Source organism: Petromyzon marinus, chromosome 66 (genome assembly GCF_048934315.1).
Source record: "Petromyzon marinus isolate PM22_M1 ecotype Great Lakes invasive population chromosome 66, UKy_Petmar_22M1.pri1.0, whole genome shotgun sequence".
In the NCBI taxonomy this organism is placed as follows: domain Eukaryota; kingdom Metazoa; phylum Chordata; class Hyperoartia; order Petromyzontiformes; family Petromyzontidae; genus Petromyzon; species Petromyzon marinus.
The window spans coordinates 4,195,594-4,339,772 of record NC_133732.1 but is presented as its reverse complement, the minus strand read 5'-3'; the positions used below and the strand labels follow the sequence as shown (position 1 = coordinate 4,339,772).

General features: G+C 52.0%; 4 protein-coding genes across 7 annotated transcripts; 1 reads left to right on the top strand and 3 right to left on the bottom strand.

Annotated features, from left to right (window-relative positions):
• Positions 1 to 11,767: 11,767 nt before the first annotated feature.
• On the bottom strand, positions 11,768 to 37,810 carry LOC116957915 (uncharacterized). Its single transcript, XM_076054530.1, has 7 exons — positions 36,242 to 37,810; positions 28,500 to 28,595; positions 25,251 to 25,484; positions 22,130 to 22,152; positions 15,098 to 15,231; positions 11,969 to 12,441; positions 11,768 to 11,827 (listed from the first exon to the last, which is right to left on the bottom strand). The coding sequence occupies exons 1-7, from the start codon at positions 37,463 to 37,465 to the stop codon at positions 11,768 to 11,770; spliced, it is 2,244 nt and encodes a 747-aa protein (XP_075910645.1). The 5' UTR covers positions 37,466 to 37,810.
• An 8,489-nt stretch (positions 37,811 to 46,299) lies between these two features.
• Positions 46,300 to 55,788, top strand: TRDMT1 (tRNA aspartic acid methyltransferase 1). 2 transcript variants are annotated; one of them, XM_076054577.1, is made up of 3 exons: positions 46,300 to 46,542; positions 53,150 to 54,192; positions 54,463 to 55,788. In XM_076054577.1, the coding sequence occupies exons 2-3, from the start codon at positions 53,178 to 53,180 to the stop codon at positions 55,011 to 55,013; spliced, it is 1,566 nt and encodes a 521-aa protein (XP_075910692.1). In that variant the 5' UTR covers positions 46,300 to 46,542; positions 53,150 to 53,177; the 3' UTR covers positions 55,014 to 55,788. The 2 variants fall into 2 exon arrangements, with proteins under 2 accessions (XP_075910692.1, XP_032836257.2); XM_032980366.2 differs by having other exon boundaries at positions 46,301 to 46,546.
• Positions 55,789 to 61,694: 5,906 nt separating this feature from the next.
• LOC116957913 (uncharacterized) lies at positions 61,695 to 131,352 on the bottom strand. 3 transcript variants are annotated; one of them, XM_076054583.1, is made up of 4 exons: positions 130,955 to 131,352; positions 93,097 to 93,274; positions 89,363 to 89,617; positions 61,695 to 82,573 (listed from the first exon to the last, which is right to left on the bottom strand). In XM_076054583.1, the coding sequence occupies exons 2-4, from the start codon at positions 93,272 to 93,274 to the stop codon at positions 81,840 to 81,842; spliced, it is 1,167 nt and encodes a 388-aa protein (XP_075910698.1). In that variant the 5' UTR covers positions 130,955 to 131,352; the 3' UTR covers positions 61,695 to 81,839. The 3 variants fall into 3 exon arrangements, with proteins under 3 accessions (XP_075910698.1, XP_032836256.1, XP_075910697.1); XM_032980365.2 differs by lacking the exon at positions 130,955 to 131,352 and adding an exon at positions 100,726 to 101,469; XM_076054582.1 differs by lacking the exon at positions 130,955 to 131,352 and adding an exon at positions 100,756 to 101,469.
• LOC116957912 (uncharacterized) lies at positions 103,567 to 131,423 on the bottom strand. The gene is made up of 6 exons (XM_076054580.1): positions 131,347 to 131,423; positions 127,511 to 127,676; positions 122,926 to 123,021; positions 116,622 to 116,756; positions 111,673 to 111,807; positions 103,567 to 109,652 (listed from the first exon to the last, which is right to left on the bottom strand). Exons 2-6 carry the CDS (start codon positions 127,674 to 127,676, stop codon positions 108,865 to 108,867), a joined length of 1,320 nt encoding a protein of 439 aa, XP_075910695.1. The 5' UTR covers positions 131,347 to 131,423; the 3' UTR covers positions 103,567 to 108,864.
• Between the last annotated feature and the right edge of the window lie 12,756 nt (positions 131,424 to 144,179).

Here is a 144,179-nt window from a genome sequence, read left to right as displayed (position 1 = left end):
TCGTGATCTGATCCCATCCGTGAAGGATGTCATTCCTGACTTACAGTACCCCGGGGTTTACAAATTGAGCTGCACCCGCGGTGATTGCTACATCGGGGAGACAAAGCGACATGTCTCTGACCGAATTCGCGAGCACAAATCAGATTTGAAACACGGCAGAACGAATTCTCCTGCCGTAGCTGACCACTGTTACAACGCTGTGGGGGATCACGATATAATTTTCTCCGATACCAAGGTTCTTTGTAAACCCGCGGGTTTTCATCGGAGATTTCTCCACGAGGCAATTCAGATCTACAAACACGGACACAATTTCAACCCGAGAAGACGGTTTCAAATTAAGCAAACCATTGCAAAGATGTTCTAAATCAAACCAAACATTAAACGAATTTTCAATAGTTTTTATCCAAATTGTGACATACCAAACTTTCATTAAAGCTTATTTCACTTCACACCTACATTTGTAAACTCCCCCCCCCCCACCGTGCCGGTCCTCTTGTGCTTTTCGGTCATTGTTATGCTGATTCCTTTGTCAAAGCGTTTTGTTTCCTCCCACACAGCTTAAAAGGACGCGACCTGGGGGCTGGACTCTCTTCACTCCAACGCTGTCCTCGTGACAGTAGGGTCCCCTTCACCTGATGAAGGCCGCTTGTGTTGTGGCCGAAACGTCGTGATTTTTGTTGTTTTATTTTTTACCTACGTGACTTTACCGAATAGAACCACTCACTCACCCACTCACTCACTCACTCACCCACTCACTCACTCACCCACTCACACACTCACCCACTCACACACTCACTCACTCACTCACCCATTCACACACTCACCCACTCACCCACTCACACACTCACTCACTCACACACTTACTCACTCACACACACTCACTCACTCACACACTCACTCACTCACACACTCACTCACTCACACACTCACTCATCCACTCACTCACCCACTCACTCACACACTCACCCACCCACTCACTCACCAATTCACTCACCCACTAACTCACTAACCCACTCACTCACCCACTCACTCACCCACTAATTCACCCAATCACTCACCCACTCACTCACCCACTAAATCACTCACTCACCCACTCACACACTCACTCACTCACCCATTCACACACTCACCCACTCACCCACTCACACACTCACTCACACACACTCACTCACTCACACACACTCACTCACTCACCCACTCACACAATCACACACTCACCCACTCACACACTCACACACTCACTCACACACTCATTCACTCACACACTCACTCACTCACACACTCACTCACCCACTCACTCACACACTCACCCACCCACTCACTCGCTCACTCACCCACCCACTCACTCACTCACCCACCCACTCACTCACTCACCCACTCACTCACTCACCCATTCACTCACCCACTAACTCACTAACCCACTCACTCACCCACTCACTCACCCACTAATTCACCCAATCACTCACCCACTCACTCACCCACTAAATCACTCACTCACCCACTCACTCACCCACTGACCCACTAACCCACTCACTCACCCACTCACTCACCCACTGACCCACTAACCCACTCACCAACTAACTCACCCACTCACTCACCCACTAACTCACTCACTCACCCACTCACTCACCCATTGACCCACTAACCCACTCACTCGCTCACTCACCCACTGACTCACTCACCCACTCACCCATTGACCCACTAACCCACTCACTCACTCACCCACTCACTCACCCACTCATCCACCCACTGACACACCCGCCCACTCACTCACCTACTAACTCACTCACTCACCCGTCCACTCACTCAACTCATCCACTAACCCACCCACTCATTCACTCACCCACCCACATACCCGCCCACTCACTTACTCACCCACTAACTCATTCACTCACCCTACCACTCACTCACCCACCCACGCACTCACTCACCCACTCACTCACTCACCCACCCACCCACACACCCACCCACACACCCGCCCACCATGAAACTCAACTCGCGTCCGCCGCCCGACGCGGCTGGTGGCTGCGTCGAGGCGACGATCCGGGGGCCCCTCCACTCCCGAGCGTCCCGCGTGGTCACGCACACTCCCAGCGTCCATGGCCTGCGGGCAGACCCAACGCCATCAGAATCGCTCGCCCGCCTCGCCCAGCCACCCAGCCACTCAGCCACTCACTCACTCAGCCACTCACTCACTCAGCCACTCACTCATCCACTTACTCACTCACCCACTCAGCCACTCACTCAACCACCCATCCACTCACTCACTCAGCCACTCACTCACTCACTCAACCACCCATCCACTCACTCACTCAGCCACTCACTCACTCAGCCACTCACTCACTCAGCCACTCACTCATCCACTTACTCACTCACCCACTCAGCCACTCAGCCACTCACTCAACCACCCATCCACTCACTCACTCAGCCACTCACTCACTCAACCACTCAGCCACTCACTCACTCATCCACCCACCCAACCACTCAGCCACTCACTCACCCACTCACCCATTCACTCACCCACTCAGCCACTCACTCATCCACTCACTCACTCATCCACTCACTCATCCACTCACTCACTCATCCACTCACTCATTCACTCACTCATCCACTCACTCACTCATCCACTCACTCATCCACTCACTCACTCATCCACTCACTCATTCACTCACTCATCCACTCACTCACTCAGCCACTCACTCATCCACTTACTCACTCACCCACTCACTCATCCACTCACTCACTCATCCACTCACTCATCCACTCACTCACTCAGCCACTCACTCATCCACTTACTCACTCACCCACCCAGCCACTCACTCACCCACTCACTCATTCACTCACTCAATCAGCCACTCACTCACCTCACACTGTACATCCACCTCACACTGTACATTCACCTCACACTGTACATTCACCTCACACTGTACATTCACCTCACACTGTACATTCACCTCGCACTGTACATTCACCTCGCACTGTACATTCACCTCACACTGTCACCGTACATTCACCTCACACTGTACATTTACCTCACACTGTAAATTCACCTCACACTGTACATTCACCTCACCTCTGCGCTGTCATCAAATCTTGGCGCGAAAGGGAGCGAGCTAATCAAACTAGAACCGCGTCGTAATAATTGATCACGATCGATTTAAAGTTATCGTTTTAGTTTTTCATTTCGCGTGACAGCGAATCTCGTTGTGGTTATTTTTTTATTTTTTTTAAAGGAAAAACAATTAAGAGAGAGGCTGGGTGAGATGCGACGCTTTGGTCGATTTAAACGAATTAATTGTTGGGAGTTTTAATTTTTTTTTAAAAATAAAATATTAAAATTTCTGTGGAGCTGCTGTGATGCGCAGGGCCCTGCGCGTGAATGGCGACCTCTGACCCCGGCCACTCTGAGACAACGAGATGCAGACCAAGACGAAGACTCTGACACAGAGAGACACAGAGACAACGAGATGCAGACCAAGGCGAAGATTCTGACACAGAGACACAGAGACAACGAGATGCATACCAAGACGAAGACTCTCACACACACAGAGACGAGATGCATACCAAGACGAAGACTCTGACACAGAGAGACACAGAGACAACGAGATGCAGACCAAGACGAAGACTCTGACACAGAGACGACGAGATGCACACCAAGACGAAGACTCTGACACAGAGAGACACAGAGACAACGAGATGCAGACCAAGACGAAGACTCTCACACAGACACAACGAGATGCAGACCAAGACGAAGACTCTCTCACACTCACTCACTCATTAACCAACTCACCCACTCATTCACTAACTCACCCACCCACTCAATCACTAACTCACCCACCCACTCATTCACTAACTCACCCATCCACTCATTCACTAACTCACCCACCCACTCATTCGCTAACTCACCCACCCACTCATTCACTAACTCACCCACCCACTCAATCACTAACTCACCCACCCACTCATTTACTAACTCACCCATCCACTCATTCACTAACTCACCTACCCACTCATTCGCTAACTCACCCACCCAATCATTCACTAACTCACCCACTCATTCACTAACTCACCCACCCACTCAATCACTAACTCACCCACCCACTCATTCACTAACTCACCCATCCACTCATTCACTAACTCACCCACCCACTCATTCGCTAACTCACCCACCCACTCATTCACTAACTCACCCACCCACTCAATCACTAACTCACCCACCCACTCATTCACTAACTCACCCATCCAATCATTCGCTAACTCACCCATCCACTCATTCACTAACTCACCCACTCATTCACTAACTTACCCACTCATTCACTAACTCACCCCCACTCATTCACTAACTCATCCACCCACTCATTCACTAACTCACCCACTCAATCACTAACTCACCCACTCATTCACTAACTCACCCACCCACTCATTCACTAACTCACCCACCCACTCACTAACTCACCCACCCACTCATTCACTAACTCACCCACCCACTCATTCACTAACTCACCCACCCACTCATTCACTAACTCACCCACCCACTCATTCACTAACTCACCCACCCACTTATTCACGAACTCACCCACCCCCTCATTCACTAACTCACCCACTCACATTCACTAACTCACCTACTCATTCACTAACTCACCCACTCCCATTCACTAAATCACCCATTCATTCACTAACTCACCCACTCACATTCACTAAATTACCATTCCACTAATTCACCCATCGACTCACCCACCCACTCACATTCACTAAATCACCATTCCACTCATTCACTAACCCATCCACTCACCCATTCAATCACCCAGCCACTCATTCACTAACTTACCCACTCACTCACGTCCTCAACCACCCACTCACTTCCTCACCCACCCACCCATTCACTAACTTCCCCACCCACTCATTCACTAATTCACTCACCCACTCACCCATCCAGTCATGCATTCACCTCACCCATTCACTCATCCACTCACCCATTCACCCACCCACTCACTCACCGTCTCACCCATCCACTCGCCCACCCACTCATCCGCCCACTCACCCATTCACCCGCCCACTCACCCATTCACTCATCCACTCACCCATTGACCCACCCACTCACTCACCTTCTCACCCATTCACTCGCTCACCAAATTCACTCGCCCACCCACCGACCCACTCACCAATTCACTCGCCCACTCACCCATTCAATCATCAACTCACCCATTCACTCACCCACTCACCCATCCACTCCCCCACCCACTCATCCGCCCACCCACCCACTCACCAATTCACTCGCCCACCCACTCATCTGCCCACCCACCCACTCAATAATTCACTCATCAACTCACCCATTCACTAACTCACTCACCCACTCAGTTTAACACGTAGGCTTTCGCGACCAATATTATTCATAATAAAGGTGTTTTGGGTTAGATCGCGTTATTTATAAATGTGTCGTAACCCTCCACCACCCGACACGGCCAATCAGCAAAAAAAGTGTCACGTCGACAAAAGCCAAAATAATTCACTACTTTAGCCCACCGGTGTGTTGAAGAGTGAATCCACAACATTTACAGTTTGAGTAGTTCGACGTTTCGCTGGTAATTACATCCAGCACCATCGGGGAATTCGCCAGAATGGTAAAGCCCTCGCTTGCTCCCGGTCTTAAATAGAGCAGCAGGGTGACGTCATCACTTAACTCATATCAGGTGCAGTGATTAGAGGCGGAGGGGGGGTTATTGTAATTATATAATCGATTGGCAATCAGTCAATGGTTATGATTAGTAATGAGTTGTAGATTAGTAATTAGTTGTAATGGGTGTTAGTCACTAACACGCATTAACACACCCACTCATCTGCCCACCAACCAACTCACCCATTCACTCGCCCACTCACCCATTCACTTACCCACCCACCCACTCACCCATTCACTTACCCACCCACCCACTCACCCATTCACTTACCCATGCATTCACCCACTCACCCATTCACTCATCCGCCCACCCACTCACCAATTGACTCACTCACCCACCCATTCACTCGCCCACCAACCCACCCACTCACCAATTCACTCATCAACTCACCAATTCACTCGCCCACCCACCAATTCACTCGCCCACCCACCCATTCACTCGCACACCCACCAATTCACTCTCCCACCCACCAATTCACTCGCCCACCCATTCACTCGCACACCCACCAATTCACTCGCCCACCCACCCATTCACTCGCCCACCCACCAATTCACTCGCCCACCCACCCATTCACTCGCCCACCCACCCATTCACTCACACACCCACCAATTCACTCGCCCACCCACCCATTCACTCACCCACCCACCCATTCACTCGCCCACCCACCCATTCACTCGCCCACCCACCAATTCACTCGCCCACCCACCAATTCACTCGCCCACCCACCCACTGGATGACCACGGATGCGACCAGCAGTCGAACTCCTCTACCGGAGAGTTTTATTTCATTTTATAAAACGTTTCCATTTGTGCACCAGACCCGTCATTAATATTCATGAGCGGGTGACGTCACTCCACGTCGACCAGCCCCCCCTCATTAATATTCATGAGCGGGTGACGTCACTCCACGTCGACCAGCCCCCCCTCATTAATAATCATGAGCGGGTGACGTCACTCCACGTCGACCAGACCCCTCATTAATATTCATGAGCGGGTGACGTCACTCCACGTCGACCAGCCCCCCTCGTTAATAATCATGAGCGGGTGACGCCACTCCACGTCGACCAGCCCCCCTCATTAATAATCATGAGCCGGTGACGTCACTCCACGTCGACCAGCCCCCCTCATTAATATTCATGAGCGGGTGACGTCACTCCACGTCGACCAGCCCCCCTCATTAATAATCATGAGCGTGTGACGTCACTCCACGTCGACCAGCCCCCCTCATTAATAATCATGAGCGGGTGACGTCACTCCACGTCGACCAGCCCCCTCATTAATATTCATGAGCGGGTGACGTCACTCCACGTCGACCAGCCCCCCTCATTAATAATCATGAGCGGGTGACGTCACTCCACGTCGACCAGCCCCCCTCGTTAATATTCAGTGAGGTCACGTGATCGTGATTATTAACGAGGTGAGCTGTTCGATGTGGAAACGTCGTGAGAATTTTATTGTTTTATATTTTTATTGTTTTATAATAATTTTATTGTTTTATATTTTTATTATTTTATTGTTTTACAATAATTTTATTGTTTTATATTTTTATTGTTTTATTGTTTTACAATAATTTTATTTTTTATATTTTTATTATTTTACTGCTTTACAATAACTTTATTTTATATTTTTATTATTTTATTGTTTTACAATAATTTTATTGTTTTATATTTTTATTAATTTATTGTTTTACAATAATTTTATAGCTTTATATTTTTATTATTTTATTATTTTACAATAATTTTATTTTTTTATTACTTTAGAATAATTTTATCCTTAGTATTTTCGGTAAAGTCACATGCCAAATCGCTGCGCGTGACGCTAACGTTTTTATAAATAAATAAATGCGCCGTTTAAAAATTAATTTATGCAAACCAACACACCTGAAGATGACCGTTTGAGTTATGGTCGAAACGTCGTGAGAATTTTTTTATTGTTTTATATATATTTTATTATTTTGTTGTTTCTCTTCAACGTGACTTACCGAAAAAACTAAGAATATGAATTACTGCAGTCACGAAAGCTTTAAATCAAAATTTAATCGCCTCTACGGGGAGGGTTTTCACATAACTTTAAGATCCTTCAACAAACTCCGGGATAAGAAAGCTCAGCTGATCGAGTCTCTCACCTTCCTGAAGAGATGCCGCGACTCTGGGGTAATACCAATCGCATTTACACTGACCTCTGCTGCTGTAACTTCTTCTAATGCGAAACCAATTCTTTTCAAAACTAGCTTAGCTCTTATCTCAGAAAAAATCAGACTTATACGCACAGAACTAGATCAGTTAGACAAGACACTCTACAAATCACACTTATCATTGACGGCAATAATGTCCACATCGGATTGGGAACATGTAGACAATATGACTGCCTCTTCAGCTGCTACTATGTCGACCAAATGTAAGGAAAACCTGATTTCCAAATTTAAGCTCCTCTTCAACAAAAGACCGGACCCACACACCAAAAAGTTAGACGTTAATAAAGTCGTAATTAATCGCAGTAACAGTTCTATTTCCGATGGTCTGAAATCCGTTTTAGCTAAAGGTCTAAACTTTGCAGTCACACCTAAACATATACCAGTTAATGATATAATTGCCCAAGTAGACGTTGCTCTCAGGGGCCTGGGTCACATCGCTGCAGACGTAGCAAGATCTGAAATCGCTGCAACCCTCACAAACGCTAAGATGCCAGCTAGCAACCTCAGCAAAGATGAGCGTTTTGAATTATATAAATTAAAAAAGAGGAATGATATTGTAGTCCTCTCAGCTGACAAAGGCAATGCTACTGTCATCATGGATAAAATAGAATACAACAACAAAATTAAAGAATTACTCGACGATGGTAGTTATACAAAAATAAAAAGAGATCCCACCAACAGCCTCGTCACACAAACCAACAAAATAATTTCTGATTCAACCGCATTAATTGATCAATCTAAACAGTTTTCGTTGAAACCTTCTGCTGCCAGGCCACCAAGATTATACGGCTTACCAAAAATACATAAAGTAGATACACCTCTTCGTCCCATAGTCTCTACTATCAGCTCCCCCACCTACAAGCTAGCTCGTTTTTTGTCTGAAATCCTGCGTCCTTTCACTGGAAAGACCACCTCTGCGGTACAAAATTCTACTCACCTGGTATCGACAATCAAGGGTATTTCCCTGTCCCCAGACGACCTGCTTGTCAGTTTTGATGTAGTTTCCTTATTCACCAAGGTTCCTGTACCTGACACCATTGCAATCATTGAAGACTTGGTTCATCAAGGACTAAACACTGAGGTACCCCCCCTGGTGAAACACTGTTTAACCTATACATACTTCACTTGGAATGGAACTTTCTACAAACAAACTGAGGGCACCCCAATGGGCTCCCCCCTTTCTCCAGTTATAGCTAACATTTTCATGGAGAAATTTGAGACTGACGCCATCCAGATTGCCACTCTGCGCCCAACCTTATGGAAGAGGTACGGGGATGACACTTTTGTCATCTGGCCACATGGCCGGCCTGCTCTAGACCAATTCTTCGACCACATCAATTCCATACACCCAGCCATCAGATTTACCATGGAAGTCGAAATAGATGGCAAGATACCTTTTTTGGATGTCCTAATTAAAAAGAGACCTGATGGTTCAATGAGCCACTCTGTCTACAGGAAAGCTACCCATACGGATGCTTATCTGAAACCGGATTCCCACCACCATCCATCACAGAAGAATTCTCTCATCAAGACTCTGTATCATAGAGCCCAATGCATATCCGACCAGGAACACATAAGCAGTGAACTCAAGCACGTACACCAAGCTCTTAGGGCTAATGGTTACTCCGACTATACAATCCGCAAAGCTATCACTCAAACCATGAAGAAGAACCCTCTTGAGGAGCCTTTCAAAACCATCACTTTACCCTACATTGCTGGGATCACAAAAAAGATATCCAAAATCTTGAATAAACACAAGATCCAGGTCCGTTTCAACACATTACATAAAATCCGTGATCTGGTTCCGTCTGTAAAATATGTGATTCCGGACATACAATACCCTGGTGTCTACAAACTAAGTTGCCTCTGTGGTAGTAGTTACATTGGAGAAACCAAACGCCATGTCTCGGACCGCATTCGTGAACACAAAGCAGACCTTAAACACGGTAGGACCAACACCTCGGCCGTAGCAGATCATTGTTCTAATTCAGTAGGCTCACATGCCATTGACTTTTCCAAGACAGAGGTTCTTTGTAAGCCATCTGGCTTCCATGAGAGATTCGTTCATGAGGCTATCCACATATACAAGCACAGAGACAATTTCAACCGAGAAGATGGATTCTATCTTAGCAATCATTGGAAAGATTTGATAAACCATTTCAGTTCTTAATTGATTGTTCACGCTTACAGTGGCTTTCAGACAACATACATTATAAAAAATTTCGTCTCCCCCCTCCTCTTTTCAAAATTTAGATGGACTAGTCCTGGGCAAACTGCCAAATCGCTGCGCATGACGCCAACGTTTTTTTATAAATAAATAAATGCGCCGTTTAAAAATACATTTATGCAAACCAACACACCTGATGATGACCGTTTGAGTTATGGTCGAAACGTCGTGAGAATTTTTTATTGTTTTATATATATTTTGTTATTTTGTTGTTTCTCTTCAACGTGACTTTACCGAAAAAACTAAGAATATAATAATTTTATTGTTTTATATTTTTATTATTTTATTGTTTCCCTTCTACGTGGCGGTGACTTTAACCGAAAGAACCAAGAATGTGAATCCCTGCAGTCACGAAAGCTTTAAATCTAAATTTTGCCTTTGCGTTGTTTCTGGATATTCAATCTCCTGGCTCCGCCAATTGGGGTTTGGCCAGGAGACGTCATAGACGCCTGGCCCCCCGGGGCCTCCGGCACAAGCTTATTAGTTACAAGTTTAATTCGTGGTTTAGTGGTAATTTATTGAAGATGGAGGAGTTACCAGCCCCTCGCACCCGTCCAGAGCCCCCGTTTAGCCACTGTGGTGGTCACAGACGCCATGAGGGGAGGAGCCAATCGGAATTGGTCCTCCCCCCACAGCATTGTCCACGAAAAGAGTTGCCCGTCCGGCACACACTACACACAGACACTACACACAGACACACACACACTATACACACTATACACACACTATACACACACATACACACACTATACACACACTGCACTATATACACACTACACACACACAACACACACATACACACACGATACACACTATACACACACACACTATACACACACTACACACAGACACACACACACTATACACACTACACACACACATACACACACTACACACTATACACACACTGCACTATACACACACTGCACTATACACACACTGCACTATACACACACACTATACACACACATACACACACTACACACACATACACACACTATACACACTATACACACACACACACTACACACACATACACACTACACACACTATACACACTACACACACACTATTTACACACTACATACACACTACACACACTATACACACACACTACACACACACTCGCACACTATACACACACACTACACACACATACTACACACAAATACACACATGCACACACTATACACACACACTACACACACACTATACACACGCACACACTATACAGATACACTACACACACACTATACACACACTACACACACACACTATACACACACACGCACACACTATACACGCACACACTATACACACACACTACACACACTATACACTACACACACTATACACACTATACGCACACACTACACACACACACTATACACATACACACCACACACACACTACACACACACTACACACACACACTATACACACACTACACACACACACTATACACACACACTACACACACACTACACACACACTACACACACACTACACACACACTACACACACACTACACAAACTACACACACTACACACGCACCAGTACACGACACACTACAGACATACACTACACACACTACACACACTATACACACTACACTACACACACTACACACACACTACACACACTACACTACACACACCACACACACGCACGTCAGGGCAACTCGCACAGCGCCAGCGATCCAATCCAGAGTCCGATCGCGGGGTACAGCCGCTGCGTGAACGCACCGCCACCACCGGCACCGGCACCACCGCCACCACCACCACCACCGCCGGCACTACCGGCACCACCGCCACCACCACCACCGCCGGCACCACCACCACCGAACGAGTGCAGCAGCGTCATGGAGCCGACGCTGTAGAACGCCAGCAGGCCCCGCTCGTAGTCCAGGTAGACGCCGATCCTGGCCGAGCCGCCGCCGTCACCGCCGCCGTCACCGCCGTCGCCTCCGCCGGCGTCCCGCACGGCGACCTCCACGTCGCCGTGCCAGGCGGCGAGCGCCCCGGCCCAGCTCTCGAGGCACCACGAGTCCCCGCCCCGCCCGAGCCGCCCGTCGCCGCCGCCACCGCCGCCTCCGCCGCCCTTGCGCGCCAGCGAGCCGTAGGCGGCGCCGAGGCGCCAGCCGCGGGCGCCGCCGACGTCCGCCTCCCAGTAGTGGCGGCCCGACGAGAAGCCCCGGGCGGCGAGCGCCTGCGGGAGGACGTCGAAGCGGTCGCGGTGGGCCGGCCGGCGCGGGGGGTCGAGCGCCAGCGACGCCGAGCGGAGGTCGGCCGAGAGGAGGAGGCTGCGGTGGGCCGAGTTGGGGTTCAGGGTCGGGGAGCGGCCGTCTGGTGTGGTGGGGGGTGGGGGTAGAGACGAGGGGCCAGAGGACTTGGGTACGGTTGTCACCTCCACTCCACTCCTTTCACTCCTCTCACTCCGCTCACTCCTCTCACTCCACTCCCTCCACTCCTCTCACCCCACTCCTCTCACTCCTCTCACGCCACTCACTCCTCTCACCCCACTCACTCCTCTCACCCCACTCACTCCTCTCACCCCACTCACTCCTCTCACCCCACTCACTCCTCTCACTCCGCTCACCTCACTCACTCCTCTCATTCACTCACTCCTCTCACTCCTCTCACTCCACTCACTCCTCTCACTCCGCTCACTCTTCTCACTCCTCTCACTCTTCTCACTCCTCTCACTCCACTCACTCCTCTCAACCTCCCTTCTGCCCCTCCTTCCACTCACTCCTCTCTCAACCTCCTCTCTCAACCTCCTCTCTCAACCTCCTCTCTCAACCTCCTCTCTCAACCTCCTCTCTCAACCTCCTCTCTCAACCTCCTCTCTCAACCTCCTCTCTCAACCTCCTCTCTCAACCTCCTCTCTCAACCTCCTCTCTCAACCTCCTCTCTCAACCTCCTCTCTCAACCTCCTCTCTCAACCTCCTCTCTCAACCTCCTCTCTCAACCTCCTCTCTCAACCTCCTCTCTCAACCTCCTCTCTCAACCTCCTCTCTCAACCTCCTCTCTCAACCTCCTCTCTCAACCTCCTCTCTCAACCTCCTCTCTCAACCTCCTCTCTCAACCTCCTCTCTCAACCTCCTCTCTCAACCTCCTCTCTCAACCTCCTCTCTCAACCTCCTCTCTCAACCTCCTCTCTCAACCTCCTCTCTCAACCTCCTCTCTCAACCTCCTCTCTCAACCTCCTCTCTCAACCTCCTCTCTCAACCTCCTCTCTCAACCTCCTCTCTCAACCTCCTCTCTCAACCTCCTCTCTCAACCTCCTCTCTCAACCTCCTCTCTCAACCTCCTCTCTCAACCTCCTCTCTCAACCTCCTCTCTCAACCTCCTCTCTCAACCTCCTCTCTCAACCTCCTCTCTCAACCTCCTCTCTCAACCTCCTCTCTCAACCTCCTCTCTCAACCTCCTCTCTCAACCTCCTCTCTCAACCTCCTCTCTCAACCTCCTCTCTCAACCTCCTCTCTCAACCTCCTCTCTCAACCTCCTCTCTCAACCTCCTCTCTCAACCTCCTCTCTCAACCTCCTCTCTCAACCTCCTCTCTCAACCTCCTCTCTCAACCTCCTCTCTCAACCTCCTCTCTCAACCTCCTCTCTCAACCTCCTCTCTCAACCTCCTCTCTCAACCTCCTCTCTCAACCTCCTCTCTCAACCTCCTCTCTCAACCTCCTCTCTCAACCTCCTCTCTCAACCTCCTCTCTCAACCTCCTCTCTCAACCTCCTCTCTCAACCTCCTCTCTCAACCTCCTCTCTCAACCTCCTCTCTCAACCTCCTCTCTCAACCTCCTCTCTCAACCTCCTCTCTCAACCTCCTCTCTCAACCTCCTCTCTCAACCTCCTCTCTCAACCTCCTCTCTCAACCTCCTCTCTCAACCTCCTCTCTCAACCTCCTCTCTCAACCTCCTCTCTCAACCTCCTCTCTCAACCTCCTCTCTCAACCTCCTCTCTCAACCTCCTCTCTCAACCTCCTCTCTCAACCTCCTCTCTCAACCTCCTCTCTCAACCTCCTCTCTCAACCTCCTCTCTCAACCTCCTCTCTCAACCTCCTCTCTCAACCTCCTCTCTCAACCTCCTCTCTCAACCTCCTCTCTCAACCTCCTCTCTCAACCTCCTCTCTCAACCTCCTCTCTCAACCTCCTCTCTCAACCTCCTCTCTCAACCTCCTCTCTCAACCTCCTCTCTCAACCTCCTCTCTCAACCTCCTCTCTCAACCTCCTCTCTCAACCTCCTCTCTCAACCTCCTCTCTCAACCTCCTCTCTCAACCTCCTCTCTCAACCTCCTCTCTCAACCTCCTCTCTCAACCTCCTCTCTCAACCTCCTCTCTCAACCTCCTCTCTCAACCTCCTCTCTCAACCTCCTCTCTCAACCTCCTCTCTCAACCTCCTCTCTCAACCTCCTCTCTCAACCTCCTCTCTCAACCTCCTCTCTCAACCTCCTCTCTCAACCTCCTCTCTCAACCTCCTCTCTCAACCTCCTCTCTCAACCTCCTCTCTCAACCTCCTCTCTCAACCTCCTCTCTCAACCTCCTCTCTCAACCTCCTCTCTCAATCTCCTCTCTCAACCTCCTCTCTCAACCTCCTCTCTCAACCTCCTCTCTCAACCTCCTCTCTCAACCTCCCCTCTCCCTCCCCTCTTCTCCCTCCCCTCTTCTCCCTCCCCTCCCTCCAATCCCTCCACTCCCTCTCCTAAGCCCCGGTCTCTCTAGAATTCAATAGAGACTGGGTCTGCCCCCCACCCCCACTAACCCCCCACCCACTAATCACCCTCCCTCCCTCCTCACCGCCCCCACTAACCTCCCACTTACCCTCCCACTAACCCCCCCACTAACCCCACCCTCCCACTGTGAGTGAGAGAAGAGCCGGCGACCTCTACATGCAGACATGAGCTACCCGTCGGAGGCCGTTACGACCGCCTGCAGATGCAGCACTTGTCGTAGTTTTTTTTTCCTTTAAATAAAAGATGGAGTGAATGGCAACGTACAGGTGCTGACGAGGAGGGAGTGGAGATGCTCGAAGCCGATTCCTGCCGACGAGCAAATCGCCCCGGGGTCGAGGCGGCTCCACAGGAGCAGACGGGACGCGTCCAGAGACATCCACGGAGAGCACGTGGACTCCCTGGCCGGGCGGGCGGGCGGGGGTGTGACGAGGACTAAGACGACGACGCTTCACGATAACGATGATGACGCTGATGATTATTATGATCGTGACGATGCTAACGATGATGACGACGACGATGACGACGATTATGATGATGATGACGATGATTGTGATCATGATGACGATGATAACGATGATGATGACAATGATGATGACGATGACAATGATGATGACGATGACGACGATGATGACGATGACGACGATGACGATGACGATGACAATGATGATGACGATGACGACGATGACGACGATGATGACGATGACAATGATGATGACGATGACGACGATGACGATGATGATGACGATGACGACGATGACGACGATGATGACGATGATGATGACGATGATGACGATGATTATGATGATGATGACGATGATAACGATGATGACAATGATGATGACGATGAAGACGATGATGACGATGACGACGATGACGACGATGATGACGATGATGATGACGATGATGACGACGATTATGATGATGATGACGATGATGATGATGATGACGATGATAACGATGATGATGACGATGATGACGATGACGGCGATGATGACGACGACGATGACGACAATGACGATGATGACGATGATGATACTCGCGAGTCCTTGCGAGTACTCTCGAGTATTCACGAGGCCTCGTGAATACTCTCACACAGACACACACACAAGTCATGTTGTGTGTGTCTCTGTGTGTGTCTGTGTGTGTCTGTGTGTGTCTGTGTGTGTGTGTATGTGGGGAGCGGTAGTGTAGTGGTTAACGCGCTGTGCTATGAACCCGGCGACCCGGGTTCGATTCCCGCTCACGGCCAACATTGGTGACGATTATCTGAACCGGTCCTGGGCCTCCCCTAGGTCGACTCAGCCTCAATTCAGGAGGTCAGGTGGACCGGTTCTGGCTCCTGCCACCATGAGGGGTGGACAGTCCTCTACTCAGGGCAGCAGACTGCCAAACAACAGGGTGTGGCTCTTCTTTTGAACAAAAGAATGAAGGGGGCGTGGGAGCGTGGCGGTGAGGTGTGGGAAGCTGTAAGCCCCAGGCTACTTTGGGCTCGCCTTCCCATCAACCTGGAGGCGAGGAATGGTGGTCGTGGTTACTTATGCCCCCACCGAAGACGAACATCCGTGGAGGGATGCAGGCAGAGCCGATGAGTCAGATGCCTTCTATGACCTCCTATCACAGGTGCTGGCTAAAGTGGCCCCTCGGGATAGAGTCATCTTGTTGGGTAACTTCAATGCCCGAGTTGGTCATGATGCTGGCACCTGGTCTGGAGTGATTGGAGGGCATGGGCCAGATCAGCACAATAACAACGGTAGGAGGTTGCTAGATTTTTGTGCAGCCCATGGGCTTGTAATTACCAACACGCTGTTCCAGCATCAGCGCATCCACACAACATCATGGATGCATGTCGGGTCCAAGCAAGAACATCTGCTGGACTACATAGTGACGGACCAGCGGATGCGAGCCCATGTCCTGGACACAAGGACCTACCGTGGAGCTGATGTGCCCTCTGACCATCGACTTGTCATCTGTAAGATGCGCCTGCCATTCTTCCGCTCCGGTGGTGGGTGTACACCCAGGACCCCATTCCAACCTAAAGTGGCCTGGTCTCAGTTATCTGATGAAAGTTGCAAGCGAGAATTTCATCATCGCTTGTGGCTGGGGTTGGCATCTTCTCCCACTCCTCCTGATATCGAGTTTAAATGGGCGAAGTTTAGGACTGTCACTCATGCAGCTGCATTGGCTGCGTTGGGTACGCGGTCTAGACCTCCCCAGAGACCCTGGCTGACAGAGGAGGTGTTCAGGATAGTTGAGAAAAAGCGACAGGCCCACTGTCATCGGCTACAGAATCCCACATCAGAGAATGAGGCGGCTTACCGCAGCCTTCGCTCGGAGGTTCGGAGAGCCGTGAGGCACTGCAATGATGGGTGGTGGTCGCGGGTTGCTGAGGAGATGGAGTCTGCCTCAGTGGCCCGCAATCACAAATCTCTATTTAACTCAATCAAAATAGTAGCCTGCAGCACCACACCTATTACCATCATTAGGGGAAAAAAACGGTGATCCAATCTCCGACCCCCAGGAACAGGTTTGCACATTTGCTGAGCATTTCTGTGAGGTCCTGGGGGAGGAAAAATCCCTCAGCCGGGAAAACATCGTGGTACAAAGTGGGGATGGCCCTGCTGAGGCTGTGGTGCCTCAAATGTTGGAAGAAGTCACCCCCTCTGAGTGGCTGGCTGAGGTGCCATCTGTTGAGGAAGTACTGAAGGCAATCCGGAGTCTGAGACCAGGAAAGTCAGCGGGCAGAGATGATCTCCCAAGCTAAATGCTGAGGGAGCGTGGCGTTTGTGCAAAGACTGCCCTATATGACATCATAACAACAGTCTGGACCACTGGAAGGGTTCCACAGGATTGGAAGGATGCCCTAGTGGTCCCCCTCTTTAAGAAGGGCGACCGCACAGACTGTAACAACTACAGGGGCATCTCACTCATCAGTGTGCCGGGAAAGGTCCTGGCAAGGATTATTCAACATCGCCTTGCCAGGAACGCTGAGGAGAGGCTTGCGGAGCCCCAATGCGGTTTCAGGAAAGGGCGGTCCTGCACAGATGCCATATTTTCTGTCCGTCTGCTACAGCAGAGGTGTAGGGAATTCCAGCAAGACCTACATCTTTGCTTTATTGACCTGGTCAAGGCCTATGAAAACCATCAGTAGGCCTGGGCTCTGGGTAGTTCTTCGTGCTTTTGGTGTCCCTGACCCCCTGCTCACGATCATTAAGGACCTTCATGATGGTGAGCGGGCCCGGGTAAAACTACGTGGCCGGGAGTCAGAGCCATTCCCTGTACACCTTGGGGTGCGACAGGGATGTCCTCTGGCTCCCACATTATTTAACATCTATTTTGACCACGTAGTTCGTGAAGCCTTCAATAGCTGTACCGGGGGAATCTCCATTTGGTACAGATATAATGGGAGGCTGATCGATGCCCGGGTGCGGTCAAGGGATGGCTCCCTATTGCTCAACCACGTTATGTATGCTGTTCATTCAGAGGAGGAGTTGGAGACGCTGCTGCTGAGACTGGAGCGTGCCACTAAGAGGTGGGGCCTTACCATCAGCCCCACCAAAACTAAGCACCTGCCTGGGTATTTTGTACGATCGGACACTCCACCCCCACAACTCCCAATCGGTGATGGGGCAGTTGTGGAGAGAGTGGAGAGTTTCCCATACCTGGGCAGTGTGCTTATGACTGGCTCCAGTTTAACAGCAGAGGTCTCACTCCGAATCAGTCGAGCGGCCGGGGGCTCTCCGCGGGACTAGGTCTCGCGAGATACTATCATAGAGTCGATATATACTATTATAGAGTCGGTAGATACTATCATAGAGTCGATATATATTATTATAGAGTCGGTAGATACTATCATACAGTCGATATATACTATTATAGAGTCGGTAGATACTATCATAGAGTCGATATATACTATTATAGAGTCGGTAGATACTATCATACAGTCGATATATACGATTATAGAGTCGGTAGATACTATCATAGAGTCGTTATATACTACTATAGAGTTGGTAGATACTATCATAGATTCGATATATACTATTATAGAGTCGGTAGATACTATCATAGAGTCGATATATACTATTATAGAGTCGGTAGGTACTATCATAGAGTCGATATATACTATTATAGAGTCGACAGATACTATCATAGAGTCGATATATACTATTATAGAGTCGGTAGATACTATCATAGAGTCGATATATACTATTATAGAGTCGATAGATACTATCATAGAGTCGATATATACTATTATAGAGTCGGTAGATACTATCATAGAGTCGATATATACTATTATAGAGTCGATATATACTATCATAGAGTCGATATATACTATTATAGAGTCGGTAGATACTATCATAGAGTCGATATATACTACTATAGTGTCGGTATATACTATCATAGAGTCGATATATACTATTATAGAGTCGGTATATACTATCATAGAGTCGATATATACTATTATAGAGTCGGTAGATACTATCATAGAGACGATATATACTACTATAGAGTCGGTAGATACTATAATAGAGTCGATATATACTATTATAGAGTCGGCAGATACTATCATAGAGTCAGTAGATACTACTATACAGTCAGTTGATACTACTGTAGAGTCAGTAGATACTACTGTAGAGTCAGTAGATACTACTACAGAGTCAGTAGATACTATTATAGTGTCAGTAGATACTACTATACAGTCAGTTGATACTACTGTAGAGTCAGTAGATACTACTGTAGTGTCAGTAGATACTACTACAGAGTCAGTAGACACTACTGTAGAGTCAGTAGATACTACTACAGCGTCAGTAGATACTACTATAGTGTCAGTAGATACTACTATACAGTCAGTTGATACTACTGTAGAGTCAGTATATACTACTGTAGTGTCAGTAGATACTACTACAGAGTCAGTAGATAGTACTGTAGAGTCAGTAGATACTACTACAGAGTCAGTATATACTACGGTAGAGTCAGTAGATACTACTATAGAGTCAGTAGATACTACTGTAGAGTCAGTAGATACTACTATAGAGTCAGTAGATACTAATGTAGTGTCAGTAGATACTACTATATAGTCAGTAGATACTACCATAAAGTCAGTAGATACTAATGTACTGTCAGTAGATACTACTACAGAGTCAGTAGATACCACTGTAGAGTCAGTAGATACTACTACAGAGTCAGTAGATACTAGTGTAGTGTCAGTAGATACTACTGTAGAGTCAGTAGTTACTACTATAGTGTCAGTAGATCCTACTGTAGAGTCAGTAGATACCACTGTAGTGTCAGTAGATACTACTACAGAGTCAGTAGATACTACTGTAGAGTCAGTAGATACTACTGTAGTGTCAGAAGATACACTACTATAGAGTCAGTAGATACTGCTATAGAGTCAGTATATACTACGGTAGAGTCAGTAGATACTACTATAGAGTCAGTAGATACTACTATAGAGTCAGTAGATACTACTGTAGAGTCAGTATATACTACTGTAGAGTCAGTAGATACTACTATAGAGTCAGTAGATACTACTGTAGTGTCAGTAGATACTACTACAGAGTCAGTAGATACTACTATATAGTCAGTAGATACTACTGTAGAGTCAGTAGATACTACTACAGAGTCAGTAGATACTACTATAGAGTCAGTAGATACTACTGTAGTGTCAGTAGATACTACTATAGAGTCAGTAGATACTACTGTAGAGTCAGTAGATACTACTGTAGAGTCAGTAGATACTACTACAGAGTCAGTAGATACTACTATAGAGTCAGTAGATACTACTGTAGTGTCAGTAGATACTACTATAGAGTCAGTAGATACTACTGTAGAGTCAGTAGATACTACTGTAGAGTCAGTAGATACTACTATAGAGTCAGTAGATACTACTGTAGTGTCAGTAGATACTACTGTAGTGTCAGTAGATACTACTGTAGAGTCGGTAGATACTACTGTAGTGTCAGTAGATACTACTATAGAGTCAGTAGATACTACTAAAGAGTCAGTAGATACTACTGTAGAGTCAGTAGATACTACTATAGAGTCAGTAGATACTACTACAGAGTCAGTAGATACTACTATATAGTCAGTAGATACTACTGTAGAGTCAGTAGGTACTACTACAGAGTCAGTAGATACTACTATAGAGTCAGTAGATACTACTGTAGTGTCAGTAGATACTACTATAGAGTCAGTAGATACTACTGTAGAGTCAGTAGATACTACTATAGAGTCAGTAGATACTACTGTAGAGTCAGTAGATACTACTGTAGAGTCAGTAGATACTACTATAGAGTCAGTAGATACTACTGTAGTGTCAGTAGATACTACTGTAGAGTCAGTAGATACTCCTGTAGTGTCAGTAGATACTACTCTAGAGTCGGTAGATACTACTGTAGAGTCAGTAGATACTACTATAGAGTCAGTAGATACTACTATAGTGTCAGTAGATACTACTGTAGAGTCAGTAGATACTACTATAGAGTCAGTAGATACTACTGTAGTGTCAGTAGATACTACTGTTGTGTCAGTAGATACTACTGTAGAGTCGGTAGATACTACTATAGAGTCAGTAGATACTACTGTAGTGTCAGTGGATACTACTGTAGTGTCAGTAGATACTACTGTAGTGTCAGTAGATACTACTGTAGTGTCAGTAGATACTACTATAGAGTCAGTAGATACTACTATAGAGTCAGTAGATACTACTGTAGAGTCAGTAGATACTACTATAGAGTCAGTAGATACTACTGTAGTGTCAGTAGATACTGCTGTAGTGTCAGTAGATACTACTGTAGAGTCAGTAGATACTACTATAGAGTCAGTAGATACTACTATAGAGTCAGTAGATACTACTGTAGTGTCAGTAGATACTACAGAGTCAGTAGATACTACTGTAGAGTCAGTAGATACTACTGTAGAGTCAGTAGATACTGCTACAGAGTCAGTAGAGCGGGGGGGGGGAGACGAGTGGGCGGTCTGGAGATGTAAGGGGGGGAGGGAGATGAGAGGGAGATGAGCAGGAGAGAGACGAGGGGGGGAGATGAGAGGGAGATGAGTGGGAGGGAGACGAGGGGGGGGAGATGAGAGGGAGATGAGTGGGAGGGAGACAAGGGGGGGGAGATGAGAGGCAGATGAGTGGGAGGGAGGCTAGGGGGGGAGATGAGAGGGAGATGAGTGGGAGGGAGACGAGGGGGGGGGAGTGAGATGAGAGGGAGATGAGCGGGAGGGAGACGAGGGGGGAGGGAGATGAGAGGGAGATGAGTGGGAAGCGTCGTCCCGGTGTTGTGAACTCACCAGAGGGAGGCGTCCTCCAGATGCTGCGACAGAGGCAGAGAGAAGCGGACAGAGCAACCGGTCACTACTCCATTCACTTCACTTCACTGCACGGACGCGGTGGCGGTGGTGGTGGATCAGGTGGCGGTGGTGGTGGACGTGGTGGAGGTGGCAGAGGTGGTGGTGGTGGTTGTGGTGGAGAGGATACTTCACTTGATAACGGCTTGGGTGTTCTGTGCTGTCGGCACCACCGCTACCACCACCTCCACCACCTCCAACTACAACAACCGCCATTCGCCACTAAGTGGCGGTGACGTCACCACGACGCTTCTGCCAGGCTAAGTGCACCTTGAGACCACATGAAGTGTCGAATGCCCGCTGGCAGGAGGTCAAGGGGCAGACCCAGCAGGTTCCACGGGTCGACTGACTGAGATGACTGGCTGATGCACCACCTGTGCCCCCTACTGTGCCAACCTGCTGAGCTTTAGCCACCCGGTGCTCCGCTCGTTGTTGTGTGCATCGCTCCTCGCCCTCCATTGTTGTTAGAGGGCGATTGCCTCCAACTGCCCAGCAGCGTCCTTCACGAGCCTCCTCCACAGAGGCCGATCTTGACACCGCTGGTACCAGTCATCGGCAAGTCCACTCAGCTCCACGTCCTCCTGTACCACATCACTCCATCTCTTCTCTAGCCCGTGCCGCGCCCGCTTAGCCCCCTCAATCCGGCCGAACAAAAGCTGTTTCGGCATGCGGTGGCTGGGCATGCGGGCTACATGACCCAGCCATCGCAGCCTTCCCCGCCGGAGGAGCTCACCGATGGGACCTTGCCCAGATCTTTCAAGGATTTTTGAGCTCCTCACACAATCCAGTCTGGTTAAACCCAGGATGGATCGTAGGCAGGCCAGCCTAAATGTTTCTAACCGGCGAAGATGTTCCATTAGGGGGGGCCACGTTTCGCAAGCGTAGAGAAGGGAGGGAATGACCATGGCCGAGAAGAACTGAAGCTTAGTGGGGAGCGACAGACCACGTAGCTTCCACACAGCGTTACGCAACCGATGAAAAGATATTGCCGCTCGACTGATTTGGAGTGAGACCTCTGCTGTTAAACTGGAGCAAGTCATAAGCGCACTGCCCAGGTAAGGGAAACTCTCCACTCTCTCCACAACTGCCCCATCACCGATTGGGAGTTGTGGGGGTGGAGTGTCCGATGGTACAAAATACCCAGGCAGGTGCTTAGTTTTGGTGGGGCTGATGGTAAGGCCCCACCTCTTAGTGGCATGCTCCAGTCTCAGCAGCAGCGTCTCCAACTCCTCCTCCGAATGTGCAGCTATTACCAAATCATCAGCATACATAACGTGGTTGAGCAATAGGGAGCCATCCCTTCACCGCACCTGGGCGTCGATCAGCCTCCCATTATATCTGTACCATATGGAGATTCCCCCGGTACAGCTATTGAAGGCTTCACGAACTAAGTGGTCAAAACAGATGTTAAATAATGTGGGAGCCAGAGGACATCCCTGTCGCACCCCAAGTTTAACAGGGAATGGCTCTGACTCCCGGCCACGTAGTTTTACCCGGGCCTGCTCACCATCATGCAGGTCTTTAATGATCGTGAGCAGAGGGTCAGGTACTCCAAAAGCACGAAGAACAACCCAGAGCCCAGGCCTACTGATGTATCATAGGTCTTGCCCAGGTCAATAAAGCAGAGATGTAGGTCTTGTTGGAATTCCTTACACCTCTGCTGTAGCAGACAGACAGAAAATATGGCATCTGTGCAGGAGCGCCCTTTCCTGAAACCGCATTGGGGCTCCGCAAGCCTCTCCTCAGCGTGCCTGGCAAGGCGATGTTGAATAATCCTTGCCAGGACCTTTCCAGGCACACTGAGGAGTGAGATGCCTCTGTAGTTGTTACTGCCTGTGCGGTCCCTCTTCTTAAAAAGGGGGACCACCAGGGCATCCTTCCAATCCTGCGGAACCCGTCCAGTGGTCCAGACTGTTGTTATGATGTCATATAGGGCAGTCTGTGCACAAACGCCGCCCTCCCTCAGCATTTCGCTTGGGAGATCATCTCTGCCTGCTGCCTTTCCTGGTCTCAGACTCCGGATCGCCTTCAGTACTTCCTCAACAGATGGCACCTCAGCCAGCCACTCACAGCGGGTGACTTCTTCCAATATTTGAGGCACCGCAGCCTCAGCAGGGTCATCCTCACGTTGTGCCACGATGTTTTCCTGGCTGAGGGATTTTCCCTCCCCCAGGACCTCACAGAAATGCTCAGCAAATCTGCAAACCTGTTCCTGGGGTTCGGAGATTGGGTCACCGTTTTTTCCCCTAATGATGGTAATAGGTGTGGCGCTGCATAGAGATTTGTGATCATGGGCCACTGAGGCAGACTCCATCTCCTCAGCAACCCGCGACCACCACCCATCCTTGCAGCGCCTCACGGCTCTCCGAACCTCCGAGCGAAGGCTGCGGTAAGCCTCCTCATTCTCTGACGTGGGATTCTGTAGCCGATGACAGTGGGTCTGTCGCTTTTTCTCAACCATCCTGAACACCTCCTCTGTCAGCCAGGGTCTCCGGGGAGGCCTGGACCGGGTACCCAAAGCAGCCATTGCAGCTGCATGAGTCACAGTCCTAAACCTCGCCCATTTACCCTCGACATCAGGAGGAGTCTGGGACGATGCCAATCCCAGCCGCAAGCGATGATGAAATTCTCGCTTGCAACTTTCATCAGATAACTGAGACCAGGCCACTTTAGGTTGGAATGGGGTCCTGGGTGTACACCCACCACCGGAGTGGAAGAATGCAGGCGCATCTTACAGATCACTAGTCGATGGTCAGAGGGCAGATCAGCTCCACGGTAGGTCCTGGTGTCAAGGACATGGGCTCGCATTCGCTGGTCCGTCACTATGTAGTCCAGCAGATGTTCTTGCTTGGACCCGGCATGCATCCATGATGTTGTGTGGTTTATGTGAAGGCGAGCCCAAAGTAGCCTGGGACTTACAGCTGCCCACACCTCACCGCCACGCTCCCACGCCCCCTTCATTCTTTTGTTCAGAAGAAGAGCCACACCACCACCACCCCCACCACCACCACCACCCCCACCACCACCCCCACCACCACCACCATCACCACCACCACCACCTCACCCGCAGCAGTGACAGGGGTCCACGTGACCGCCGTGCGTGGTGTAGCCGGGCCAGGCGCCCCTCAAGGCGAGCGACGTGAAGCCGGCGGGCGGCGGCGGCGCCTCCCAGCGCCCTCGCGGCCCGGGCGGCCTCGGCCCGGGCCCGGGACGCCGCCCGCAGCTCCGCCGCCAGCAGCAGCTCACGGTGCAGAGCAAAGTTAGCAGCGATACGGAGCTGGGCAGCCTGCAGACACTGCTGTGGGGGGGGGAGGGGGGGGGTCCCTATGAGTCTCTATAGGGTCTCTATAGGGTCTCTATGAGTCTCTATGGGTCTCTATGAGTCTCTATAGGGTCTCTATGTGTCGCTATGAGTCTCTATAGGGTCTCTATGTGTCGCTATGAGTCTCTATAGGTTCTCTATAGGGTCTCTATGAGTCTCTATAGGGTCTCTATGTGTCTCTATGAGTCTCTATAGGGTCTCTATGAGTCTCTATTGGGTCTCTATAGGATATCTGTGTGTCTATATGAGTCTCTATGAGTCTCTATAGGGTGTATATGAGTCTCTATGGGTCTCTATGAGTCTCTATAGGGTCTCTATGTGTCGCTATGAGTCTCTATAGGGTCTCTATGAGTCTCTATAGGGTCTCTATAGGATATCTGTGTGTCTCTATGAGTCTCTATGAGTCTCTATAGGGTCTCTATGTGTCGCTATGAGTCTCTATAGGGTCTCTTTAGGGTCTCTATGAGTCTCTATAGTGTCTCTATGAGTCTCTATGAGTCTTTATAGGGTCTCTATGTGTCGCTATGAGTCTCTATAGGGTCTCTATAGGGTCTCTATGGGTCTCTATGAGTCTCTATAGGGTCTCTATGTGTCGCTATGAGTCTCTATAGGGTCTCTATGAGTCTCAATAGGGTCACTAAGTGTCTCTATGAGTCTCTATAGGGTCTCTATGAGTCTCTATAGGGTCTCTATAGGATATCTGTGTGTCTCTATGAGTCTCTATAGGGTCTCTACGTGTCGCTATGAGTCTCTATAGGGTCTCTATAGGGTCTCTATGGGTCTCTATGAGTCTCTATAGGGTCTCTATGTGTCGCTATGAGTCTCTATAGGGTCTCTATAGGGTCTCTATGAGTCTCTATAGGGTCTCTATGTGTCTCTATGAGTCTCTATAGGGTCTCTATGAGTCTCTATAGGGTCTCTATAGGATATCTGTGTGTCTCTATGAGTCTCTATAGGGTCTCTATGTGTCGCTATGAGTCTCTATAGGGTCTCTTTATGGTCTCTATGAGTCTCTATAGGGTCTCTATGAGTCTCTTTAGTGTCTCTATGAGTCTCTATGAGTCTTTATAGGGTATCTATGTGTCGCTATGAGTCTCTATAGGGTCCCTATAGGGTCTTTATGAGTCTCTATGAGTCTCTATAGGGTCTCTATGAGTCTCTATAGTGTCTCTATGAGTCTCTATGAGTATTTATAGGGTCTCTATGAGTCTCTATGAGTCTCTATAGGGTCTCTATAGGGTCTCTATGTATCTCTATGAGTCTCTATAGGGTCTCTATGAGTCTCTATAGGGTCTCTATGAGTCTCTATAGGGTCTCTATAGGGTCTCTATAGGGTCTCTCTGAGTCTCTATGAGTCTCTATAGGGTCACTGTGTCTCTGTGATGGTCACTCTGTAAACACGCACACGCTACACAGTACCTACTAGAGCGGGGTCATTCATAACCCTGATTGAGACCCCGCCCGAGGGGTGGAGGCTGTGAAGTGTGTGTGTGTGGGATCCCCTAGAACCCTGGTCCTAGACAGAAAGTGGGGTCGAACAAGCACAGATTGTTGGGCTCCCTGTGGCCAGCGCCTCTCCTGAGGGGAGATGGTATAAAAGGCGGGCTCCTGAGACCAGAGCGGGGAGTTGGTCTCAAGCCGAAGGCGTGGAGCCGCCTGAAGAGGAGATCCTGGTCCCCCAAGGCCCGACGTCCTTCTGAGGGCCGGGGCTCAGTGTGGTGCCAGTGATCAGCAGGCTAAGGACCCTGAGGTTCCCTCAGCCCGACGTCCTTCTCAGGGACGGGTGTGGACGAGCCAGTGGTCGAAGACCCACCGGTGCCAGCGGTGGGTCAGCCTCCCCTAGGTCCGGCTAGCCGGAGGGCTAGAGCAGTAGTCAGACCCAACGCTAGAGTAAGCTAGCATGGAGGCTGTACCTCCCTAGGTTGTAGGTAGAATGGGGCCGTTACCACCTTCGTGTTAAGGACCAAGGGAATCGTTGTTAAGGACATCAATGAAAGTGTTTAATTCGTGCCACGACTCCGTCTCCATCTACGACTACTACATCTCTATAAGGTCTCTATAGGATCTCTATTTGTCTCTATGAGTCTCTATAGGGTCACTGTGTAACTATGAGTCTCTATAGGGTCTCTATGAGTCTCTATAGGGTCACTATGTGTCTCTATAGGGTATCTATGTGTCTCTAAAGGGTCTCTATGGGTCTCTATAGGATCTATATGTGTCTCTATGAGTCTCTATAGGGTCACTATGTGTCTCTATAGGGTATCTATGTGTCTCTATTAGTCTCTATAGGGTCACTGTTTCTCTATAGGGTCTCTATGTGTCTCTATAGGGTCTCTATGGGTCTCTATGTGTCTCTACAGGGTCACTATGTGTTTCTATGAGTCTCTATGGGTCACTATGGGTCTCTTTGAGTCTCTATGGGTCTCTATGAGTCTCTATAGGGTCTCTATGTGTCTCTATGGGTCTCTATGAGTCTCTATGGGTCTCTATGTGTCTCTACAGGGTCACTGTGTTTCTATGAGTCTCTATAGGGTCTCTATAGGGTCTCTATAGGGTCTCTATGTGTCGCTATGAGTGTCTATGAGTCTCTATAGGTGTCTATGAGTCTCTATGGGTCTCTATGAGTCTCTATAGGTCTCTATGGGTCTCTATAGGGTCTCTATAGGGTCACTATGAGTCTCTATGAGTCTTTATAGGGTCTCTATGAGTCTCAATAGGGTCTCTATGGGTGTCTATGGGTGTCTATGAGTCTCTATGAGTCTCTATAGGGTCTCAATAGGCTCTCTATGAGTCTCTATGGGTCTCTATGTGTCTCTATGGGTCTCTATGTCTCTATAGGGTCTCTATGAGTCTCTATAGGTCTCTATGGGTCTCTATGTCTCTATAGGATCTCTATGAGTCTCTATGTGTCTCTATGGGTGTCTATGAGTCTCTATAGGGTCTCTATGAGTCTCTATAGGGTCTCTATGGGTGTCTATGAGTCTGCTGTACCTCCACGCTGTTGCCCAGCTGCACAATCTCAGCGATCTCGAGCTCCATCACAAACTTTTGGCTCTGCACTCTCAAAATCTCGGCCGCGACCGCCTCCTGGGGCATGAACAGAGACACAAACACGACGGCTGACATCCAGTCTGTAGTGTATAGTGTAGTGTAGTAGTGTAGTGTAGTGTGTAGTGTAGTGTGTAGTGTAGTGTATAGTGTAGTGTAGTGTGTAGTGTAGCGTGTAGTGTATAGTAGTGTAGTGTATAGTAGTGTAGTGTATAGTAGTGTAGTGTATAGTGTAGTGTATAGTGTAGTGTAGTGTGTAGTGTAGTGTATAGTGTAGTGTAGTAGTGTAGTGTGTATAGTGTGTAGTAGTGTGTGTGTATAGTGTAGTGTGTAGTGTAGTAGTTTAGTGTAGTCGTGTAGTGTAGTGTGTAGTGTAGTGTGTAGAATAGTAGTGTAGTGTGTAGTGTAGTGTAGTGTGTAGTGTAGTGTGTAGTGTAGTGTAGTAGTGTAGTGTGTATAGTGTAGTGTGTAGTGTATAGTGTGTAGTGTATTAGTGTAGTGTAGTAGTGTAGTGTATAGTGTAGTGTATAGTGTAGTGTATAGTGTAGTAGTGTAGTGTATAGTGTAGTGTGTAGTGTAGTGTGTAGTGTATAGTGTGTAGTAGTGTAGTGTGTAGTGTAGTGTATAGTGTAGTGTATAGTGTAGTGTAGTGTATAGTGTAGTGTGTAGTGTAGTGTATAGTAGTGTAGTGTAGTAGTGTAGTGTGTAGTGTAGTGTGTAGTGTAGTAGTGTAGTGTGTAGTAGTGTAGTGTATAGTGTAGTGTATAGTGTAGTGTATAGTGTAGTAGTGTAGTGTATAGTGTAGTGTGTAGTGTAGTGTATAGTGTAGTGTATAGTGTAGTGTAGTGTATAGTGTAGTGTGTAGTGTAGTGTGTAGTGTAGTGTATAGTAGTGTAGTGTAGTAGTGTAGTGTGTAGTGTAGTGTGTAGTGTAGTAGTGTAGTGTGTAGTAGTGTAGTGTGTAGTGTAGTGTGTAGTGTATAGTGTAGTGTGTAGTGTAGTGTATAGTGTAGTGTAGTAGTGTAGTGTGTATAGCGTAGTGTGTAGTGTAGTGTATAGCGTAGTGTGTAGTGTAGTGTGTAGTGTAGTGTATAGTGTAGTGTAGCATGGAGTGTATAGTGTAGTGTATAATGTAGTGTATAGTGTAGTGTATAGTGTAATGTAGTGTATAGTGTAGTGTATAGTGTAGTGTGTAGTGTAGTGTATAGTGTAGTGTATAGTGTAGTAGTGTAGTGTATAGTGTAGTGTGTAGTGTAGTGTATAGTGTAGTATATAGTGTAGTGTAGTGTATAGTGTAGTGTGTAGTGTATAGTGTAGTGTATAGTGTAGTGTGTAGTGTAGTGTGTAGTGTATATTGTAGTGTATAGTGTATAGTGTAGTGTGTAGTGTAGTGTATAGTGTAGTGGATAGTGTAGTGTGTAGTGTATAGTGTAGTGCATAGTGTAGTGTGTAGTGTAGTGTATAGTGTAGTGTGTAGTGTAGTGTATAGTGTAGTGTAAAGTGTAGTGTATAGTGTAATGTATAGTGTATAGTGTAGTGTAGTGTATAGTGTAGTGCATAGTGTAGTGTGTATAGTGTAGTGTATAGTGCAGTGTGTATAGTGTAGTGTGTATAGTGTAGTGTATAGTGTAGTGCATAGTGTAGGGTGTAGTGTAGTGTGTAGTGTAGTGTAATGTGTAGTGTAGTGTGTAGTGTTTACTGTAGAGTAGTAGTAGTGTATAGTGTAGTGTATAGTACAGTGTAGTGTGTGGCGTAGTGTAGGGTGTAGTGTATAGTGTAGCCTGTAGTGTGTAGTGTAGTGTGTAGTGTAGTGTGTAGAGTAGTCTGTAGTGTAGTGTAGTGTAAAGTGTAGTACAGTGTGCAGTGTATTGTGTCGTGTATAGTGTAGTGTGTAGTGTATAGTTTAGTGAGTAGTGTGTAGTGTAGTGTTTAATGTGTAGTAAAGTGTATAATGTAGCATGTAGTGTATATTGCAGTGTATAGTGTATTGTATAGTGTAGTGTATAATGTAGCATGTAGTTAGTAGTGTAGTGTAACATCTGAAAGCGCTGCGGGATTCGGTGACTGCCACTCACCCACCCATTCACCCACCCACTCACCCACCCACTCAGCCACCCACCCACTCACTCACCAACTCACCCACCACCCACTCACTCACCTGCTCACTCACCCAATCACCCACCCACTCACCCACCCACTAACCCACTCACTCACCCACTCACTCACTCACCCACTCACTCACTCACCCACCCACTCCCGAACTCACTCACCCACCCACCCACTCACTCACCCACTCACTCATTCACTCACCCATTTGCTCATCCACTCACCCACCCACTCACTCACTCCCCCACCCACTCACGCACTCACTTACTCACCCGCCTACCCACTCACTCACCCACTCACTCACCCACCCACAGACCCACGCACTCACCCACTCACTCACTCACTCCCTAACCCACTCACTAACCCACTCACAAACTCACTTACTCACTCACTCACCCACTCACTCACCCACTCAACCAACCACTCGCCCACTCACCCACCCACTCTCTCACTGACCCAGTCACTGACCCAGTCACTGACCCACTCACTGACCCACCCACCCACTCACTCATCCACTCACTCACTCACCCACTCACCCACTAACCCACTGAACCACTCACCCACTCGCTCACCCACTCCCTCAGTCACTGACCCACTCAACAACAACAACCGCCATTCGCCACTAAGTGGCGGTGATGTCACCACGACGCTTGTGCCAGGCCATGTGCACCACTCAACCAACCACTCGCCCACTCACCCACGCACTCCCCCACTCGCACACCCACTCACTCACCCACTCGCCCACTCAACCACTCACCCACTCCCTCACCCACTCCCTTACTCACTGACCCACTCACCCACTCAATCACACACCCACTCACCCACCCACTCACCCCCCCACCACTCACTCACCCACTCACCCACCCACTCACCCAACCACTCCTCCACTCATCCACCCACTCACTCACCCACTCACTCACCCTCTCAACCACTCACTCACACACACCCCCCCACTCACCCACCCACTCACTCACCTACTCACTCACCAACATACTCACTCACCCAATCACCCCCTCAACCACTTACTCACCCATTCACTCACCCACTCACTCTCCCACCCAACCACTCCCCCACTCATCCATTCACTCATCCACTCACTCACTCACTGACCCACTCACTGACCCACTCACTCACATACTCACCCACCCATACACCCACTCACCCGCCCACTCAAACACCCACTCACCCACTCACTCACTGACCCACTCACTGACCCACTAACTGACCCACTCACACACTCACCCACAACAACAACAACAACAACTGCCATTTGCCACTAAGTGGCAGGGACGTCACCACGACGCTTGTGCCAGGCTATGTGCACCTTGAGGCCACGTGAAGTGTCGAACGCCCGCTGGCAAGAGGTCACGGGGCAGACCCAGCAGGTACCACGGGTCGACTGACTGAGACGACTGGCTGATGCCCCCTACTCTGCCAACTTGCTGTACTTTAGCCACTCAGCGCTCCGCTCGTTGTTATGAGCGTCGCTCCTCCGCCCTCTGTTGTTGTTGGAGGGCGACTGCCTCCAACTGCCCAGTAGCGTCCTTCACGAGCCTCCTCCACAGAGGCCGATCTTGACACCGTTGGTACCAGCATTCGGCAAGTCCACTCAGTTCGACATCCTCCTGTACCAGGTCACTCCATCTCTTCTCTAGCCCGTGCCGCGCCCGTTTCGCCCCCTCAATCCGGCCGAACAAAAGCTGTTTCGGCATGCGGTGGCTGGGCATGCGGGCTACATGACCCAGCCAACGCAGCCTTGCCTGCCAGAGGAGCTCACCGATGGGTCTTTGTCCAGATCTTTCAAGGATTTGTGAGCTCCTCACACAATCCAGCCTGGTTAAACCCAGGATGGATCGTAGGCAGGCTAGCCTAAATGTTTCTAACCGGCAAAGATGTTCCATTAGGGGGGTGCACGTTTCGCAAGCGTAGAGAAGGGAGGGAATGACTGTGGCCGAGAAGACCTGAAGCTTAGTGCGGAGCGACAGACCAGGTAGCTTCCACACAGCGTTAAGCAACCGATGAAAAGACGCTCGACTGATTTGGAGTGAGACCTCTGCTGTTAAACTGGAGCCAGTTATAACCACACTGCCCAGGTATGGGAAACTCTCCGCTCTCTCCACAACTGCCCCATCACCGATTGGGAGTTGTGGGGGTGTAGTGTCCAATGGTACAAAATACCCAGGCAGGTGCTTAGTTTTGGTGGGGCTGATTGTAAGGCCCCACCTCTAAGTGGCAAGCTCCAGTCTCAGCAGCAGCGTCTCCAATTCCTCATCTGAGTGAGCAGCGGTTACCAGATCATCGGCATATATAACGTGGTTGAACAATAGGGAGCCATCCCTTGACCACACCCAGGCATCGATCAGCCTCCCATTATATCCGATACAGCCATCAAAGGCATCACGAACTACGTGGTCGAAAAATATGTAAAATAATGTGGGAGCCAGAGGACATCCCTGTCGCACCCCAAGGTGTACAGGGAATGGCTCTGACTCCCGGCCACGTAGTTTTACCCGGGCCCGCTCACCATCATGAAGGTCCTTAATGATCGTGAGCAGACGGTCAGGGACTCCAAAAGCATGAAGAACAACCCAAAGCCAGGCCTACTGATGGTATAATAGGCCTTGACCAGGTCAATAAAGCAGAGATGTAGGTCGTGTTGGAATTCCCTACACCTCTGCTGTAGCAGACGGACAGAAAATATGGCATCTGTGCAGGACCGCCCTTTCCTGAAATCGCATTGGGGCTCCGCAAGCCTCTCCTCAGCGTGCCTGGCAAGGTGATGTTGAATAATCCTTGCCAGGACCTTTCCCGGCACACTGAGGAGTGAGATGCCCCTGTAGTTGTTACAGTCTGTGCGGTCCCCCTTCTTAAAGAGGGGGACCACCAGGGCATCCTTGCAATCCTGCGGAACCCGTCCAGTAGTCCAGACTGTAGTTATGTCATGAAGGGCAGTCTGTGCACAAATGCCACCCTCTCTCAGCATTTCACTTGGAAGATCATCTCTGCCCGGTGCCTTTCCTGGTCTCAGGATCCGGATCGCCTTCAGTACTTCCTCAATAGTTGGCACCTCAGCCAGCAACTCACAGGGGGTGACTTCTTCTTCCAATATTTGAGGCACCGCAGCCTCAGCAGGGTCATCCCCGCTTTGTCCCACGATGTTTTCCAGGCTGAGGGATTTCCGCTCCTCCAGGACTTCACAGAAATGCTCAGCAAATCTGCAAACCTGTTCCTGGGGGTTGGAGATTGGATCACCGTTCTTTCCCCTAATTATGGTAATAGGTGTGGTGCTGCAAGTTACTTTTTTGATGGAGTTAAATAGAGATTTGTGATCGCGGGCCACTGAGGCAGACTCCATCTCCTCAGCAACCCGCGACCACCACCCATCCTTGCAGCACTTCACGGCTCTCTGAACCTGCGAGCCAGGCTGCGGTAAGCCTCCTCATTCTCTGACGTGGGATTCTGTAGCCGATGACAGTGGGCCTGTCGCTTTTTTTCAGCCAGCCTGAACACCTCCTCTGTCAGCCAGGGTCTCTGGGGAGGTGTGGACCGTGTACCCAAAGCAGCCATTGCAGCTGCATGAGTCACAGTCCTAAACCTCGCCCATTTCCCCTCGACATTTGGGGGAGTGCGGGACGATGCCAACCCCAGCCGCAAGCGATGATGAAATTCTCGCTTGAAATTCCGCTGTTCCGTCACTATGTATTCCAGCAGATGTTCTTGCTTGGACCCCGCATGCATCCATGATGTTGTGTGGATGAGCTGATGCCAGAACAGCGTGTTGGTAATTACAAGCCCATGGGCTGCACAAAAATCTAGCAGCCTCCTACCGTTGTTATTGAGCTGATCTGGCCCATGCTTTCCAATCACTCCAGACCAGGTGCCAGCATCATGACCAACTCAGGCATTGCAATCGGCCAACGGGATGACTCTATCCCGAGGGTCTACTTTAGCTAGCACCTGTGACAGAAGGTCATAGAAGCCATCCGACTCATCGGCCTTGCCTGCATCCCTCTACGGATGTTCATCTTCGACAGGGGCATAAGTAACCACGACCACCACTCCTCACCTCTGGTTGATGGGAAGGCGAGCCCAAAGTAGCCTGGGGCTTACAGCTTCCCACACCTCACCGCCACGCTCCCACATCCCCTTCATTCTTTTGTTCAGAAGAGCCACTCCCTGTTGTTTGGCAGTCTCCTGCCCCAAGTAGAGGACTATCCACCCCTCATGGTGTCAGGAGCCAGAACTGGTCCACCGGACCTCTTGAATACCGCAGAGATCCAGGCGCTACCGGTCCAGCTCCCGACAGAGGAGCGGCAGCCTCTCCTCCACAGTGAGCGTTCGAACATTCCACGTGGCCACACGAAGTGGCTCTTTGTTGTTTCTGGAGGAGCCCCGCGGGTAAGGATTCAGTCTCCTGGCTCCGCCTAATGGGGTTTGGCCAGGAGACGTCATAGACGCCTGTCCCCCCGGGGCCTCCGGCACAAGCTTATTAATTAGATATTTTAGACATGGTTTTGTGGCAATTGAAGGTGGAGGGGTTACCAGCCCCTCACACCTATCCAAAGCCCCCATTTGGCCCCTGTGGTGGCTACAAACGCCCTGAGGGAAATGGTCAATCCAAATTGGTCCTCCCCCCACGGCACTGCCCACCGCAGCGTTGCCGTCAGGCACCACGAGGAGGTAGAGGGTTGTTTTGCCGGACCACCCCATCCACCCACTCGCCCACCCACTCACCCACCCACTCACACACCCACCCACTCACACACCCACCCACTCACTCACCCACTCACTCACCCACTCACTCACCCACTCACCCACCTACTCACCCTCCCACCCACTCACACACCCACGCACCTACTCACACCCACCCACTCACACACCCACCCACCCACCCACTCGCCCACCCACTCACCCTCTCGCCCACCCACCCACTCACCCACCCACTCACCCACTCGCCCACCCACCCACTCACCCACTCGCCTACCCACCCTCTCGCCCACCCACCCACTCGCCCACTCGCCCACCCACTCACCCACACACCCACCCACTCACCCACCCACTCACCCACTCACCCACCCACTCACTCACCCACTCGCCCACCCACCCACCCCCTCACACACCCACTCGCCCACCCACCCACCCCTTCACACACTCACTCACCCACCCACTCACCCACCCACTCACCCACCCACTCACCCACTCACCCACCCACCCACCCACTCACCCACTCGCCCACCCACTCACCCTCTCGCCCACCCACCCACTCACCCACCCCCTCACCCACTCACTCACCCACCCACCCACTCACCCCCTCACCCCTTCACCCACTCACTCACCCACCCACTCACTCACCCCCTCACCCACTCACCCACTCACCCCCTCACCCACTCACCCCCTCACCCACTCACCCCCTCACCCACTCACTCACCCACCCCCTCACCCACTCACTCACCCACCCCCTCACCCACTCACTCACCCACCCCCTCACCCACTCACTCACCCACCCCCTCACCCATTCACTCACCCACCCACTCGCCCACCCACACACCCACTCACCCCCTCACCCACCCACCCACTCACCCTCCTGGCTGCGTGGCCTATTTGCGGCACGTTCACCTCGTGTCCGCGGTGTTCTCCCCTCCGCTTGCACTCCACGCACAGCAAGTCCCCGTCCACGAGGCACCGGAACACCACCGGCTTGCCGTGACGCCTGCAAAGGCTTCGGCAATCATCCTCCTCCTCGTCCTCAGCATCGTCATCCTCCTCATCATCATCATCATCCAACTCATCATCCACCTCATCGTCATCATCTTCATCCGGCCCCAGCCTTCCTCCTCCTGCTCCTCCGTTCCGTCGTCTTCCGAGCGGTGCCGAGCGCCCCTCGGTGTGGCCGGAGCGCCCCGCGGCGTGGCCGGCAGGCACCACGGTGTGGCCAGAGCAACCCGCAGTCCGGCCGTGCGCCTCCGCGTGGCGCGCGCAGAGGAAGCGCGCACACTCGAGGCACGCGGACACAGACACAGCGGACGCAGCGGACGAAGCAGCGACGTTGATGGCGCGGACGTCCCAGTGTGGTGGTGGTGGTGCCGTAGTGGTGGTGGTGGTGGATGAGGGTGGTGGTGGTGGTGCCGTAGTGGTGGTGGTGGATGATGATGGCGATGAGGGTGGTGGTGGTGCTACTGCTGCCGTCGTGGTGGTGGTGGTTGATGATGGTGGTGGTGGTGATGGTGGTGATGGTAATGATGGTGGTGATGGTAATGATGGTGGTGATGGCAATGATAGTGGCGGTGGTTCATCCGGACGCGCCCGGTTGGGTTTCAGTTGCTCCACCACCACCTCCTCCTCCTCCACCTCTTCCACCACCACCTCCACCATCTCCTCCACCTCCTCCACCTCCTCCACCTCGTCGTATGTCTCGATGCAGACGGAGCAGAAGAAGCTGTGGGCGCAGCGCGACTCAGCGGAGACAGCCACATCGCTCTCGTGCTGCCAGCTCATGGCCACCGTGGTGGTGGTGGTGATGGTGTTGGTGGTGGTGATGGTGGTGGTGATGGTGGTGGCGGTGGTGATGGTGGTGGTGATGGTGGTGGCGGTGGTGATGGTGGTGGTGATGGTGGTGCTGATGATGATGGTGATACTGATGATGGTGATACTGATGATGGTGATACTGATGATGGTGATACTGATGATGGTGATACTGATGATGGTGATACTGATGATGGTGATGATGGTGATACTGATGATGCGTAGAGGCAGGTGACAGAGGCAGACGAACTTTCTGCTGAACTCAACAGAAAGTCGGGGCATGAGACGAGAGCTGCTGGCTGGGCCAGCCGAAGGCGGTGACGCCTCGCCCCGCAATTACAGAACCAGCTACACTAGTCTAGCTGGGTCACAACACCACAACCACAATACCACAACCACAACCACCACAATCACACAGCTAGCTACACTCGTCTAGATGGGTCACAACACCACAACCACAACACCACAACCACCACAACAACAACCACAACCACCGCAACCACTACAACCACAACCACCACAACCACCACAACCACCACAATTACACAGCTAGCTACACTCATCTAGCTGGGTCACAACACCACAACCACCACAACACCACAACCACCGCAACCACCACAACACCACAACCACAACCACCACAACCACCACAACCACCACAACACCACAACCACAACCACCACAATTACACAGCTAGCTACACTCATCTAGCTGGGTTACAACACCACAACCACCACAACCACCACAACACCACAACACCACAACCACCACAACCACAACCACCACAACCACCACAACACCACAACCAACAAGAATTATACAGCTAGCTACACTCGTGTGGCTGGGTCACAACCACCACAACCACCACGACACCACAACACCACAACCACCACAACACCACAACCACCACAACAACCACCACAACCAACAAGAATTACACAGCTAGCTACACTCGTCTGTCTGGGTCACAACACCACAACCACAACCACCATAACCACCACCACTACCACCACAACTACCACCACCACTACCACCACAACCACACAGCTAGCTGCACTCGTCTGGCTGGGTCACAACACCACAACCACCACCACAACCACCACAGCCACCACCACAACCACCACAGCCACCACCACAACCACCACTACCACCACAATTACAGAGTTCGCTACACTCGTCTGTCTGGGTAACACCACAATTACCACCACTAGTTTTGGTGGGGGTGATGGTAAGGCCCCACCTCTTGGTGGTAAGCTCCAGGTTCAGCAGCAGCGCCTCCAACTCCTCCTCTGAATGAGCAGCAATTACCAGATCATCGGCATACATAACGTGGTTGACCAATAGGGAGCCATCCCTTGACGAGCACACGGGCATCGATCAGCCTCCCATTATATCCGGTACAGCTATTGAAGGCCTCACGAACTACGTGGTCAAAATAGATGTTAAATAATGTGGGAGCCAGAGGACATCCCTGTCGCACCCCAAGGTGTACAGGGAATGGCTCTGACTCCCGGCCACGTAGTTTTACCCGGGCCCGCTCACCATCATGAAGGTCCTTAATGTTCGTGAGCAGAGGGTCAGGGACACCAAAAGCACGAAGAACAACCCAGAGCCCAGGCCTACTGATGGTATCATAGGCCTTGACCAGGTCAATAAAGCAGAGATGTAGGTCTTTTTGGAATTCCATACACCTCTGCTGTAGCAGACGGACAGAAAATATGGCATCTGTGCAGGACCGCCCTTTCCTGAAATCGCATTGGGGCTCCACAAGCCTCTCCACATCGTGCCTAGAAAAGCAATGTTGAATAATCCTTGCCAGGACCTTTCCCGGTACACTGAGGAGTGAGATGCCCCTGTAGTTGTTACAGTCTGTCCGGGCCCCCTTCTTAAAGAGGGGGACCACCAGGGCATCCTTCCAATCCTGCGGAACCCATCCAGTGGTCCAGACTGTTGTTATGATGTCATATAGGGCAGTCTGTGCACAAACGCCACCCTCCCTCAGCATTTCGCTTGGGAGATCATCTCTGCCCGGTGCCTTTCCTGGTCTCAGACTCCGGATTGCCTGTAGTACTGCCTCAACAGATGGCACCTCAGCCAGCCACTCACACAGGGGGTGACTTCTTCCAATATTTGAGGCACTGCAGCCTCAGTAGGGTCATCCCCACTTTGTGCCACGATGTTTTCCTGGCTGAGGGATTTCCCCTCCCCCAGGACCTCAGAAATGCTCAGCAAATCTGCAAACCTGTTCCTGGGGGTCGGAGATTGGATCACCTTTCTTTTCTCTAATGATGGTAATAGGTGTGGCGCTGCAGGTTACCTTTTTTGATGGAATTAAAGGGCGATTTGTGATCGCGGGCCATGGAGGCAGACTCCATCTCCTCAGCAATCCGCGACCACCACCCATCCTTGCAGCGCCTCACAGCTCTCACAACCTCGGAGTGAAGGCTGCAGTAAGCCTCCTCATTATCTGACGTGGGATGCTGTAGCCCCTGAGAGTGGGCCTGTCGCTTTTTCTCAGCCAGTTTGAACACCTCCTCTGTCAGCCAGGGTCCCTGGGGAGGTCTGGACTGCGTACCCAAGGCAGCCATTGCAGTTACATGAGCCACAGTCCTAAACCTTGCCCATTTACCCTCGACATCAGGAGGAGTGGGGGACGATGTCAACCCCAGCCACAAGCGAAATTCTCGCTTGCAACTTTCAACAGCGAGCTGACACCAGGCCACTAAGGATTTGAATGAGGTCCTGGGTGGCCACCCACCACCGGAGTGGAAGAATGGCAGGCGCATCTTACAGATGGCAAGTCGATGGTCAGTGGGCAAATCAGCTCCACGGTAGGTCCTGGTGTCAAGGACATGAGCCCGTATCCGCTGTTCCATCACTATGTAGTCCAGAAGATGTTCTTGCTTGGACTCGGCATGCATCCATGATGTGGTGTGGATGCGCCGATGCCGGAACAGCGTTTTAGTAATTACAAGCCCATGGGCTGCAAAAAAATCCAGCAGTCTCCTGCCGTTGTTATTGAGCTGATCTGGCCCATGCATTCCAATTACTCCAGACCAGGTGCCAGCATCATGACCAACTCGGGCATTGAAGTCACCCAACAAGATGACTCTATCCCGAGGGGCCACTTTAGCCAGCACCTGTGACAGGAGGTCATAGAAGGCATCTGACTCGTCGGCCTTGCCTGCATCCCTTCACGGATATTCGACTTCAGTGGGGGCATAAGTAACCACGACCACCACTCCTAGCTTCTGGTTGATGGGAAGGCGAGCCCAAAGTAGCCTGGGGCTTACAGCTTCCCACACCTCACCGCCACGCTTCCACGCCCCCTTCATTATTTTGTTGAGAAGAAGACCCTGTTGTTTGGCCGTCTCCTGCCCCGAGTAGAGGACTGTCCACCTCTCATGGTGGCAGGAGCCAGAACCGGTCCACCGGACCTCCTGAATGCCACAGAGATCCAGGCGGTACCGATCCAGCTTTCGACAGAGGAGAGGCAGCCTCTCTTCCGCAGTGAGCATTCGAACATTCCATGTAGCCACACGAAGTGGTTTTTTGTTGTTTCTGGAGGATCCCCGAGAGTAAAGATTCAGTCTCCTGGCTCCGCCAAATGGGGTTTGGCCAGGAGACGTCATAGACGCCAGTCCCCCCGGGGCCTCCGGCACAAGCTTATTTATTAAAATTATGGTTTTCCCCTTTTTTCTGGCAACAAAACAGGTGTTAAGTTGTTAAAACACCAAACTGAAACCTTTTTACAAGGAATGATGCACACAATACTTGTGGTCAAAATACAAACACAAAACATACTCTGATAATATCTGTGGCATTGTCCTTCAAACTGATTGGTCCACACCAGAGACGGCTTTCTTCTTGAGCCTCGTCTCAGGCGCTTAGATTTTGGTGGCAAGCTCCAGGTTCAGCAGCAGCGCCTCCGACTCCTCCTCTGAGCGAGCAGCAATTACCAGATCATCGATGTTACATAACACGGTTGACCAAGAGGAAAGCCGTCCCTTGCCATTATCAAAATATAAGAAGAGGTTTGACCCTTTCTGGCCATAATAAAACAGTTGTTGTGTTCAGATGTTAACACACCAAACTGAAATCTTCTGCAAGGAATCGTGTCGCTGCATTAACCAGACACGGTACTTGTGTAGTGTCGTACTCACACGGACACTCTTAACGTTTCACCTATTACCTTGCATCAAATGTGGACGCTCCTTGCTTTACACTCAACACACACACACACTCAGCCTGGTTCTGAACTCCCCGACTCCGCGTGCCCCATGTAACTCCGCGTGCCCCATGTAACCACTCTGTCTCCCCCCGCTATGCTCTGCCATCCCCTCTCACTGTCCTAACCTCCCCTCGCCTGTCCCGCTTCCCTCACGCCCTCGTTCCTGCTCCAGCAGGGGATCAGCCAACACTGCTGGGGAGGACGAGGTGAGGAGGGCCGAGGTCCCGGGCGTCTTCTCACCGACTCTTCTCTCCTTCATCCCTCGATCACCAAACCCGGCGCTGCTCCGCACACTCCCCTCATATATTCCTCCTCATTTGGAGCCCTCACTTATTAACCCCCCCTCCACCCCCCCATCAGCTACCGCCTCCACAGCGCCTCCGGCACGCGCTACAACCCCAATTATCCCTACATCTCCCGCCTCGCCGGCGCCTAACCCCGTTCCCCAACGCTCGCACCTGCTCGCCCCCTAATGCACCCGCTCAGTCGACGCTTCTCCCCCTAATTGTCACCGCCTCGCCGGCGCCTAACCCCGTTCCCCAACGCTCGCACCTGCTCGCCCCCTAATGCACCCGCTCAGTCGACGCTTCTCCCCCTAATTGTCACCGCCTCGCCGGCGCCTAACCCCGTTCCCCAACGCTCACACCTGCTCGCCCCCTAATGCACCCGCTCAGTCGATGCTTCTCCCCCTAATTGTCACCGCCTCACCGGCGCCTAACCCCGTTCCCCAACGCTCACACCTGTTCGCCCCCTAATGCACCCGCTCAGTCGACGCTTCTCCCCCTAATTGTCACCGCCTCGCCGGCGACAACCCCATGTCCCGCACGCTCGCACCTGCGCGGCCTCAGTTGCACTCCCTCCGTCCACGCTTCGCCCCCTGAATTGCTGCCGCCCGTGCCACCCCAGTGTCACCTCGCATCACCCTTTGCTAACCCCGCGGGTTACACCGCTACACTTGTAATGAACAGGCAAACACAAACGATGCTCTGGTTAGTAGATGATGTGATGATGATGCGTTGTCTTTGAAACTGATCGGCCCACACCAGAGGCAGCGTTCTTCAGAGCCCAGTCTCAAACGCAGCGTTAGACCGGAGGAGGACCACAAAAAGCGAACAGCACCAGGGCAATGCCAATGTGAGGACACTGAGAACTCGGGGTGATCAGCTACATCACGGGACCTGCCTTGCAAATGTAAAAATATAAGAAGAGGTGCGTTACTCTTTCTGGCCATGAGATGTTAAAACATTAAAATAAATTGATGTAAAAACATCTTAAACAACACCAACTGGTTTCATGGTTGACCAATAGGGATTCGTCCCTCGACAGCACCCAGGCATAGATCAGCCTCCCGTGGTGGCTGTAGCAGATGAGGATCCCTCCGGTACAGCCATCGTGGTCGTTACTGCCTCGCCACTCCCCTCGTCACTGCCTCACCTCGTCACTCACCACGCCACTCACCACGCCACTCACCACGTCACTCACATCGTCACTCACCACGTCACTCACCTCGTTACTCACCTCATCACTCACCACGTCACTCACCACGTCACTCACCATGTCACCACGTCACTCACGACGTCACTGACTCACCTCGTCACTGCCTCACCACGTCACTCATCACGTCACTCACTCACTTCGTCACTGCCTCACCTCGTCACTCACCACGTCACTGCTTCACCACGTCACTCACTCACCTTGTCACTGTCTCACCACGTCACTCACCACGTCACTCACCACGTCACTCATCTCGTCACTCACCTCATCACTCACCACGTCACTCACCTTGTCACTCATCACGCCACTCACCACGTCACTCACGAGGTCACTCACTCACCTCGTCACTGCCTCACCACTTCACTCTCCAAGTCACTCACTCACTTCGTCACTGCTTCACCTCGTCACTCACCACGTCACTGTCTCACCACGTCACTCACTCACCTCGTCACTGCCTCACTTCGTCACTCACCACGTCACTGCCTCACCACGTCACTCAGCTCGTCACTGCCTCACCACGTCACTCACCACGTCACTCACCACGTTACTCACCACGTTACTGCTTCACCACGTTACTCAGTTCGTCACTGACCTCGTCACTGCCTCACCTCGTCACTCACCACGTCACTCACCTCGTCACTGATTCACCACGTCACTCACCACGTCACTCACGACGTCACTCAGCTCGTCACTGCCTCACCACGTCACTCACCACGTCACTCAGCTCGTCACTGCCTCACCACATCACTCACCACGTCACTCACCTCGTCACTCTAAGTATCTCTATGGGTCTCTGTGTATCTCTATGGGTCTCTGTGTGTATCTCTGTGTGTATCTGTGTATCTCTGTGTGTCTCTGTGTATCTCTGTGAGTCTCTTTGTATCTCTATGGGTCTCTGTGTATCTCTATGGGTCTCTGTGTATCTCTGTGTGTCTCTATGTATCTCTGTGTATCTCTATGGGTTTCTATGTATCTCTATGGGTCTCTGTGTATCTCTATGGGTCTCTGTGTATCTCTATGGGTCTCTGTGTATCTCTATGGGTCTCTGTATCTCTATGGGTCTCTGTGTATCTCTATGGGTCTCTGTGTATCTCTATGGGTCTCTCTGTATCTCTATGGATCTCTGTGTATGTCTATGGGTCTCTGTGTATGTCTATGGGTCTTTGTGTATCTCTATGGGTCTCTATGTATCTCTATGGGTCTCTGTATATCTCTATGGGTCTGTGTGTGTCTATGTGTCTCTGTGTATCTCTATGGGTCTCTGTGTATTTCTATGGGTCTCTGTGTATCTCTATGGGTCTCTGTGTGTGTCTATGGATCTCTGTGTATCTCTATGTGTCTCTGTGTATAGCTACGGGTCTCTGTGTATCTCTATGTGTCTATGTGTGTGTCTATGGGTCTATGTGTATCTCTATGGGTCTCTGTGTGTGTCTATGTGTCTCTATGTATCTCTGTGGGTCTCTGTGTATCTCTATGGGTCTCTATGTATCTCTATGGGTCTCTGTGTATCTCTGTGTATCTCTAAGGGTCTCTATGTATCTCTATTGGTCTCTATGTATCTCTATGGGTCTCTGTGTATCTCTATGGGTCTCTGTGTATCTCTATGGGTCTCTGTGTATCTCTATGGGTCTCTGTGTATCTCTATGGGTCTCTGTATATCGCTATGGGTCTCTGTATCTCTATGGGTCTCTGTGTATCTCTATGGGTCTGTGTGTGTCTATGTGTCTCTTTGTATCTCTATGGGTCTCTGTGTATCTCTATGTGTCTCTTTGTGTGCCTATGTATCTATGTGTATCTCTATGGGTATATGTGTATCTCTATGGGTCTCTGTGTGTGTCTATGTGTCTCTATGTATTTCTGTGGGTCTCTGTGTATCTCTATGTATCTCTATGGGTCTCTGTGTGTCTCTATGGGTCTCTGTATATCTCTATGGGTCTCTGTGTATCTCTTTGGGTCTCTGTGTATCTCTATGGGTCTCTGTGTATATCTGTGTGTCTCTGTGTATCTCTATGGGTCTCTATGTATCTCTATGGGTCTCTGTGTATCTCTATGGGTCTCTGTGTGTCTCTATGGGTCTCTGTGTGTGTCTATGGATCTCTGTGTATCTCTATGGGTCTCTGTGTATCTCTATGGGTCTCTGAGTATCTCTATGGGTCTCTGTGTATCTCTATGGGTCTCTGTGTGTGTCTATGGATCTCTGTGTATCTCTATGGGTCACTGTGTATCTCTATGGATCTCTGTGTATCTCTATGGGTCTTTGTGTATCGCTATGGGTCTCTGTTTATCTCTATGTGTCTCTGTGTATCTATGGGTCTCTGTGTATCTCTATGGTCTCTATGTGTCTCTATGGGTCTCTGTGTATCTCTATGGGTCTCTGTGTATCTCTATGGGTCTCTGTGTATCTCTATGGGTCTCTGTGTATCTCTATGGGTCTGTGCATCTCTATGGATCTCTATCTCTATGGATCTCTGTATATCTCTATGGGTCTCTGTGTATCTATATGGGTCTCTATGTATCTCTATGGGTCTCTGTAAATCTCTATGGGTCTCTGTGTAACTCTATGGGTCTCTGTGTATCTCTATGAGTCTCTATGTATCTCTATGGATCTCTATGTATCTCTATGGATCTTGTGTATCTCTATGGGTCTCCGTGTATCTCTATGGGTCTCTATGTATCTCTATGGGTCTCTATGTATCTATATGGGTCTATGTATCTCTATGGGTCTCTGTGTATCTCTGTGTCTCTGTGTATCTCTGTGGGTCTCTGTATCTATATGGATCTATGTATATCTGTGGGTCTCTGTATATCTCTATGGGTCTCTGTGTATCTCTATATATTTCTGTGGGTCTCTGTATATCTCTATGGGTCTCTATGTATCTCTATGGGTCTCTGTGTATCTCTGTGGGTCTCTATGTATCTCCGTGGGTCTCTATGTATATCTGTGTATCTCTATGGGTCTCTATGTATCTCTATGGATCTATGTGTATCTCTATGGATCTCTGTGTATCTCTATGGGTCTCTATGTATCTCTATGGGTCTCTATGTATCTCTATGTGTCTCTATGTATCTCTATGGATCTCTGTGTATCTCTATGGGTCTCTGTGTATCTCTATGGGTCTCTGTGTATCTCTATGGGTCTCTGTGTATCTCTATGGGTCTCTATGTATCTCTATGGGTATCTATGTATCTATATGGGTCTATGTATCTCTATGGGTCTCTGTGTATCTCTACGGGTCTCTATGTATCTCTATGGGTCTCCGTGTGTCTCTGTATATCTCTGTGTGTCTCCGCGTGTCTATGTGTCTCTGTGTATCTCTATGGGTCTCTGTGTATCTCTGTGTCTCCGTGTGTCTCTTAGAGATACAGTGACACGGAGAGACTCCCACTTGCAAGCCGGGTAGAGTTCAACAGTGAGCACACTTGGCACGCATGTTGCCGCTATTCACGTTCCAGGGCACCCCATCAAAGGGAGTCCGTTAATCACGTTCCAGCCCCCCCCATCACCACGTTTCCTATTCACGTTCCAGGGCCCCCGTCCACGTGGTTCGCTATTCACGTTCCGGCTTCACCCTCGCCTCCCTCTCCACTCGAGGCCGCCTGAGTTCGCGTCCCACACCGAGCGGAGGCAGCAGAGGCAGGTAACTCGCTACACACAGACAAAGCTCCCCCAGGTAGCCTCCAGCAGGCTGTAGGGGCAAGTGCTGTGAGTAGCAGCGGCAGGTAACTCGCTACACACGGACAAAGCTCCCCCAGGTAGCCTCCAGCAGGCTGTAGGGGCAAGTGCTGTGAGTAGCGAGTAGCAGTGTCTATGAAGGAGACGCAGTGGTATCTAGAGTGTCTAGTGGTATCTAGAGTGTCTAGTGGTATCTAGAGTGTCTAGTGGTATCTAAAGTGTCTAGTGGTATCTAGAGTGTCTAGTGGTGTCTATATTGTCTAGTGGTATCTAGAGTGTCTAGTGGTATCTAGAGAGTGTCTAGTGGTATCTTGAGTGTCTAGTGGTATCTAGAGTGTCTAGTGGTATCTAGAGTGTGTCTAGTGGTATCTAGAGAGTGTCTAGTGGTATCTAGAGTGCCTAGTGGTATCTAGAGTGTCTAGTGGTATCTAGAGAGTGTCTAGTGGTATCTAGAGTGTCAAGTGGTGTCTAGAGTGTCTAGTGGTGTCTAGAGTGTCTAGTGGTGTCTAGAGTGTCTAGTGGTATCTAGAGTGTCTAGTGGTATCTAGAGAGTGTCTAGTGGTATCTAGAGTGTCTAGTGGTATCTAGAGAGTGTCTAGTGGTATCTAGAGAGTGTCTAGTGGTATCTAGAGTGTCTAGTGGTATCTAGAGTGTCTAGTGGTATCTAGAGTGTCTAGTGGTATTTAGAGTGTCTAGTGGTATCTAGAGAGTGTCTAGTGGTATCTAGAGTGTCTAGTGGTGTCTAGAGTGTCTAGTGGTGTCTAGAGTGTCTAGTGGTGTCTAGAGTGTCTAGTGGTATCTAGAGAGTGTCTAGTGGTATCTAGAGTGTCTAGTGGTATCTAGAGTGTCTAGTGGTATCTAGAGTGTGTCTAGTGGTATCTAGAGTGTCTAGTGGTATCTAGAGTGTCTAGTGGTATCTAGTGTGTCTATTGGTATCTAGAGAGTGTCTAGTGGTATCTTGAGTGTCTAGTGGTATCTAGAGTGTCTAGTGGTATCTAGAGTGTCTCGTGGTATCTAGAGTGTCTAGTGGTATCTAGAGTGTCTAGTGGTATCTAGAGAGTGTCTAGTGGTATCTAGAGTGTCTAGTGGCATCTAGAGTGTCTAGTGGTATCTAGAGAGTGTCTAGTGGTATCTAGAGTGTCTAATGGTATCTAGAGTGTCTAGTGGTATCTAGAGTGTCTAGTGGTATCTAGAGTGTCTAGTGGTATCTAGAGTGTCTAGTGGTATCTAGAGAGTCTCTAGTGGTATCTAGAGTGTCTAGTGGTATCTAGAGAGTGTCTAGTGGTATCTAGAGAGTGTCTAGTGGTATCTAGAGTGTCTAGTGGTATCTAGAGAGTGTCTAGTGGTATCTAGAGTGTCTAGTGGTATCTAGAGTGTCTAGTGGTATCTAGAGAGTGTCTAGTGGTATCTAGAGAGTGTCTAGTGGTATCTAGAGAGTGTCTAGTGGTATCTAGAGTGTCTAGTGGTATCTAGAGTGTCTAGTGGTATCTAGAGTGTCTAGTGGTATCTAGAGTGTCTAGTGGTATCTAGAGTGTCTAGTGGTATCTAGAGTGTCTAGTGGTATCTAGAGAGTGTCTAGTGGTATCTAGAGTGTCTAGTGGTATCTAGAGTGTCTAGTGGTATCTAGAGTGTCTAGTGGTATCTAGAGTGTCTAGTGGTATCTAGAGAGTGTCTAGTGGTATCTAGAGAGTGTCTAGTGGTATCTAGAGTGTCTAGTGGTATCTAGAGTGTCTAGTGGTATCTAGAGTGTCTAGTGGTATCTAGAGAGTGTCTAGTGGTATCTAGAGTGTCTAGTGGTATCTAGTGTGTCTAGTGGTATCTAGAGTGTCTAGTGGTATCTAGAGTGTATAGTGGTATCTAGAGTGTGTATAGTGGTATCTAGAGTGTCTAGATACCACTGCAGTGGACTCAACTGAGTCGCAGACGGAGAATGTGGAGGCAACGCATTCATTCAGCACCCAACACACACGGGGTGACTTTCCCCTTAACAGAATAACAACCCGTGATGGTGACCACCAGGCTTAGCGAGACTAGTAACAACGTTACTCGCTGCTACGGACCGGACCACAGCTGGGGGTCCAGGTTCGCGTGTCGGAGACTCGGCAGGACGTAGAGGACGCAGACGAAGACTTCTTCAGGACGAGCAGCAATGCCGGTCCCTCTGGGGTAACCTGGCTTCAGTCGCCTGCGTATCTATCAAATCAAGACTATCTACCGACTGGCAGGTCGTATCTACCAACTCTGTAACAGCATCTATATCGACTCCAGAGTTCTCGCTGCTCACGTCACCGAGTGCCGTGGTGAGGCCTAGTCCCGTGGAGAGCCATCGGCCTCGCCTAGATTGCCCAGCCGGCCGAGGTGGTCCCTTTGCAGGCTGGGGCTGGGCTACTACACCCCCCCCCCCACCACCACCACCACCATCCCCCAGCCCGCTCTACAGTAATAGTATCTAAGGACTATAGTAGTAGTTTCGATTTAAAGCTTTCGTGACTGCAATGATTCATCTTCTTTGGTTCTTTCGGTAAAGTCACGTAGAATGAGAATAAAATAATAAATTGATAAAATAAAATAACACAATAATAGAGAGTGTCTATTTTATCAATTTATTATTTTATTCTCATTCTACGTGACTTTACCGAAAGAACCAAAGAAGATATAGTAGTAGTATTTACCGACCCTATAGTAATAAGTGCACACATTGGGGTGGGTGGAGGGGGGGAACATCGATCGCGTGTGCATCGCTAGGGGCAACAACGGATCAGCGTTTGCTGCGCACGCGCAGATGCGTGCTTTGGCGACGCCCTCTGCGTATAAAAGTAATCCATTCATAATAAAGGAATCCATGGTTAATTTAACGACTTTAAACTTCTTCTTTGGTTCTTTCGGTAAAGTCACGTAGAATGAGAATAAAATAATAAAATAAAATAAGACGATAAAATTCTCACGGCGTTTCGGCCACAACACAAGTGCCCTTCTTCAGGTGAAAGGAACAAAACTGTCGGGACGACAGAGCTACAATGAACGCCGCTAAGATTCGCAGCGTCTTTTAAGCTGGTTGAGAGAAGTGAGGCACCTTGACAAAGGGGTTTACATATCAAACAGGAGAATTTAGCATTGAAATAGCTGAGGGATTAGCTTGTGACTGGTCACAGAAATGGCTATGTTAAAGTCAAAGCCTACACATCCACAGAGGCACCTAGTACATATCAAACAGGAGAATTTAGCATTGAAAGAGCTGAGGCATTAGCTGGTGACTGGTCACAGAAATAGCTGTGTTAAAGTCAAAGCCTACACATCCACAGAGGCACCTAGTTCATATCAAACAGGATAATTTTGCATTGAAATAACTGAGGGATTAGCTTGTGACTTGTCACAGAAATAGCTATGTTAAAGTCAAAGCCTACACATCCACAGAGGCACCTAGTACATGGACGCAAAAGGGGGCTGTAACAACTCAACTATCATACAGTAAACCAATGTGAGAAAAAACCTAAGTCTGAATTACATCAATATAATAAATGTACTCAATATATTCTTCAATAAGCTGAGCTATTAACAGCAACTGGGTATACACTACACTATATAATGAATACCATATAGTAAACCAATAAAAAAACTAAATATAAACTACCTCAATGTTATCAATAAACTCTATATATTCTCCAATCAGCTGAGCTACCAACAATAAGTCGTTATATATCACAATGCTATATGGTGAAAAAATGGGTGGATTCTTACCCTCAACGTCAGCACCACGGACAGCTACGAGCCCCGTTCAGACGGACGAGTCCATCCGTGGTCGGAACGGAGGAGGGGGTAGATAAACAGCTGTGAGGCGCTGTTCTACTACATGTTATAAACCATACCATTAACCGTGGTGTGAGAGGTATTAAGAGTCAATGCCAGCAAAAGAGTTGCGGTCTGAAGGTCACCGTAAAATACAATTAATTAAGAACGGAAATGGTTTAAAACATCTTTCCAATGGTTACTAAGCCAGAATCCATCTTCTCGGTTGAAATTGTCTCTGTGCTTGTATATGTGGATGGCCTCATGAACGAATCTCTCATGGTAGCCGGTTGACTTGCAAAGAACCTCCGTCTTGGAGAAGTCAACATAGCTATTTCTGTGACCAGTCACAAGCTAATCCCTCAGCTATGTCAATGCTAAATTTTTCCTGTTTGAAATGTACTAGATGCCTCTGTGGATGTGTAGGCTTTGACTTTAACACAGCTATTTCTGTCACCAGTCACAAGATAATCCCTCAGCTATTTCAATGCTAAATTATCCTATTCTTAGCTCTTTCGGTAAAGTCACGTTGAAGGGAAACAATAATATAATAAAATATATATAAAACAATAAAAATTCTCACGACGTTTCGACCATAACACAAACGGTCGTCATCAGGTGTGTCGGTTTGCATTTTTTGTAAACAGTGTATTTATTTATTTATAAAAAAAACGTCAGTGCCACGCGCAGCGATTTGGCACTTTATTTAGAAGGACTAGTCCATCTATGTTCTGAAAAGAGGAGGGGGGAGACGAAAAATTAATGTATGCTGTCTGAAAGCCACTGTAAGCGTGAACAATCAATTAAGACCTGAAATGGTTAATCAAATCTTTCCAATGATTGCTAAGCCAGAATCCGGTAAGAACTCTCTCATCAAGACTCTGTATCATAGAGCCCAATGCATATCCGACCAGGAACACATAGGCAGTGAACTCAAGCACGTACACCAAGCTCTTAAGGCTAATGGTTACTCCGACTATACAATCCGCAAAGCTATCACTCAAACCATGAAGAAGGACCTTCTTGAGGAGCCTTTCAAAACCATCACTTTACCCTACATTGCGGGGATCACAAAAAAGATCTCCAAAATCTTGAATAAACACAAGATCCAGGTCCGTTTCAACACATTACATAAAATCCGTGATCTGGTTCCGTCTGTAAAAGATGTGATTCCGGACATACTGTACCCTGGTGTCTACAAACTAAGTTGCCTCTGTGGTAGTAGTTACATTGGAGAAACCAAACGCCATGTCTCGGACCGCATTCGTGAACACAAAGCAGACCTTAAACACGGTAGGACCAACACCTCGGCCATGGCAGATCATTGTTATAATTCAGTAGGCTCACATGACTTTGACTTTTCCAAGACAGAGGTTCTTTGTAAGCCATCTGGCTACCATGAAAGATTCGTTCATGAGGCTATCCACATATACAAGCACAGAGACAATTTCAACCGAGAAGATGGATTCTGGCTTAGCAATCATTGGAAAGATTTGATAAACCATTTCAGGTCTTAATTGATTGTTCACGCTTACAGTGGCTTTCAGACAGCATACATTAATTTTTCGTCTCCCCCTCCTCTTTTCAGAACATAGATGGACTAGTCCTAAATAAACTGCCAAATCGCTGCGCGTGGCGCAGACGTTTTTTATAAATAAGTAAATACACCGTTAAAAAATAAATAAATTTATGCAAACCGACACACCTGATGACGACCGTTTGTGTTATGGTCGAAACGTCGTGAGAATTTTTATTTTATATATTTTATTATTTTATTGTTTCCCTTCAACGTGACTTTACTGAAAGAGCTAAGAATATGAATTACTGCAGTCATGAAAGCTTAAATAAAAACTAAATTCTCCTGTTTGATATGTACTGATTGCCTCTGTGGATGTGTAGGCTTTGATTTTAACATAGCTATTTCTATGACCAGTCACAAGCTAATCCCTCAGCTATTTCAATGCTAAATTCTCCTGTTTGATTTGTACTAGGTGCCTCTGTGGATATGTAAGCTTTGACTTTAACATAGCTATTTCTGTGACCAGTCACAAGCTAATCCCTCAGCTATTTCAATGCTAAATTATCCTGTTTGATATGTAAACCCCTTTGTCAAGGTGCCTTCTCTCAACCAGCTTAAAGGACGCTGCGAATCTTAGCGGCGTTCATTGGAGCTCTGTCGTCCCGACAGTTTTGTTACTTCACCTAAAGAGGGCTACTTGTGTTGTGGCCAAAACGTCGTGAGAATTTTATTGTCTTATTTTATTTTATTATTTTGTTCTCATTCTACGTGACTTTACCGAAAGAGCCAAAGAAGAAGTTTAAAGTCGTTAAATTAACCATGGATTCCTTTATTATGAATGGATTCCTTTTATACGCAGAGGGTGATGGTGGTGGTGGTGGAACCCACGACCTCCTGTACACCAGGCGAGGTATTCAACATCTCCTAGCCACCGTGATGATGATGGTGGTGGAACCCACGACCTCCTGCACACCAGGCGAGGTAGTCAACATCTCTTAGCCACCATGATGATGATGATGGTGGAACCCACGACCTCCTGCACCCCAGGCGAGGTAGTCAACATCTCCTAGCCACCGTGATGATGGTAGTGGTGGTGGTGGAACCCACGACCTCCTGTATACCAGGCGAGGTAGTCAACATCTAGCCACCGTGGTGATGATGGAACCCACGACCTCCTGCACACCAGGCGAGGTAGTCAACATTTCCCGGCCACCGTGGCACCACCAGTAAAGTGGCTGCGCTGTCTCTCCGCCCCGGGTGCAGAGTGACGGCAGCTCGGCACGGCGGAGCCATGCGCAACGGTGACGACGGCGAAGGGGGCGGCGGTGGTGACGGTGGTAGTTCCGGTAGCGCCGTGAGTGACCGTGAGAGTGGTGGTGGTGTGAGCGGTGGTGGTAGTGGCGGTGGTAGTGGTGGTGGTAGTGACGGTAGTAGCGGTGGTGGTGGTAGCGGTGTGAGTGGTGGTGGTGGTAGTGTCGGTAGCGCCGTGAGTGACCGTGAGAGTGGTGGTGGTGTGAGTGGTGGTGGTAGTGACGGTGTGAGTGGTGGTGGTAGTGACGGTAGTATTGGTAGTGTGAGTGGTGGCGGCAATGACGGTAGCAGCGGTGGTAGCGACGGCGACTCCGCGGGCCCCCGCCCGCTGCGCGTCATGGAGCTGTTCAGCGGCGTGGGCGGCCTCCACTACGCCGTGCGCCTGAGCGGCGCCCCGGCCGCCGTGGTCGCCGCCCTCGACGTGAGCGACGTGGCCAACGCCGTGTACCGCCGCAACTTCCCGCGGACGACGCTCCTCGCGCGCTCCCTCGAGTCGCTCCCCGACGCCGCCCTCGCGGCCCTGAGGCCGGACGCCCTCGTCGCTGGACCCCCGTGCCAGCCGTTCGCCCGGCGCGGCCGCCGCCTCGGCCTGGACGACCGCCGCTGCGCGGGCCTCGCCCGCCTCGTGGCGCTGCTGCGCCGCCTGGGGCCGCGCTACCTCCTGCTGGAGAACGTCGCGGGGTTCGAGGGCTCCGGGGCCCGGCGGGCGCTCCACGAGGCGCTGGACGCCCGCGGCGGCTACGCCGAGCGGCAGGAGTTCCTGCTGGGGCCCGCCGCGGTCGGGGTGCCCAACTCGAGGCTGCGCTACTTCCTCGTCGCCCGGCGGGGCGGGGGGCCCGGGTTCCAGTTCCGCGCCGCCGGCGGCGTCATGAACCGGCTGCCGGCCGACGCGGAGGGGGGGGGGGCGCCGTCGCCGCTGGCGCTGCTGCCGGCGGGGTTTGGGGCGGAGCCGTGGCAGGGAGGCGGCAAGGAGGCCCGGACGGCAGCGGATTGGGGTAACGCCGCAGCCTCCTCCTCCCTCTCCTTCCTCTCCCCTCCTCTCCCCTCCTCCTCGCCCCTCCTCCCCCCTCCTCCTCCTCCCTCCTCCTCCCCCCTCCTCCTCCCCCCTTCCCCACTCCTCCTCCCTCTCCTACCTCTCCTCTTCTTCCTCCCTCCTCCCTCCTCCATCCCCCCTCCCTCCTCCCCCCTCCTCCTCCCTCCTCCTCCCTCCCCCCCCCACCTCCAACATCGTCACAGCCTCCCCTCCCCCCCCCCCCCCCCCCCAGCGCCACCACCGCCGCCGTGCAGCTACAAGAGCGACGCTCCGGCCGAGGCCGCCCGCAAGATGGCGCAGGACCGCGACGCCAACGTGAGGAGCCTCCGCGAGTTCCTCGACCCCGACGACGACGACGATGAGGCGGCCCCCCGGCGCTACGCCCGCGACTCGCTGCTGGTGCCGCCGCGGGTGCTGCGCCGTTACGGCCGCCTGCTGGACATCGTGACGCCCGACAGCCGCCGCTCCAACTGCTTCACGGGCGCCTACGGCCGCTACGTGGAGGGCTCCGGCTCGGTGCTCCTCGCCGACGCCGGCGCCAACGTCGCCGCCGCGTTCCGGGAGGACGAGGAGGAGGAGGGGGAGGAGGGGGAGGAGCGGACGAGGAGACTCGCGGCGCTGGGGCTGCGCTACTTCAGCCCCGGCGAGGTCGCCCGCATCCACGGCTTCCCCGACGGGTTCTCGTTCCCCGAGGGGCTGTCGCTGCGCAAGCGCTGGCAGCTGCTGGGGAACAGCGTCAACGTCCGCCTCGTCGCAGAGCTGCTGCGCCTCACGCTGCGCTGAGCGGCGGCGCTGGGGGAACGGCCGCCCCCGTCTCGCCGAACGGCGTCTCGGGCGGCAATGGCGATGGCGGCGACGGTGATGACGGCGATCGTGGCGATGGCGACGATGGCGACAGTGATGACGGCGATCGTGGCGATGGCGACGATGGCGACGGTGATGACGGCGATCGTGGCGATGGCGACGATGGCAATCGTGGCGATGGCGACGGTGATGACGGCGATCGTGGCGAGGGCGACGATGGCGATCGTGGCGATGGCGACAGTGATGATGGCGATCGTGGCGATGGAGGTCAAAAATCGCGTGACGTCATTTCTGGACGGCCCCTTTCGAGCGCTTCGCTGGCTTTGAGTTTCCCGCGGGGAGACGAGCCGCGTTTGCCACGACGCCCAGGCCGCTTCGCGAAAGGGCGAGGCCGGTGCCTCGGTGGGACTCGCCTGGCAGGGACCGAGGAAGTTTGGTTTTGTTTGGTGTATCTTGATTTGAAGCTTTCGTGACTGCAGGAATCCATTACTCTTTGTTTCTTTCGGCGAAGTCACGCGGTCATAAATAAAATAAAATGGAACGAATCACGACGTTCCAATTGCAAGCACAGGCGGGAAGAACCACGGCAAGAAAAACATTGTGTACTTTTTAAAAAAATTTAGCGGCCGATTTTGCTCGCCCCCTTCCTGCCCGTGTCGTTGTCGCCGCCTGCGTCGTTACGATCCCGATCCCGATCCCGTGGCCTCCCCGACGGACATCCTTCCTCCTCCAGTAATAAATATTCTGATTCCGAGTCTTGCGTCGAACCAGGACCCCCGTGATTCGCAGAGAGGGAGGGGGGGGGCGGGGGGGGGGGCTTGCCAAAGAACTTCTGGAAGCCTCGCCGCCTTCGACTGGTGCGAAAGGCAAGGCCCGACTGCTTCGAAGCGACACTCACACAGTTGACACTGACCCAGTCTGACTTGGCGTTGAACTAACAACGGTTTAGAGCAACTCCCGACTGCATTGAAGAGACACTTACACAGTTGACGCTGACCCAGTCTGACTTGGTGTTGAACTAACAACGGTTTAGAGCAACTCCCGACTGCGTTGAAGCGACACTCACACAGTTGACGCTGATCCAGTCTGACTTGGTGTTGAACTAACAACGGTTTAGAGCAACTCCCGACTGCGTTAAAGCGACACTTACACAGTTGACTCTGGTTCAGTCTGACTTTGTGTTGAACTAACAATGGTTTAGAGCAACTCCCGACTGCGTTGAAGCGACACTCACACAGTTGACGCTGACCCAGTCTGACTTGGTGTTGAACTAACAACGGTTTAGAGCAACTCCCGACTGCGTTGAAGCGACACTCACGCAGTTGACACTGGCCCAGTCTGACTTGGTGTTGAACTAACAACGGTTTAGAGAAGTCGGACATGGTGTCAACCAACTGTGTTGAACTAAAGTAACCATTTCCACTAAGAAGTTTGTGAACCCCAATGACATTTCTGGAAATTCCATAGTATTACCACCATGAGAGCCTTCTTAAATCAAAAACGGTCTTTTATTAACTATCCAATAGGGTTTAGATATTCACCAATTCCACGTCTTCTTGAAACAAAATGATGGGTGAATTAAACAATGAGTAATATAGGGTTTTAAGGTTATTTGGAAAAAAGTAAGTGAAACCCCCTGGTTTCATTGGCTACAGTATGGGAAGTCGGAATCGGTAATTAAGTAGATCTTGATGGGTTGAGTTTGGGAGGCCCCGCCCTAGCTAAAGATTAGAAACTCTGTGAGTAGAGGCCGACCGAAATTCGGTTTTGGCGCCGAAAGTTGGCAGATAGCCTCTTTCGGCATCATTTCGGTTTCGGCCGAAAGTAAATTTTTAACTTTCATTTTCAGCCGAAAGTCAATTTTAAACTTTAGTTTTCAGCCGAAAGTATTTTTTTTTACTTTCGGTCTGGTTTCGTTTTTGGCCCAAACCAGAAATTCAGTTTCGGTCGGCCTCTAAACTACACGCGCGCGTGCGCAGGCAGTGGTTGATGGCAGACGCTCCTCACTCTCTCCGGCGATCGCAAGCAGCGCACACATGCACACTCAAGCAAGGATGGGGGTGAGAGGGGTGTGGTGGTGGTGGGGAGGGGGAATAAGACAGACGAAACCAGAAATTCAGTTTCGGTCGGCCTCTATTTGTGAGTTTGGTCTTCGCCGTACAAGGGGCGTGGAAACAAGCTGAGACCGCGATCAAAATAAATCTCTTGAGGACCTCAGAGACAGAGCTGTTGGTGCTCATCAGTCCAGGAAAGGGGCTACACAACTCATCTCTTAAGGATTTGGGGCTCCACAAATCCACTGTCAATACAGAGAAGTCTACGAATGGAGAAAGTTCCGCCGCTGGTTGATGCCGCGTCCACCGCCGCTTCGGCCGCCTTTCGCGTTCCCGGAGGCGGCGCTGCCGTCCCATCCGCTGGGGCGGCGCCCGCGGCGTCTGCCGCTGACGGCCGCCGGCGGTGGTCCATCTCGACAGAAACCATCGCCGCCTCGTTGACTCCCGCCACGCACACGTGCCGCTGCTCTCTCTCCTCCATCGCCATTCTGCTTGGCGTCTCTTCAGCTTTCGATGCTAGCGAGCATCCCCGATCCCCTGTTCAACCATTCCTATTGTCGGCGTCTCTGGGGGGTTCCCGTCCTACCTTGTCCTCACGCGCCACCGCTGTTTTATTTAACTCTGCTACATCTCCCCCAGCCCCGCCGCCCACCTCGCAGTCGCGGTTTCTTCAGCGCTCTCCCCTTGGGGCACCCGTAACTTTTTAATTCCCTACTCGTTACCTCTTCGCCGGAATCCATTATTTCGTCATTTGGTCTCCCCTCGTCATTCCTTTGCCGATGACCCCCCTCCGCCCCTTTCCCTCGGTCGCCGCAGGTATCGCGGTTCCGCATCATCCTCTTTGCCTAGTCGCAGTTCATTCCTGAACGACCCAGCATCCTCTCGTCACTTTCCGATCTCCTCCTCCATGTCCCCCCCACCACGCATCTCCTTACCTCCCCTTACCCCTTACCGCCGTACCATCTGCACGCATTTTTGCTCTTTTGCACCTTTCGCAACAGCAAACTCCATAATAGAGGGGTTTTTTTTGGGATAGATCGCGTAAATATATAAAAGTGTCGTTAAGAGCCCGCCACCACCCAACACAGCCAACTAGTAAGGGTTGTCACGTAAACAGAACGTGGCCAATTCGTCACTAGTACAGCACTGGTGTGTAGTGTAGTGTATAGTGTAGTGTCCCCAGACGACCTGCTTGTCAGTTTTGATGTGGTTTCCTTATTCACCAAAGTTCCTGTACCTGACACCATCGCAATCATTGAAGACTTGGTTCATCAAGGACTACATACTGATGTACCCCCCCTGGTGAGACACTGCTTAACCAACACATACTTCACCTGGAATGGAACTTTCTACAAACAAACTGAGGGCACCCCAATGGGCTCCCCCCTATCTCCGGTTGTAGCCAACGTGTTCATGGAAAATTTTGAAACTGACGCCATCCAGACTGCCACTCTACGCCCGACCTTATGGAAGAGGTACGTGGATGACACTTTTGTCATCTGGCCACATGGCCGGCCTGCTCTAGACCAATTCCTCGACCACATGAATTCCATACACCCAGCCATCAGATTTACCATGGAAGTCGAAAAAGATGGCAAGCTACCCTTTTTGGATGTCCTAATTAAAAGGAGACCTGATGGTTCAATGAGCCACTCTGTCTACAGGAAAGCTACCCATACGGATGCTTACTTAAAACCGGATTCCCACAACCATCCATCCCAGAAGAACTCCCTCATCAAGAGTCTATACCATAGAGCCCAATGCATTTCCGACCAGGAACACATTGCCAGTGAACTCAAGCACGTACACCAAGCTCTCAAGGCTAATGGTTACTCCGACTACACAATCCGCAAAGCCATCACTCCAGTCATGAAGAAGGATCCTCTTGAGGAGCCATTCAAAACCATCACCTTACCCTACATTGCGGGGTCTCAAAAAATATCTCCAAAATCCTGAATAAACACAAGATCCAGGTACGATTCAACACAGTACATAAAATCCGTGATCTGGTTCTGTCTGTAAAAGATGTGGTTCCAGACATACAGTACTCGGGCGTTTACAAACTAAGTTGCCTCTGTGGTAGCAACTACATTGGAGAAACCAAACGACATATCTCGGACCGCATCCGTGAACATAAAGCAGACTTGAAACACGGTAGAACGAACTCCTCAGCCGTGGCAGATCACTGTTATAATTCAGTGGGTTCACATGACATTGACTTCTCCAAGACGGAGGTTCTTTGCAAGCCAACCGGCTACCATGAGAGATTCGTTCATGAGGCCATCCACATATACAAACACAGAGACAATTTCAACCCGAGAAGATGGATTCTGGCTTAGTAACCATTGGAAAGATGTTATAAACCATTTAGCTTCTTAATTGATTGTATTTTACAGTGACCTTCAGACCACAGTCCATTCGCTGGCGCTGCCTCTTAATACCTTTCACACGACGGTCAATGGTATGGTTTATAGCATGTTGTACAATAATAAATAGTATAACATTGTAATGTTTAACATAATTCATAAGGCAACATACAGTATCGTAATTGTATAGTGAATATAGAGCAGTGTGGTATACAGTAGGGTTGATAGAATAATACATAGTGTAATGTTACAAGTCTAATATTTTGTAGTCTAAAGTATAGGGTAGTGTATAGTAGCGCATTGTATAATTCAAAGGTGGAACTTGTCTATGGATATGATATTATACCTTGTAGTTTATATTGGAAGGTATAATATTGTATAGTAGTCCAGTTTATAGCATAGTCATAACGCAACACAGGACAGAGCAGCGCACCGTGGCTGTTTTCTTCTTTTTTATACCCAGCCCCCCTCCTCCGTTCCGAAGCTTTTCCCTCATATCAACATGCTAATTCATGTTAATTCTTCCCACACAGCTTAAAAGACGCTGTCCATGCTTGGCAGTGTTCACTCAAGCGCTGTCTTCTCGACAGTCCTGTTTCTTCACCTGAAGAAGGCTACTTGTGTTGTGGCCGAAACGTCGTGAGAATTTTATTTTATTATGTTTTATTATTTTATTTCCCTTCTACGCGACTTTACCGAAAGAGCCAAGAAGATGAATCCCTGCAGTTACGAAAGCTTTAAATCGAATTTTAGTGTATAGTAGTGTAGTATACTAGTACAGCACTAGTGTGTAGTGTATAGTGTAGTATACTAGTACAGCACTAGTGTGTAGTGTATAGTGTAGTGTATAGTGTAGTGTACTAGTACAGCACTAGTGTATAGTGTAGTGTGTAGTGTAGTATACTAGTACAGCACTAGTGTGTAGTGTATAGTGTAGTGTATAGTGTAGTATACTAGTACAGCACTAGTGTATAGTGTAGTGCATAGTGTAGTATACTAGTACAGCACTAGTGTATAGTGTAGTGTATAGTGTAGTATACTAGTATAGCACTAGTGTCTAGTGTAGTGTATAGTGTAGTATACTAATATAGCACTAGTGTCTAGTGTAGTGTATAGTGTTGTATACTAATACAGCACTAGTGTCTAGTGTAGTGTATAGTGTAGTATACTAGTACAGCACTAGTGTATAGTGTAGTGCATAGTGTAGTATACTAGTACAGCACTAGTGTGTAGTGTATAGTGTAGTATACTAGTATAGCACTAGTGTGAAGTGTAGTGAATAGTGTAGTATACTAGTAAAGCACTAGTGTGTAGTGTATAGTGTAGTATACTAGTACAGCACTAGTGTGTAGTGTATAGTTTAGTGTATAGTGTAGTATACTAGTACAGCACTAGTGTATAGTGTAGTGCATAGTGTAGTATACTAGTACAGCACTAGTGTATAGTGTAGTATACTAGTGCAGCACTAGTGTGTAGTGTATAGTGTAGTATACTAGTATAGCACTAGTGTGAAGTGTAGTGTATAGTGTAGTATACTAGTACAGCACGAGTATATAGTGTAGTGTATAGTGTAGTGTACTAGTACAGCACTAGTGTATAGTGTAGTGTATAGTGTAGTATACTAGTACAGCACTAGTATATAGTGTAGTGTATAGTGTAGTATACTAGTACAGCACTAGTATATAGTGTAGTGTATAGTGAAGTATACTAGTACAGCACTAGTGTGTAGTATAGTGTAGTGTATAGTGTAGCATATAGTGTAGTATATAGTGTAGTGTATAGTGTAGGATACTAGTGTAAGGACAGTACGGGGCGATGTAGGGACAGTACGGCTCCCCGTGGCCATGGTTACTAATTAACGTAACCGCAACAGACAGGGTCACGTCAGGGTTATGTGGGACCCAAGTGGTCGCTAATAATGATTGATGCGGCAAGCTTTGACAGGGTCGCGTGAATGGGTAATAAGGGCAGGGACGGACAGGGCCAGGCGCGGTAGGAGAGGGTTCACGGATAGGGGCGTGGCCCGGGTCGTGAGGGGGATAAGAGCCGGCACGAACCGGGGCTCTGGGCTGCTGTTGTTGTGGTGGCACACTGCCGTCGTCGCCGCCGCCGCCGCCGCCGCCTCGCAGCGGGCCGTCTTCACCGTCCTGCATTGGGCACCTTGCGGTCTTGGGAAGGCTGTTGTCTCAGAATGGAGCTCTCAAGTCACCCAAGTGTATATAGTCACCGGCGGTCACTCGTTTAGTTATCGGCGAGTCGGCGGACTTTATTCACAATAAATCTACACGAAGCTGAACAAGACGGTGTCTCTGAGAGCTGCATTGCGCGAGCACAGCACCACACCGGCGTGTGTGTGTTGGACAGCCAAGCCACAACATTCACAATCTGAACACCGTGACGTTTCGCCAGCAATTACAACCAGCTTCATCAGGCAGCAGCTCACGTTTGTGGAGAAGCCCCTCCTGTTTCGTTCCTTATACAGGGGCGTAGATGCGGTGACCACGCTTCTGCGCTCCTCCATCATGGATACTGGTTTGCGAAAGCCCTGCTACGCGGCGTTAAAACATCCGCAAAAATCCGTCCCCTTATATCAATTGCTGCCGCGAAGCTCCTGAACCGCTCTCTCTCACCCTCCCTGTCTCTCCCTCGTTCTCACCTTCACTCGAATCGACTTTTGCAATTACCTTCTCCTCGGTCTCCCCCTCTCATGGCGTTCGCTGCCCTGCGGCAAATCCAAAATGCCTGCGCCCGGATCGTCTTCCGTCTCCCTTTGAACTCCCCACACGTCACCGTCCCTCATTCAACTCTTCGTCGGATCCCCCCGTATATTACCACCGCCGCCATTTTCAAATTTCTCACCCTTGGTCTATAAATCTCTTCACCGGCTCGCTCCCTTCCCACCATGCTTCTGTCATCTCACTTCACGTTCCTTCTCGCTCTCTGCGTTCACAATTCCAGATGTCTCTCTCTGTTCCCCTCCCACCTCCCCCCCCCCCCCCCCCGTGCTCAATCACGGTTCCGTTTCTTCTTGCTCTTTGCCTCCTCTACACCGGAATGGACTCCCTCTACACATCAAACGGGCGGCCACTCTCACCATCTTCTGCTCCTCCTTAGAGACCCATCCATTCTCACCCCGCCTACCCTTCGTCTACCCCTCCCCGTCACCGGATTCGTCCTCATTGACCTTGTCACCTTCACCTCCGTTTCCTCTCGCGCATCATCATCATCCTCATATCTTTAACCATTTACATCATTAGACCTCCTTTGCCAGTACCAAAATTTAATAATAGGGTTTTTCCCCTTTTTTCTGGCAACAAAACTGAAACCTTTTTACAAGGATTCATGTTACTGCATTAACCACAATACCTGCAGTCAAAATGCAAATATGCATATATGCATATATTATCATAGTATGTTTTTTGTTTGCATTTTGACTGCAGGTATTGTGGTCAATGCAGACATGAATCCTTGTAAAAAGGTTTCAGTTTTGTTGCCAGAAAAAAGGGGAAAACCCCTATTATTACATTTTGGTACTGGCAAAGGAGGTCTAATGATGTAGATGCTCACCCCGAGCCCTCATTACTTTGATAGTGCATTGTCTTTGAGCTGTGTGACGCCATTTAGCGTCATCTGGTCGAGCACCAATTGGGTCGAGGCTCAAAAGAAAGCCGTCCCTTGGTGTGGACCAATCAGTTTCAAGGACAATGCATCACATATTATCAGTGTGTTTTTTTTTGCATTTTGACTGCGGGTATTGTGGTTAATGCAGCGACATGAATCCTTTGTTAAAAAGGTTTCAGTTTTGTTGCCAGAAGGGGAAAAACCCCTATTATTATCTTTAACCATTGGCAAGGTCCGGATCTAAACCCCATCGAGATGTTGTGGCAGCGCCTGAAGCGAGCCGTCCAAGCAAGGCAACCCTCCAATGTCACCGAGCTGAAGGAGTTCTGTGAGGAGGAATGGGCCAAAATCCCCCAAATCCGACGTGAGAGCGACTGACCAACGGTTACAGGAAACGCTCCGTTACAGCCGCTGCTGATCAACGGACTGTCAGCGGTTGCTGAATATAAACGTTCACACGCTGTTTCAGGCGTGGTTATTGCATGTATAAGATCGAATGAATGTTTAAAATAGTATCACGTGTTTCGCGTCATTTGTTTAACCGGGTCGCCTTTGTTATTAGGACTTAGATTAAGATCTAATAACACTCTAGGTTTGAAAAATGCAAAATACGTGAAAATCCGAAGGGATTCAACAAACTTTTTCTCAGCACTGTGAGTCGTAGGATGGATGACAACAGGAATGGCGTTAGAAAGTTGTGCTGTTGTACGGAAACATTTTAAGGTGCCGGAAAGAGAGGAAAACCTCTAACGGAGATCATGGCTTGACATCATCATCATCATAAAGATATCGGCGCCATAAAGAAGTGGTCACTGCTTGGGCAGATTGGCACTACTACTACAACTACTACAATAATAATAATGCAAATGTATAACTGCGGCATTCCATCCCAGGATCCCGATGTGCGATGCACGAAAAGCAGTGAAACACAGAACCAGGGGCTACCGACCGAGCTGGAGAGGGATGCCGCTTTAAAGAGATGGAGGGGGGGGGGGGACTTGAATCTACCTGTTTAGCACGTAAGACTTTCGCAACGGGTATTATTCACAATAAAGGTGTTTTGAGTTAGATCGCGTTCTTTATAAATGTGTCGCGACCCTCCACCACCCGACATGGCCAATCAGCAAAGAATGTGTCACGTTAACAAAACGCCAATTGGTTACTGCTTCAGCCCACCGGTGTGTTTGAAGAGTGAATCCGCAACGTTAAGAACTTGAGTACGACGTTTTGATAGAAATCAACGGGTAAAGGCGCAGCCCTGCAACAGCCACGTTCACTCCACTGCTGCCGGAAGCGTCCGATTAGCACGGCTGGTGCAAAAAGAAGTTCAACGTACGTACAAACATACAGTGAGGGAAACAAGTATTTGATCCCCTGTTGATTTTGTACGTTTGCCCACTGACAAAGAAATGATCAGTCTATAATTTTAATGGTAGGTTTATTTGAACAGTGAGAGAGAATAACAAAAAAATCCAGAAAAACGCATGTCAAAAATGTTATAAATTGATTTGCATTTTAATGAGGGAAATAAGTATTGACCCCCTCTCAAGCAGAAAGATTTCTGGCTCCCAGGTGTCTTTTATACAGGTGTAGTGGAGTAGAAAATACACATGGGTAAATTGGCCATATACAGTACATACAGTGGGGGTCATGTAAGGTCGGGCAGGTGATGAAGTCACGGGTGGCGTAAACAAGTCAAAGTAATTAAGGGAGTCAAGGGCCAAGGACTGTGATTGGTCGAGAGGCTGTTAGCATTAAGTGGTGGCGTCACGGAGTCTGGGCCGTTGGACAGGTGCGGAGCTGGCGGGAAAATGCCAGCGAGGCACGTGGCAATTAATTAAGGCTGATTGGAAAGGGGATAAAAACGCTAGGTGATTTGGACGGCGGAAGAGATAGACAGAGTCACTGTGTGTGAAGAGATAGACAGGTCACTGTGTGTGAAGAGATAGACAGAGTCACTGTGTGTGAAGAGATAAACAGTCACTGTGTGAAGAGATAGACAAGTCACTGTGTGTGAAGAGATAGACAAGTCACTGTGTGTGAAGAGATAGACAGAGTCACTGTGTGTGAGGAGATAGACAGGTCACTGTGTGTGAAGAGATAGACAAGTCACTGTGTGTGAAGAGATAGACAGAGTCACTGTGTGAAGAGATAGACGAGTCACTGTGTGGAAGGAGATAGATATAGGATCACTATGTGTGCAGTGAGACAAGAAGAGATTGTGTGTGGAGACAAGGGGTATGAGCGGACGGTGCTGAGGGGACTTCGAGTGTTCGAGTTGGCGGAGCGCGGAGAGGAGAAATGATAGTGTGCGGAACAATGGAAATAAAAGTGACGGTGAAAGAAGGAATTGCCTTGGGATGAGCTGCAGGAGGGAGTGCTGTTAACACCCTCAAATGCTGTATCGAGAATGCCCACCGTGGTAGGGGCTTTGACCATAATACCAACATATTGCGATCCTTTCATTCAAATTGTAAACGCGGGGCATGAAGAGGTTGTTATTCAAGGGGGCACTACGTTGGCGCATGCGACGGGTGCGCCGGGTCCAGAAACGGAAACATGTTTTGCCACGGGACAGAATGAAATGTTGTCAAGGGAGGAAGACGATCCGGAATGGTTAAGGGATCTTTACAAACAAAACCCAGAGCTATTGCCTGTGCAACGGTCGAGTTTGCATGCGTTGCTAGTGGAATTTAAGGATGTGTTCGGATCAGGGAAATACGACGTGGGTCGAACGACGTTGTTGCGGCATCGTATTGACACAGGAAGCGTACCCCCGATCAGGTTAAATTCGCATCGTGTAAGTCCGCTTGAGAAAGAATGTATTCGGCGATCTGTTGATGAAATGCTAGAGCAGGATATTATCGCCCCATCGTCCAGCCCGTGGGGAGACCCTATTGTCCTCGTTAAAAAACGTGATGGAACCATGCGATTTTGTGTTGACTATCGGAAATTGAATAAAGTTTCGGTGGCGGAAGCGTACCCGCTTCCACGAATTGATGATTCACTGGACGCCCTGTCCGGCGCCAGAATCTTTTCGACCCTCGATCTCTTGTCGGGCTTTTGGCAATTGCCCCTGGATGAGGAGTCAAGACCTAAAACGGCATTTCGGACACCACAATGATTGTATCAATTTAACGTGCTCCCGATGGGACTCCACTCCGCGCCGGCGACCTTCCAGCGATTAATGGAACTCGTGTTGTCGGGCCTGCAGTGGGAGTCATGCTTGATATATCTAGATGATGTGATTGTTTTCAGTAGGAACTTCGATGAACATTTGCAACAACTGCGCGCCGTTTTTGGCAGAGTGCAGCGCGCCAGATTGAAATTTAAACCACAGAAGTGCCAATTGTTAAGAACATCGGTGAAGTATTTGGGGCACGTTGTTAGCGCGTCAGGAGTGGCCACTGATCCGGAAAAGACGAGTTGTGTGCGAACATGGCCAGTGCCGAGAACAGCAGGGGAAGTGCGTAGCTTTGTGGGCTTTGCGTCGTATTATCGGCGGTTCGTTAAGGATTTTGCCACGATTGCACGACCATTGCATACGCTGACCGGGAAAGGTGTGAAGTTTCAATGGGGGATTGCTGAACAAAAATCGTTCGAAGCGTTGCGGGCCGCACTGGCGGACGCACCGCCGTTGGGATACCCGGATTTTACGAAGCTATTTATACTTGACACGGATGCCAGTGATACGGGCATAGGCGCGGTTTTGTCACAGATGGTTGAGGGCATCGAGAGAGTGGTGGCATATGGCAGCCGGGTGTTATTGCCGGCGGAGCAAAAATACTGTGTGACGCGTAGAGAATTGGCGATTGTCCATTTTGTTCGGCAGTACCGACCGTATCTGTACGGCAGGGAATTTTTGATCCGCACTGATCACGCGGCACTACAGTACTCGCTGCGCGTGGATCAGCCATCGGGGCAGATGGCTCGCTGGCTTGAGACCCTCCAGGAGTACTCTTTCACGTTCCAACATAGGAAAGGAATGCGCCATGTAAACGCGGATGCTTTGTCGAGGTTGCCGCGACCGGCTGAGACGTGTCAGTGCACAGAGGGCTTGCTGCGTTGCGGCCCGCCGCTGCAGGAGGTTCCGCAAACGGTCGCTGCAGCGGGTTCGGGAGTGCCAGGGATAATCCCTGGAGCAGAAATTGGATTGTTGGGATTGTCATTGAAACAGTTGAAGCAACTGCAGGTAGAGGATTCCTCGCTGACCAGGATGAGGCTGCGTGCCTCTCGTTCAAGGGGATCGGAGGATCGCCCATTTTTGATGTTGACGGAGGGGTTGCTTGTTCGCTGGGATGTGGAAGCACAAAAATGTTGTATTGTTGTCCCGAGGGTGTTGCGGGGGAAACTCATTAACGAGATACATGAGAAATGTATGCATTTGAGGGAGAAGAAGACCGCGTTGATAGTGGGGAATGAATTTTACTGGCCGGGAATGTTTAACGATGTTAAACAGCATGTAAAAGCGTGCCAGGAATGTGTGCGGAGGAAAGCGCCGGGCACGGCCATATCGTGTCCCATTGCAATCGATTCAAGTTTCGAGAGTGAACGAAATTGTAGCACTAGATATTTTGGGTCCGTTCCCCGTCACCCCCCGAGGGCACAAATATTTGCTCGTCGAGGTGGAATACTTAACTCGTTGGCCGATGGCATGGCCGCTAGTAGACCAGTCAGCGACATCAATCGCTGAGGCTTTCTTAAAAGGGTACGTCTTAGATAAGGGGGCCCCGGAACAATTGCTTACTGACCAAGGCAGAAATTTTTCATCGAAATTGATTAAAGACGTGTGTGACTCGCTGGGGACCAAAAAGATCCGGACGTCCCCGTACCACCCGCAGACTGACGGGATGGTCGAGCGGCTGCATAGGACGCTGATGTGCATGCTTTGTCACCAAGTAAACACCGCTCAAGATGATTGGGACCTGCATGTTGCAGCGACGCTGGCCGCGTATAGATTGGCCCCGCATGCCTCAACGGGGTACTCGCCATTTTTTCGTATGGACGGGAACCAGAAGCGCCGGCTATTGTTAAATTGGGAATTCGGAAGCGAGAGAAATCTACGACGGTGCCTGCTCCAATGCAGGTGGCTTTAGACCGTCTGAGGGAAGCCCGGGAGGCTGCATTGAAAAATACGGCACGACGACAAGCCGCTAATGTGGCAGCGGCCACGACAGCCGTGGAGTGTTGGAGATAAAGCCTGGTTGCACTGCCCCATGGTGCCGGTGGGAACGTCCCCAAAGTTTCACTGCCCCTGGCAGGGGCCCGTTGATATTGTGGAGGTTTTACGGGATCAGAGTGTGCGAATAAAATTCGGTCGTCGGACATGGTTTGTTCACCCGTCGCGCCTGAAGAAATTTGTGTTACCATACAACGCGTCATCCCCCATCCGAGAGCGGCCTGTATTGGATGTGTCCGAGGAACCTGTGGGGAGGTCACAAGTGTGCGTGTCCCAGAGATCTGCCCCCCGTGTGCCTGCAGGATCGCCCCTTTTGGGCAGAGTTGCTGACCAGACGCCGACTGAACGGCCACAGATCCGGACCAATGTCCGTCCCGACTGGGAACGACGGACAGTCCCGCCAGCAGAGTGTCGCTGGGACAGGGGTGGGCACAGGGTGGAGCCCAGGAGCGCCCCTCGTTGGCGAGACGAGCGAGGCCCTCCCTTACCGCAGGGTGTCCCGTGCAGGGGAGAGGGGAGATGGGCCGGCAGCGGGAAGCCGTTCCAGCAGAAGTACACTACGTTGACTTTGGGGGGTTTGGGGATTCTGTATAAAGGTGTTGTGTGAGTGTCGTTGTGTGGTGCGTGTCGGGTGGTTGTACAAAATGGTTATGTGTTGCGAGTGCGTTCTGTATATATGTTATCATCGTTCCGTCCGCTTCACTCCACTACTCCAATTCGAGTATAGCGTAGCCGGGGATGGCTAGGTTCTTTCATCACGGGGGGGGGGGGGGGGGGGTGATGTAGTGGAGTAGAAAATACACATGGGTAAATTGGCCATATACAGTACATACAGTGTGGGTCATGTAAGGTCGGGCAGGTGATGAAGTCATGGGTGGCGTAAACAAGCCAAAGTAATTAAGGGAGTCAAGGGACGAGGGCAGTGATTGGTCGAGAGACTGTTAGCGTTAAGTGGCGGCGTCACGGAGTCTGAGCCGTTGGACAGGTGCGGAGCTGGCGGGAAAATGCCAGCGAGGCACGTGGCAATTAATTAAGGCTGATTGGAAAGGGGATAAAAACACTAGGTGATTTGGACGGCGGAAGAGATAGACAGAGTCACTGTGTGTGAAGAGATAGACAAGTCACTGTATGTGAAGAGATAGACAGAGTCACTGTGTGAAGAGATAGACAAGTCACTGTGTGAGGAGATAGACGAGTCACTGTGTGGAAGGAGATAGATATAGGATCACTATGTGTGCGGTGAGAAAAGAAGAGACTGTGTGGAGACAAGGGGTATGAGCGGACGGTGCTGAGGGTATTCGAGTGTTCGAGTTGGCGGAGCGCGGAGAGGAGAAATTAGTGTGCGGAACGATGGAAATAAAAGTGACGGTGAAAGAAACGCAATTGTCGTCCGAGTGAAATCCAAGGCACTACACAGGTAACGAGCTGAGATTAGGAGCACACTCTTAAAGGGAGTGCTCCTAATCACAGCTTGTTACCTGTATATAAGACACCTGTCCACAGAAGCATTCAATCAATCAGATTCCAAACTCTCCAACATGGCCAAGACCAAAGAGCTCTCCAAGGATGTCAGGGACAAGATCGTAGATCTACACAAGGCTGGAATGGGCTACAAGACCATTGCCAAGCAGCTTGGTGAGAAGGTGACAACAGTTGGTGCGATTATTCGCAAATGGAAGAAACACAAAAGAACTGTCAATCTCCCTCGGCCTGGGGCTCCATGCAAGATCTCACCTCGTGGAGTTGCAATGATCATGAGAACGGTGAGGAATCAGCCCAGAACTACACGGGAAGATCTTGTCAATGATCTCAAGGCAGCTGGGACCATAGTCACCAAGAAAACAATTGGTTACACATTACGCCGTGAAGGACTGAAATCCTGCAGCGCCCGCAAGGTCCCCCTGCTCAAGAAAGCACATAAACATGCCCGTCTGAAGTTTGCCAATGAACATCTGAATGATTCAGAGGACAACTGGGTGAAAGTGTTGTGGTCAGATGAGACTAAAATGGAGCTCTTTGGCATCAACTCAACTCGCCGTGTTTGGAGGAGGAATGCTGCCTCTGACCCCAAGAACACCATCCCCACCGTCAAACATGGAGGAGGAAACATTATGCTTTGGGGGTGTGTTTCTGCTAAGGGGACAGGACAACTTCACTGCATCAAAGGGCCGATGGACGGGGCCATGTACCGTCAAATCTTGAGTGAGAACCTCCTTCCCTCAGCCAGGGCATTGAAAATGGGTCGTGGATGGGTATTCCAGCATGACAATTGTGGCACATTAGGAAGGGACCACTCTTTTAATTATATCCTTGTGCAGCAAGGGAGTAAAAGTGTGGTTCTATGAACGTCCTGATGTGCTGTGCGGTGCATTAGTGCGTGTGTGTACAGCAGCATGTGATGACTGAGTTGGGCCTGTAGGTGGCTGGCAGGGTTAATGATTAACCGCGCTTGTAAACCCGCCACATGGTTAATGGCGACTCGGAAGAAATGCTGTGTGTGACACACGTGTTGGTGCATTTTACAGAGTGACGGTGCTGTTCTTCACAAGATTACAGATTAACCACAATAAATGTGCTTGCCCTCGATTTGGAGCACTTGCCCATGTCCTTCATTTCGAGTGTGCAACATATTTTGGCGAGCCTGGCAGGAGAGTTTCCCAGAGTTCACTGACGGGGATCAACTCTTCCAAAGAGACGGACCAAGCATACATAAAGACAGTCGTGCAAGGATCTGAACGGTCTTCACATCATGGCACTGGAACAGCTGCAGGACAAGGCCAGTACTGCTTTGGATCAGCTGCAGAAAGCCCAGCTCATGGAAATATGCAGATATTTGAAGTGTTTCCATGATGATGAGACTGGTGAAGATAAAAGCAGACGGGCTTTGATTCGTATGGCAGAAAGAGTACTTGATAAAGTTGAAGACCAAGAAGAAGATGATGAGGCCTGTGCATATGTTCAAAACCTGCTGTCTTTCATTGAAACAATACAGCAGAAAGACAAAGACAGCAAGGTAACAAGTCAAACACTGCCACCATCAAAACTTTCTGAAGATATGGATGGTGAAATACGAGTCACAAGAAGAATCCAGAAAAACCCTTGAGGAAAATAAAACCTCAAGTGAAGGTGGAACAAAAACCACAGCAGCATTGAATCCCATACGAATGGCCAGACTAGGAAATGTGCCGGAAGTCACAATACGGAGAGAATTCAGGATCTGCGGGCAGATTGGTGAAAGAGGGCAGAAAGACAAGTTATCTTACACCAATCTGATGCACCAGATCGACATAGGAACCCGTAAGGGACATGCTGAATCTGACATAATTGAGGCAGTAGTCAGAGCAATCAGTCCTGGTCTAAATTTGAGGGACATGCTAGAAATAAAAACTGATTTGACTATTTACAAGTTAAAAACCATTTTGAAGGGACACTATAGAGAAGAAAGCACATCTGATCTCTATCAGAAGTTGATGAACATCTCTCAGGAGCCAAGAGAAACTGCACAAAACTTTCTGTTCCGAGCTATCGAATTAAAGGACAGACTATTATTTGCATCTAAAGAAAAAGGAGCTGATGACCAGTACAATCCAGATATGGTACGCAGGAAGTTCCTGAGATCGATTGGCACAGGATTGCTCAGTGACTCTATGAAATTCCAAATAAAGCCCCATCTGGATGACATCACTGTCACTGATGAGATGCCGATTGAAAAAGTCAATGAAGCAGCCAGCTTGGAACTTGAGAGACAAAACAAGCTCAAACGGAATGTGGCTCCTAAAATAACTCGGATGAATGAACTGCAAGCTGAGTTGAAAGGGAGTAGCGAAGGCTGTCAGCAGGACTCACATGGACCATTTAAAGTGGTTACATCACCAAAACCACCATCCAACAACGGAAATGCCAGGACCAAAACAGAGAAGGGCAACAAAACATCAGCAAGTGAGAGGCCATCTCGAGATGGGATTGGAAAAGATGGTAAGCGAGTTAAGGGCTGAAGTTGCAGAGATCAGGAAGAGGTGGCTGGATGATGTCACCCCAGACACCAAGCGAGGACACTGGAAACAACCTGCCCAAGACAGAGCAATACGACAAAGAGGCTGTAGGATGTGTCAAGAGGCTGGAGCAGGGGGTACATGTAACCATTGTTTCAAATGTGGCCAGCCGGGACACCTGGCCCATGGATGTCGAGCCTCTCGACAGCAGCAGGGAAACTGGCGAGCGTTGCTGCAGGGGGACCAGCAGTAACCTACAAGCCAGGGTCCCGAGGGTGTCATTACTGTTTATGTGAAGAGAATGATGTTGTAAGACTTCAGAAGTGACAGGGTTGTCACGCAGTACAGTACTGCGCGAATACCTGCCAAAAAACAACACTGGCAAGAGCACAAGGTCCTCTGCAGAGCAATCAACACATTACAGAAGAAAACAGAATGTCAAAAGACACCAGAGTGGAGGAACCCAAATATGGACAAGGTTAGCTTTCTCAGGCCTAAATGCAACAACAGACTGTTAAAGTTAATTGGGAAAAGATGCATGGTGAAGTGTTCACTGGACCACGTATCAACCTCTGCCCTCTGGGACACAGGAGCTCAAGTCAGTGTTATAAATGAAGCATGGCGAAATAAGCATCTACCTAAGTCAATAGTGAGACCAGTTCAAGAGCTCTTGGGGACTGGTACAATTACTGGAATGGCAGTTAACCAAACAGAAATACCATTCACAGGCTGGATAGAGGTGGCATTCAGATTGAACAGTAATATGGGGGCCAGTCAGTGCTTTCTCATTCCAATGCTGGTATCCAGTGACCCCAGAGTTGCGGAAGATCCCATTATTGATTTTAATGTCATCGAGGTCATCAATGGGCTGGCAGAAGGGGGAGAGACAATTGTGGACCCCATTAAAGTGGGGGTTGTGGGCGAGGCTTTCTCCATCACTCCAGGAGACACAAACGTCCTCATCCACCTGTTGTCTTCTGGCAACCGGGACAGTGATGGTGGGGCAGTCAAGACAGGCAAACAGAGAGTGGTGCTACCACCAGGTCAAGCCACAATGGTTCGAAGTCGTGTTCATTTGGGACAGCTGGGGGAAGATGAAGTGATGCTGTTTGTCCCTGAAGAGAGGCCCCAATAGCCAGAGGGTTTACACATCAACGAGGTCCTGGTGACACTGAGTAGAGGCAACTCATCCTGCATACCAATCTCAGTGATCAACACAACCAAACATAGAATCACACTTGATCAGCGGGTAACCCTAGGACAATTACAGCCGGTGAAATCTGTGTATCCAGCAGCAGTAAGACCTGTGGCGTATCACCAATGCACCCCTAGTCAGGATCAGACATGCCAACAAACACAGGATGACCACACAACTGGTGGAGCAAAAGCTAAGGGACTGCAGCTGAGGCCAAATATTAAAGAGCAAGGCGAAAAATGGGATCCACTGGTAAACCTGGAACACCTAACAAAGGAGCAGCAAATTGCCGCCAAGATGATGCTCAGAGAGGAATGCCATTATTTTTCAAGGGATGACAATGATGTTGGGAGCATACCTTCATTGAAAATGCATATCACCCTCAAGGATAGGACTCCAGTGCAAAAGACGTACATTGCAGTCCCAAAACCATTGCATAATTAAGTTAAGCAGTATCTGCAAGATTTGATCAATCGAGGCTGGGTGACAAAATCGAGATCATCATATTCTTCACCCATTGTCTGCGTAAGGAAGAAAGATGGAAACCTGAGACTATGTTGTGATTACCGAGAGCTGAACCGGAAGTCGGTTCCTGACAGGCATCCCATCCCAAGGATCCAAGACATGCTTAACAGTTTGAGTGGGAGTTCTTGGTTTTCGGTGTTAGACCAAGCGAAAGCCTACCATCAAGGCTTCCTCAATGAAGAAAGTCGCCCCCTCACAGCTGTTATCACACCATGGGGATTATATGAGTGGGTGCGTATTCCCTTTGGTTTGAGTTCAGCACCAGCAGAATTCCAGAGGAGCATGGAGGAGTGCCTGTCTGGCCTTCGGGATGAAATCTGTCAGCCTTACCTGGATGACAACCTTGTTCATAGCAAGTCCTTTGAAGATCATGTGCAGCATGTACAAATGGTATTGCGTCGGTATCAACAACACGGTGTCAAACTGACAGCAAAGAAATGTGAGTTGTTCCAGAGCAAGGTGCGATGCTTAGGCAAAATCGTATCGAAAGATGGCTATACTATGGACCCAGCAGAGATTTCCCCAGTTCAAGCACTGAAAGCAAGGAATCCTGCAACAGTGGGAGAGCTCAGAAAGATGCTGGGATTAATCTCTTACTACAGGTCGTATATACAGAACTTTTCAAGTATTGCCAGGCCACTGTATGACTTGCTTTTAACAACACCTAGGCAATTTCAAAAGAACAAAACAGTACAGGGAACAAAATCAGGCCAACTGCTTAGCAGAACACCAATAACATGGACAGATTGCCACCAAAGAGTTTTGATTCAGTTGGTTGATCACCTATCCAGTCCACCAATATTGGCATACCCAAACTTTAATCAACCATTCGTCTTACATTGCGATGCCTCACAAGAAGGCCTAGGAGCTATCCTTTACCAGAGGCAAGATGGAAGAATGAGAGTCATAGCCTATGGGTCCAGAACTCTCACTCCACCAGACAAAAATTACCACCTTCACTCAGGCAAGCTGGAATTTCTGGCACTGAAATGGGCAGTCTGTGAACGTTTCCGGGATTATCTGTATCATGCCCCTTCGTTTGTGGTATACACAGACAATAATCCCCTCACCTATGTCCTCACCACTGCCAAACTCAATGTAACTGGACAAAGATAGGTTGCCGAATTGGCCGACTTTGATTTCACAATCAAGTACCGCCCGGGTAGAACCAATGCAGATGCTGATGGACTGTCAAGGATGCCCCTGGACACTGATGGATTCATAGCTCAGTGCACTGAAAAAGTCAGCCCAGAGGTGATTAGTGCAACAATGCAGGGAGTCACCGTTCAGCATGAGGAATCAACAGCCTGGTCCAGATTGATACCACTCCATGCCATTGAAATACAGGATTGTGACTCACTAGCTTGCTCGATGCAACCGATCCCAAGGGGTGAACTCAGCCAAGCCCAGCAAAGAAACCCAGTCATTGGCAAAGTATTGGAATACAAAGGCAAAAATCTAAGGCCCTCGGTAAAAGCCAGCCATACAGAAAACCGTGATGTGAGGGCATTATTAAGAGAATGGGCAAAGCTTCACATCAGTAAGGAGGGAATTCTGTACCGGAAAACCAATACCAGGTCCCAGCTGGTATTGCCTAAACTGTATCACCCATTGGTCTATGAAGAAATGCATCAGCAAATGGGCCATCTTGGCGTGGAAAGGACATTGAACTTGATCAGAGATCGATTTTATTGGCCAAGGATGCAGACCGACGTCGAGCATTTTGTCACAAAGGTATGTGACTGCCTAAAGAAAAGAAAGCCAAACATACCAACACGGGAACCTTTGGCTAACATCAAAACCACATACCCTTTTGAGATGGTTTCCATTGATTTCCTGCACCTTGAAACATGTAAGCAGGGATATGAATATATCCTGGTTGTAATGTATCATTTTACACGGTTTGCTCAAGCCTATGCTACAACCAACAAAACAGCAAAAACAGTGGCTGACAAGCTGTTCAATGACTATGCCCTTAAATTTGGTTTCCCAACAAAAATACACCATGATCAGGGAAGAGAATTTGAGAATCAGCTGATGGCCCAATTAAAGAAAAATTGTGGAATAAGAGGCTCCCACACTACCCCATACCACCCACAGGGGAACGGACAGGTAGAGCGATTCAACAGGACCCTGCTGTCAATGTTAAGGACTCTGACTGAAGAGCAGAAGACGGATTGGAAGAGCTCCCTGGCCAAGGTAGTGCATGCCTATAACTGTACTCGTAGTGAAGCCACAGGATTCTCACCTTTTTATCTCCTGTTTGGGAGGTCTCCAAAACTACCAGTGGATCTTATTTTTGGTTTTGAACACCAGGGAGAACAAGGATCCTATAAGCAATATGTGGAGAAGTGGAGACAGCGGATGGTGGAAGCCTACAGAATAGCATCCGACTGCGCAACAAAAGAAGCCACTAAAGGCAAGGACCAGTATGACAAGAAAATTCATGGGGCAGAGCTACAACAAGGCAATCGTGTCCTGGTGAGAAATATAAGTGAGAAAGGAGGACCAGGCAAAATTCGCTCCTACTGGGAGGACAAGGTGTATGTTGTCATCGGAAGAAAAAGTAATGACAGCCCGGTTTATGAGGTGAAACCTGAGAGCGGTGAAGGGCGAACCAAAGTGATTCATCGGAATTTGCTGCTACCTTGTGACTTCCTCCCAATTGAGCAGCCATCACAAAAGCAACGGAGTAGGAAAGCAACAAAGAAAACTCACCAAACAAGGACGAGAGGCCCATGGAAGGACATGATGGAACCAACAGTGAGTGGGAAGCAGAGGAAGAATTTGACAGAGGTGACTTCAGTTGGTCCAAAAGTGTTCAGCAAGCTACAGTAAAACACGGAGTCACCATTGAACCCAGACGCTGAAGAATTCCACCCCCACAACACAGAAGGTGAACAACAGTTATCGGCAGCAGCCGAGGAACATTTATCACCAACTGGTACAGAGAGCAGGGAGACAGATTCAGAGAGTGAATATCAGTTAACTGAAGCAACTGAGGGACGGTTTTTTGCCGAAGGGATCAGAATATAGTGAGACCGATTTGACTATGAATAATGAAGAAGAGCAGCTGGGTCCAGCAGGCGAATCTGGAAGGGACCTGGAACAGAGTGATGAAGAGGATGAGAGTAGTCATCACGACAGGAGACTCCACCCTCAAAGAGCGAGGAGACAGCCAAAAACACTCACCTATGACAAGTTAGGTGAACCTACCATCGTGAGAAGGAGCCCGAGAGCACAAGAGATAACTGTTGAGTGCTACTGGAGACCGTGGTGAAACAAGGAACTTTTGACTACAACGTGCGTGATCAAGACAAGATATAAGCTGTGGTCGTATAGTTGTTAGTTGTTTAAGATGTTTTTGTTTGTTAGTGTTGTGTTTAATATGTTAAGAAGGGATCATTGTTTAAGATGGAAAAAAATGGTGAGGAGGTTTCAAGTATGTTGGTAGGCCGATAGGTAAGTACCTAAGAGGTAAATTCCACATGGCATTGACAAGCTGTAAAGGATTTTATCTTGACAGGTACTGGGAAAAGAATCCTAACCATTTCTGGTCAGTAAAATGTGAGGCATGGTTTAATAATACCGGATTGTCTGGTAAATTCCAAAAGCATAATACAATGCTTGGGCTCCTATCTCTTCGTGCACAAAGAGTTGGAGCTCACCCCAAAATAGAGAGCTTCTGGAGTGGCGCTATCTTGGAAGGGATATGATCCCTAGAAAAATTGTGTTCACGATTTCATAAACTCCTTTCATGACCAGTTTAAGGAAAAAGACTGCAAAATGTTTGCAAGGGAAAACATGGCGTGTCGAGATGACACTCATTCTGTGGGGGAGAGTGTGGCACATTAGGAAGGGACCACTCTTTTAATTATATCCTTGTGCAGCAAGGGAGTAAAAGTGTGGTTCTATGAACGTCCTGATGTGCTGTGCGGTGCGTTAGTGCGTGTGTGTACATCAGCATGTGATGACTGAGTTGGGCCTGTAGGTGGCTGGCAGGGTTAATGATTAACCGCGCTTGCAAACCCGCCACATGGTTAATGGCGACTCGGAAGAAATGCTGTGTGTGACACACGTGTTGGTGCATTTTACAGAGTGACGGTGCTGTTCTTCACAAGATTACAGATTAACCACAATAAATGTGCTTGCCCTCGATTTGGAGCACTTGCCCATGTCCTTCATTTCGAGTGTGCAACACAATGACTCAAAACACACGGCCAAGGCAACAAAGGAGTGGCTCAAGAAGAAGCACATTAAGGTCCTGGAGTGGCCTAGCCAGTCTCCAGACCTTAATCCCATAGAAAATCTGTGGAGGGAGCTGAAGGTTCGAGTTGCCAAACGTCAGCCTCGAAACCTTAATGACTTGGAGAAGATCTGCAAAGAGGAGTGGGACAAAATCCCTGCTGAGATGTGTGCAAACCTGGTGGCCAACTGCAAGAAACGTCTGACCTCTGTGATTGCCAACAAGGGTTTTGCTACCAAGTACTAAGTCATGTTTTGCAGAGGGGATCAAATACTTATTTCCTTCATTAAAATGCAAATCAATTTATAACATTTTTGACATGCGTTTTTCTGGATTTTGTTGTTATTCTGTCTCTCACTGTTCAAATAAACCTACCATTAAAATTATAGACTGATCATTTCTTCGTCAGTGGGCAAACGTACAAAATCAGCAGAGGATCAAATACTTTTTTTCCCTCAGTGTACACAGAGCCCTCTCCGCGAGAGGCTACTTGGCCTACTCTTCCAAGCTGGGCCAATGGTTACTGGAGGTCCGGTTAAATAACGTGAAAGAAGCTTGTGTCGCCCGCGTAAGTCTTACACACGCGTGTGTGTGTCTCACACACGCGTGTGTAAGACGTCTTACACACGCATGTCTTACACACGCGTGTGAGTCTTACACGCACGAGTCTTACACACGCGCAACACACACACGCGAGTCTCACACACGTGTGAGTCTTACACGCATGAGTCTCACACATGTGAGTCTCACTCACGCGAGTCTCACACACACGCGAGTTTCACACACGCGCGATTCTCACACACACGCGAGTCTCGCTCACGCGCGAGTCTCACACACGCGCGAGTCTCACACACGCGAGTCTCACACACACGCGAGTCTCACACACGCGCGAGTCTCACACACGCGAGTCTCACACACGCGAGTCTCACACACACGCGAGTCTCACACACGCGCGAGTCTCACACACGCGAGTCTCACACGCGCGAGTTTCACACGCGCTAGTCTCACTCACGCTAATCTCACACGCGCTAGTCTCACACACGCGAGTCTCACACACGCGCTAGCCTCACACGCGCGAGTCTCACGCGCGCGAGTTTCACACGCGCTAGTCTCACTCACGCTAGTCTCACACGCGCTAGTCTCACACGCGCGAGTCTCACACACGCGCTAGCCTCACACGCGCGAGTCTCACACACGCGCTAGTCTCACACGCGCGAGTCTCACACACACGCGAGTCTCACACACGCGAGTCTCACACACGCTAGCCACACACACGCGAGTCTCACACACGCTAGTCTCACACACGCGAGTCTCACACACGCGAGTCTCACACACGCGAGTCTCACACACGCGCGAGTCTCACACACACGCGAGTCTCACACACGCGCGAGTCTCACACACGCGCGATACTCACAGACGCACAACTCACACACGCGAGTCTCACACACGCGCTAGTCTCACACACACGCGAGCCTCACACACACGCGAGTCTCACACACGCGAGTCCCACACACGCGAGCCTCACACACGCACAACTCACACACGCGCGAGTCTCACACACGCGAGTCTCACACACACGTGAGTCTCACTCACACGAGTCTCACACACGCGAGTCTCACACACGCGCAACTCACACACGTGAGTCTCACACACGCGAGTCTCACACACACGTGAGTCTCACACACGCACAACTCACACACGCACAACTCACACACGCACAACTCACACACACGAGTCTCACACACGCGTGAGTCTCACACACACGCGAGTCTTGCTCACGCGAGTCTTGCTCACGCGAGTCTCACACACGCGCTAGTCTCACACACGCGCTAGTCTCACTCACGCGAGTCTCACACACGCGAGTCTCACACACGCGAGTCTCACTCACGCGAGTCTCACACACGCGCTAGTCTCACACACGCGCTAGTCTCACTCACGCGAGTCTCACACACGCGAGTCTCACACACACGCGAGTCTCACACACACGTGAGTCTCACACACGCACAACTCACACACGCACAACTCACACACGCACAACTCACACACACGAGTCTCACACACGCGTGAGTCTCACACACACGCGAGTCTTGCTCACGCGAGTCTCACACACGCGAGTCTCACACACGCGCTAGTCTCACACACGCGCTAGTCTCACTCACGCGAGTCTCACACACGCGAGTCTCACACACGCGAGTCTCACTCACGCGAGTCTCACACACGCGCTAGTCTCACACACGCGCTAGTCTCACTCACGCGAGTCTCACACACGCGAGTCTCACACACACGCGAGTCTCACACACGCACAACTCACACACGCACAACTCACACACGCACAACTCACACACGCGCGAGTCTCACACACGCGCTAGTCTCACTCACGCGAGTCTCACACACGCGAGTCTCACACACACGCGAGTCTCACACACACGTGAGTCTCACACACGCACAACTCACACACGCACAACTCACACACGCACAACTCACACACACGAGTCTCACACACGCGTGAGTCTCACACACACGCGAGTCTTGCTCACGCGAGTCTCACACACGCGAGTCTCACACACGCGCTAGTCTCACACACGCGCTAGTCTCACTCACGCGAGTCTCACACACGCGAGTCTCACACACGCGAGTCTCACACACGCGAGTCTCACACACGCGCTAGTCTCACACACGCGCTAGTCTCACTCACGCGAGTCTCACACACGCGAGTCTCACACACACGCGAGTCTCACACACGCACAACTCACACACGCACAACTCACACACGCACAACTCACACACGCGCGAGTCTCACACACGCGCTAGTCTCACTCACGCGAGTCTCACACACGCGAGTCTCACACACACGCGAGTCTCACACACGCACAACTCACACACGCACAACTCACACACGCACAACTCACACACGCGCGAGTCTCACACACGCGCTAGTCTCACTCACGCGAGTCTCACACACGCGAGTCTCACACACACGCGAGTCTCACACACACGTGAGTCTCACACACGCACAACTCACACACGCACAACTCACACACGCACAACTCACACACACGAGTCTCACACACGCGTGAGTCTCACACACACGCGAGTCTTGCTCACGCGAGTCTCACACACGCGAGTCTCACACACGCGCTAGTCTCACACACGCGCTAGTCTCACTCACGCGAGTCTCACACACGCGAGTCTCACACACGCGAGTCTCACTCACGCGAGTCTCACACACGCGCTAGTCTCACACACGCGCTAGTCTCACTCACGCGAGTCTCACACACGCGAGTCTCACACACACGCGAGTCTCACACACGCACAACTCACACACGCACAACTCACACACGCACAACTCACACACGCGCGAGTCTCACACACGCGCTAGTCTCACTCACGCGAGTCTCACACACGCGAGTCTCACACACACGCGAGTCTCACACACGCACAACTCACACACGCACAACTCACACACGCACAACTCACACACGCGCGAGTCTCACACACGCGCTAGTCTCACTCACGCGAGTCTCACACACGCGAGTCTCACACACACGCGAGTCTCACACACGCACAACTCACACACGCACAACTCACACACGCGCGAGTCTCACACACGGGCGCGCGCACGGCGCCTCACTCCGGCGGCTTCCCGCCGCCGGCGTGCGTCCTGGCGTGCCGGCCGAGGTCGGAGCGCTGGGCGAAGCCCTTCCCGCAGTCGGCGCACGCGAACGGCTTCCGGAGGGCGTGCGTCGCCGCGTGGATCCTCAGGTTGGGCCGCTGCCTGAAGCGGCGGCCGCAGTCGGCGCACGCGAACGGCCGCTCGCCCGTGTGCACGCGGGCGTGCGTCTGCAGGTGGTAGCGCTGCGCGAAGCGCCGGCCGCACTCGGCGCAGGCGTGCGGCCGCTCGCCCGTGTGCGTCAGCGCGTGCTTCGCCAGGTTGCAGCGCTGCGAGAAGCGCCGGCCGCACTCGGCGCAGGCGTGCGGCCCCTCGCCCGTGTGGGCGCTGGCGTGCATGGCCAGGTTGCGGCGCTGCGCGAACGAGCGCCCGCACACGGCGCAGGCGTGCGGCCGCTCGCCGCCGTGCGTCAGCGAGTGGCGCCTCAGGAGGCACCGGTACGCGAAGGCCTTGCCGCACTCGGGGCAGGCGTGGCCTCGCCCGCCGGCGGCCGGAGCGTCGCCCGGCTCGGCGGGCGTCGCCGACGCCGCCCGCCCTCGGCGACGGGGCGAGGGGCCGGGGCCTCCGGGGGTCGGGCCGCCGCACCGGGCGCAGCCTCCCGCGACGCCCTTCGCCCGGGGACGTCGTCGGCCGGAGGTCTTCCCGCACTCCACGCACGGCGATTCCCCTTCCGCCGCTGCGGCCGCCGCCGCTGTCGCCGGACGGAGACACAAACGCGAGCGGCGGTCAGGCCGGCGGACGCCTCGCGGGGTGACGGGGGCGGCCTCCGTCGTTCGCCGCGGTGGCTCGGGGAGATGGCGACTGCCTAGCCCGGTGCGCAGGAGGTCGTGGGTTCCACCACCATCATCACCATCATCACCACGGTGGCTAGATGTTGACTACCTCGCCTGGTGTACAGGAGGTCGTGGGTTCCACCACCACCATCACCACGGTGGCTAGGAGATGTTGACTACCTCGCCAGGTGTACAGGAGGTCGTGGGTTCCACCACCACCATCATCATCACGGTGGCTAGGAGATGTTGACTACCTCGCCTGGTGTACAGGAGGTCGTGGGTTCCACCACCACCATCATCATCACGGTGGCTAGGAGATGTTGACTACCTCGCCAGGTGTACAGGAGGTCGTGGGTTCCACCACCACCATCATCATCACGGTGGCTAGGAGATGTTGACTACCTCGCCTGGTGTACAGGAGGTCGTGGGTTCCACCACCACCATCATCATCACGGTGGCTAGGAGATGTTGACTACCTCGCCTGGTGTACAGGAGGTCGTGGGTTCCACCACCACCATCACCACGGTGGCTAGGAGATGTTGACTACTTCGCCAGGTGTACAGGAGGTCGTGGGTTCCACCACCACCATCATCATCACGGTGGCTAGGAGATGTTGACTACCTCGCCTGGTGTACAGGAGGTCGTGGGTTCCACCACCACCATCATCATCACGGTGGCTAGGAGATGTTGACTACCTCGCCTGGTGTACAGGAGGTCGTGGGTTCCACCACCACCACCATGATCACCACGGTGGCTAGGAGATGTTGACTACCTCACCTGGTCTACAGGCGAGGAGGTCGCTTCTGACTAAGAGCTATGTCAGCTCAGTGGGGCCTCAGCTTGCGACAACGAAGAGAGTCTACAGTTCTAGTTTCATACCGATTTATGTGCGGTGGGTGGGTGGCACGTGCAACCGAAATGTCGGACGTTGGCACGTGGTGGACCGAAACGTCGGACGTCGACTATTTTTCGTGTTTTGTTGTTGTCGGGCTGAAGGCCACCCGCTGATTTGCTGTTCCGCAGCTCTCGTCGTCAGAAACGGCTCGGACAAGTGGCTGATATCACCATCGCCAACATCATCATCAACATCATCACCATCATCACCATCAACACCATCATCACCATCACCACCATCATCATCATCATCAACACCATCATCACTATCAACACCATCATCATCACTATCATCATCACCATCATCACCATCAACACCATCAACACCGTCATCATCAACACCATCACCATCGTCATCATCATCAACATCAACATCATCACTATCATCATCACCATCATCATCACCATCATCATCACCATCAACACCATCAACACCATCACCATCATCATCACCATCATCACCAGCATCTTCACCATCATCATCACCATCATCACCATCAACATCATCACCATCAACACCATCACCACCATCACTGTCATCATCATCACCACCACCATCATCAACATCATCACTGTCATCATCATCACCACCATCATCATCACCACCATCATCACCACCACCACCATCACCACCACCATCATCACTGTTCAAGTAAACATATCATTAAAATTATAGACGGATCATTTCTTTGACAGTGGGCAAACGTACAAAAATCAGCAGGAGATCAAATACTTTTTCCCTCACTGTACTTCTGCTGCTAGCTACTACTGCTAGCTACTACTGCTGCTAGCTACTGCTGCTAGCTACTACTGCTAGCTACTACTGCTGCTAGCTACTGCTGCTAGCTACTGCTGCTAGCTACTGCTGCTACTAGCTACTGCTGCTAGCTACTGCTGCTGCTAGCTACTGCTGCTAGCTACTGCTGCTGCTAGCTACTGCTGCTAGCTACTGCTGCTGCTAGCTACTACTGCTAGCTACTGCTGCTAGCTACTACTGCTGCTAGCTACTACTGCTAGCTACTGCTGCTGCTAGCTACTGCTGCTAGCTACTACTGCTGCTAGTTACTGCTGCTAGCTACGACTGCTGCTAGCTACTGCTGCTAGCTACTACTGCTGCTAGCTACTACTGCTGCTAGCTACTGCTGCTAGCTACTACTGCTGCTAGCTACTACTGCTACCTACTGCTGCTGCTAGCTACTTCTGCTGCTAGCGACTACTACTGCTAGCTACTGCTGCTAGCGACTACTACTGCTAGCTACTGCTGCTGGCTACTACTGCTAGCTACTGCTGCTGCTAGCTACTGCTGCTAGCTACTGCTGCTAGCTACTACTGCTAGCTACTGCTGCTAGCTACTGCTGCTAGCTACTACTGCTGCTAGCTACTGCTGCTAGCTACGACTGCTGCTAGCGACTGCTGATAGCTACTGCTGCTAGCTACTGCTGCTAGCTACTACTGTTAGCTACTGCTGCTAGCTATTGCTGCTAGCTACTACTGCTAGCTACTGCTGCTGCTAGCTACTGCTGCTGCTAACTACTGCTGCTAGCCACTACTCCTGCTAGCTACTGCTGCTAGCTACTGCTGCTGCTAACTACTACTGCTAGCTACTACTGCTGCTAGCTACTACTGCTGCTAGCTACTGCTGCTAGCTACTATTGCTGCTAGCTACTGCTGCTAGCTACTACTGCTGCTAGCTACTGCTGCTAGCTACTGCTGCTGCTAGCTACTACTGCTAGCTACTACTGCTGCTAGCTACTACTGCTGCTAGCTACTATTGCTGCTAGCTACTGCTGCTAGCTACTGCTGCTAGCTACTATTGCTGCTAGCTACTGCTGCTAGCTACTGCTGCTAGCTACTGCTGCTAGCTACAACTGCTAGCTACTACTGCTGGTAGCTACTACTGCTAGCTACTACTGCTGCTAGCTACCACTGCTAGCTACTACTACTGCTAGCTACTACTGCTAGCCACTGCTGCTAGCTACTGCTGCTAGACACTACTGCTAGCTACTACTGCTAGCTACTACAGCTGCTAGCTACTACTGCTAGCTACTGCTGCTAGCTACTGCTGCTGCTAGCTACTGCTGCTAGCTATGACTGCTGCTGCTAGCTACTGCTGCTAGCTACTACTACTGATAGCTACTGATGCTAGCTACTATTACTGCTAGCTACTGCTGCTGCTAGCTACTGCTGCTAGCTACTACTACTGTTAACTACTGCTGCAAGCTACTACTGCTGCTAGCTACTGCTGCTGCTAGCTACTGCTGCTAGCTACTGCTGCTAGCTACTATTGCTGCTAGCTACTGCTGCTAGCTACTGCTGCTAGCTACTACTGCTGCTAGCTACTACTGCTAGCTACTACTGCTGGTAGCTACTACTGCTAGCTACTACTGCTGCTAGCTACTACTGCTAGCTACTACTACTGCTAGCTACTGCTGCTAGCCACTGCTGCTAGCTACTGCTGCTAGATACTACTGCTAGCTACTACTGCTGCTAGCAACTACTGCTAGCTACTGCTGCTAGCTACTGCTGCTGCTAGCTACTGCTGCTAGCTACTGATGCTGCTAGCTACTGCTGCTAGGTACTGATGCTGCTAGCTACTGCTGCTAGCTACTACTACTGATAGCTACTGATGCTAGCTACTACTACTGCTAGCTACTACTAATGCCAGCTACTGCTGCTAGCTACTGCTGCTAGCTACTACTGCTGCCAGCTACTACTGTTAGCTACTGCTGCTGCTAGCTACTGCTGCTAGCTACTGCTGCTAGCGACTACTGCTGCCAGCTACTACTGTTAGCTACTGCTGCTGCTAGCTACTGCTGCTAGCTACTGCTGCTGCTAGCTACTGCTGCTAGCTACTGCTGCTGCTAGCTACTGCTGCTAGCTACTGCTGCTGCTAGCTACTACTGCTAGCTACTGCTGCTAGCTACTACTGCTGCTAGCTACTACTGCTAGCTACTGCTGCTGCTAGCTACTGCTGCTAGCTACTACTGCTGCTAGTTACTGCTGCTAGCTATGACTGCTGCTAGCTACTGCTGCTAGCTACTACTGCTGCTAGCTACTGCTGCTAGCTACTACTGCTGCTAGCTACTGCTGCTAGCTACTACTGCTGCTAGCTACTACTGCTACCTACTGCTGCTGCTAGCTACTACTGCTGCTAGTGACTACTACTGCTAGCTACTGCTGCTAGCGACTACTAGTGCTAGCTACTGCTGCTGGCTACTACTGCTAGCTACTGCTGCTGCTAGCTACTGCTGCTAGCTACTACTGCTGCTAGCTACTGCTAGCTACTGCTGCTGCTAGCAACTTCTACTGCTAGCTACTGCTGCTAGCTACTACTGCTAGCTACTACTGCTGCTAGCTACTACTGCTAGCTACTACTGCTAGCTACTACTGCTGCTAGCTACTACTGCTAGCTACTACTGCTGCTAGCTACTACTGTTAGCTACTACTGCTAGCTACTACTGCTGCTAGCTACTACTGCTAGCTACTACTGCTGCTAGCTACTACTGTTAGCTACTACTGCTAGCTACTGCTGCTGCTAGCTACTGCTGCTGTTAGCTCCTACTGCTGCTAGCTACTGCTGCTAGCTACTACTGCTAGCTACTGCTGCTACTAGCTACTGCTGCTGCTAGCTACTACTGCTAGCTACTACTGCCGCTAGCAACTACTGCTGCTAGCTACTGCTGCTGCTAGCTACTGCTGCTAGCTACTACTGCTAGCTACTACTACTGTTAGCTACTGCTGCAAGCTACTGCTGCTGCTAGCTACTGCTGCTAGCTACTACTGCTAGCTACTGCTGCTAGCTACTACTACTACTGTTAGCTACTGCTGCAAGCTACTACTGCTGCTAGCTACTGCTGCTGCTAGCTACTGCTGCTAGCTACTGATGCTAGCTACTGCTGCTGCTAGCTACTGCTAGCTACTGCTGCTAGCTACTGATGCTAGCTACTACTGTTAGCTACTGCTGCTAGCTACTACTGCTAGCTACTACTACTGCTAGCTACTACTGCTGCTAGCTACTGCTGCTAGCTACGACTGCTGCTAGCTACTACTGCTGCTAGCTACTACTACTGCTAGCTACTGCTGCTGCTAGCTACTACTGCTAGCTACTGCTGCTGCTAGCTACTGCTGCTGCTAATTACTGCTGCTGCTAGCTACTGCTGCTAGCTACTGCTGCTGCTAGCTACTACTGCTAGCTACTACTGCTAGCTACTGCTGCTACTAGCTACTGCTGCTAGCTACTACTGCTGCTAGCTACTGCTGCTAGCTACTACTGCTGCTAGCTACTACTGCTACCTACTGCTGCTGCTAGCTACTACTGCTGCTAGTGACTACTACTGCTAGCTACTGCTGCTAGCGACTACTAGTGCTAGCTACTGCTGCTGGCTACTACTGCTAGCTACTGCTGCTGCTAGCTACTGCTGCTAGCTACTACTGCTGCTAGCTACTGCTAGCTACTGCTGCTGCTAGCAACTTCTACTGCTAGCTACTGCTGCTAGCTACTACTGCTAGCTACTACTGCTGCTAGCTACTACTGCTAGCTACTACTGCTAGCTACTACTGCTGCTAGCTACTACTGCTAGCTACTACTGCTGCTAGCTACTACTGTTAGCTACTACTGCTAGCTACTACTGCTGCTAGCTACTACTGCTAGCTACTACTGCTGCTAGCTACTACTGTTAGCTACTACTGCTAGCTACTGCTGCTGCTAGCTACTGCTGCTGTTAGCTCCTACTGCTGCTAGCTACTGCTGCTAGCTACTACTGCTAGCTACTGCTGCTACTAGCTACTGCTGCTGCTAGCTACTACTGCTAGCTACTACTGCCGCTAGCAACTACTGCTGCTAGCTACTGCTGCTGCTAGCTACTGCTGCTAGCTACTACTGCTAGCTACTACTACTGTTAGCTACTGCTGCAAGCTACTGCTGCTGCTAGCTACTGCTGCTAGCTACTACTGCTAGCTACTGCTGCTAGCTACTACTACTACTGTTAGCTACTGCTGCAAGCTACTACTGCTGCTAGCTACTGCTGCTGCTAGCTACTGCTGCTAGCTACTGATGCTAGCTACTGCTGCTGCTAGCTACTGCTAGCTACTGCTGCTAGCTACTGATGCTAGCTACTACTGTTAGCTACTGCTGCTAGCTACTACTGCTAGCTACTACTACTGCTAGCTACTACTGCTGCTAGCTACTGCTGCTAGCTACGACTGCTGCTAGCTACTACTGCTGCTAGCTACTACTACTGCTAGCTACTGCTGCTGCTAGCTACTACTGCTAGCTACTGCTGCTGCTAGCTACTGCTGCTGCTAATTACTGCTGCTGCTAGCTACTGCTGCTAGCTACTGCTGCTGCTAGCTACTACTGCTAGCTACTACTGCTAGCTACTGCTGCTACTAGCTACTGCTGCTAGCTACTGCTGCTGCTAGCTACTGCTGCTACTGCTGCTAGCTACTACTGCTAGCTACTACTGCTGCTAGCTACTGCTGCTGCAAGCTACTGCTGCTAGCTACTACTACTGTTAGCTACTACTGCTAGCTACTACTGCTAGCTACTACTGCTGCTAGCTACTACTGCTAGCTACTACTGCTAGCTGCTACTACTGTTAGCTACTGCTGCTAGCTACTGCTGCTAGCTACTACTGCTGCTAGCTACTACTGCTGCTAGTTACTACTGCTGCTGCTACTGCTGCTAGCTACTGCTGCTAGCTACTACTGCTAGCTACTACTCCTGCTAGCTACTAATGCTGCTAGCTACTACTGCTGCTAGCTACTGTTAGCTACTGCTGCTAGCTACTGCGTTCTGTTAGGGGTCGTCTCACCTCGGCCAGCGTCTCCCTCCCCCTCCTCCTCCAGGAGCTCCACCTCCACGAACTTTCTGACCTCCTCCGCCCACACCTCCACCACCTTGCACCCAGGCCTCCTCCTCTGCCGCGTGCCGGAGTCGCGGAATCCCGGGACGTGCCCCGCCAACTCCTCCTGCTGCTCCTCCTGCTGCTCCTCCTGCTGCAGCTCCTCCTCCTGCTGCTCCTCCTGCTGCTCCTCCTGCTGCTGCTGCACGTCGGGGCTTCCTTCAGCTGCGGCATCACAAAAGGGCAACGCTGCAAGGGGCTTCCCACCGTTGGCTAAGGGGAGATGTTGACTACCTCGCCTGGTGTACAGGAGGTCGTGGGTTCCACCATCACCACCATCATCACGGTGGCTAGGAGATGTTGACTACCTCGCCTGGTGTACAGGAGGTCGTGGGTTCCACCACCATCATCATCATCATCAACACGGTGGCTAGGAGATGTTGACTACCTCGCCTGGTGTACAGGAGGTCGTGGGTTCCACCATCATCATCATCATCACGGTGGCTAGGAGATGTTGACTACCTCGCCTGGTGTGCAGGAGGTCTTGGCTTCCACCACCATCATCATCACGGTGGCTAGGAGATGTTAACTACCTTGCCTGGTATACAGGAGGTCGTGGGTTCCACCACCACCATCACCATCATCATCACGGTGGCTAGGAGATGTTGACTACCTCGCCTGGTACGCAGGAGGTCGTGGGTTCCGCCACCACCATCATCATCACGGTGGCTAGGAGATGTTGACTACCTCGCCTGGTGTACAGGAGGTCGTGGGTTCCACCACCACCATCATCATCTCGGTGGCTAGGAGATGTTAACTACCTCGCCTGGTATACAGGAGGTCGTGGGTTCCACCATCATCATCATCACGGTGGCTAGGAGATGTTAACTACCTCGCCTGGTGTACAGGAGGTCGTGGGTTCCACCACCACCATCATCATCACGGTGGCTAGGAGATGTTGACTACCTCGCCTGGTGTACAGGAGGTCGTGGGTTCCATCATCATCATCATCACGGTGGCTAGGAGATGTTGACTACCTCGCCTGGTGTACAAGAGGTCGTGGGTTCCACCACCATCATCATCACGGTGGCTAGGAGATGTTGACTACCTCACCTGGTGTACAGGAGGTCGTGGGTTCCACCACCACCACCATCATCACGGTGGCTAGAAGGTTCATAATGACCGTGTCAGACACTGCACTAGAGACACTGAGAACCTGGGTTCGATCCCTGGGTCTGGGTGTCTCTCTCTCAGGGGGGTTCATAATGACCGTGTCAGAGACACTGCACTAGAGACACTGAGAGCCTGGGTTCGATCCCTGGGTCTGGGTGTCTCTCTCTCAGGGGGGTTCATAATGACCGTGTCAGACACTGCGCTAGAGACACTGAGAGCCTGGGTTCGATCCCTGGGTCTGGGTGTCTCTCTCTCAGGGGGGTTCATAATGACCGTGTCAGAGACACTGCACTAGAGACACTGAGAGCCTGGGTTCGATCCCTGGGTCTGGGTGTCTCTCTCTCAGGGGGGTTCATATTGACCGTGTCAGACACTGCACTAGGGACACTGAGAACCTGGGTTCGATCCCTGGGTCTGGGTGTCTCTCTCTCAGGGGGGTTCATAATGACCGTGTCAGAGACACTGCACTAGGGACACTGAGAGCCTGGGTTCGATCCCTGGGTCTGGGTGTCTCTCTCTCAGGGGGGTTCATAATAACTGTGTCAGACACTGCACTAGGGACACTGAGAACCTAGGTTCGATCCCTGGGTCTGGGTGTCTCTCTCTCAGGGGGGTTCATAATGACCGTGTCAGAGACACTGCACTAGAGACACTGAGAGCCTGGGTTCGATCCCTGGGTCTGGGTGTCTCTCTCTCAGGGGGGTTCATATTGACCGTGTCAGACACTGCACTAGGGACACTGAGAACCTGGGTTCGATCCCTGGGTCTGGGTGTCTCTCTCTCAGGGGGGTTCATAATGACCGTGTCAGAGACACTGCACTAGGGACACTGAGAGCCTGGGTTCGATCCCTGGGTCTGGGTGTCTCTCTCTCAGGGGGGTTCATAATAACTGTGTCAGACACTGCACTAGGGACACTGAGAGCCTGGGTTCGATCCCTGGGTCTGGGTGTCTCTCTCTCAGGGGGTTCATAATGACCGTGTCAGAGACACTGCACTACGGAGACTGATAACCTGGGTTCGATCCCTGGGTCTGGGTGTCTCTCTCTCAGGGGGGTTCATAATGACCGTGTCAGAGACACTGAGCTAGGGACACTGAGAGCCTGGGTTCGATCCCTGGGTCTGGGTGTCTCTCTCAGGGGGGTTCATAATGACCGTGTCAGAGACACTGCACTAGGGACACTGAGAGCCTGGGTCCGATCCCTGGGTCTGGGTGTCTCCCTCTCAGGGGGGTTCATAATGACCGTGTCAGAGACACTGCACTAGGGACACTGAGAACCTGGGTTCGATCCCTGGGTCTGGGTGTCTCTCTCTCAGGGGGTTCACAATGACCGTGTCAGAGACACTGCACTAGGGACACTGATAACCTGGGTTCGATCCCTGGGTCTGGGTGTCTCTCTCTCAGGGGGGTTCATAATGACCGTGTCAGAGACACTGCGCTAGGGACACTGAGAACCTGGGTTCGATCGCTGGGTCTGGGTGTCTCTCTCTCAGGGGGGTTCATAATGACCGTGTCAGAGACACTGCACTCGAGACACTGAGAGCCTGGGTTCGATCCCTGGGTCTGGGTGTCTCTCTCTCAGGGGGGTTCATAATAACCGTGTCAGACACTGCACTAGGGACACTGAGAACCTGGGTTCGATCCCTGGGTCTGGGTGTCTCTCTCTCAGGGGGTTCATAATGACCGTGTCAGAGACACTGCACTAGGGACACTGATAACCTGGGTTCGATCCCTGGGTCTGGGTGTCTCTCTCTCAGGGGGTTCATAATGACCGTGTCAGAGACACTGCACTAGGGACACTGAGAACCTGGGTTCGATCCCTGGGTCTGGGTGTCTCTCTCTCAGGGGGGTTCATAATGACCGTGTCAGAGACACTGCACTAGAGACACTGAGAGCCTGGGTTCGATCCCTGGGTCTGGGTGTCTCTTTCTCAGGGGGGTTCATAATGACCGTGTCAGACACTGCACTAGGGACACTGAGAGCCTGGGTTCGATCCCTGGGTCTGGGTGTCTCTCTCTCAGGGGGGTTCATAATGACCGTGTCAGAGACACTGTGCTAGGGACACTGAGAACCTGGGTTCGATCCCTGGGTCTGGGTGTCTCTCTCTCAGGGGGGTTCATAATGACCGTGTCAGACACTGCACTAGGGACACTGAGAGCCTGGGTTCGATCTCTGGGTCTGGGTGTCTCTCTCTCAGGGGGGTTCATAATGACCGTGTCAGAGACACTGCACTAGGGACACTGAGAGCCTGGGTTCAATCCCTGGGTCTGGGTGTCTCTCTCTCAGGGGGTTCATAATGACCGTGTCAGACACTGCACTAGGAACACTGAGAGCCTGGGTTCGATCCCTGGGTCTGGGTGTCTCTCTCTCAGGGGGGTTCATAATGACCGTGTCAGAGACACTGCACTAGGGACACTGAGAACCTGGGTTCGATCCCTGGGTCTGGGCGTCTCTCTCAGGAGGCCCACGGATGCACCGCCCCTGGTCCAAATCAGCTGACGATGACGGCAGGAGACAAGCCGAGAGGTCTCACCGACTGCTGCCGCTGCTTCGTCATCGTCGGCATCGTCAGCGGCGGCGTCTTCACGCTTCACCGCCAGGTGAGCGCTCATCCCAGGCTCTAGGCTCTCCTCCTCATCATCATCAGCAGCAGCAGCCTCTTGTTTGATGAGCGGAGGAGGAGGTGGAGGAGACTTGACGAGTGAAGCCATCTGAGAGGCAGGGACATGGAATCTCAGGCGACTATTTAGACAGCGTACACACAGACACACACTAACACACAGTAATACACACTAACACACACACTAACACACACAAACACACTAAAACACACACTAACACACACACTAACACACACTAACACACACTCTAACACACTAACGCACACACACTAACACACACACACTAACATACACACACACTAACACACACTAACACACTAACACAGACTAACACACAGTAACACACACACTAACACACACTAACACACACACACACTAACAAACAAAGATCCCCCATATAGCCTTAACAGACTGTAGGGGCAAGTGCTGTTAGCGAGCACCTATGAAGGCCGGAACGGTACACGAGGGGGTGGGTGGCCAGCACCACGCCCGACCGCCTTTGTCTCCCTAGTGGCAATGTTTACACACCGCACCAGGTACTCATTTGAGGCTGAGTCGACCTAGGGGAGGCCTGGGACCGGTTCAGATAATCGTCACTGGTGTTGGCCGTGAGCGGGAAACGAACCCGGGTCGCCAGGTTCATAGCGCAGCACGCTAACCGCTACACTATCGCTCCCCACACTAACACACACACTAACACACTAACACACCACACTAACACACACAGACACACAACAACCGCCATTCGCCACTAGATGGCGGTGACATCACCACGACGCTTGTTCCAGGCCATGTGCACCTTCAGGCCACTGAAGTGTCGAAAGCCCGCTGGCAGGTCACGGGGCAGACCCAGGTGCCACGGGTCGACTGACTGAGATGCCTGAGATAACTGGCTGATGCACCACCTGTGGCACCCCTACTGTGCCAACCTGCTGTGCTTTAGCCACCCGGCGCTCCGCTCGTTGTTGTGAGCGTCGCTCCTCCGCCGTCCGTTGTTGTTGGAGGGCGACTGCCTCCAACTGCCCAGAAGCATCCTTAACGAGCCTCCTCCACAGAGACCGATCTTGACACCGCTGGTACCAGTCATCAGCAAGTCCACTCAGCTCCACGTCCTCCTGTACCACATCACTCCATCTCTTCTCTAGCCCGTGTCGCGCCCGCCCAGCCCCCTCGATCCGGCCGAACAAAAGCTGTTTCGAAATGCGGTGGCTGGGCATGCGGGCTACATGACCCAGCCAACGCAGCCTTGTCCGCCGGAGCTCACCGATGGGACCTTGCCCAGATCTTTCAAGGATTTGTGAGCTCCTCACACAATCTAGTCTGGTTAAACCCAGGATGGATCGTAGGCAGGCCAGCCTAAATGTTTCTAACCGGCGAAGATGTTCCATTAGGGGGGTCCATTTCGCAAGCGTAGAGAAGGGAGGGAATGACCGTGGCCGAGAAGACCTGAAGCTTAGTGCAGAGCGACAGACCAGGTAGCTTCCACACAGCGTTACGCAACCGATGAAAAGACATTGCCGCTCGACTGATTCGGAGTGAGACCTCTGCTGTTAAACTGGAGCCAGTCATAAGCACACTGCCCAGGTATGGGAAACTCTCCACTCTCTCCACAACTGCCCCATCACCGTTTGGGAGTTGTGGGGGTGGAGTGTCCGAGTGAGATGCAGGTGCTTAGTTTTGGTGGGGCTGATGGTAAGGCCCCATCTCTTAGTGGCACACTCCAGTCTCAGCAGCAGCGTCTCCAACTCCTCCTCTGAATGAGCAGCTATTACCAAATCATCGGCATACATAACGTGGTTGAGCAATTGGGAGCCATCCCTTGACTGCACCCGGGCATCGATCAGCCTCCCATTATATCTGTACCAAATGGAGATTCCCCCGGTACAGCTATTAAAGCCTTCACGAACTACGTGGTCAAAATAGATGTTAAATAATGTGGGAGCCAGAGGACATCCCTGTCGCACCCCAAGGTGTACAGGGAATGGCTCTGACTCCCAGCCACGTAGTTTTACCCGGACCCGCTCACCATCATGAAGGTCCTTAATGTTCGTGAGCAGAGGGTCAGGTACTCCATAAGCACGAAGAACAACCCAGAGCCCAGGCCTACTGATGGTATCATAGGCCTTGACCAGGTCAATAAAGCAAAGATGGGGGACCACCAGGGCATCCTTCCAATCCTGCAGAACCCGTCCAGTGGTCCAGACTGTTGTTATGATTTCATATAGGGCAGTCTGTGTACAAACGCCACCCTCCCTCAGTATTTCGCTTGGGAGATCATCTCTGCCCGCTGCCTTTCCTGGTCTCAAGACTCCGGATCGCCTTCAGTACTTCCTCAACAGATGGCACTTCAGCCAGCCACTTACAGGGGGTGACTTCTTCCAATATTTGAGGCACCGCAGCCTCAGCAGGGTAATCCTCACTTTCTGCCACGATGTTTTCCTGGCTGAGGGATTTTCCCTCCTCCAGGACCTCACAGAAATGCTCAGCAAATCTGCAAACCTGTTCCTGGGGGTCGGAGATTGGATCACCGTTTTTTCCCCTAATGATGGTAATAGGTGTGGCGCTGCAGATTAATTTTTTGATGGAGTTAAATAGAGATTTGTGATCGCGGGCCACTGAGGCAGACTCCATCTCCTCAGCAACCCGCGACCACCACCCATCCTTGCAGCGCCTCACGGCTCTCCGAACCTCCGAGCGAAGGCTGCGGTAAGCCTCCTCATTCTCTGACGTGGGATTCTGTAGCCGATGACAGTGGACTTGTCGCTTTTTCTCAAACATCCTGAACACCTCCTCTGTCAGCCAGATTCTCTGGGGAGGTCTGGACCACGTACCCAAAGCAGCCATCGCAGCTGCATGAGTCACAGTCCTAAACCTCGCCCATTTACCCTCGACATCAGGAGGAGTGGGGGACGATGGCAACCCCAGCCGCAAGTGATGATGAAATTCTCGCTTGCAACAGACACACACACACAGTAACACACACACTAACACAATAACAACCGCAATTCGCCACTAACTGGCGGTGATGTCACCACGACGCTTGTGCCAGGCCATGTGCACCTTGAGGCCACGTGAAGTGTCGAACACCCGCTGCCAAGAGGTCACGGGGCAGACCCAGGTGCCACGGGTCGACTGACTGAGATTACTGGCTGATGCACCACCTGTGCCCCCTAATGTGCCAAACTGCTGTGCTTTAGCCACCCGGCGCTCCGCTCGTTGTTGTGAGCGTTGCTCCTCCGCCCTCCGTTGTTGTTGGAGGGCGACTGCCTCCAACTGCGTCCTTCACGAGCCTCCTCCACAGAGGCCGATCTTGACACCACTGGTACCAGTCATCGGCAAGTCCACTCAGCTCCACGTCCTCCTGTACCACATCACTCCAACTCTTCTCTAGCCCGTGCCGTGCCCGTTCAGCCCCCTCGATCCGGCCGAACAAAAGCTGTTTCGGCATGCGGTGGCTGGGCATGCGGGCTCCATGACCCAGCCAACGCAGCCTTGCCTGCCGGAGGAGCTCACCGATGGGACCCTCCCCAGATCTTTCAACGATTTGTGAGCTCCTCACACAATCCAGCCTGGTTAAACCCTGGATGTATCGTAGGCAGGCTGGCCTAAATGTTTCTAACCGGCGAAGATGTTCCATTAAGGGGGTCCACGTTTCGCAAGCGCAGAGAAGAGAGGGAATGACCGTGGCCGAGAAGACCTGAAGCTTAGTACGGAGCGACAGACCAGGTAGCTTCCACACAGCGTTACGCAACCGATGAAAAGACATTGCCGCTCAACTGATTCGGAGTGAGACCTCTGCTGCTAAACTGGAGCGAGTCATAAGCACACTGCCCAGGTATGGGAAACTCTCCACTCTCTCCACAACTGCCCCATCACACTAACAAAATCAAAACAAAGATCCCCCGTGTAGCCTTTACAGACTGTAGGGGCAAGTGCTGTTAGTGAGCAGCACCTATGAAGGCACACGAGGGGGTGGGTTGCCACCACCACGCTCGACCGCCTTTGTCTCCCCAGTGGCGATGTTTACACACCCCACCAGGTACTCATTTGAGGCTGAGTCGACCTAGGGGAGGCCCAGGACCGGTTCAGAGAATCGTCACCGGTGTTGGCCGTGAGCGGGAATCGAACCCGGGTCGCCAGGTTCATAGCGCAGCGTGCTAACCGCTACACCCACCGCTCCTCACACACACACATAGTGCGCTAACCACTACACCACCACTCCCCATACACACACAGTGCGCTAACCACTGCACCACCACTCCCCACACACACAGTGCGCTAACCACTGCACCACCACTCCCCACACTCACACAGTGCGCTAACCACTGCACCACCACTCCCCACTCCCCACTCATACACAGTGCGCTAACCACTGCACCACCACTCGCTACTCATACACACAGTGCGCTAACCACTGCACCACCACTCCCCACACACACACAGTGCGCTAACCACTGCACCACCACTCCCCACTCACTCACACAGTGCGCTAACCACTGCACCACCACTCCCCACACACACGGTGCGCTAACCACTGTACCACCACTCCCCACACTCACACACAGTGCGCTAACCACTACACCCACCGCTCCCCACATACACAGTGCGCTAACCACTGCACCACCACTCCCCACTCACTCACACAGTGCGCTAACCACTGCACCACCACTCCCCACACACACGGTGCGCTAACCACTGTACCACCACTCCCCACACTCACACACAGTGCGCTAACCACTACACCCACCGCTCCCCACATACACAGTGCGCTAACCATTGCACCACCACTCCCCACACACACACAGTGCGCTAGCCACTGCACCACCACTCCCCACACACACACAGTGCGCTAACCACTACACCACCACTCCCCACACACACACACAGTGCACAAACCACTACACCCACCGCTCCCCCCCCACACACACACAGTGCGCTAACCACTACACCCACCGCTCCCCCCACACACACACAGTGCGCTAACCACTACACCCACCGCTCCCTACACACACAGTGCGCTAACCACTGCACCACCACTCCCCACACGCACACAGTGCGCTAACCACTGTACCACCACTCCCCACACACTCACACACAGTGCGCTAACCACTACACCCACCGCTCCCCACATACACAGAGCGCTAACCACTGCACCACCACTCCCCACACACAGTGCGCTAACCACTGCACCACCACTCCCCACACTCACACAGTGCGCTAACCACTGCACCACCACTCCCCACTCACACACACAGTGCGCTAACCACTGCACCACCACTCCCTACTCACACACACAGTGCGCTAACCACTGCACCACCACTCCCCACATACACAGTGCGCTAACCACTGCACCACCACTCCCCACTCACTCACACAGTGCGCTAACCACTGCACCACCACTCCCCACACACACGGTGCGCTAACCACTGTACCACCACTCCCCACACTCACACACAGTGCGCTAACCACTACACCCACCGCTCCCCACATACACAGTGCGCTAACCATTGCACCACCACTCCCCACACACACACAGTGCGCTAGCCACTGCACCACCACTCCCCACACACACACAGTGCGCTAACCACTACACCACCACTCCCCACACACACACACAGTGCACAAACCACTACACCCACCGCTCCCCCCCCACACACACACAGTGCGCTAACCACTACACCCACCGCTCCCCCCACACACACACAGTGCGCTAACCACTACACCCACCGCTCCCTACACACACAGTGCGCTAACCACTGCACCACCACTCCCCACACGCACACAGTGCGCTAACCACTGTACCACCACTCCCCACACACTCACACACAGTGCGCTAACCACTACACCCACCGCTCCCCACATACACAGAGCGCTAACCACTGCACCACCACTCCCCACACACAGTGCGCTAACCACTGCACCACCACTCCCCACACTCACACAGTGCGCTAACCACTGCACCACCACTCCCCACTCACACACACAGTGCGCTAACCACTGCACCACCACTCCCTACTCACACACACAGTGCGCTAACCACTGCACCACCACTCCCCACACACACGGTGCGCTAACCACTGTACCACCACTCCCCACACTCACACACAGTGCGCTAACCACTACACCCACCGCTCCCCACATACACAGTGCGCTAACCACTGCACCACCACTCCCCACTCACTCACACAGTGCGCTAACCACTGCACCACCACTCCCCACACACACGGTGCGCTAACCACTGTACCACCACTCCCCACACTCACACACAGTGCGCTAACCACTACACCCACCGCTCCCCACATACACAGTGCGCTAACCATTGCACCACCACTCCCCACACACACACAGTGCGCTAGCCACTGCACCACCACTCCCCACACACACACAGTGCGCTAACCACTACACCACCACTCCCCACACACACACACACAGTGCACAAACCACTACACCCACCGCTCCCCCCCCACACACACACAGTGCGCTAACCACTACACCCACCGCTCCCCCCACACACACACAGTGCGCTAACCACTACACCCACCGCTCCCTACACACACAGTGCGCTAACCACTGCACCACCACTCCCCACACGCACACAGTGCGCTAACCACTGTACCACCACTCCCCACACACTCACACACAGTGCGCTAACCACTACACCCACCGCTCCCCACATACACAGAGCGCTAACCACTGCACCACCACTCCCCACACACAGTGCGCTAACCACTGCACCACCACTCCCCACACTCACACAGTGCGCTAACCACTGCACCACCACTCCCCACTCACACACACAGTGCGCTAACCACTGCACCACCACTCCCTACTCACACACACAGTGCGCTAACCACTGCACCACCACTCCCCACACACACAGTGCGATAACCACTGCACCACCACTCCCCACTCACTCACACAGTGCGCTAACCACTGCACCACCACTCCCCACACGCACACAGTGCGCTAACCACTGTACCACCACTCCCCACACACTCACACACAGTGCGCTAACCACTACACTCACCGCTCCCCACATACACAGTGCGCTAACCACTGCACCACCACTCCCCACACACACACACAGTGCGCTAACCACTGCACCACCACTCCCCACACACACACACAGTGCGCTAACCACTACACCACCACTCCCCACACACACACACAGTGCACTAACCACTACACCCACCGCTCCCCCCCCACACACACACAGTGCGCTAACCACTACACCCACCGCTCCCCACATACACAGTGCGCTAACCACTGCACCACCACTCTCCACACACAGTGCGCTAACCACTGCACCACCACTCTCTACCTGTGTCTCTGTGTCTCTCTACCTGTGTCTGTCTCTCTACCTGTCTCTGTCTCTCTACCTGCGTCTCTATACCTGTGTCTCTCTGTCTCTCTACCTGTCTCTGTGTCTCTACCTGTCTCTCTACCTGTCTCTGTCTCTCTACCTGTGTCTCTATCTGTCTCTCTGTCTATGTCTCTCTGTCTCTCTACCTGTGTCTCTTTGTCTCTCTGTGTATCTTTACCTGTCTGTGTCTCTCTACCTGTCTCTCTACCTGTGTCTCTGCGTCTCTCCCCGCGTCTCTTCGTCTCCAGCTCCGTTACGCCAACCCAGCGAGCGACAAGCTACAGCGCGAGACACAGCGACCCAGCGAGCGACAAGATGCAGCGACGAGACGCAGCGACCCAGCGAGCGACAAGCTGCAGACCCGACAAGATACAGGCCAAGACGCGGCACCCGCAAAGCGGACGGACAGGAAACCGTCAGGGGGTGCGGCCGAGTGCAGGAGAGAGAGGCTGCCAATTGCCCGTCGGGAGCGAGAGCGGTGCCGTCTGGACCCCTGCAGTTGACAGGAGGTCCGCTGGGGGGCTGATTTTGATGGCTCCGTTCGAGTTGAATGGGGGCCATACTCTTTGGGTTTTTTTTCAGTAAAGTCACGTAGGTAAAATAAAATAAAACTAAATTAAATCACGACGTTTCGGAGGCAACACAAGCTTCCGTCTTCAGGTGGAACAGACAGCAGAATATCTGTGTCTGCTAGAACGTGTCTATATTTATTGCAGTGTGTATTTAATGTGGCGCTGCACTCTGATGTTGTAGGAGTAAACATTTATTACAAAGTCTATCTAATTAACTAGAACGTGTCGTCTGTATTTATTGTAGTGCGTATTCAACGTGGCGCTGTACTCTGATGGTGTAGGAGTAAACATTTATTACAAAGTCTATCTAATTAACTAGAACGTGTCGTCTATATTTATTGAAAGTTGCGCATTTTGATGTGACGTCACATTTCTCAAACACCCCCCCCCCCACCTCGTCACAAATGTCTGACACCGCCCCCCCCCAGGTGCGTGACGTCATTTATGGACGGCCCCCCCAAGGATTTGTCCACACACACCGCTGCTGCTGCTGCTGCCAGACCACCACCGGGACACCCACCCCAAGCGAAGGGAGTGAGATGGAACAGATGGAGATTAGTCCTCACGCGTGTCCCGCTCCTCGCGAGGCGTGCGACTTGACAACTTTGTCAGTGTGCGGCGTTGGCGCGGGGGCTGAAGGTCGATCGGATTTCCCCAGCGTATCCGTGAAGGGGTTCTCGTTCCAAAGGCAGCATCCCGAATGTGTGGATACAGACGAAGGTCCACCCGGTGTAGCCTTGGCAGGGAGGTCAGCACCCCCAGTAACGATGTTCACTACTCACCACGGCACCAGGTAACTCATTTGAGGCCGGGTCGAGCTAGGGGAGGCCCCAGGTACCGGTTCAGATCGTCACCGGTGTTGGCCGAGAGCGGGAATCGAACCCTTCACCCACTCAGTCATCCATTCACCCATTTACCCACTCGCTCACCCATTCACCAACTCATCCATTCACCAACTCGTCCATTCACCCACTCACCCACACATTTACTCACCCATTCAACAACTCATCCATTCACCCACTCACCCACACACCCACTCGCTCACCCATTCACCCACTCACCCACACACCCACTCGCTCACCCATTCACCAACTCGCCCACTCACCCACACACCCACTCGCTCACCCATTAACCAACTCACCCATTCACCCACTCACCCACACACCAACTCACTCACCCATTAACCAACTCACCCATTCACCCACTCACCCACACACCAACTCACTCACACATTCTTGAACAGCCACGACGGGGATTACACTTCCAACGACAGCCCCGAGCTCCTGCTCAGGGCCCCCTTTTATACTCCCAGCGCGGCCTTGCTCCGCCCCGGCCACGCCCCCTTTCTGGAACCTCCTGGCAGGTTCCTGGGGCTCCCCGATTGGCCCCTTCTATGAACTTTCCCCGAGATGTCCCCCCCTCGTATATACTGTGGCCTGCTGGTGTGAGTACTTCCGTTCACCGCAGTTACCCCTTTTCCGGCAGCAGCCAGCGCTATGCCACTACACGTGTGTGTGCGTGTGTCCGTGTGTGCATGTGTCCGTGTGTGCATGTCCGTGTGTGCCCATGTCCGTGTGTGTGTCCCCGTGTGTGCGTGTGTCCCCGTGTGTGCGTGTGTCCGTGTGCGTGTGTCCGTGTGTGCCCATGTCCGTGTGTGCGTGTGTCCGTGTGTGCGTGTGTCCATGTGTCCGTGTGTGTGCCTTCATAGGTGCTCGCTAACAGCACTTGCCCCTACAGTCTGTTAAAGCTATACGGGGGATCTTTGTCTTTGTGTGTGCGTGTGTGCCCGTGTCCCCGTGTGCGTGTGTGCCTGTGTGTCCGTGTGTGCGTGCCTGCATCTACGTGGTGTGGATGCGTAGCGTGGTGAACCCGGCGGCCTCAGTTCGATTCCCGCTCACGGCCACCAACACCAACAGCGATATATCTGAGCCTCCCCTAGGTCGACTCAGCCTCAAATGAGTACCTGGTGCGGTGTGTAAACATCATCACTGGGGAGACAAAGGCGGCCAGGCGTGGAGCTGGCCACCCACCCCCTCGTGTGTCGTGGCGGTCTTCAAAGGTGCTCGCTAACAGCACTTGCCCCTACAGTCTGTTAAAAGGCTACACGCGGGGTCTTCGTGCTACTACGAGACAGGCCTGTATATTTGGAGTCTGCGTGTCTCTCTCGCATCATCACCACGCTGGCCAGGAGATGTTAACTCCCTCGCCTGGTATACAGGAGGCCGTGGGTTCGATCCCCACCCTGACGATGCCCGCTGCAACGCAGCGCGACTCCGACGCGACACGAATGCAACGCGAACGCAATGCGTACGCTGTGCTGCAACCGATGTGGACGTCGTTCGTTATTCACGTCGTGCGGAGGAGGGAAACCGGAGCGCGTGAAGCAGAAGACCCACGCCTTGCGCGCGAGGGGGGGAGGGGGGGAGGAGGGAGCCAGAGAAAATAAGTAAATAATGAATGTCACTTTATTCGCAATTCCACGGTCGACGATTGCAAACGCAGACGCTTGAAGCGCCGCCCGCTGGCCTCCGCCCGAACGCCGCCCGCGAGTCGTCGGCGGCGTCGTCGGTGGCGCACCTCCCCGCCGTACGTTCGAAAGGCAGAAAGTGCGCAGCCCCCGCTCGCTCCGCTCGGCTCGCGTTCACGTTTCACCGACGACGGCACGCAGCGCACGCAGCTCCCCCGCACCGGCCCCGTGCAGCCTCGAGCAGACCATTGGGGGCCAAGTGCTGCTTGCGAGCTGTCCCGTCGCGGGCGCGCGGCGGGACAGCTCCGCTGCCCGTCGGCCCCGGCGGCGGCTCCGCCCCCGGCGGCGGTGCCGCCCCCGACGGCGGCGCCGCCCCCCGCTTTGTCGGTGTGCGGCGTTGGCGCGGGGGCCGAAGGTCGATCGGCTCAATGGGATTTCCCCAGAGTATCCGTGAAGGGGTTCTCGTTCCGAAGGCAGCGTCCCGAATGTGTGGATACAGACGAAGGTCCACCCCGTGTAGCCTTGAGGCTGGGAGGTCAGCACCCCCAGTAACGATGTTCACTACTCACCACGGCACCAGGTAACTCATTTGAGGCCGAGTCGACTCAGGCGAGGCCCCAGGTACCGGTTGAGGTAATCGTCACCGGTGGCGGTGGCCGTGAGCGGGAATCGAACTCGGGTCGCCGGCGCTTGCGTCAGGCCGGGGTGAAGCGTGGAACGCTCTCGCTGGTGGCGGGTGACAGGACGGAACCGGGTGCTACGGGTTCACCGGTGCGCCAGGCTACGTCCACTTTGGGGCATTCGCGCGAAGTGGCAAAGGCTCTCGCTGCTGGCAGGAGTTTACAGACTTTCCGCGATGACTGGCAGATGCGAATAAACATACAAGGCGAACACATTACACAAACGCGCATATAAATACACCTGGACACATTCCTCAATAACAATACCACGTGTGTCTGTTCGTGCGGCCTTAAAAGGAAACGTATAATTGGCGACGTTTTGGGCAATGGCCCTTCTTCATTGCCAATAGATGAGCATCACGAATATAATTTGTCTGCCCCTGTTGAGGACGGTTCACGGCACCGGTTGCCGAACCAATACATTTATGAGGTCGCACTCATTTACACACAGAGTGCTTGCCACAAATGAACCACAACACCCCGCCGATCTCGTCAAGGGCCATAAGCCATCACGCGAACTTCGGTCATTCTCGCAGCAGCGTGTTTCGGCTAACCATCGAACACAATCACCCCATCGCGCGGCGCTTTCAGATGCACTTCTGCACCCGTTTGGAATGCTCTTCCTTCCGATATTAGGAATCCACTGTAGCTATGCACTTCTAAATGATCCAGATTAAAAACTCATTTCTTTAGAACTGATTTTTGTGTTTAGTTTGTTGTCCTTCCCCCGCACCTCCGATGAGCACGGTTGGAGATGTACGGTGCGAAAGAAGTTCAGCATACATTACACTTTATTTTGGTGCAATCGTGAACAATAACCATATCAAAGACATTAGTACATCTAATCGGCGTAACAAATCGGTTCACTGCAGCTCAAAGACTCAGTCCCACGAGGCCTAGTCTTTGAGCTGTCCATGTACTCGGGCATTTGAAGGCCTGAAGACCAGAATCGGTGATTTTGGCGACAATTTGTTCAGGGAGGCAGTTCCATATCCGGACAACAGAGGGCGCTTCTGCCCAGGGAGCACGTTCTGGCAACTGGTGGAGGGGAGGGGCAAGGGAGGGGCAAGGGCGTGGCTTGGCAGGGTTGTGTCTGCTTGGCCTGCAGGTCTTCATAGCAGTGGTTGGAGCGCGTTGTGTACAGCGGGCTGTGACGGCGGCAACTCGTCGACGGTGATGCAGGCTGCGGGTGGCGAGTCGCGCGCTGGCGGTGGCTTCATCGACGCCAATTAAGTTCACCACCTGCTCCTGGATGCTGTCTAGACGCTTCGAGTTGAGTCGGCGGAGCGTCCACGCAGCACAAAGAGGCACACTCCATGACACTGCGGACTGGAGCTTTGTAGTCTGTGGCTCGGCCCTCTGTGTCAAGTCTGTTGGCCACCTTTCTCAGTGCACGCAGTTTCTGTCCTGCTCTGATGGAGATGTTGGTGACGTGTTTTTTGACCCATGTCGGCTTGCTGTCAACGGTAACACCGAGGATGGATCTCCGAGCTCGGTCGGTTGATGCTACCTGTCAGTCATCAAAATGCAGATCCAGATTGGATGGAATTATTTTCCAAGACAGTGCCATGGTCTGGCACTTTGATGGCTCAAAGGTGATCTTCCATTTTTTTGCCCAGGTGTTCATTTGACGAAGATCTCCGTTCAGGCTAGCTGCCAATGCATTGCTTTCAGCAGGTGATCTTATTCGAGCGCGGAGGGTTGAGTCGTCAGCGAAGAGGTACAGCTGGTTCTCGCAGACATCGACCAGGTCGTCAACGAAGGTGGGGAAGTGGAGTGGACCGAAAATTGATCCTTGTGGTAAAGAGGCATGGATGGGAGAAAGTTCTGAGGCCTGGCCAGACACTACAACTCTGATGGATCTGTTGGAGAGGTGGCTCTGCAGCCATGTCAGAAGCTGTCCAGATACCTCCTCGGAGCAGAGTTTGGCAGATAGGCCGTTGTGCCACACTTTGTCAAAGGCTCCTTTGGTGTCCAGAGCTATGACACAGCCTTCTTCCCCCTTGTCCAGCGAGGTGTTCCACCTCCGAGAGAGGATTGTTCAGAAGATCCGCTGTGATGTGACCTGGTCTGAATCCAAACTTCCTGCAGGAGATCAGGTTGTCATTGAGCATGTACCTTTTAAATTGTTTGTTCATGGCTGTCTCCATAATCTTGCTAATGATACCGAGCAGGGATATGGGGGATGATACTTTGATGGGTCGGCTTTGGAGTCCTTTTGCATTTGGGGTTACTGAGGCCAGCTTCCATTGGTTTGGGAATACTCCACTCGAGAAGCAGCAGTGGAAGAGGTGACACAGAGGGCTTGGAAGTTCAGCACTGCATTGCTTGAAAACTCTGGTGGGGATTAGATCTGGGCCGGTGGCTTTGTCGGGCTTGAGTTGCTTTAGGAGCCTGTTGATGTCTTTGGGCTTGAAGGTGATCTTCTCATTTGAGCAGGTGGTGCTTGGTTCAATGTATGGGGCCGGTTCTTTTGCACCTTTGCAAAAGTCTCACAGAACATTTCCGCTTTATCCCGTGCCGTGATATGGGCAACATCATTGTGCACAATGATATGGATGTCAGAGGTTGCAGCTCTTCCAGAGAGGGAGTTGACGAGTCTCCAGCATTTCTCACTGGTCAAGGTTTCAGCAATAAGATCCTTCTTGAGTTTGATGTTGTAGTTCCATCTGGCCTTCTTCTCAGCCTGGCTGTAGGAGTGTCTTGCATGGGAACATTTCAGCTTGTTGACGGCAACGTTTTTCTTGAGCTGGTGGAAGAGGCGTCTCTTCTTCCTCGTGGCTCTCCCACACTTCTCGTCACACCATGCCTCATCTCCAGGCTTTTTGGTGACATTTTTGCCGGGGATGTATAGCAGCTCCATAGCATCGCTGATGATGTATAGTGACCTGGCCACACGTCTTCTTAGAGTCACTCTCCGAGAAGACTCTTGACCAGTCTGTAGATGCGCTGAAGCCTCTCGTTCCCCAGTAATTGGCTTTGTTGTATTGCCACACTCTCCTATTGTAGGGCTTGTCTGTGTACGCAGGGGCATAAAGCTTTACAAGGACCGTGTTATGGTCTGAGGTACCAAGGTTGGCAAGCGTTGTCGATATGGCAGGAAGGTCAGTCATATGGCATGGTCCAGGATTTACTCACCTCTTGTTGGAAATTCAACAATCTGCTGGAGGCCAAAGGAACTTGCAAGCTATTCTGCTACCTTTCCAGTCTTCATGATGGACATTGAAGTCTCCCACCAGGATGATGGAACGTCCATCGAACTGTCATTTTGACAGCGTTTCAGTGTCCAAGTGGTCAAAAATGTGATTGTTAAGCATTTGGTGGTCTGTACACAGCTCGCATGAGTAGCTTCCGGGAACGTAAGGTGACTGTGAGCCACTTAAGTTCTATGTCTGGTGGATCTCTTTGGGAGTCATGACGGATGGCAATTCCCTTTAGGCAGTACACTGCAATGCCCCCTCCAGATGAGGCAGGTCTATCTCTTCGGCTGCACGTGGTGTAACCGGGTATCACAATGCAGTCCCCTCCGTCTTGAACAGTTGGATCCAGGAACGTTTCCACCACGATGACAATTATAGGTTCTCATTTTCATTGCACAAGTTGGCGAGTTCTCCGATATTGGATCTCAGGCCACGGATGTTGATCTCAATGATTCGCAGTTCCTTGTCCCGTGGTTGGTGGGCAGGCGCATGTCGTTTCCGTTTTGGTCCATCCTTTGAGGCTTGGCTTTGTTTCTTGTAGTAATTGACAGTCAGGTTCAAGGGTTGCTGGCCCTTGACCCCAGGCACACTTGAGCAGTGTGGTGAAGGTAAACTCTATACACTACATGATCCCAAAGCATCCGAAGCATCCATAACAGATTGTTCTTGGGCATGAGCCCCCTCCGTCAAGGGTGGGGTGACCAGCGTTTTTGTTATACCCCCAAAGTGGATCGTGCCAAAAAACCCAGGGCGGCTACGATGTTTTCAGATTTTTTTCTCATTAGTCTGAAAATCATAAATGCATTCCGCTGGGTGTCATTCAAAAGCGAGTTTCCACACTTGCAGACCGTTGCTGTGTTGTACACCGTGTGTGCTGCCACTGGGGGTGCACTGGGAATGTTTGAGTCTGAGGTGCGATGCGAGGTGCTTTGAATATTAAGCCATGTTGTGTAAGTGCAAAGATTCGATTTTTTTTTAATTCCCGGAGCTGCGATTCGGCCAAAGTCAGCGCAGAACGAAATTGAATCCGCTCAGGGATTTGTTTTTTCTGGAGTCATCGGTGACCGGGCTCAGATGATCGACTCGCTGCACGTTTGACACTCGGTTTAACCACAGCTCAGTCTGTTTCGGCCAATAGGTCTCTGGTGCGTCTCTGTGTGAGGTTTATGGACCTGTGGGGGAGTCTATTTGTCTGTGCAAGTCACTGGTGACCGAGATGAGACCATTAGCTCACCACACTCGAGAACTCGGTTTACTCAACAAGCAACTGAGACCTGGATTCGGACCCAGGATCCGGGCCGTCTGGCCTCCGACTCACGATGCCTCCCCGCCGTATCAGTGCTCATCCGATCGGCAAATCCCTCCCCACTTTCTGACCAAGCGCAAATTCCTTCGACCTCAAGGCTTCTGCTCGCCGGCGTGCGTCCTCGCGTGCCTCTTGAGGGTGTCGATCTGCGAGAACCCCTTGCCGCACCGCGTGCAGACGTGCGGCCTCTCCCCCGTGTGGATCCGCGCGTGCCTCTCCAGGTTGTAGCGCTGCGAGAAGGCCTTGCCGCACTCGGCGCAGACGTGCGGCCTCTCACCCGTGTGCGTAGCCGCGTGGATCCTGAGGTTTGAGCGCTGAGAGAAGGCCTTGCCGCAGACGCCGCAGGCGTGCGGCCGCTCGCCCGTGTGCGTCACCAGGTGGATCTTTAGGTCCGAGCGCTGCCTGAAGCCCTTGCCACACTCGGCGCAGGCGTGCGGCCTTTCGCCCGTGTGGATGCGCGCGTGCGTCTCCAGGTGGGAGCGCTGCGGGAAGCCCTTGCCGCACTCGCCGCACGCGTACGGCCACTCGCCCGTGTGGATCCCCGAGTGCGTCCTCAGCAGGCAGCGGTACGGGAAGCCCTTGCCGCACTCGCCGCACACGTGCCGCCTCTGCCGTTCGCCGCGCACCACCGGCCTGCGCGCGGGCCTGGAAGCCTTCGCCGTTTCCGATCGAACGACGCACGGCTCCTTCGGTGCCAATGTCCTCATCCGTGGAACGTCGTTGTCGTTGTTGTTGCGTGACGTTACGCCTGTAAGCGTCTTCCCGCACCGCAGGCAGCATCGTGGGGACCGTCCCGTGGGTTTTGCTTGACCCGACACGGACCACCTGCCAAGGTCCCTCCGGCACGCCTCGCACAACGGCTCCATCTCCCTACCCTCGTCTGCCGCACGCACGCACACACACGCGTATGTGTATTCAAGATGGAATGCATAACTGTGCTGCAGCGTCCGCCCGCACTGCGTCCTGCAGGTGTCTTTCCGTGAATGTGAGTGCATAGGGTGGCAGATGGTTGCCTTCTCGTGGCCCACCTCTCGCGTGTTTACATTCTATCTTAAACACAGACTAACACCACCATCCGCGGTGTGGCTAAGTAGCGTTTGATCGTGGACCTGATGGGTCAGTTCGTGTACGGGTGACTCCTGGACGGCCTATTGGGCCTCAAACGCCTCCGCTCCAAAGCCAAACCTCGAGTGGCCTCACCGAAGGTGACCGATGGATCTCTCGTGTCAGATTCTCGGGAGTGCTGGGGCTGTGTGGGCCAGGTACTCTGAGCAGCCCCTCGCTGCCCCTCGCTGCCTCCTCTCTGGCTGTGAAGCTGGATGGGCAGGGCTGCCGATCCCCCCCCCCCCCCATATCCGATGCCCCTCCATCGCTGGACCAAGTCCAGAGACAGTGGTAGGAAAGCTGAAGGGGGGGGGGGAAAGGCGGCTGGGGTTTGCGGCATCACGGCTGAACTTCTGAAGGCCAGCGGGGAGAATTTGCTTAGAGGTCTCCACCGCACGGTGATTGATGCAGTTTGGAGATTGGGCTCTGCCCCACCCCCCCCCCCCCCGCCCCGATTGGAGACGGGGGACCGATTGTCCCAATCTGAAAGGGGCGGACTGAGCTGACCGCACCAAAATACCGCGGTGCCTGCCAAGGTACTCGCCCACAATCTCCTGGCAAGAGTCCGCAGCCGCCTTCCAATAAGCACCAGAGACCAAAAGAGGTTGGATTCATACCAAAGAGGACTGGATCCTGGCTCTTTGGGTTTTTGGTGGCGCGTGGCAGGGAGTGCAGGCAGGTGCTCCTTGTGGTCTTCATTGACCTAAAGAATGCCTTTCTCGACTGTGGGTCGTCCTGCGGCTATACCAGACGGCATTTTCGGTCCCATCTCCGCCCTCTACTCAAGAGTCGCAGGGTGCTGTAAAATGAGGTTGGGGCACCTTTGACATCTTCTCTGTGAATGCCGCGGTGCAGCAGGGATATGCTTTGGCCCATAACAACAGCCGCCATTCTCCACTAAGTGGTGGTGACATCGCCACGTCGCTTGTGCCAGGCACTGAGACAGACGCCGCGTGAAGTGTCGAAGGCTCGTCAAAAGGTCACGGGATAGACCCAGGTGCCATGGGTTGACTGAGAAGACTGGCAGATGCACCACCTGTGCCTCCACTGTGCCAACTTGTCGCATGTTATCTACCTGGCACTCCGCTCATTGTTGTGAGCGTTGCTCATCCGCCCTCCATTGTTGGAGGGCGACTGCCTCCAACTGCCCAGTAGCATCTTTCACGAGCCTCCTCCTCAGAGGCCAATCTTAACACCGCTGGTACCAGTCTTCGGAAAGTCCACTCGGCTCCACATCCTCCTGTACCGCATCAGTCCATCTCTTCTCCAGCTTGTGCCGTGCCCGTTTAGCCCCCTCTATCCGGTCAAATGGAAGATGCTTGGACTTGCGGTGGCTGGGCATGAGGGCTACATGACCCAGCCAATGCAACCTTGCCAGGCCAGCCTGAAAGTTTTAAACCGGTGCAGATTTTCCATGAGAGGGGTCCACGTTTTGCAAGCAAAGAGAAGGGAGGGCATGACTATGGCTGAGAAGACCCAGAGTGTCGTGTGGAGTGCCATCCTCCACTTCAGGGAGCTCTAGACTGGTATTGAGGTCTAATCCACCACGCCGAGCCAGTACATCTCGGAAGCTGTGGGTAACTCCCATTTATTATCCTGTCCCATCATTTCACAACTGCTGTGCTGGGAAATGGAGTCGAATCGACAAAATCTGGATCACTGGTCTAGTGAGCTATAGCTGACCATCAGCACACCACTGCAGCAGCTTCCCGCCTGACTAGGACGTGACCGGCGACGAGACAAGAAGATGATGTTGCGTTCTCCCTGTGCGACGCGATCAGAGGTGGAACTCTCACCTTCACCAACGTCCTCCCCTGACAACGCCACCTCGATGAAGTTCTGGTCTGGAGTACCCAGACACCCATGGGAATCCCCCATCTCCTCTGGCCTCTCACTGGCTCCTTCCACTTTAACGATCTTCAGATCTGGAACTGAATCAAATCAAATAACTGAGCACCTTTGGTATTACAGCCGCTCGTATAGCGCAAGGCTATCGTGAAGGAAGTTGCTGTTGTGTTTCACGGAGGATTATAATCTACAATAGTCTCACAGCAGGGGACAATTCTGCTATGTTGCTTTAGCCAAAGCCAACATTGGGTTGCCATTTATCATAGTCTGTGAAATGGGATAGTGGCGCTGGTACACAATGGCCTACTCTTTTTAAAAATAACGTCTCTAAGAATTCACTCTGAATTAAGTATCTGGGTTTCTATAGGTCTGGATGAGTCTACGAGTCTCTGCGTTTATCTATAGCATTGTGGTTCATGCAAACTGCATGTGGGTGTTATATTGGGAGCGGTCGTGCAGTGGTTGGCGCACTGCGCTACGTACGGAGCCAACCATGCTAATCGGAGCCCAGTTGACCTAGGTTTGATTTTCTGGCCAACGGCCAACATCTGTGACGATTGATGTCTGAACAGGTCCTGGTTATCCCCACCCTCTTCACCCCCCCCCCCTTTCAACAACCCAGCCGACGGGTGTGAAGCATGGTCAAACTACCCCTATGACACCACGGCCTGCCGCCTTTGTTCCCCGGTGCTGATGTGTAATACACACTGCACCAGGTAATCATTTAAGGGCGAGCCGACCTGGGGGAGGGCCCAGGACCGGTTCAGATATTCACCGATGTCGCTGGCTGCCGCGAGCGACAATTTAACTGGGCTCTCCGCCGGGTTACCGATGCAACGGCCGCGCCACCACTCCCCACTCACAACACACACACACACAGGTAGTAGGCCCAGCCGCCTTGGTTAACGCTGCGGTTAAAACGAATGCAAACGAATACCAAGTGCCGTCTGCTTCACAGTGGACCTTAAAGAGCCTCCGTGAGGTCAACCGAGAGCGAGTATTCCCGCTCGCAGGCCATTGCTGTGTTGTACACCTTGTGCCGCCTAGGGGTAGCTCCCACTGGGGGTGCCCTGGGAATGTTGGAGATTGAGGTGCGATGGTGGGGGGGTGTGCTTTGAGTTGCTGAGGAACTTAAGCGACACCGTATAAGTGCAAATATATAAAATATTTATTCTCGGAGCTGCGATTCGGCCAAATTCAATGCAAAATCAAACTTAATGCGATCACGATTTATACTGTCAACTGGTGGCCGAGCCGAGACCAATAAATATCTCAGCACACGCGAGAACTCGGTTGACACGCAAAGTGGCCTAGACCTGGATTCAAATCCAGGATCTCGGCCGTCACATCTCCAAGTCACCGGGCCACCCTTCCCCCATCCATATCAATGCTCGTCCGATCGGCAAATCCCTTCGACCTCAAGGCTTCTGCTCGCCGGCGTGCGTCCTCGCGTGCCTCTTGAGGGTGTCGCTCTGAGAGAACCCCTTGCCGCACCGCGTGCAGACGTGCGGCTTCTCGCCCGTGTGGATCCTCGCGTGCCTCTTGAGGGTGTCGCTCTGAGAGAACCCCTTGCCGCACTGCGTGCAGACGTGCGGCCTCTCGCCCGTGTGGATCCGCGCGTGCCTCTCCAGGTTGTAGCGAAGCGAGAAGGCCTTGCCGCAGACGCCGCAGGCGTGCGGCCGCTCGCCCGTGTGCGTCACCAGGTGAATATTCAGGTCCGAGCGCTGCCTGAAGCCCTTGCCGCATTCGGCGCAGGCGTGCGGCCTTTCGCCGGTGTGGATGCGCGCGTGCGTCTCCAGGTGGGAGCGCTGCGGGAAGCCCTTGCCGCACTCGCCGCACGCGTACGGCCACTCGCCCGTGTGGATCCCCGAGTGCGTCCTCAGCAGGCAGCGGTACGGGAAGCCCTTGCCGCACTCGCCGCACACGTGCCGCCTCTGCCGTTCGCCGCGCACCACCGGCCTGCGCGCGGGCCTGGAAGCCTTCGCCGTTTCCGATCGAACGACGCACGGCTCCTTCGGTGCCAATGTCCTCATCCGCGGAACGTCGTTGTTGTTGTTGCGTGACGTTACGCCTGTAAGCGTCTTCCCGCACCGCAGGCAGCATCGTGGGGACCGTCCCGTGGGTTTTGCTTGACCCGACACGAACCACCTGCCAAGGTCCCTCCGGCACGCCTCGCACAACGGCTCCATCTCCCTACCCTCGTCTGCCGCACGCACGCACACACACGCGTATGTGTATTCAAGATGGAATGCATAACTGTGCTGCAGCGTCCGCCCGCACTGCGTCCTGCAGGTGTTTTTCCGTGAATGTGAGTGCTTAGGGTGGCAGATGGTCACCTTCTCGAGGCCCACCTCTCGCGTGTTTACATTCTATCTTAAACACAGACTAACACCACCATCCGCGGTACGGCTTGCGGCTGAGCCATGTGAAAGGACCCACCACTGATGCGCCGATGAAGACCTGTCGGACCAGTGGCCAGGGGTTTGGTGGGTTCTTGCCGTTATCCTGGTCCGGCCGTTCAAAGGTGCGACAGGGCACCAGTGGAGGGCAGCTGAGCGGTCGTTCCCCCGAAGGCTCCAGCCCGTGTGTGAACCTTTAGCGACTCGTATGGTTCGGCTCCGGCAAATGTCTCAACTCGGGTAGATGATGATAATTTACCCCTGATATTCGGGGTCAAAGGTCAAAGCGGTCGCCCCGGGGACGGCGAGGTTAGTCGTGGCGGTTACATCCACTGCTGGTCCAGCTGCCCTCACGGTGAACACCACCAGGGGGCGCCCACTGCGGGTCGAGCGTGCACAAACTCCCTTGGTGGTGGGGGCCACCGCGGTTCGTGAGACGTACGGTGACGATGAGGTTGGGGCGGTCTCTCGGGTGCCCCTTCCTTGTCGCTGTCCAAGCCCCCACCGAGGCGCGTGATCTTGAGGACATGGACGAAGGTGGTGTCACGGAGGGACCCCGGCAGGCGGAACGTGCAAAACCCACGGGACGGTCCCTGGACATGTGTCCTACCTCGAGATGCCCCGGGCTGTCCTCGGAGACTTCAATGCGGTGATGGGTATCAGTCCACACGGAACAGGGACCAAGAATAGCAATGGAGCCTTGCTTTTTGGACTTTGTAACATCCGGGCAGCTGAGAATTTATGTTATCACGGCTCCAACGGCCTGACTCCTCGTCGCCGGAACTTTGGCTCTTCGATGCCGCCGGTGCAGAGAAGGAGATCGATCACGTTCTCGTATGGCACCCGCTTGGAAGCACCTCCAGAACTGCCGGGTCGTCACGAGTGCGGGGTCATCCTCAATACTGATCGTAGGCTTGCTGATAGCAGACCCCTGGTACCGCCTAAAGTCCCAAAAGAGGATTCCGAGGTCCAGCGTGGAAGCGCTAGACCTCGAGAAACTCCTGAGATGAGGGGATTGCCGTCGAGGTCTCGAATCGGAAGCATTCAAGCGTGGGGATCTTGGAGGCGGCCAGTGGCCGTGTTGGAGTCAAGGAGGGGGTCTCACCTCATCGGAGACACCCGCGACCTTTTGAGCGGTGTTGCAAATTCGTCCTGCGCGGCCAGCTGGTACGTCAGGCCTTGTTGAGAAGGGATGGGAGGGAAGCATTTGGTCGTGGACCTGATGGGCTTGTTCGGGAGCCACCTGTGTACGGGTGACACGCGGCTGTGCATAACGGGCCCTCAAAAGCCTCCGCTCCAAAACCCAAACCTCGAGTGGCCTCATCGGAGGTGGCCGATGGATCTCTTGCGTCAGATTCTCGGGAGTGCTGGGGCTGTGTGGGCCAGGTACTCTGAGCAGCTCCTCGCTCCCTCCTCTCCGGCTGTGAAGCTGGATGTGCCTGATGCCGCGCGCAGGGCCGCCGTTCCCCCCCCCCCCCCCCGCCCCATATCCGAGGCCCCTCCGCCACTGGACGAAGTCCGGAGACAGCGGTGGGGAGGCTGAAGGTGGGGGGGGGGAGGCTGAAGGTGGGGGAGGCTGAAGGTGGGGGGGGGGGGGGAGGCTGAAGGTGGGGGAGGCTGAAGGTGGGGGGGGGGGGAAAGGCGGCTGGGGTTTGCGGCATCACAGCCGAACTTCTGAAGGCCGGCGGGGAGGATTTGCTTAAAGGGCTCCACCACTCGGTGATTGATGCAGCTTAGAGATCGGGGTCTGACCCCCCCACCCCCCCACCCCGATTGGAGACGGGGGACCGATCGTCCCAAAGTGAAAGGGTCGGACTGAGCTGACCGCACCAAAACACCGCAGGGGCGACGCTGCCCGCTGCTCTCGGTGCCTGCCAAGGTACTTGCCCACATCCTGGCAAGAGCCTGCAACCGCCTTCCGATAAGCACCAGTGGCCAGACGAGCCCGGACTCGACACCAACGGGGGTCAACAACGGACCGGATCGAGGAATCGGGAGTCGTTGCCGGCCGGAGGAGGTCCCAAGGGGGGGGGGGGGGCACGGCGCCGTGTAGCCGTGCGCCCGCCCAACTTCGCCCCATCCTAGTGCAACGGGTAAAGGCGCCGCCCTGCAATTGCGTTGCCCGCGCCACTGCCGGCGGAAGGGGCCTTCCGCTGCGGGGGAGCTCTAGGCCGGTATTGTGGTCCGCTCCTCCACACTAAAGCCGGCACTTCTCGGGAGGTGCGGGTTACTCCCATTTATTGCCCGGGGTGGGCGGTGGCGGTGGATGGGGCGTGGCATTCGAGAAGCCTGCTCCCATCATTTCACAAACTGCCGTGCCGGTAGACAGAATCGAACCGGTGACCTCTGGATCACAGGTCCGGTCAGCTGCTGCTGCCGCTGACCATCAGGCCACCGCTGTAGCAGCTGCCCGCCTGACCGGGATGTGACCGGCGACGAGACAAGAAGATGCTGTTGCGTTCTCCCTGTGCGACGCGATCAATTGGTGGAACTCTCACCTTCACCAACGTCATCCCCCGACAACTCCACCTCGATGAAGTTCTGGTCCTGAGTGCCCAGACACCCATGGGAATCCTCCATCTCCTCCGGCCTCTCACAGGCTCCTTCCACTTTAACGATCTTCAGATCTGGAACTGAATCAAATCAAATAACTGAGTACATTACGGTATTATCGCCGATCGTACAGCACGAGTCTATCGTGAAGGAAGGCCGTAACTGCTGTGTTTCACGGAGGATTATAGTCCACAGTAAATTTAGATTTAAAGCTTTCGTGACTGCAGGGATTCATATTCTTGGTTCTTTCGGTAAAGTCACGTAGAAGGGAAACAATAAAATAATACAAATATAAAACAATAACATTTTCACGACGTTTCGACTGCGACACAAGCAATCATCATCAGGTGTATTTTTTTTTAATTCTTGCTGTGGTTTTCACACCTGACGATGATTGCTTGTGTTGCAGTCGAAACGTCGTGAGAATTTTATTGTTTTATATTTTTATTATTTGTTTCCCTTCCACGTGACTTTACCGAAAGAACCAAGAATATAGTCCACAGTAGTCTCACAGTAGGGGACAATGTGGCTGTCTGTCTTTATCCAAAGAAAACATTGCGGTGTAATTAATATTCTGCCAAGTGACGCTGGCACACAACGATCTACTCTTGTTAGGAATGACGTCTATAAGAATCCAGTCTTGAACGGAGCAGACGGGCAAGCCTTACTCAGGGGTTAGTTCACACTGCAGAATTGACCAGGGCGGCCGCTGTCCTTGAACAGCGAACCCTCTGCACCAAGTGGCGAACGCGCTACGGCTCGGCCGTGTCACCGCCCATGTTTAGAAAATCAGTAGAAGAGCGACAAGGAGGCGAATGACCGACGGGTGAGTGGGCAGGTGGGCGCCACGGTGGCTAGGAGATGTTGACTACCCCGCCTGGCATGCAGGAGGTAGTGGGTTCGATCCCGACCCTGACGCCTGCTGTGTATTTGGAGTTCGCACGTCGCTCTTTCGCCCTGTGGTCGCGTGGATTTTGTGGTCTGGCTCCTCCGGTTTTCCCCTCCACATTTATAATCGTGCGTTTCGAGTATTTTGGCTCCTCCCCACAAACGTCCACGCGGCGATGATGGGCCATACTCTTTGTTTCTTTCGGTGAAGTCATCGCGTAGATAGAAAATTAACAGATCACGACATTTCCATCACAACACAGGCGACCGTCTTCAGGTGAGAGAGGGTCGCTTGTGTTGCGATCGAAACGTCGTGATCTATTCATTTTCTACCTACGCGATGACTTCACCGAAAGAACCGAAGAGTATGGATTCCTGCAGTCACGAAAGCTTCAAATCAAGATGATGGGCCACTTCGTTGAGCTATCATTCGTGGCCAGGTCGCTTCTAGAAAAAGAGCTACACTGCTCAGTGGGCCTTACCTGGTTAAATAACAATTTGTTTAGTTTATCGACTTGAGTCAATCGGCGAGTGAAGTTCGCAGGAACGGTAAATCGCGGTGGCTATCAGTAGTAATATGGCGGTGAGCGAGCGGGGGAATCGGTGAGTGTTGACCGGTCATCCCAAACTCTGCGGGGTCCCAGCGAGGGTTAAGGATCCAGATTCTCCGGCCGAGAGACGCGACGATGCACCGTCAGAAGCCGCTGCGTCAGTGTCTGACACACGAGGACACGGCTCTGAGCCCTGGGGGCTGCGTCCTGTCTCTCCTGCTGCGATCTCGCGGCCATCGTGAAGCAGACCGAAGCCACGCCGGACCATTGTAAGGAGGGCCTGGCATTATAATAACAACGCTTATAACATCACACTTCTCTTACTGTGGTTGTCCCACCTGATGACGGTTGCTTGTGTTGCGATCGAAACGTCGTGATCTATTCATTTTTCTACCTACGTGACTTTACCGAAAGAACCAAAGCGTTTGATGTGGCTAGTCACCTATCGAAGTGTTGGCTACTTTACCCCCCCCCTTATTGAATTTTCTTTCGACCCAGTAACCTCCCCACTCCCAGCTCCCCCCCCCCCCCCCTTGCCTGACCCAACACGGTTCCGAGAAAAAAAGATGCGCGAGAACGGTTAACGTCCAATATTTTAACCGATTTGAGTCCATTTCGTGAGGGATACCCTAACCAGCTGCTAGTTTTCAGTTTCAGGTATAAGCCTGTGAGCCATGCGGCTCTTGACTCGGGTGCAACCGTAACAAAACAAAAACGTGAACAAGGAACGTCTTCGAAGTGACTAAACGCAACAGAAAAATCCTGGAAAAAAACAGCAAAGTCTTCCAGAAAAAGCACCGTACATCAACGCTGTATGCAAAAATCCCAGTGGGATGCAATTCCAACAATAACAACCATAAGACAATAAGGATTAAAGTTATCAGGCTAACTCTGTACTACAACAAACAAAATATGGCTAAACCAAAACGATCACGACGTTTCGATCACTACGCAAGCGATCTTCATCAGGTGTCAAGAACAAATCACGGAGATTTGCGATTTGAAAAGTCCCATTGCTTTCTTATTGGAATTGTTTCATTTATTATTATAACTTTATTTAACGTGACAATTGTTCTATGTTTGATTGTTCTATTTCAATTTAAAGCTTTCGTGACTGCGGGGATTCATATTCTTGGTTCTTTTTAACGTTAAAAATAAGCGCCACTTTTTTTCAAATTTTCTTGTTGTGGTTTTCACACCTGATGATGATTGCTTGTGTTGCAGTCGAAACGTCGTGAGAATTTTATTGTTTTATATTTTTATTATTTTGTTTCACCTTCTACGTGACTTTACCGAAAGAACCAAGAATATGTTCTATTACAATTAAAACAGTTGGAAGCAATTCATATCTTTTAAGTTCTCATCCTTGCATTATAATATACAGAGCAGTTCATAATGTGATGGTATCACATGGTAATGCTCCATCACATGTTTTACATATTTTATTTTTTTGAGTGATTTTGAAAACGTTTTGGTTTAGCCATATTTTAATTGTTGTAGTACAGAGTTAGCCTGATAACTTGAGTCTACATTGTCTTATGGTTGTTATTGTTTGACTTGCATCCCACTGGGATTTTTTCACACAGCATTGACGTGCGGTGTTTTTTTCTGGAAGACTTTGCTGGTTTTTTCCTAGGATTTTTCTGTTGCGTTTAGTCACTTTAAGACGTTTCTTGTTCACGTTTTTGTTTTGTTGCGGTTGCGCCCGAGTCAAGAGCCGCATGGCTCACAGGGCTATACCTGATATAGTCCAACCTTGGATTGCGAGCATAATTCGTTCCGGAAACGTGTTTGTAATCCAAAGCACTCGTATATCAATGTTAACCCACTTCCCAATGTGGTATCGACTGCCAACTTGGTATACTTATGTCACACTGATGACAATACTAGATTCTATCATTAAAAATAAAAAATATATAATTTTTAAACAATCTTTAACACTTCTAGATTTTAAGCTTTCGTGACTGCAAGGATCCATACTCTTTGGTTCTATTCGGTAAAGTCACGTAGGTAAAAAATTAATGGCCGAAACGTCGTGATTTTTGTTGTTTTAATTTTTTACCTACGTGACTTTACCGAATAGAACCAAAGAGTATGAATCTTTTACACGCTTTTTATTAACTCACTCTGTCTGTTGTCGTCGTTGTTGTATCCTCAAATCTTGTAACTCAATTTTAACCCATTTCCCAATGTGGTATCGACTGCAAACTTGGTATAATTACGTCACACTGATGACAATACTACGTTCTATCGGCTTGGGTCTTAATTGTCCATGCTCAACTGACGTTGGCTGTGAATCACCACGGTCCCCTTAACGTTGTGGGCAAGCTTCGGGGCCACTTCCTGGAGTTCTGCCATTACTCGTACGGTACATTTCATTAAATCGTGTTTAAAAAAAGGTTTTTTTTTTATATATATACAGTTGTCCCTCACTATAACGCGGTTCACCTTTCATGGCCTCGCTGTTTCGCGGATTTTTTTTAGTGTAATTTTGCATGCTTTTTTCCTGCGTACAGTATGAACGCGCATTGTGTTCGGCGTCCTGATTGGCTAAAGGAGAACCGCACATGTGTTCTGCGTCCTGATTAGCTAAGGGAGTACAGAATGCGTTCGGCTAGCCAGATTTACAACAATGTTTGGGCTTGAAAACAGGTTTTGATCTTTGGTTTCATTTACTAATATTGTACTTATTTTTTTAAATCTGCGAAAGTTTGAACTTTGAGAGTGTTTAAATAAGAGAGAAATGTGAGAAAATGTTAATGCCTGTCTGAGAAAAGTGCATAAAAGTTTGTGGTTAGGGGCTTTACGGCCTTAAAACATGTATAATAATTGTAAAAAAATAAAGCTGATTACTTTGCGGATTTCGTCTATTGCGGGTTATTTTTAGAACGTATCCCCCGCGATAAACGAGCGACCACTGTATATATTACACATGTTGTCAGATTCACGCGACGTGATTATTCACCAATGACTCTGTCACGCGCGCGACATGACGTCACGCGTTTGTAAATTAACCCCGAGACGTTACCCCCTGGGTCGTTGCCACGCCCCCCCCCAACCCGCCCCAGGGGTAACCCCTGGTTGAGAACCACTGGCTCGTGGCGAACGCAGCACCAAGGGACGTGATCGTTCTGTAACGCATGCTCCTCTTAGCTCAGCGCCCTTCTGCTGGCGTGTGAGGAACTCTCCCCCTCTCTCACTCACCATCACCCTCTCTCACTCACCATCACCACCATCCTCTCTCACTCACCATCACCATCCTCCTCTCTCACTCACCATCACCCTCTCTCACTCACCATCACCACCATCCTCTCTCACTCACCATCACCATCACCCTCTCTCACTCACCATCACCCTCTCTCACTCACCATCACCACCATCCTCTCTCACTCACCATCACCATCCTCCTCTCTCACTCACCATCACCACCATCACCCTCTCTCACTCACTCACCATCATCCTCTCTCACTCACCATCATCACCATCCCCCTCTCTCACTCACCATCACCCTCTCTCACTCACCATCACCACCATCACCCTCTCTCACTCACCATCACCACCATCCTCTCTCACTCACCATCACCATCCTCCTCTCTCACTCACCATCACCACCATCACCCTCTCTCACTCACCATCACCATCCTCCTCTCTCACTCACCATCACCACCATCACCCTCTCTCACTCACCATCACCACCATCCTCTCTCACTCACCATCACCATCCTCCTCTCTCACTCACCATCACCACCATCACCCTCTCTCACTCACCATCACCATCATCCTCTCTCACTCACCATCACCATCCTCCTCTCTCACTCACCATCACCACCATCACCCTCTCTCACCCACCATCACCATCATCCTCTCTCACTCACCATCAGCACCATCCCCCTCTCTCACTCACCATCACCCTCTCTCACTCACCATCACCACCATCCCCCTATCTCACTCACCATCACCACCATCCTCTCTCACTCACCACCATCCTCTCTCACTCACCATCACCATCACCCTCTCTCACTCACCATCACCCTCTCTCACTCACCATCACCTCCATCCCCCTATCTCACTCACCATCACCACCATCCTCTCTCACTCATCACCATCCTCTCTCACTCACCATCACCATCACCCTCTCTCACTCACCATCACCCTCTCTCACTCACCATCACCATCTCTCACTCACCATCACCACCATCATCACCATCACCCTCTCTCACTCACCATCATCACCACCATCCTCTCTCACTCACCATCACCACCATCACCCTCTCTTACTCACCATCACCACCATCACCACCATCCTCTCTCACTCACCATCACCCTCTCTCACTCACCATCACCACATCCTCTCTCACTCACCATCACCACCATCACCCTCTCTCACTCACCATCACCACATCCTCTCTCACTCACCATCACCACCATCCTCCCTCACTCACCATCACCACCATCACCACATCCTCTCTCACTCACCATCACCACCATCACCACATCCTCTGTCACTCACCACCATCACCACATCCTCTCTCACTCACCATCACCACCATCACCACATCCTCTCTCACTCACCATCACCACCATCACCACATCCTCTCTCACTCACCATCACCACATCCTCTCTCACTCACCATCACCACCATCACCATCACCCTCTCTCACTCACCATCACCACCATCACCACATCCTCTCTCACTCACCATCACCATCATCCTCTCTCACTCACCATCATCCTCTCTCACTCACCATCACCATCACCCTCTCTCACTCACCATCACCACCATCACCACCATCACCCTCTCTCACTCACCATCCTCCTCCTCCACCACTTCGCTCTTCACCAGCGTCCTCACGATCTCGCGGCCCAGACGGCCCTCACCCTCCTCTTGCTTCACAACCGCTCCTGCTGCACAGACACACACTGCTACTGCACACACACACACTGCTGCTGCACACACACACATGCCGCTCCTGCTGCACATGCACACACACACACACTGCTGCTCCTGCTGCACGCACACATGCTCCTGCTGCACATGCACACACGCTCCTGCTGCAAACACACACACTGCTGCTGCTGCACGTGCACACGCACGCTCCTGCTGCACATGCACACGCACGCTCCTGCTGCACGTGCACACACACGCTCCTGCTGCACGTGCACACACACACGCTCCTGCTGCACACACACACGCTCCTGCTGCACCCACACACACTGCTGCTGCACACACACATGCCGCTCCTGCTGCACATGCACACACATGCCGCTCCTGCTGCACACACACACACGCTCCTGCTGCACACACACGCTCCTGCTGCTGCACACATACACACATGCTGCTCCTGCTGCACACACACACACTGCTGCTGCACACACACACACACATGTTGCTCCTGCTGCACACACACACACACATGCCGCTCCTGCTGCACACACACACACGCTCCTGCTGCACACACACACAATGCCGCTCCTGCTGCACACACACACACGCTCCTGCTGTACACACACACACACACTGCTGCTGCACACACACACGCTGCTGCTGCTGCACACAAACACTGCTGCTGCTGCTACTGCTCAGATGAGAGGAGACTGAGAGGCTCAGGGAGATGGTGGCTGGGCCAGAGACACTGAGAGCCTGGGTTCAAGCCCTGGGTCTGGGTGTCTGTCTCAGGGGGTTCATGATGACCAAGCCAGAGACACTGAGAAGCGGGGTTCGATCCCTGGATCTGGGTGTCTCTCTCTGTCTCAGGGGGTTCATGATGACCAAGGTAGAGACACTGAGATGCTGGGTTCAAGCCCTGGGTCTGGGTGTCTCGCTCTGTCTCAGGAGGTTCATGATGACCAAGCCAGAGACACAGAGAAGCTGGGTTCAAGCCCTGGGTCTGGGTGTCTCTCTCTTTCTCAGGAGGTTCATGATGACTGAGCCAGAGACACTGAGATGCTGGGTTCGATCCCTGGGTCTGGGTGTCTCTCTCTGTCTCAGGGGGTTCATGATGACCAAGCCAGAGACACGGAGAAGCTGGGTTCAATCCCTGGGTCTGGGTGTCTCTCTCTGTCTCAGGGGGTTCATGATGACCGAGCCAGAGACACAGAGAAGCTGGGTTCAAGCCCTGGGTCTGGGTGTCTCTCTCTGTCTCAGGGGGTTCATGATGACCAAGCCAGAGACACTGAGAGGCTGGGTTCAAGCCCTGGGTCTGGGTATCTCCTCTCGTATGAGGTGGTTCATGATGACCGAGCCAGAGACGCGGAGATGCTGGGTTCGATCCCTGGGTCTGGGTGTCTCTCTCTGTCTCAGGGGGTTCATGATGACCGAGCCAGAGACGCGGAGAAGCTGGGTTCAAGCCCTGGGTCTCGGTATCTCTGTCTCAGGGGGTTCATGATGACCAAGCAAGAGACAGAGAGGCTGGGTTCAAGCCCTGGGTCTGGGTGTCTCTCTCTCTGTCTCTCAGGGGGTTCATGATGACCAAGCCAGTGACACTGAGAAGCTGGGTTCAATCCCTGGGTCTGGGTGTCTCTGTCTCAGGGGGTTCATGATGACCGAGCCAGAGACACAGAGACGCTGGGTTCGATCCCTGGGTCTGGATGTCTCTCTCTGTCTCAGGGGGTTCATGATGACCAAGTCAGAGACACTGAGATGCTGGGTTCAAGCCCTGGGTCTGGGTGTCTCTCTCTGTCTCAGGGGGTTCATGATGACCAAGCCAGAGACACGGAGAAGCTGGGTTCAATCCCTGGGTCTGGGTGTCTCTCTCTTTCTCAGGGGGTTCATGATGACCAAGCCAGAGACACTGAGAAGCTGGGTTCAAGCCCTGGGTCTGGGTGTCTCTGTCTCAGGGGGTTCATGATGACCAAGCCAGAGAAACTGAGAAGCTGGGTTCAATCCCTGGGTCTGGGTGTCTCTCTCTGTCTCAGGAGGTTCATGATGACCAAGCCAGAGACACAGAGAGGCTGGGTTCAAGCCCTGGGTCTGGGTGTCTCTCTCTGTCTCAGGAGGTTCATGATGACCAAGCCAGAGACACAGAGATGCTGGGTTCAAGCCCTGGGTCTGGGTGTCTCTCTCTGTCTCAGGGGGTTCATGATAACCGAGCCAGAGACCCGGAGAAGCTGGGTTCAAGCCCTGGGTCTGGGTGTCTCTCTCTGTCTCAGGGGGTTCATGCTGACTGAGCCAGAGACGCGGAGAAGCTGGGTTCAAGCCCTGGATCTGGGTGTCTCTCTCTGTCTCAGGGGGTTCATGATGACCAAGGTAGAGACACTGAGATGCTGGGTTCAAGCCCTGGGTCTGGGTGTCTCGCTCTGTCTCAGGAGGTTCATGATGACCAAGCCAGAGACACAGAGAAGCTGGGTTCAAGCCCTGGGTCTGGGTGTCTCTCTCTTTCTCAGGAGGTTCATGATGACTGAGCCAGAGACACTGAGATGCTGGGTTCGATCCCTGGGTCTGGGTGTCTCTCTCTGTCTCAGGGGGTTCATGATGACCAAGCCAGAGACACGGAGAAGCTGGGTTCAATCCCTGGGTCTGGGTGTCTCTCTCTGTCTCAGGGGGTTCATGATGACCGAGCCAGAGACACAGAGAAGCTGGGTTCAAGCCCTGGGTCTGGGTGTCTCTCTCTGTCTCAGGGGGTTCATGATGACCAAGCCAGAGACACTGAGAGGCTGGGTTCAAGCCCTGGGTCTGGGTATCTCCTCTCGTATGAGGTGGTTCATGATGACCGAGCCAGAGACGCGGAGATGCTGGGTTCGATCCCTGGGTCTGGGTGTCTCTCTCTGTCTCAGGGGGTTCATGATGACCGAGCCAGAGACGCGGAGAAGCTGGGTTCAAGCCCTGGGTCTCGGTATCTCTGTCTCAGGGGGTTCATGATGACCAAGCAAGAGACACAGAGATGCTGGGTTCAAGCCCTGGGTCTGGGTGTCTCTCTCTCTGTCTCTCAGGGGGTTCATGATGACCAAGCCAGTGACACTGAGAAGCTGGGTTCAAGCCCTGGGTCTGGGTGTCTCTTTCTGTCTCAGGGGGTTCATGATGACCAAGCCAGAGACACGGAGAAGCTGGGTTCAATCCCTGGGTCTGGGTGTCTCTCTCTTTCTCAGGGGGTTCATGATGACCAAGCCAGAGACACTGAGAAGCTGGGTTCAAGCCCTGGGTCTGGGTGTCTCTGTCTCAGGGGGTTCATGATGACCAAGCCAGAGAAACTGAGATGCTGGGTTCAATCCCTGGGTCTGGGTGTCTCTCTCTGTCTCAGGAGGTTCATGATGACCAAGCCAGAGACACAGAGAGGCTGGGTTCAAGCCCTGGGTCTGGGTGTCTCTCTCTGTCTCAGGAGGTTCATGATGACCAAGCCAGAGACACAGAGATGCTGGGTTCAAGCCCTGGGTCTGGGTGTCTCTCTCTGTCTCAGGGGGTTCATGATGACCGAGCCAGAGACCCGGAGAAGCTGGGTTCAAGCCCTGGGTCTGGGTGTCTCTCTCTGTCTCAGGGGGTTCATGCTGACTGAGCCAGAGACGCGGAGAAGCTGGGTTCAAGCCCTGGGTCTGGGTGTCTCTCTCTGTCTCAGGGGGGTTCATGATGACCAAGCCAGAGACACAGAGAGGCTGGGTTCAAGCCCTGGGTCTGGGTGTTTCTCTCTGTCTCAGGGGGTTCATGATGACCGAGCCAGAGATGCGGAGAAGCTGGGTTCGATCCCTGGGTCTGGGTGTCTCTGTCTCAGGGGGTTCATGATGACCAAGCCAGAGACGCGGAGAAGCTGGGTTCAAGCCCTGGGTCTGGGTGTCTCTCTCTGTCTCAGGGGGTTCATGATGACCAAGTCAGAGACACTGAGAGGCTGGGTTCGATCCCTGGGTCTGGGTGTCTCTCTCTGTCTCAGGGGGTTCATGATGACCAAGTCAGAGACACAGAGAGGCTGGGTTCAAGCCCTGGGTCTGGGTGTCTCTCTGTCTCAGGGGGTTCATGATGACCAAGCCAGAGACACTGAGAGGCTGGGTTCAAGCCATGGGTCTGGGTGTCTCTCTCTGTCTCAGGGGGTTCATGATGACCAAGCCAGAGACGCGGAGAGGCTGGGTTCAAGCCCTGGGTCTGGGTGTCTCTCTCTGTCTCAGGGGGTTCATGATGACCAAGCCAGAGACACTGAGATGCTGGGTTCAAGCCCTGGGTCTGGGTGTCTCCTCTCGTCTGAGGTGGTTCACAACGGCAGTGTGAGAAAGACACCGAGCCGGAGACGCCGAGATCCTGGGCGTCAAAACCCTGGCTATGCGTCGTCTCCCTGTCAGGAGATTCACGACACCACAGATGCGTCCACTCGCCAAAGACATGCCGGCCCTGCCCACACTGGACATCTGTCGAAAAGGGCTTCAAAAGCCACGCATGGGAATCCTGCAGCCTATTCTGAATCTGAGATCTCACCGGCCGTGTCATCGTCACCGTCAGCGGCGGCGTCTTCACGCTTCACCGCCAGGTCAGGACTCATCCCAGGCTCCGGGCTCTCCTCCTCCTCATCATCATCAGCAGCCTCTTGTTTGATGAGCGGAGGAGGAGGAGGGGGTGGAGGAGACTTGACGAGTGAAGCCATCTGCGAGGCAAGCGACACAGAAGCTCAGACATTGATAAAGATCCCCCGTGTAGCCTTAACAGGCTGTTGGGGTAAGTGCAGTTAGCGAGCAGCACCTATGAAGGCGAGGGGGTGGGTGGCCGCCTTTGTCTCCCCAGTGGCGATGTTTTATACACCACCATGAACCACACTACACCATGTACCACACTACACACTACCATAATCACAACGTACCACACAGCACTGTACACCACACTACAACCACAGAACCACCACGCAAAATACTTGACACCAACGTTCTGTACACCACTGCAGTGTACGGCATCCACACACATAAATACATAAACTGCCACACTGCCACGCACATATAGACTCACGGAGAGACCCACAGACTCACGCAGAGACCCACAGACTCACGCAGAGACCCACAGACTCACGCAGAGACCCACAGACTCACACAGAGACCCACAGACTCACGCAGAGACCCACAGACTCATCACACAGAGACCCACAGACTCACCACACAGAGACCCACAGACTCATGACACAGAGACCCATAGACTCACGCAGAGACCCACAGACTCATCACACAGAAACCCACATACTCACGCAGAGACCCACAAACGCATCACACAAGAGACCTACAGACTCATCACACAGAGACCCACAGACTCACGCTGAGACCCACAAACTCATCACACAGAGACCCACAGACTCACCACACAGAGGCCCACAGACTCACCACACAGAGACCCACAGACTCAACACACAGAGACCCACAGACTCACGCAGAGACCCACAGACTCACACAGAGACCCACAGACTCACGCAGAGACCCACAGACTCATCACACAGAGACCCACAGACTCACCACACAGAGACCCACAGACTCATCACACAGAGACCCATAGACTCACGCAGAGACCCACAGACTCATCACACAGAAACCCACATACGCAGAGACCCACAAACACATCACACAAGAGACCTACAGACTCATCACACAGAGACCCACAGACTCACCACACAGAGGCCCACAGACTCACCACACAGAGACCCACAGACTCAACACACAGAGACCCACAGACTCATCACACAGAGACCCACAGTCTCATCACACAGAGACCCACAGACTCATCACACAGAGACCCACAGACTCACCACACAGAGACCCACACACTCACACAGAGGCCCACAGACTCACCACACAGAGACCCACAGACTCATCACACAGAGACCCACAGACTCACCACACAGAGACCCACAAACTCACCACACAGAAACTCACAGACTCACCACACAGAGACCCACAGACTCACCACACAGAAACCTAGACTCACCACACAGAGACCCACAGACTCACCACACAGAGACCCACAGACTCACCACACAGAGACCCAAAGACTCACCACACAGAGACACATAGACTCACCACACAGAGACCCACAGACTCACCACACAGAGACCCACAGACTCACCACACAGAGACCCACAGACTCACCACACAGACACCCACAGACTCACCACACAGAGACCCACAGACTCACCACACAGAGACCCACAAACTCACCACACAGAAACTCACAGACTCACCACACAGAGACCCACAGACTCACCACACAGAAACCTAGACTCACCACACAGAGACCCACAGACTCACCACACAGAGACCCACAGACTCACCACACAGAGACCCACAGACTCACCACACAGAGACACATAGACTCACCACACAGAGACCCACAGACTCACCACACAGAGACCCACAGACTCACCACACAGAGACCCACAGACTCACCACACAGACACCCACAGACTCACCACACAGAGACCCACAGACTCACCACACAGAGACACCCACAGACTCACCACACAGAGGCCCATAGACTCACACAGAGACCCACAGACTCACCACACAGAGACCCATAGACTCACACAGAGACCCACAGACTCACCACACAGAGACCCACAGACTCACCACACAGAGACCCACAGACTCACCACACAGACACCCACAGACTCACCACACAGAGACCCACAGACTCACCACACAGAGACCCACAGACTCACCACACAGAGACCCATAGACTCACACAGAGACTCACAGACTCACCACACAGAGACCCATAGACTCACACAGAGACCCACAGACTCACCACACAGAGACCCACAGACTCACCACACAGACACCCACAGACTCACCACACAGAGACCCACAAACTCACCACACAGAAACTCACAGACTCACCACACAGAGACCCACAGACTCACCACACAGAAACCTAGACTCACCACACAGAGACCCACAGACTCACCACACAGAGACCCACAGACTCACCACACAGAGACCCAAAGACTCACCACACAGAGACACATAGACTCACCACACAGAGACCCACAAACTCACCACACAGAGACCCACAGACTCACCACACAGAGACCCACAGACTCACCACACAGACACCCACAGACTCACCACACAGAGACCCACAGACTCACCACACAGAGACCCACAAACTCACCACACAGAAACTCACAGACTCACCACACAGAGACCCACAGACTCACCACACAGAAACCTAGACTCACCACACAGAGACCCACAGACTCACCACACAGAGACCCACAGACTCACCACACAGAGACCCAAAGACTCACCACACAGAGACACATAGACTCACCACACAGAGACCCACAGACTCACCACACAGAGACCCACAGACTCACCACACAGAGACCCACAGACTCACCACACAGACACCCACAGACTCACCACACAGAGACCCACAGACTCACCACACAGAGACACCCACAGACTCACCACACAGAGGCCCATAGACTCACACAGAGACCCACAGACTCACCACACAGAGACCCATAGACTCACACAGAGACCCACAGACTCACCACACAGAGACCCACAGACTCACCACACAGACACCCACAGACTCACCACACAGAGACCCACAGACTCACCACACAGAGACCCACAGACTCACCACACAGAGACCCATAGACTCACACAGAGACCCACAGACTCACCACACAGAGACCCATAGACTCACACAGAGACCCACAGACTCACCACACAGACACCCACACTCACCACACAGAGACCCACAGACTCACCACACAGACACCCACAGACTCACCACACAGACACCCACAGACTCACCACACACAGACCCACAGACTCACCACACAACACACAAACATAACACATAACACAAATCACGTTGGACGAGGTGTAACAAGTCAACAATAGAGAACGACTTTAAGAAAATAGACCTCACACTTACCGTGAAGCCTGCGGCCTAGGTGAGGCAACAGGCCTCAGCGCTCACTATTCACCAATTCGGGATAAACTTCAAACTCTGTATTTAAAAATAAATATAATTGTACGTAAAATAAGGGAATGGAAAAACACACGCGCACACACGCAAAAAAGTCCCCCCCACCCCCCATAGTTTATTTAGTTTTGTTTAAAGGGTGAACGCTTTTAAATCATTTAGCGGATTAAGTTAACGCGGGGAGCAGATTTGACTCGAGAAAAAATTATTGGTTTCGTAAAAAAAAACACAATTAGATAAATAATATAATTCGCACATTAATTATGCGGCGTTTTTAAAAAGAATAAATAAAAACCCTTCAGTGTTTAAAACAAAAATTACATTTTTTGTCTTAATGTTACCCGTTAAGCTGCAGCGAATTAAATCGCCTTGGCGGCGGGGGGGGGTCACGAGACATGTGGACCATGGGAAGCAACGCCCACACAGAGACAAAGCTCCCCCAGGTAGCCTCCAGCAGGCTGTAAGGGCAAGTGCTGTTGGTAGCAGCAGCGTCTATGACGGAGACAGACACAGCTCCCCCAGGTAGTCTCTAGCAGGCTGTAGGGGCAAGTGCTGTTAGTAGCGAGTAGCAGTGTCTATGAAAGAGACAGACAAAGGTCTCTCAGGTAGTCTCCAGCAGGCTGTAGGGGCAAGTGCTGTTAGTAGCAGCAGCAGCGTCTATGACGGAGACACAGACAAAGATTCCACAGGTAGTCTCTAGCAGGATGTAGGGGCAAGTGCTGTTAGTAGCAGCAGCGTCTATGAAGGAGACAGACAAAGCTCCCCCAGGTAGCCTCCAGCAGGCTGTAGGGGCAAGTGCTGCTAGTAGCAGCAGCAGCGTCTATGAAGGAGACAAAGCTCCCCCAGGTATCCTCCAGCAGGCTGTACGGGCAAGTTCTGTTAGTAGCAGCAGCGTCTATGAAGGAGACACAGACAAAGATCCCCCAGGTAGCCTCCAGCAGGCTGTAGGGGCAAGTGCTGTTAGTAGCAGCAGCGTCTATGAAGGAGACACAGACAAAGATCCCCCAGGTAGCCTCCAGCAGGCTGTAGGGGCAAGTGCTGCTAGTAGTGAGTAGCAGTGTCTATGCAGGAGACACAGACAAAGATCCCCCAGGTAGCCTCCAGCAGGCTTTAGGGGCAAGTGCTGTTAGTAGCGAGTAGCAGTGTCTATGAAGGAGACACAGACAAAGGTCTCCCAGGTAGCCTCCAGCAGGCTGTAGGAGCAAGTGCTGTTAGTAGTGAGTAGCAGTGTCTATGAAGGAGACACAGACAAAGGTCCCCCAGATAGCCTCCAGCAGGGCTGTAGGGGCAAGTGCTGTTAGTAGCGAGTAGCAGTGTCTATGAAGGAGACACAAAGATCCCCCAGGGAGTCTCTAGCAGGCTGTAGGGGCAAGTGCTGTTAGTAGTGAGTAGCAGTGTCTATGAAGGAGACACAAAGGTCCCCCAGGTAGCCTCTAGCAGGATGTAGGGGCAAGTGCTGTTAGTAGCAGCAGCAGCGTCTATGACGGAGACAGACAAAGATCCCCCAGGTAGCCTCCAGCAGGCTGTAGGGGCAAGTGCTGTTAGTAGCAGCAGCAGCGCCTATGAAGGAGACACAGACAAATATCCCCCAGGTAGCCTCCAGAAGGCTGTAGGGGCAAGTGCTGTTAGTAGCTAGTAGCAGCGTCTATGACGGAGACACAGACAAAGATCCCCCAGGTAGCCTCCAGCAGGCTGTAGGGGCAAGTGCTGTTGGTAGCAGCAGCAGCGTCTATGAAGGAGACACAGACAAAGGTCCCCCAGGTAGCCTCCAGCAGGCTGTAGGGGCAAGTGCTGTTAGTAGCAGCAGTGTCTATGAAGGAGACAGACAAAGATCCCCCAGGTAGCCTCCAGTAGGCTGTAGGGGCAAGTGCTGTTAGTCGTGAGTAGCAGTGTCTATGAAGGAGACAGACAAAGGTCCCCCAGGTAGCCTCCAGCAGGCTGTAGGGGCAAGTGCTGTTAGTAGCGAGTAGCAGTGTCTATGAAGGAGACACAGACAAATGTCCCCCAGGTAGCCTCTAGCAGGCTGTAGGGGCAAGTGCTGTTAGTAGCAACAGCGTCTATGACGGAGACACAAAGATCCCCCAGGTAGTCTCTAGGAGGATGTAGGGGCAAGTGCTGTTAGTAGCAGCAGCGTCTATGAAGGAGACAGAGACAAAGATCCCCCAGGTAGCCTCCAGCAGGCTGTAGGGGCAAGTGCTGCTAGTAGCAGCAGCAGCGTCTATGAAGGAGACACAGACAAAGATCCCCCAGGTAGCCTCCAGCAGGCTGTAGGGGGCAAGTGCTGTTAGTAGTGAGTAGCAGCGTCTATGAAGGAGACAGACAAAGATCCCCCAGGTAGCCTCCAGCAGGCTGTAGGGGCAAGTGCTGTTCGTAGCAGCAGTGTCTATGAAGGAGACAGACAAAGATCCCCCAGGTAGCCTCCAGAAGGCTGTAGGGGCAAGTGCTGTTAGTGGCGAGTAGCAGTGTCTATGAAGGAGACACAGACAAAGGTCCCCCAGGTAGTCTCCAGCAGGCTGTAGGGGCAATTGCTGCTAGTAGCAGCCCAAAGACAATGCCACTATCAGAGTAATGAGAGCTCGGGGTTGAGCAGCTACATAATGGGATCTCCTTTGCCAGCATCAAAATATGATGATAGGTTTTTACTGTGCAGGAACCTCCTGGTTACACCACAAGCCCACAAGGGATTATTGTGTCCGTCCGTCGTGCATCCAAAAATGGGAGGGGTGGGGCTGGGTGGAGAGGGGAGGGTGGGGAGGGGAGGGTGGGGGGGGCTGGGTGGGGAGGGTGGGGAGGGTGGGGGGAGCTGGGTGGGGAGGGGCTGGGTGGGGAGGGTGGGGGAGGGGCTGGGTGGGGAGGGAGGGGCTGGGTGGGGAGGGGAGGGTGGGGGGGGCTGGGTGGGGAGGGTGTGGAGGGTGGGGGAGGGGCTGGGTGGGGAGGGTGGGGGAGGGGCTGGGTGGGGAGGGGCTGGGTGGGGAGAGTGGGGGAGGGGCTGGGTGGGGAGAGTGGGGCTGGGTGGGGAGGGGAGGGTGGGGGGGGCTGGGTGGGGAGGGTGGGGAGGGTGGGGGAGGGGCTGGGTGGGGAGGGTGGGGGAGGGGCTGGGTGGGGAGGGGCTGGATGGGGAGGGTGGGGGAGGGGCTGGGTGGGAGGTGGGGCTGGGTGGGGAGGGGCTGGTCACCCCGTGGTGCCCTTATAAAACTCAACGTTTAACCTACTCACGCCGGCTTGTGCCCGCCCTCACAGTCGGGCATATTGTGCGGAATACACCACGTGGTGCCGCTGTTGACCCTGGCCATTGACCGAACAAACCCGACGTTCCTACCAGCTCCCTCCGCAGGAGAATGTGTTCCCCTCTTTTATTTCAACGGTTTTACTTAACTTAACTCCTTGTGTTTGTCGTGGTCAAATTTTGTAATCAAAAGTTAGTCTACTTGCTGTTGCCCAATCAATTCCAAAATGTTGCACACGTACTCAGATCCGGAGACAATGCATGCCTGAATCTAAATCGGCATCAATTAATTGCCTCGTTTTAAGCAATTAACATTTTGTCTGGACGGCTTATTATCTCCATATACAGTACTAGCCCGCCGCCTTTGTCTCCCCAGTGGCGATGTTCACACAGCAGAGTAGTTACTCGTTTCATGCTGAGTCGACCTAGGGGAGGCCCAGGACCGGTAAAAATAATGGTCACCGGTGGTGGCCCTGAGCGGGAATCGAACTCGGGTCGCCGGGTTTGTAGCGCAGCTGGGTCATGTAGCCCGCATGCCCAGCCACCGCATGCCCAGCCACCGCATGCCCAGCCACCGCATGCCCAGCCACCGCATGCCCAGCCACCGCATGCCCAGCCACCGCATGCCCAGCCACCGCATGCCCAGCCACCGCATGCCCAGCCACCGCATGCCCAGCCACCGCATGCCCAGCCACCGCATGCCCAGCCACCGCATGCCCAGCCACCGCATGCCCAGCCACCGCATGCCCAGCCACCGCATGCCCAAACAGCTTTGGTTCGGCCGGATCGAGGGGGCTAAGCGGGCGCGGCACGGGCTAGAGAAGAGATGGAGTGACGTGGTACAGGAGGACGTGGGGCTGAGTGGACTTGCCGATGACTGGTACCAGCGGTCTCAAGATCGGCCTCTCTGGAGGAGGCTCGTGAAGGACGCTGCTACTGGGCAGTTGGAGGCAGTCGCCCTCCAACAACAACGGAGGACGGAGGAGCAACGCTCACAACAACGAGTGGAGCGCCGGGTGGCTAAAGCACAGCAGGTTGGCACAGTAGGGGGCACAGGTGATGCATCAGCCAGTCGTCTCAGTCAGTCGACCCGTGGCACCTGGGTCTGCCCCGTGACCTCCTGCCAGCGGGCGTTCGACACTTCACACGGCCTCAGGGTGCACATAGCCTGGCACAAGCGTCGTGGTGACGTCACCGCCACTTAGTGGCGAATGGCGGTTGTTGTGGTGTGTGTCTGTGTGTCACTGTGTGTGTGTGTCTGTGTGTCACTGGACTACATAGACTACATAGTGACGGACCAGCGAATGCGAGCCCATGTCCTTGACACCAGGACCTACCGTGGAGCTGATCTGCCCTCTGACCATCGACTAGTCATCTGTAAGATGCGCCTGCCATTCTTCCACTCCGGTGGTGGGTGTACACCCAGGACCCCATTCCAACATAAAGTGGCCTGGTCTCAGTTATCTGATGAAAGTTGCAAGCGAGAATTTCATCATCGCTTGCGGCTGGGATTGGCATCGTCCCCGACTCCTCCTGATGTCGAGGGTAAATGGGCGAGGTTTAGGACTGTGACTCATGCAGCTGCAATGGCTGCTTTGGGTACGCGGTCCAGACCTCCCCTGAGACCCTGGCTGACAGAGGAGGTGTTCAGGATGGTTGAGAAAAAGCGACAGGCCCACTGTCATCGGCTACAGAATCCCACGTCAGAGAATGAGGAGGCTTACCGCAGCCTTCGCTCGGAGGTTCGGAGAGCCGTGAGGCGCTGCAAGGATGGGCGGTGGTCGCGGGTTGCTGAGGAGATGGAGTCTGCCTCAGTGGCCCGTGATCACAAATCTCTATTTAACTCCATCAAAAAAGTAACCTGCAGCGCCACACCTATTACCATCATTAGGGGAAAAAACGGTGATCCAATCTCCGACCCCCAGGAACAGGTTCGAAGATTTGCTGAGCATTTCGGTGAGGTCCTGGGGGAGGGAAAATCCCTCAGCCAGGAAAACATCGTGGCACAAAGTGAGGATGACCCTGCTGAGGCTGCGGTGCCTCAAATATTGGAAGAAGTCACCCCCTGTGAGTGGCTGGCTGAGGTGCCATCTGCTGAGGAAGTATTGAAGGCGATCCGGAGTCTGAGACCAGGAAAGGCAGCGGGCAGAGATGATCTCCCAAGCGAAATGCTGAGGGAGGGTGGCGTTTGTGCACAGACTGCCCTATATGACATCATAACAACAGTCTGGACCACTGGACGGGTTTCGCAGGATTGGAAGGATGCCCTGGTGGTCCCCCTTTTTAAGAAGGGGGACCGCACAGACTGTAACAACTACAGGGGCATCTCACTCCTCAGTGTGCCGGGAAAGGTCCTGGCAAGGATTATTCAGCATCGCCTTGCCAGGCACGCTGAGGAGAGGCTTGCGGAGCCCCAATGCGGTTTCAGGAAAGGGCGGCCCTGCACAGATGCCATATTTTCTGTCTGCTACAGCAGAGGTGTAGGGAATTCCAACAAGACCTACATCTCTGCTTTATTGACCTGGTCAAGGCCTATGATACCATCAGTAGGCCTGGGCTCTGGGTCGTTCTTCGTGCTTTTGGAGTACCTGACCCTCTGCTCACGATCATTAAGGACCTTCATGATGGTGAGCGGGCCCGGGTAAAACTACGTGGCCGGGAGTCAGAGCCATTCCCTGTACACCTTGGGGTGCGACAGGGATGTCCTCTGGCTCCCACATTATTTAACATCTATTTTGACCACGTAGTTCGTGAAGCCTTCAATAGCTGTACCGGGGGAATCTCCATATGGTACAGATATAATGGGAGGCTAATCGATGCCCGGGTGCGGTCAAGGGATGGCTCCCTATTGCTCAACCACGTTATGTATGCTGATGATTTGGTAATAGCTGCTCAGTCAGAGGAGGAGTTGGAGACGCTGCTGCTGAGACTGGAGCGTGCCACTAAGAGGTGGGGCCTTACCATCAGCCTGACCAAAACTAAGCACCTGCCTGGGTATTTTGTACCATCGGACACTCCACCCCCACAACTCCCAATCGGTGATGGGGCAGTTGTGGAGAGAGTGGACAGTTTCCCATACCTGGGCATTGTGCTTATGACTGGCTCCAGTTTAACAGCAGAGGTCTCACTCCGAATCAGTCAAGCGGCAATATCTTTTCATCGGTTGCGTAACGCTGTGTGGAACCTACCTGGTCTGTCGCTCCACACCAAGCTTCAGGTCTTCTCGGCCACGGTCATTCCCTCCCTTCTCTACGCTTGCGAAACGTGGACCCCCCTAATGGAACATCTTCGCCGGTTAGAAACATTTAGGCTGGCCTGCCTACGATCCATCCTGGGTTTAACCAGACTGGATTGTGTGAGGAGCTCACAAATCCTTGAAAGATCTGGGCAGGGTCCCATCGGTGAGCTCCTCCGGCAGGCAAGGCTGCGATGGGTGGGTCATGTAGCCCGCATGCCCAGCCACCGCATGCTAAAACAGCTTTTGTTTGGCCGGATTGAGGGGGCTAAGCGGGCGCGGCACGGGCTAGAGAAGAGATGGAGTGATGTGGTACAGGAGGACGTGGAGCTGAGTGGACTTGCCGATGACTGGTACCAGCGGTGTCAAGATCGGCCTCTGTGGAGGAGGCTCGTGAAGGATGCTACTGGGCAGTTGGAGGCAGTCGCCCTCCAACAACAACGGAGGACGGAGGAGCGACGCTCAGAACAACGAGTGGAGCGCCGGGTGGCTAAAGCACAGCAGGTTGGCACAGTAGGGGGCACAGGTGGTGCATCAGCCAGTCATCTCAGTCAGTCGACCCGTGGCACCTGGGTCTGCCCCGTGACCTCCTGCCAGCGGGCGTTCGACACTTCACGTGGCCTCAGGGTGCACATAGCCTGGCACAAGCGTCGTGGTGACGTCACCGCCACTTAGTGGCCGTGACCTCCTGCCAGCGGGCGTTCGACACTTCACGTGGCCTCAGGGTGCACATAGCCTGGCACAAGCGTCGTGGTGACGTCACCGCCACTTAGTGGCGAATGGCGGTTGTTGTTGTTGTTGTGTCTGTGTGCCACTGTGTGTGTGTGTCTGTGCGTTTTTAGTTTGTCGGGAGCTGTGGCGCAGCGGTCAGGCCACGGCTGAGCCCACTCATTCGAACCGAGTCAGAACCAAGCCTGAGTTGAGCCCGAACCGAGCCTGAGCTGAACCTGAACCGAGCCTGAGCTGAGCCTGAACCGAGCCTGAGCTGAGCCTGAACCGAGCCTGAGTTGAGCCTGAACCGAGCTGAGCCTGAACCGAGGCTGAGCTGAGCCTGAACTGAGCCTGAGCTGAGCCTGAACCGAGCCTGAGCTTAGCCTGAACCGAGCTGAGCTGAGCCTGAACCGAGCCTGAGCTGAGCCTGAACCGAGCTGAGCTGAGCTGAGCCTGAACCGAGCCTGAGCTGAGCCTGACCCGAGCTGAGCCTGAACCGAGCTGAGCTGAGCCTGAACCGAGCCTGAGCTGAACCTGAACCGAGCCTGAGCTGAGCCTGACCCGAGCTCAGCCTGAACCGAGCCTGAGCTGAGCCTGAACCGAGCCTGAGCTGAGCCTGAACCGAGCCTGAGCTGAGCCTGAACCGAGCTGAGCTGAGCCTGACCCGAGCTGAGCCTGAACTGAGCTGAACTGAGCCTGAACCGAGCCTGAGCTGAGCCTGACCCGAGCTGAGCCTGAACCGAGCCTGAGCTGAGCCTGAACCGAGTCTGAGCTGAACCTAAACCGAGCCTCAGCTGAACCGAGCCTGAGCTGAGCCTGACCTGAGCTGAGCCTGAACCGAGCTGAGCTGATCCTGAACCGAGCCTGAGCTGAGCCTGAACCGAGCCTCAGCTGAGCCTGAACCGAGCCTCAGCTGAACCTGACCCGAACTAAGCCTGAACCGAGCTGAGCTGAGCCTGACCCGAGTTGAGCCTGAACCGAGCTGAGCTGCGCCTGAACCGAGCTGAGCTGAGCCTGAACCGAGCCTGAGCTGAGCCTGAACCGAGCCTCAGCTGAACCTGACCCGAGCTGAGCCTGAACCGAGCTGAGCTGAGCCTGAACCGAGCCTGAGCTGAACCTGAACCGAGCCTGAGCTGAGCCTGAACCGAGCCTGAGCTGAGCCTGAACCGAGCCTGAGCTGAACCTGAACCGAGCCTGAACCGAACCTGAGTCAAACCTGAACCGAGCCTCAGCCGAACCTGAACCGAGCCTCAGCTACACCTGAACCGAGCCTCAGCTGAACCGAGCCTGAGCTAAACCTGAACCGAGCCTCAGATGCACCTGAACCGAGCCTCAGCTGAACCTGAACCGAGCCTGAGCTGAGCCTGAACTGAGCCTCAGCTGAACCTGAACCGAGCCTCAGCTGAACCTGAACCGAGCCTGAGCTGCACCTGAACCGAGCCTCAGCTGCACCTGAACCGAGCCGTGGCTAAGAGCATGGTCCTCACATGGGGGGAGGGCGGTGAGAGCACCGGTGACCACTTCCGACCGACTCGACGGCATCAAGAAGAATCCACGGCGGTCACCGTCGGTCACCCACTCGTAACGCACAGCAGGAAGTAGCGGCGGCATCGGCGGCGCTATCGACGCAGCGCGTACACGCGAAGCTTCAAAGCCGTATGCAACAACAATACAAAGCAATGTTAAAAAAAAAACCTGTTTTAAAAAAAAAAAACACGCTTTAATGAAATGTACCCTACTAGTAATGGCAGAACTTCAAGACTCCAGGAAGTGGCCCCGAAGCTTTGCCACAACGTAAGGGGACCGTGGTCATTCACAGCCAACGTCTAGACCCAAGGCAAAACATATTCTCTTCTTCTAACCTACAAACGTCATTTTTTTGTCTGTCTGTCTGTCCGTCTGTGTACGCTCGCTTGCGGGGGATTTGGCTCTCGGACCGCGGGGTTCGCGTGGAAATTTTTTTGCCGGGCGGCACGCCCCAGGCCCCCCGCTCGGCATAGGCTATTTCGTTTTGCCGTCCGTCGCCTTTAAAGTTGTTAAATTAACGTTCTAGTGCGAGAAAACTTTATTTATTTATTTACTTTTGCCGCCCGGCTCGCTGCTGCGCATGCGCGGAACGCCGACGCGAGTTGTTGCCCCTGGCAACGCACAGACGCGAGTTGTTGCCCCTGGCAACGCACAGACGCGCGAGTTGTTGCCCCTGGCAACGCACAGACGCCATTGCTCATTCAAAATGCAAAAAATGTACATGCGACGCTGAGGTAAATTCATCAAAGTGTCACGTCCTCTTCTCTCCCCCTCCACCCCAATGTGTGCACTAACTATTATAGGCTCGGTAGATACTAAAATGATAGCGATTAAATAGGATTATTGTAGCGCGGGGGGGGTGGTGGTGGTAGCGGCCCAGCCCCCAGCCTCGGCCGGCCGGGCAATCTAGGCGAGGCCGGAGGCTCTGCAACGGGACTAGGCCTAGTCAACGGCAAATGTCAGGTGAGTACTTTGTGCTATAGAGTCGATATATATACTGCTACTAGCGGGGAAAAATACATTTTTAAAACGTCTGAAAAACTTAGAAACATAACTTACGAATGAAAAGATAACTCATTAATGTAAAATAAAATCCGTTTAAAATAACATCCGAGCGCGCTAAGAATCGATTCTATCAATCGCGCAATGAATCGAAGATTGTAGATTCCTTTAGAATCGTATTGAAGCGACGACGCTCAGCTAGCGAGGGATTTGCCTCTCTAACCGCGGGGTTCGCGTAGAAATTTTTTTTACGCGCGGCAAGCCCTAAGCCCCCTGCTTGGCATAGGCTAATCCGTTTTCCCATCCCTACACTTCAAGGTAGTTAAATTAACGATTTAGCGCGATTTTTATTTATTTATTTGCCGCTCTGCGCGCGACGGCGCACGTTTGCGCATGCGCGAAACGCTGAGCGAGGGTTGCCCCTGGCAACGCGCACACGCGGGGGAGGAGGGGAGAGGGGGGGAGGGGCGAGGGGGAGAGGGGCGAGGTGGGGAGGGGGGGAGAGGGGTGGGGGGAGAGGGGCGAGGGGGGGAGGGGCGAAGGGGGGAGGGGCGAGGGATTGAGGGGGGGAGGGGGGAGGGGCGGGGAGGGGCGAGGGAGGGGGAGGGGCGAGGGAGGGGGAGGGGCGAGTCTCATTACCGTAGGCACGCTACACAAGGTGAGTCGCGCGTTATTAACAGCTCCGTTTAAAACATAGATACTGTGTTACTATATATTATTGGTTCTTTCGGTAAAGTCACGTTGAAGGGAAACAATAAAATAATAAAAAATATTTATATAAAACAATAAAATTCTCACGACGTTTCTAGATATATATTTTTTTGTTATTTTATTGTTTCCCTTCAACGTGGTGGTGGTGACTCTACCGAAAGAACGAGGCATATGAATCACTGCAGTCACGAAAGCTTTACATCAAAATAGATGTTACTGTTTACTAATTTGATTACTCTTAATTATTAGGTGAGATGATGGAGGTTGAGCAATGTTTGATGATCGTACATATGCATAATGTAACGCGTTTTTTCCCCCCCTGGGTAGTAAGTGTTATTTTTAATTTGCTTAAGCCTACAATTTATGGAAAATGTCTTATTATTCCCCACAAACTTTACTTTTGTGACCAGGCCTTTATGTGAAGGAATGCCACAAATGCGCACCACGTATTATCATTGAAAATTGCTACATTTTCTAAATATGTCCTTGACACAAAAGCTAAGTTTGAGGGGAATTACAGCTTTTTGGTACTTTTGAGGCATAAGCATATAGAGAGTAACACTTACTACGCTGGGACTAAATAAATCATCACTTTTTTGTTACGCGGCGTTTATTAACGATACCAAATTCGCTCCTTTTAGACTTTGTTATTATTTAAATAAATAAGTCCGGTTATGCTTTGTTTCCAGCTTATTCACACTTTCCCCCCTCTGTGCGGGTGTTGGTCAGTGATATTATGTTTATTCGGGTTTATTTGTGTGCATCTGGACATAGTTACAGGTCACGTAAGTTTATTTATTATTAGTTTATATTTATTTACACTTTCGCTCGCGGCTGATTAAAAAACAAAATGGCGGCACATGAGTGAGTGTATGATGTGTGAGTGAGTCAGTGTATGATGTGTGAGTGAGTCAGTGTATGATGTGTGAGTGTATGATGAGTGAGTGAGTGTATGATGTGTGAGTGAGTCAGTGTATGATGTGTAAGTGAGTCAGAGTATGATGAGTGAGTGTATGATGAGTGAGTGAGTGTATGATGTGTGAGTCAGCGTATGATGTGTGAGTGAGTGAGTGTATGATGTGTGAGTGAGTCAGTGTATGATGTGTGAATGAGTCAGTGTATGATGTGTGAGTGAGTCAGTGTATGATGTGTGAGTGAGTCAGTGTATGATGTGTGAGTGAGTCAGTGTATGGTGTGAGTGAGTGAGTGTATGATGTGTGAGTGAGTCAGTGTATGATGTGTGAGTGAGTCAGTGTATGATGTGTGAGTGAGTCAGTGCATGGTGTGAGTGAGTGTATGATGTGAGTGAGTCAGTGTATGATATGTGAGTCAGTGTATGATGTGTGAGTGAGTGTATGATGTGTGAGTGAGTCAGTGTATGATGGGTGAGTGAGTGAGTGTATGATGTGTGAGTGAGTGTATGATGTGTGAGTGAGTCAGAGTATGATGAGTGAGTGACTCAGCGTATGATGAGTGAGTCAGTGTATGATGAGTGAGTGTATGATGTGTGAGTGAGTCAGAGTATGATGAGTGAGTGTATGATGTGTGAGTGAGTCAGCGTATGATGTGTGAGTGAGTCAGTGTATGATGTGTGAGTGAGTCAGTGTATGATGTGTGAGTGAGTCAGTGTATGATGTGTGAGTGAGTGTATGATGTGTGAGTGAGTGTATGATGTGTGAGTGACTCAGCGTATGATGAGTGAGTGTATGATGTGTGAGTCAGCGTATGATGAGTGAGTGAGTGTATGATGTGTGAGTGACTCAGCGTATGATGAGTGAGTCAGTGTATGATGTGTGAGTGAGTCAGCGTATGATGAGTGAGTCAGTGTATGATGTGTGAGTGACTCAGCGTATAATCACTGCTGTAATCATAGCAGGTACCACCACAGTAGTATGCACTGCTGTAATAGCAGGTACCACCACAGCAGTATGCACTGCTGTAGTCATAGCAGCATACCACCACAGTCAGCATGCAATGCTGCAGTCATAGCAGGATACCACCACAGCCAGCATACACTGCTGTCGTGATAGCAGGTACCACCACAGTCGATATACACTGCTGTCGTGATAGCAGGTACCACCACAGTCGGTATACATTGCTGTCGTGATAGCAGGTACCACCACAGTCGGTATACACTGCTGTAGTGAAAGCAGGTACCACCACAGTCAGTATGCACTGCTGTAATCATAGCAGGTACCACCACAGTCAGTATGCACTGCTGTAGTGATAGCAGGTACCACCACAACAGTATGCACTGCTGTAATCATAGCAGGTACCACCACATCAGTATGCACTGCTGTAATCAGCAGGTACCACCACAGCAGTATGCACTACTGTAATCATAGCAGGTATCACCAGTGTCAGTATGCACTGCTGTAATCATAGCAGGTACCACCACAATCAGTATGCACTGCCGTAATCATAGCAGCTACCACCATAGTCAGTATGCACTGCTGTAATCATAGCACGTACCACAACAGCAGCATGCACTGCTGTAATCATAGCAGGAACCACCACAGTCGGTATACACTGCTGTCGTGATAGCAGGTACCACCACAGTCGGTATACACTGCTGTAGTGAAAGCAGGTACCACCACAGTCAGTATGCACTGCTGTAATCATAGCAGGTACCACCACAGTCAGTATGCACTGCTGTAGTTATAGCAGGTACCACCACAACAGTATGCACTGCTGTAATCATAGTAGGTACCACCACAGCAGTATACACTGCTGTAATCATAGCAGGTACCACCAGTGTCAGT

Excerpts from the sequence above, each read along its gene's own strand:
- LOC116957915 (XM_076054530.1), bottom strand. The coding sequence starts at position 37,465 with ATGCCCCGACTTTCTGTTGAGTTCAGCAGAAAGTTCGTCTGCCTCTGT. Across the intron at positions 28,596-36,241 it reads TAGGCCACGCAGCCAGGAGG|GAGGCGGTCGCGGCCGAGAT; the intron begins GTGAGTGGGTGG and ends TTCATGCCCCAG. Across the intron at positions 22,153-25,250 it reads GACCCCTGTCACTGCTGCGG|CATCTGGAGGACGCCTCCCT; the intron begins GTGAGGTGGTGG and ends CCTCTGTCGCAG.
- TRDMT1 (XM_076054577.1), top strand. The coding sequence starts at position 53,178 with ATGCGCAACGGTGACGACGGCGAAGGGGGCGGCGGTGGTGACGGTGGT. Across the intron at positions 54,193-54,462 it reads CCGGACGGCAGCGGATTGGG|CGCCACCACCGCCGCCGTGC; the intron begins GTAACGCCGCAG and ends CCCCCCCCCCAG.
- LOC116957913 (XM_076054583.1), bottom strand. The coding sequence starts at position 93,274 with ATGGCTTCACTCGTCAAGTCTCCTCCACCTCCTCCTCCGCTCATCAAA. Across the intron at positions 89,618-93,096 it reads CGAAGCAGCGGCAGCAGTCG|CTGAAGGAAGCCCCGACGTG; the intron begins GTGAGACCTCTC and ends GTGATGCCGCAG. Across the intron at positions 82,574-89,362 it reads GGAGGGAGACGCTGGCCGAG|CGGCGGCGGCCGCAGCGGCG; the intron begins GTGAGACGACCC and ends GTCCGGCGACAG.
- LOC116957912 (XM_076054580.1), bottom strand. The coding sequence starts at position 127,676 with ATGGCTTCACTCGTCAAGTCTCCTCCACCCCCTCCTCCTCCTCCGCTC. Across the intron at positions 116,757-122,925 it reads AGTGGTGGAGGAGGAGGATG|TTCCAGATCTGAAGATCGTT; the intron begins GTGAGTGAGAGA and ends GATTTGATTCAG. Across the intron at positions 111,808-116,621 it reads GGGGGATGACGTTGGTGAAG|TTCCAGATCTGAAGATCGTT; the intron begins GTGAGAGTTCCA and ends GATTTGATTCAG.